Source organism: Perissodus microlepis, chromosome 3 (genome assembly GCF_051167445.1).
Source record: "Perissodus microlepis isolate ML-2025 ecotype Zambia chromosome 3, ASM5116744v1, whole genome shotgun sequence".
NCBI classification, from domain to species: Eukaryota; Metazoa; Chordata; class Actinopteri; order Cichliformes; family Cichlidae; genus Perissodus; species Perissodus microlepis.
The window spans coordinates 13965944-14110122 of NC_140463.1; the positions used below are offsets into that span (position 1 = coordinate 13965944).

Sequence of the window (144179 nt, forward strand, 5' to 3'; positions counted from 1 at the left end):
CGGATTTCTTTACCAGGATGATTGATCATATATCAAAATGTTGGAAATGCTATTTGGCTAGCTGGACAAATTATTTCACAAGCCAACTTTAGTCAAGGTACTAACTTTTATATAACCTCAAACAGTGGCTAGTTTAGCCATTAAGAAACTTTGTAATGACACCAGGCAAGCTGTGTAATGAAAATATTTGCTTTCTCTAGTAACAGGAATCATAATAGCTAGTTCCAACCTAGACATTATCATTTAACATTCAACTTTAGTGTCATTATAATGATACTTAGGTGTACAGTATGTAGACAATATAACAGGGTGTGACTGATGACTGAAGGTGTCATTAACAGTAGTTCTCCAACTTGTATAGAAATTCATATATGTAGTACAAACTGATAACTTTATTTTTAAAACTTTTAATAGTATTCAAAGATAGTAAAAGTGAAATAGTCCCCAGTATTGAAACACTTAAAAGTTAGAAAAAAGTTTAAAAAAAAAGTTTGATTGAATGAATACCCTTCAAGTTTATGTATCTGTTTTACATATGGCTGGGAGAAACAGATGCATCAGGAGTATATCAACACCCTTTATGTGGAAAACTGAAAAATGTTATGATGTTAATAATGCTCAGATAAGTAGAAATATTACTACACTCCTGTAACCTCAGCAGACTGTTTTTGAAACTGAATCAAAAAGAAATACAAAAGTGTTCCCTGTGATCTTTTGGTTGGCAATGAAAAAAAAAAAGCCAACAGTGAGCATTTGAATCCGAGTCTTTGAACAAGTTTTTCTAAAAGAATAACACAACTGTGATGTTGCTTTACTCTAACTGGTTTCCTACCAACTTTCTATATTTTACTTAAGTTCAAACAGCCTCCTTTTTAAAAACCTCACTACATGCGCCGTTAACAGTATGGCTATGATAAAAATCTGCCTTACTGAAGACTCAAATCCACATTTAATGCTTCAGCACTACTGATTTTTATTCACTTTGATTACATTGAGCTCATATGTGGACAAACTGATATGTGGATTTTTTTGTTGCATTAAAAATCTCTGCTGTCCAAGCAGCAGCATGGGCACAAAGGAGAAGAAGCTGATCACTGCTGAGATGTAATCCCTACTCACCAAAACCCAAACCACTATGATTTGCCATTCTTCATCCTCAAAAGATGCCCTTTTATGTCTAAGAGTCACTGTTTGGTATGATCACCTTTATTCTTCAGCACAGCCTGAGTCCAGCATTCTTGTCATTTCTTTAAGCAGTCTTCAGGAATAGTTCTACAGGCTTCTTAAAGGATTTTTAAAGGTCTTTCTTTGATGTTTTTGTTCTGTTCTATAACAGGATGAGTCGACGCTAATTCAGCAGTGTTCAGGTCCGGACTTCATGATTGATACTGATCTATTGTGTGTTTTTCTATCCAGGTGCACTATTATTGCAATGTCAGTGTGATTAGTATCGTTGCCATGCGTATATATATATATATATATATATATATATATATATATATATATATATATATATATTCCAACTAGCCTCAGTAGTAGTTTGAGTGTTGTGCTAATTGACAACCTTAAAATTGTTATTGTGGTTATTTTTCCTACTTGCTTTTTTGCTTTGCTTCAGCTACAAAATGTTAATTATTAACTCGACATATAAATCTCTAAGATCACAAATATTCCTGTCCTCATCATCTCTCATTCCCTCGTTCCTTTTTGTACTCATGGGGAAACCATCTTAAATCTTCTCTGACACACTCCAAAGAAATTTCTAATCCGAGCAAGCTTTCATCCATCACTGTATGTTTAACAAAGCTGCGTTACTTACTCTCATCTGGACATAAAGCCATCAATCCATTCAACCATACATTCACTAATCTAATCTACATTTTCTGCCGATCCTCTCCCTCATAAGAAAAATAAGCTTAAACTCCTCTGTCAAGAGCATTACCATTACTCCATATCTGTGACAGCTTTAATCACATTTGATAGATTTAACATAATCGGTAACACCAGAGAGAAGTGTGACCTCGCTGAGATGTCACAGCTGCTGTACAAAAGAGAAATGAACCAACCTGCATGGCCAGAAAGATGCCAGGTATGAGACACAGCACTGAAATCACTTATTTCCATCATGTCATCTTCAGATTGATGACCACAAAGCCCTGAGCAGTACGCAGCTAGTAAATCTTAAGATGACGAGGCTCTAAGCTACACACTCATCCATCCGTACAATCATCAATCTGCAGATGATCTTACTAAGCAGCCAACTCGCTGAAGCATAACCTGACAAGCAGCAGCATGCAGTTCCGAGTCAGCTTAGGTGACAGCTTGTGCACTCATCTGGTTGTTTATGTACAGGAGGGAAAACAAAATCTGAGCTGGCTGCATATACAGTGCACATGAATTCATAATTTATCTACATCTTCTATAGCCTTGGCAAAGCAGCTCTACCTTCAGTAGCATTAATTATATGACAAACATTGTTTTACTTTTTGTTTAGCTGGCAGCTACATCTCTCTCTCTCTCTCCCTCTCCCTCTCTCAAGATATATATATATATATATATATATATATATATATATATATATATATATATATATATATATATATATATATATATATATATATATACAGTTACATTGGTTTAAGCTCCTATTTAACATGTTTAAGTGATGTGGTCAGTGTGTGCACAAATAATTGCTGTGAGACATAAAGTCAGGCTTCGGGTTACTCTAAATACCCAGTTTCACATAGTTTTTTTTTAAACTCTTGTCTCTGAATGAGAGGTCATAAAGAGGAGATGTGCCTAATGATCCTATAGTCTGTAAGCACAGAAGCTCCACCCACACATTATTCAAATCTGCTATTTGTTAAGAGTAGCCAATCACAAGAAAGGTGGCTCACAGGAAGAGTGTTAAAATGATAAACTCTTTTACACTCTGCCAAAAAATACTATTAAATAAAAACTTTTCCTCCAAAGATACTCTACCAAACTCAGAGTATTTGCACATATCAGCAAGATAAAAAAAGCAGTAAAATCACCAGAGCAGTCATACTGTTATTGCCAATAACACAAAAGATTGGCTCTTTTTAAAAGCTATTGGTGCATGGCTATCATTAGCATTTACAGCTTTTATTCTACCTGTCAAAAAGGAACATTGTTAGTTCAGAAGAATCACTCATTCTTTCAGCCTAGTTCTTGTGTAATTTGACATACCTCAGCCTTTTCTTCCTGTTTCCCCCTCTTAAGAATGACTTCTTGAGAGCCATCCTTCCACCTTTTCTAATGTGGCTTCAATGAACAGTAGCTGAATTTCTCTGTCCTCTGTGAGTTACATTATGCCTTTGTGTACATTTGGAGTCAGCCACAAGTGGACATTACAGGAACTGTGGTTTACTTTATTAGACTGGGACATGTTCAGAGCATGCGCAGTCGACATCAATGAGTTTACGGAAGTAGCAGTAAGCTTTGTCAACATGCAACCGAAGAGATCATCCCCACCACATTCCCCAACCAGAAACTTTGGGTGGACAGGACCACCACCTACAATGCGGGTCTTGCCACTGACGATATGAGCGCCTACAAAGCGGCCTCATACAGCGCGCGGTGACAGATGCCAAACGCCGGAAAGAAAAGCAGCGGGGCCTGACGGCATCACCGGCCGTCTGCTGCGCTGCTGTGCTGACCAGCTAGCAGGTGTGTTGTTTGTTCCATCTTCAACGAGTCCCTGGCGAAGTCTGTGGTCCCCACATGCTTCAAAAGATCCACCATCATCCCTGTGCCCAAGAATAGCAAACCCTCAATCCCTGAACGATTACCGGCCACTTGCCCTGACCTCGGTAGTAATGAAGGTGTTTGAGAGGCTGCTGAAGAACATCATCTCCTCCTCAAATTCAAATTCAAATTTTTATTTGTCACACACACAACCATACACAGTATGACATGAGGTGAAATGCTTGTAGCTGTGCAATGCAATGCCCGACCATTAAATGACAGTGGTTTTACAGTATTTACAATTTACAGGTTATGCAAAATTTACAGATTTAACTTAGAAATTTACAGTAAAAAAAAAAGTGCAAATAGCAGAAAGAGATTATAAATTATAGGAAGTGTGCATGAAGAAAAACCAGAGTGCGTGTGGTGATGTGATGTGTGTGAGAGTCCAGTCTTATAGTGATGTGATGTGTGTGGGAGTGTCCAGTCCTACACCTGGTTCAGGGCCCGAATAGCCTGGGGGTAGAAGCTCCTCCTCATTCTCTCTGTTTTGGCCTTAAGGGAGCGGAAGCGCTTCCCAGACCTCAACAGTGAGAAGAGTCCATTGTTGGGATCCCATCCCAGATCCTCCATCCCAGATCCGCTCCAGTTCACCTACCAACCCAACAGATCCACAGAGGATGCCATTGCCCACATCCTGCACACACCCTTAGCCATGTGGACATGAAACAGGGTAACTATGTGAGAATGCTGTTTGTTGATTACAGCTCAGCATTCAACAGAATAGTGCCCAGCAGACTGTTCACAAAGCTGAGGGATCTGGGACTCAACAGCCGTCTGTGTGCATGGGTGTTGGACTTCCTCACTGGCAGAACTCAGGTGGTGAGGGTGGGTAGGTGTATCTCCAACAGCATCACCATCAACACAGGAGCACCACAGGGGTGTGTCCTCTTGCCACTGCTCTACTCCCTCTACACTTCAGACTGTGTGGCCACCCACGGCTCCAACACCATTGTGAAGTTTGCTGACGACACAGTGGTGTTAGGCGCCATCTCCAACAACGATGAGGCGGCCTACATGGACGAAGTGAAGAATCTGGCATCATGTTGCCAGGACAACCACCTCCAGCTGAACGTCGGCAAGACCAAGGAGCTGGTGGTGGACTTCAGAAGGAGTCAGCACAGGGACTACAAGCCCATTATCATCAATGGAGCTCCAGTGGAGAGGGTGCAGTCCTTCAAGTATCTCGGTGTCCACATCTCCTCAGACCTGACATGGTCTGCCCACATTCAGATAGAGTCCAAAAAGACTAGGCAGCGCCTGTACCACCTACGACAACTGAGGAAGTTCAGGGTCTCTCCAGTGATCCTCAGGACTTTCTATGCAGGCGCTGTGGAGAGCATCCTCACATAGAACATCACATCCTGGTTTGGGAACAGCTGTGCACTATGTGCAGCAAGTGGCATTGTAAGTGCTGAAGAGGCTGTGCTGAAGTACTTGTAAAAAGTAATCGAATTACAGTGACACATTACTTATAACACGTTGCTGCCCATCTCTGGTAGCAATATCATAAAAAAATCACTGAGATTGAGTGAGTCAGGTTGAGAAACTCTAATTCTACATCATGTATACAAGTATTTTTTTTTTTTAGATGTGTTTATACAATCCAGTCCACAGAATACAGAGATGGAGAGGTGTAGTCTACCAGATCAGAGGTGACAAGTAAAAGGTGAAAGCTGAAAACTGCACATTAGGAGGAACAGTCAGCTTCTCAGCCACTACAGAAAAATGCCTTTTGTGTTTGAGTTGAAGCCCACGCATCAAAAATCACTCTCTGCTGGTCTGAAGTGATAAAAGGGCTCTTAATGCAGGTTATAGACCACGAATAGAAGAAAGGACACAAATGGCAGAGGGTTTAGACAGGAAAGTAAAACTACACCTATAAGGAGGCTTATTGAACCAGCAATGGAATTACTGAATCTAATCTAATCTAATACTATAGTTCTGGCCCCCAAAAATGAGCCATTTAAGTCTGTCTTTGTAAGGTGGCTGTTTATGTTTAAACCTGGGTTTATTTATTTTCCGTAAAAAGACAGTAACCACAAACCAAAATCACACCTTTCCTCTGAGTCATCCTTTCTGTTTTTTTTTTTGTTTTTTTTTGTTTTTTAACTTTGCTTTTGAAATTGATTCAGTGTCACTGAAAAATTAAGTTGCCTCTTAAATATCTCTGGGGAAATAGATCAGAGCTTTGCTTTTCCCCTACAAGGATTCATTGCCCAGGATGCAGCTAATTTCACAAACTTCACATACTTTTTTACTGTATGTACATATACTCTTACCAGACACATGCACCTGTCGTGATGACATGGTAAGTGGGGTTGTTTCTGCTTTTATGTCAGTGACAAACAGACCTTAGGGGAGCAATAGATGGAAAAATGGATGGTCGGACAGGGTGCATCAAAATAATGATATAAGGCATAGTATAAATCCTGAGGGAAAAATATGCTTGGATGACAGATGTATTCCTCCAAAAGGGCTTTAATGAGTGGATAGATGGGAAAAAAATGATAAAAAATGACAGAGCTGAAGGACAAATGATAGAAGTGAGAAAAGAAGCAACGATAGGAAAGTACAGGAAAAAAATGTCAATAAGGAGGAAGTGTGGTGAGGCTCAGAGGGAAGAAAAGGTGCAAGACCTAACTAAAAGTCAAACCAGGAGGAGGATGGCGTAACAATTTTCAGGTGACATACTGGAGACACTTCAAAGACAAGCTACCGTGGATAGGAGGACATGAAACTTTAATGGTCCCACTGGGAAATCAGCTACCTGACGTACAAGTTAAATTTCACACATTCAGCCTGGATGTCTTTATCATGAGTTAGCCGTTCACTGGTTCAGAGAAGGATGAAAAACCCTAATTAAGGGAATTTGTTTGTTTCCCCCATGTTCCTTAGACATGCCTAATCCACTTCTGTTTAATTGAGCAATTTACTTAATTTCCCAGAATGCCACTTTAAAACATTTAGAGTACAAATTAAAGTACTCTGCTTGTTTTGTTGTCTTCCAATTGTGTTACTATTAAAATGCTGAAGAAAAGCTGCTTGAGTTCAATTAGTTTTTCAGGCATCATTACTTGTCTGTTTCATATGAATGGTGCACAGAATCATCTCTGACGACATAAACAGCCTGGGAAAAATGATGGAATCACCACATTTGGAGGCTGTTCATTCAGCTGGTATGTTTAATAGCTGAACTCTGGCTTCATTGAGCTTATCTTAAAATAAATTATTTTCATTTATAGCATATATATATATATATATATGTTGGAATCACCTTGTGCTCGGATCTAAAACAAATACCTACACAAAAATGCTAAATAGTCTGCAGTTAAGGGGAGAGTTTTGGGGCCTGCTTGAAAGGAAACAAACAAGACAGCTTTCGGATAGGGAAACAAAGAGAAGGATTAAACAACTCCTTCAAAAAACCAATCCAACAGAGGGTATGGCAAAGGATGCTGGTTGATCCCAGAGAGCAAGTACAAACAAAGTGGAAGGTTAAAATGAGTTACTCATGAAAGTGGCCACTTTCTCATTACTTTCATATATTGTTTTAGTAAGTATCCAAAACATACAAGTTTCATTTATATAATTTTTCAAGAGATCTTATATCTGTTTTCACTCTTGTATGCTTTTCATATAAGTTTCACACAAGACAGATACAAACTTTATAAGATTTATATATATCTTTTCCATATGGGTAAACAAGTTGACCTTGTGCCTAAAATCAGACAAACCTTGAACACAGTCACATGTAATGGTTAGTTACTGTTTTATTCAACATGTTGTCAATAAAAATTTCATTCATGCAAGTATCAGTGCTTCTACTGAGATTGTTTTATTATTATTATTATTATTATTATTTTTTTTTTTTTTTTTAAATCCCTACATGGTGATGGTGTGTTAGTCTCTGCTCTTTGTGAACAGGAAGACAAGTTAAACGGAGAGCATCATTCAGCTTTGATGTAGTCTGTGGAGTTGTACCAATTTTAAAAGTAAACTGACTTCCAACTTTTTAACGTGTACTAATTTTTCAATTTTGTTGTGGTGCTTTTACTCATTTTATTGAAATGATGGCAGTTACGTCGGGGCAATGAGTTCTTGTCACAAACAGATGCCGTGACAATCTGACTTGTAAACAAGTCAGATTTTGTTTTCTCGACCCTCCTGCTGTCTTAGAACATAACAAACCTCTTAGGGAAGTCAGTAGAGATTTTCCTAATGCATGTAAATCTATTTAAACCACAGTCAACCATACGAATGTTTAATTTGCGTGGCGCTTTTGTGGACGTGATGTGTTTTTCTTCCAGTCACCAAGCGGCTGAACATGAGTATGCTCCATTATCACTGTCAGTAAACTTGCTTGAAGAAAAAGAAAATGAGATTCAGACACAGATTAAATATAAACACTTGTTGGATAATTAATAGCCGCAGTGGTAACAAAAAGTGTTCGTAGTGTTATGTTTTTGGTGGGGGTGGGTGGGTGGGTCGATAATTAGAAAGAAATCTCGATTTTTAAGGCACTTGACAGCAGTATTGAACCACTTTGCAAATTAATTGGTGATTTCAGCGTGCACTCATTAAAAGTTTGGTGTATTTGTTTGCAAATGAAGTTTCTTTTGAAGTTTTGTTCTGCAGCCGAACAGTTGGAATTTGTCATCTTCATTTACTGTTTACTAATGTGGCCATTACCCAGCTGTTTAATATTGCTGCTGTGATGAATAACATTGCAAATAAAATTTGACACCCGGAAATGTAACGGGAAAAAAAACCCAACAACCACAAGGACGGGACAGAAACACTGAGCTCTAATGTCTTATTTTTTTTCCCCACACAAACAAACTGTGGCATGCTCTAACTGCTGGGTCATTAGTACTCTGCTGCAGTCTGGACAGATTTGTGAGTTTAGCTTAACTGTCCTTGAAGTGTGTATTTGGTCTACTAAGTATTATGATGCAAAATGACTGCAAATAGTTGGGCTATTGATCTTTTTTGACGTTTACAGCAGGAGTCCTCGTAAAGGCAGCAATATGTTTCTTCTTTTATTCCTCCTAAGAGCTTTTCTTGAAGCTGCTGAAAGAACATTTATAAAGGAACTCAGAGAAATCCTGAAAAAATACTTTGTATCAGTTTTGCTTTCTGCTGTTTGTGCCTCTTTTGAAATGTTTTCCTGCTTTTGATGACAGTTGATTAGCATAACACCAGGATAGAAACACAAATTGTTCATCTCTATATGTTGTTCATTTATATTTTTTGAATGATTTTTTTCACTCATTTTTATTTTCTTTTTTAAAATATATTTTAACTTTTTATTGTTTTTACCCATTTGCCTCTTTTAGAATTAATTAATTGCTTTTTCATTGTTATTTTTGTTAAATTATTCATTTTAGTTTTTTAAATTTGTATTTATTTTTATATAGTTTTGTATTTGTTTGTTCTTCTTCTTCACTATGTCTTAATAGACCTCTCTGCTTTGAATCACACTTGCTATTAATCTCAGTCTCTCTTCCACAGCATGTCTTTCATCCTTTCTTCTCTCACTCCAACCGGTCGCAGCAGATGGCCCCGCCCCTCCCTGAGCCTGGTTCTGCTGGAGGTTTCTTCCAGTTAAAAGGGAGTTTTTCCTTCACATTGTCGCCAAAGTGTTTGCTCATAGGGGGTCATATGATTGTTGGATTTTTCTCTGTATGTATCATTGTATGGTCTACCTTACAATATAAAACGCCTTGAGGCGACTGTTGTTGTGATTTGGTGCTATATAAATAAAATTGCATTGAACTGAATTCTTATTTTTTTTTTCTTTTTCTTCTTTTAATTCCTGATGAGGTCAGAACAGGTAGCTGATCAGTGTAAGGCTGATGTATTTGGTCCAGGTGAACCCTATATTGATGTTATTGGACCATATAATATAAGATAGCTGATGAAATTCAGGTGTGCTCGAAAGGCCAGTTTCTGTGGTGCAATAAAGAGGTAAAGCTAGAGTCCTGTGGTATGTAAACTACTAAAAAAAAACATTCTAAAAAAAGAAGACTTAATCTGAACCTGACCAGTGAGTGCAAAACACAAAGGTTTTCAAAAGGCACATCAACCATGGTGACCACCTCTAGCCCTCCAGCAACCTGATGTAGACTATAACGCTCTTTTAAATGAGGACTGTAATCTCCCCCCAAATATGCCGGACGTTTAAAAGACAGAAGTTTATTGTATAACCTCTTACCCTTTGTTGTGTTGTGCTTTCGATTTTTCTCTCCTACGTCTCCTAATGTGAGGTACAAGGCTGTTAGATACAGAACCACTCCTTACAACACAAACACAAACCCTAAATGTCAACCACAATATGGTTTCCATTTTGAAGAACTGTTGGCTCTGCTGATACACTCCTACTCATTTTTGTTTCTCAGCAGGTTGGCAGAGCTGACATTTTACAGATGAACTTGACTCCCTGCTGCTTCTGCCAACCAAGGTTAGGTTTGTTTGGCAATCGTGGCTCAAGAGTTGGCAGTTTGTCTTGTAATCAAAAGGTTGCCGGTTCGAGCCCCTGCTCAGACAGTCTCGGTTGCTGTGTCCTTGGGCAAGACACTTCACCCGTTGCCTACTGGTGGTGGTCAGAGTGCCAGTGTCGCTTTGGGGTCCTAAGGGACTAAGTAAAGCGCTATACAAATACAGGCCATTTGTTTTGGTATTCGTTTTCCACAGACCTCCTGGGATGTGATGAAAACCCATCAGTGACACTTCTAAAATAATACTCGTGTCCAAGATGGCTTGTTTCACAACTTCACAGTTTTCAGTTACCAAAAGGCGAAGGTATTACAGAAAAAAAAACCCCAGTGAGAACAAAAGATTACCTTCCCATAAAGCTTTGTTGGTTGAAACACACCAGAAAAACAGCCAGCCTGCCTATATCACATTTATAGGCAGGTCTCCTTTATTTTCTCATTTTGTTTTATTTCCTAATCTACACAAAAACGTTTGTTCTGCCTCTTGTAAGACTATGTGAAAAGTTGAGAAGGTTGAATTTTAACTGAATGGTCAAAATTCTTCTTTTAAGCAAACCGTTTTATTGACTGGACTTAACCAGTGAGTGAAAGTACGTTCAAAAACACACAAACAGAAAATGTACACTAATTAGAAGTTTCTACAATCCTTTCAATATGGACTTCATCATGTTTTGTAGCCCCGTAACATTCTCTTGGTCACTGGAGAGCTATCCAGGATTAGCTTGGGGTTCGGGCTTGGTCAACACCCACCCCTTTTCTATAGAAATTTAACCCATTAAACTCATTTTAATATCTGAACCTATGTACTTATTATTACCTAAACCTAACTGGTCAGTTTTTCTTCCTACAACATAACCAAGTAGCTATAAATGCCTCAAACATACTGGAGCAGGATTATTACTTAACGTTTCTGAAATCAGTCTCCTGGAGAGGATACCACCTACTGGGACTATTAGACGCTCACATGGGCAACAACAGTGAGATGTGACAGGGAGGATCATAATGTCTGATATGAACCTGAGTGTCATTCTGTTATTGCACTTCTGTGCCAACCACAGTTTGTCTATTACGAACACCATGTTCAGTCATACAGAGTATTTGTAACTGCATTATCATCTTATGTTTAGATTTGTCCAAGAAAATATGTTTCTTGGACATTCGGGTGAAGAAAGGAGTTGAAGTCTCAACTGATTGTCACCTGGCAGGAGTTGGATCAGGTTGCTGGACAGGCCTGGTGCACCAATATGTAAAGTGAGGGTGCACTGGGAGTGTCTGGTAAATGCCTCGGTCTGTGAAATCTTCAATTCCCACCTACAGGAGAACTTCAACAGCCTTCTGATGGTGGGTGTGGACAATGAGTCTGAATGGACCATATTCCTCACTTCCATGAAGGTGTGGCCACAAGGTGGTTGTTACCTGTCATGCCTTTATTCGGTGAGCAGGATGGTGGACACTGAAGGTGAAGGGAGCAGTTAAGCTGAAGAGACATCGGGCCTGATTAGCAAGTGAAGGGAACTGACAGGAACCTACACGCCAAGCGGAGTGCAGTTGTGGCATTTAGTGAGCCAAAAACTCAGGTGTGGGAGGAATTCAGTGAGACATTGACCAAGACTTCTGTTGAATCTCAGAGCCATTCTGGGAAACCATAAGACAACAGGGAGGAACACTAGTTTGAGTGGGAGTCAAGGAGGCCATCTACGTGAAAAGGGAAAGACCATCTCTGAATCGAGGAGGGAGCCTAAGGGTACAGCTTTCACCATCATTCAATGCTGTGATTGCAGCCATTCCCCAACTCTCTGTGAATGGTATTCATGGCCATTGATCAGTGGTAGAGATGGACCGATCCGATATTACGTATTGGTATCGGTCTGATACTGACCTAAATTACTGGATCGGATATCGGAGAAAAATAAAAAATGTAATCCGATCCATTAAATATCACCTCACAAAACTTGCAACACGCCGTAACTCGCCTCAGAACGTTAGCACGTCGGAGCAGTATGCATCACGTGATAGAGCGGCTGTGGCATGCGGGACCTGTCGGTGGTCTGGATAGCATTTGGAGCTTCGCTAGCAACCTGGCATTTCATCTCCGACAAAGTTATCCCCGAGAGAAGTAAAGCAAGTGTGTAAGTCCATCTCTGAATGTTTGTAAAGCATTCCTGCGTTAAGCTTAACAAACGATATATGGAGCGACTGCCTCTTCTTGCTGCTACTTCAATCATGAAACTGCTTAATGATCAGCTGATCGGCTTTTCTGTCGCGAGTCCGTCTCTCTTGTTTGTTTTTGGCCCACTTTGCACCAGAAAGAGGAAACCAGTGGATAAACAACAGCAGCACGTTTAAGCTTGATAAGCTGTTGTTAGAATTTATTTAATATTACTTTCTACACCAGGATCTTTTTCTACATAGCTGACGCTGGTAACCGTGCAGGGGCGGATCTAGCAAAGTTTAGCCAGGGGGGCCGATAGGGCATTAACAGGGAAAAGGGGGCACAAAGACATACTTTTCTTTCTTTTTCTCATTTAAAATGTCTAGCTTTTAATAAATAATTATCTGACACCCAAAGTTTTAATTTGATGTAAAATGAATAGAAGTCCATTACTGTATATAGTAACTATTAAGTCTAATATATATACCCTAGTAAGCTATAGTACTTTTTCCTTTGGGAAGGTACCATCTGTGCAGTCTGCAATTCTGTTGAAGAAAGATGTTGAATCTATTTAATATTTCTTGAAAAATAATTGATTTCTGTGCATTTTTTTTCACACTGCATCAAATTAAGGTTGATTACGTCGATTAAGCATCATGAGGTGGAGCGTGAGGGGTGGTTCCCTATTTTTTATTTATTTATTTTTGTTGTTGCTGGGAGTTGGAACCCTATTAGTTAGGTTGCTTAATATTTACGCTAAGTACTCTTTAAAATAGCAGAATACGGAGGATGGAGTAGGTTTAAGTTTATTAGATTGATCAGTATTGCTGAACTATGAAATATTTTTTTTTGCAAACAGGTATAACAGAATAGCTTTAGTGTAGTTGTTGTTTTAAACTTGAGTATGAACTTATACAAAATGCAGCAAGATATTTAAAAAAACAGTTTTGTTGATTAAAAAACACTATATCGGACTCATATCGGTATCGGCAGATATCCAAATTTATGATATCGGTATCGGTATCGGACATAAAAAAGTGGTATCGTGCCATCTCTAATCAGTGGTAATGATATCTTGATGCATTCTCAATCATCCAGGAAAGTAAATCTCCAAAAAGTTGATTCTGTTCATCTGGACGTAGCGTTTTGTGGGAGAAATGTTTCGTCACTCATCCAAGTGACTTCTTCAGTCTCAGCTGACTGCAGGTTTCCCCAATCTTGGGGAAACCTGCAGTCAGCTGAGACTGAAAAGTCACTTGGAATCAGCTTTCTGGGATTTCCTTTCCTGGATGAATTAACATGCATCAAGACATATCTCTTAAAGCTAACACTCTGATGTCCTGTGATGGGTTAGTATGTACTGGAAAAAAAACATTAGAAATTGAAATAAACTGACAGTATTATAGCCACATAATACAGTACATAGATGCTGTTTTTCATACATCCCCCTGTACTGTAACCTCTATGTTAATTCTGTTAGTCTCTTTTAGGCTGACTCTAAATACTCTGAGGATATACTTTTAAAACTGTCTGACGAGTTACTTGTTGATTCACCTTTAAAGAGCCTTTCAATTTATTAGTTGATCTCCAGACTGTTTTCTTTTAGTCATCCAGTGTAATTTACCTTTACACGTATCACACCATATTCCTTCACAGCTCCATTACAAACCAAGTCACATCTCCTCACTGCCGTCGTCTGTTGTTATTATCAGCTCTGTTCATGCACAACCTTCAGCATTCACTTGTCTGGATGCGTCAGACATGACGCACACTCATTCATTGCATTCCTCCACCTTCTCTCTGTGGATTTATCCTGACTGCTCTTCTGTCGGATTCAAAACTTGAAAACATATTAGTCACGTCAGTCAGGAGCATAGTTTCTCTTTGAATATATTGTGTAATGAGAAAAACACCAAAAAGTATTTGCTGCTGTAGCAAACAGTGTCGGTACTCTGCATTTATATTGGTTCTCTGTATTTACATTAGCTTCTCTTTTCTTTTGCATCATAGCCGGTATCAGTCTGTTGTCAGTTCTGAAAATTGGAAAACACATGATGGATGGATCCGTGTGAAAATTGTAATTGAAATTCCTTTTTATGAATGTGGTCATGGATCATATTGAGCATGGCGTTAATGTGTTTACATGCTCTGAGATTTTGGTAATCCCGTCATTCTATTAGAAGTGCAACATGTGTCTAATAAACCTGGCAAGGACATCAAGTCACACAGAGTCATGGTTGCTATTATTTCCCTTTCTTTACATGCTTAACCATCCTCAATGCAATTACCATAACAGCTGAAGGATGCATCATTTAAACAAGCTATCCTAGCTGTCACAGGGCAAGAGGGAGGTTATGGCCTGAGCAGGTCACCAGTCTGTTGCAGGCTATATAGGCATAGAATGGGTTAACATTATCTTCATGAGCAAGAAGGATAAAACTAAAGCAACTTACCTTAAACAGAATACTGCTGTGAAGTTTATCTGCTTTTCAAATGTGGTTAGAAATGGGTCATGCTGTTCTTGAATCCAATCACTTTGTGAATAAGATTCAGAATTTCAAAAGGCCAAAGGGCCCAAAATTTGGAATCTTCTGCTGTAAAGCAATCAATAAATGTAAAACTATGATCACTATTCATGTGGAGGCCTGAGGCCAAGAACACTGAGCTGATCCCTCCTGGCTGAGGAAACATTAACCCTCACTTAGCGGTACTGCTGGAGGAAGGCAGTAATGTTACTGGCAGCTGGCTGTTGCACTTGCATATATAAAAAACATAGATTGGTCCCAAAAGGTTTGCTGAAATAAATTACACAGCCAAAGCAGCTCTATTAAGGTATTTATCTTGATTTAACTAACTTTTAATCACAGAAGCGACATTTACAAAGCCACAAGATTCACTTATTTTAAAAGGTAGGTCTGTGGGTGCGGGGTGTGGTTTGGGGGTTTGGTCTGGGGACCACAAAGGACTGCCCACTCACTCAAGTGAGGCAGGTAATCCATGTAGCTGGCCTTGCCACACCTTCCTCTGGTTTGGGAAGGACATACAGTATTTTGGTAAAGTACCAAGAAGGTATGTACCAGACTATGGTGGACTCCGGTTGCACGCATACCCTTGTCCTGTTGAACCAGGCCTGTGGGGCCTTCTGAAGAGACACAATGCTTTTCCAAGCAAAAAAAAAAAAGAAGATGGTCAAATGGTGTGCCCAGACACTGCACAGTGATACCCCCATTTTGTGATGAATAGGCACAGATTGTATAAAGCTGTGACAATCACACTAAAACACCCAGTTGTTGATGCCAAAAAGCTGTTGGGAATTAATCTTCCAGATGGCTCATTATAACCCAATGGTTCTGCACATGGGATATGATAAAACTATATCAAATTATGACCAAGAGGTTACGATCAGGTTTGTGTCACTGAGGCCGAGTGTTGGTCAAGTTACTTGAAAAAAGTAATCAGTAACTAATTACTGATTACTTCCCCCAAAAAGAAATCCCGTTACTTTACTGATTACTTATTTTCAAAAGTAATTAATTACTTAGTTACTTTTTAAAAACACGATTTACAACCTGAATAGGTGATAAAGTGATAGATCTTTCAGCCCAATTCTACTTTTTCTGCATAATCCATCATACAAAATGTAATCAAATGAAAAAGTCTCTTTTTAAAACTTGTTTTATTAGTTTTAATCTTTTAACTTTATGCATCAAGCAAAAATTTAATTATATGCAACATTCTCTGACTGGAAGAAATTTGTTTAACATTTAAACCTATTCTCTGCACATTCCTGCACCTAAAATAAAATATTTTTTGTGTTTACACTCAGTCTTTCAAATAGATGCAAGTAAAACACAGCAGAAAACAAATAAAATCAAAGACCAGCGGTTCTGTTGCTCTATTTTCACCTGTAAAGCAGGAGTGGGGTAGGCGGAGGCTTGTCCTGGTGCAGGTGTGCCGCAGCGGTCAGTTGAAGAATCCGCGAGTTTCTCTGTGAATTTCCCATTACGTCGTAGCCAGTGTTGGTCAAGTTACTTGAAAAAAGTAATCAGTAACTAATTACTGATTACTTCCCCAAAAAAGTAATCCCGTTACTTTACTGATTACTTATTTTCAAAAGTAATTAATTACTTAGTTACTTAGTTACTTTTTAAAAACACGATTTACAACCTGAATAGGTGATAAAGCGATAGATCTTTCAGCCCAATTCTACTTTTTCTGCATAATCCATCATACAAAATGTAATCAAATGGAAAAGTCTCTTTTTTTAAAAACTTGTTTTATTAGTTTTAATCTTTTAACTTTATGCATCAAGTAAAAATTAAATTATATGCACCATTCTCTGACTTGAAGAAATTAGTTTAACATTTAAACCTATTTTCTGCACATTCCAGCACATAAAATAAAATATTCTTTGTGTTTACACTCAGTCTTTCAAATAGATGCAAGTAAAACACAGCAGAAAATAAATAAAGTCAAAGACTAGCAGTCCTGTTGCTCTATTTTCACCTGTAAAGCAGGAGTGGAGCAGGCGGAGGTTTACCCTGGTGCAGGTGTGCCGCGGCGGCGAGTTGAAGAATCCGCTAGTTTCTCTGTGAATTTCCCATTACGTCGTAGCGCACTCGGTGCTTGTTTAGGGGTTTTTTTTTCGCTGTAAAAAGAAGTTTTCTTCCCACGCACAACGGACACTAATGTTTTTGTCACTTTTTATGGAATTAAACTCAAAGTAAGGTCAGTACTTCCACGCTGCATGCTCATACTCTCTCCCACACTCGATATATTATCCATTGTTGATCTGCACACAGCTGTTGTCATGAATGTTGTACTCGCTTACGTCACTGTCATGAGACATTCTTGCAAAAAAATCATGGTTTTAGTAACGCAGTAACACAGTGTTACTACGGGAAAGACTGGACTGCTAGTGCAATTAACCACACAACAAGACATATTGTTTATTAGGTAAGTACATTAAAATAAATATCTGTTTATGGGGACTGGCTTACTTTTTGAAGCCAGTCACAAGTGACCATTAGAGGAGCTGCAGTTTCTGGCACTGCTGTGTTAAGTTCATTTTTGAATGGTGGGAGTCACCACTTGGACCCATATTTCTATCCTTCATGCTAAGCTAATCTGAATTCACTCTAACTACTGTTTAACATACATAAATTAACTGTATGTCAGTTTTTATGTCAAAAGGAATAATTAAATGGCACCTTCATCCTTAAAACTCAAAGTTAGACAAACCTTGTGAGGACTTTGTCCTCAGAATGCACCATGTGATCAGAGGCTCCAAATCGTGCCTGCTTGTAAAATTCTTTCGGACTTGAAATTTTATTAGGCTTGTCATATTTAGTAAAATGTGCCAAATCAGTTTGGGAAGTCTTGATTGACAAAGCTGCTAGGAAGGCAACTCTGTTTGCAGTGACTGTCATCAGGACAATGATTTACTGTCAGTACACATGACACGCAGTGTGAAACACACCACAAAGAGCTTTGTCATGGGAGAAGGCTTCACCAACATCAAGCTAATCTTTGGCGTTTGGTGTCAACAGATGAAGAGCGCCATTCTAGCTGCGATGGAAACACTTCACTATGAATTTAGCTTGCAGATATCAGTTTCAGAGCATATTGATTGTAGATGGGTAGGTTTGACTGATGCACAGCTATCTGCACCTACACAATGTAAAGCAATATGAACAAAAATCCTTATTTGAATGTAATAGAAGAGGAATGCATGTGAAGACATGTCTGCCTCTGAAATCAATGCAACCAAGCAGAAGAGCTGCCTGTCTTGAAATGATGTTCAATCACGTCTCATATAAGAGTTAAATCTTATTTCCCAAAAGGAAAGATTCTCCTCGAAGGCTCGGGGCTACGGTAGAGCTTTTAAGGTAAATGATAGCAGGGGGCGTTTGTTAGTTTACAAGGACCACCACACAGTTATAATATTATTTAAAGTCCTACTTTGAAATGAAAGTTCTCTGATGAGTTTTTGACAGCACTGCTTTATTACAGAAGTTCTTCAAATGAAAAAAAAACAAAAAAAACAAGCTGGTGTCCTTTAACCCTTTAAGACCTACCATAGAACCAAGTTCGCCAGAGCTTATATTATATTTTTACATGGTGTGGTGCCATTTTTGGGAGCATTTCAAGTTGCTATACATCAATACAACAATTATAGCCCAGATTTTAATCATATGTATTCATTAAGTGCATAGTAATTACATAAATTGCAAAAAAGTGCAATAAACTACAAAAAAATTTGAAATCGTTTTTGCTTTTTTAACATATATTTCTAGTTAGAGAAATTTAAGAGGCTTATCCCTCAAAATTGTAAATACAAAAAAGTTGCACAAAATAGTTTCCTACCACAGGAAATTTATTTTGAGTGTCTTCATAGTTTTATTTTTGAAATACACCAATTTTTATACACTGCAGGAAAAACGAAAATAAATATTATACTGCAAATTTGCAAAAAAGCAGCATATGCATCAAAATAAACTATTTCCAGCAGTGCAATATGAGTCCTAAGCATCCCAGAAAAGACACAGAAAGTCATAAAGTCAAAGATAACTTTTAAAAACACCAGTATAGGCCCTGTGGCCCTGATGGTAAAAAAAACTACATTTTCCGCGAAAATGACGTCACTTCCGGTTTCGGGCAGGTAATGGCGGACATGCAAAAGTTCGTGCTGACATCTATTCCAACTAGGAAGTGTTATGAACAGCTGATCGGATCGGCAAAGCGTGTTTCTGGAATATTATGTTTTTGTTGCTGTAAGCGCTTTTTATGCAGTTTTTGCAAAGCTTTATGTGGAAGGAAACTGTGACCTAGGACAAGCTGATGGCATAAGATGTAAGTACAACTGCTCCGGTTTCATATGCAAAAAAAATTATTGCGCTAGCTTACGTGGTTGCAGAGCTACTGGGATTTAAAAATAGTTACGCAAAACAGAGCGTGCCCGCTCCGACCGGCTCTAAAGGGTTAAAATAGCTCATGCATTAGATGCTTGACTCATTTATTACGTCACTTATGTTTCTTGGTCAAATCACAAATTCAGTCACATTTATTTCTCATTAAATGTACTGTTATCACTACGTGTTGGATACACTGTGTATGTTAACGCAGGTCAACAGCAAGCCAAGCTCAATTTTCATCAGCCAGAAAACTGAGCATCTTGCTCCTTTATTACGGTCTTCTTGACGGCTTACAATTCTTAACAATTGTGGCTTGAATAGCTCGATGAAAGGGTCGAGTGAAACAAAAAATAAACCAGAAAATAAAATATCCTTCAGGTCTTTGACATGTGAAATAAATGCACAAAATGAAATAGCTAGTAATAGAAAACATGAATCAAAGTTAGTCTTAGCTGCTAGTAATGATAAACAGTCGTTTTAGCAATCCTCTGATATGCAAATTAGATTGGGATAAGGCTAATTCCTGGTACAAACCCATTCACCAAACGATCTCTAAATCAGGTCTTATAAACATATAAAGAAAACCAGAACATGTAATAAACTTACAGCCACTGCTTTCGATGGTGTATATAAAGATTCACGACACAGAAGGGGAAGTTTAAACACGGACAGGCAGGTTTTCTGTACAATGTTTTTTCCCAACTGACTGTGGCTCCTGCTTCCCACAATCCATTGCGAACACAGATTACTCCTTCAATATAAGATACAAAAAAACTAATGCTGACTGTATAGAAAATATTTTTAACTAAATGACTCTTTTTTAACATAAATTGCCACAGATGAAATATGACATTTTATCACTAAATTATTATGAACCATTTTTAATCTTTTACTTGCGACAGAACATTAAATAGTTTTTATTAAAAACTGTTTTGTGTAATCCAGTGGGGATAACAAAACTGTCAAAGTCTTCTGAAATCTACAAAACCTAATAGTTCCAATATTTCAGTCCGAACTGCAGTATCAGATTGGCTAACCAACACTGTCAGTGCTAGTGTTTGAAATATTTCTCCTATAAAGATATATTATATGAAAAGTCAAGGAAATTTCCAAGGAGCTGAATGGTTCCTTCGCTGCTTCTGCACCATGGTCTAAAGTTCTGGAAAATAAAGGCAAATTTCTCATTTCTATAAAAAGTAACAAGACCAAAACATATATGTTTACAATTGTAGATTGTTTGTGAAATGCTAGAGCACTCAACAAATTATAGCCAAACATACTTAAAAAGTTCCTATAATTCCATAAAGAACTACAAAGTGTTTAGGTACTTTTAAAAGAATATCACAATCTCAAATGTTGTTGTCTTTGGGGGGCAACAGAAACTATAATAACCTCTTGTAGTGGAGATTAAATATTCATAGTAACTTAGCAGAATTATGACTTTCTTTAATGCAATTGAAATGAAAAATTAGCAATTATTTGTGTTGTACTCGTGGTTCTTTCTCCCTGTCACCCAAATTGAGCAAAAGTGGTTAAAATTCTTCAACAGAGATTTTTTTGTATTGGAAAGTCTAACAAGGACATCCAAGTTCACCGAGTAGACGACACAACTTTCATTCTGGAACTATTTTTGAGTGAGAAGACAAATGCCTGCTGTGAAGAACAACCTTTTATGACATCTACCCACTTTCACATGAAAAAAACTGTTAGGAAGCTTCGCTGATGTAAGCAACCAGGGTAATCTGTAAACTACAAATCTTCTTATGCATCTCACAAATATAAACCTCTTAACTTATGTTCAGTTTTGTCATATTAAACTCTAAGCTAAACACATTTTAATTGTTTGTCTGCTGCTGACAAACATAAGCAGAATGTTGGATATCGCTCAGCTCTCTCACATGCTGATTCTCACTGAAAAAAGGGAAACTGCACATGTTCATTCATTGGTTGGATGAATGAAAGTCAGACTGCAATGCACAGGTTTCATTTGCGAAATAACATCCATCTGTCTCAAATAGCAAGTGGTGCTGCAATTGAACTGACTGCAACTTATTATTTTCTGTATAAAAAAATACAATTTCTGATGAGACACCTCATGGGGAAATAGATTCACAACAATGAACACCATGGGAACAGTGTTATATGACAACAGCAATAAACAGTGAAAGCAAGCAATAGCACATATCTGTACCACAGAAAGTAATGGGAATGCCCATGTGCATGTTTCAGCACATCCCCTGTAAATTGCTGGTTGGTTCAGAGTGCTGTCATCCACACTCTGAACCTGTCAAGCTGTCCATAATTATGAACATAATAATTATCCATAATTTCTCGCTATACCTGCATTCATATCTGTACCTCTAACATCATCGGTTCAGGGCATTTACAGGATTCAGTTTGAACACAAATGTCAGCACTCCATTTAACCTGCCTTCTTTTGGAAATAATTTATTAATTAATTATTTTATCTATTTATCTGTTTTTCCTTACCCACTAGAGACAAAATTTCAGGAGTCCGATCTGACACCTTTCCCACACCACACCGTCAATTTGTGCTCAAGCTATTTGCCATAATCTGCTGAAATTGACCTAAATGAGAACATGAATTACCCGTTATTGTTACTTTTGCTCTTGTTTTTCTAATGTGTGTATGGAAGTTTGTATGGTGTAATAAATGGATGATTGTATGTTAGTATCTGTTTACATTTGTATAACAAGTGTTCTTCAAATAAAATATTATTATTATTATATTTATATTTTTTAACAGGCATTGACATCCCAGCAGTCTCGCTACATTTGGTTTAAATCTGGTGCTTTTAGTTTCTCTCTGAAAGGATGTTTGTTTCTAAGTGTTTTTTTTTTTAACTTATGGCACCATGTTAATTTGGCAAACTTCTCCAAACAAGTGATGACAGTTCCCAATTTTCTAGCTGGATGCTGAATATAAACACTGGGCCAACACTTATATCTGCATGCATGAATAAATGACAGGAACGAAAATGGGACCAGCTATGAGGAACGCCTCATAGCTGGTGACAAATATAGCTCTCTGCAGCCAGACGCATTACAAAGTTTTCAACAGCGGTACTAGGAGAGGTTTTCTATGTGTTCCCATTAAAAATGTGTCAGAGAGTTATTCTCAGCATTTGTGACAACCGTGGGAAATGAAATTCCCTTGGACTGAGTGGTGAATATTAGAGCGTCCAAAAAACTCTGTCTGATGGAAAGTAAGACTGTGTGCGACCTGTGTTATATAACTGTGTATGAGTGAGTGTGCTGGGTAGATGAAACCTTAAGTCTGATATTCACACTCGGCTGGTGGTCCTGACAAGAGTAATCTGTCTTCTGACGGGACACGAAGCACCACAACGTATTCAGGCCACTGGAAAGTCCTGCAAATTTCTGAGAAAAACAAGGAATGGCAGACCAAATATTAAAGTTCACTTCAGTTCAGTTTCATATTTGTGCAATTTTGTTTAACTTGATGATGATATTCTAATGAAACTTTGCAGTATTTTAAATCTGTGCCATCTAGGACTTGTTAGAGCTTAAGAAAAAACAATTGCTTACTGTGTAAATCACCTTTTATCTTAAGACACTTAACATCTGATGTTTCATGTGTAGTGATGATGCTCATGATGATAGCAAAATAACCAAACTAGTCTTTTCTGCAACTTTACAAAACAATGCAAATACAATGGATTTTACTAAAGCAGCTATTACATTACTACAGCTAACATTTGAGAATGTAAATAATAGTTTGACTTGTAACATTGTGTTAATGGGGCCTTGGCCTTATGTTTTTTTCCTTGATATTACCTGATGTGAAGTTGAAAAAAAAAATAGAGGATGTCACAAAGATTGTGTCAAACTTACAAGGAATCAATTCATTGCAATAGTCATTGCGTGTAGGATCAACATTAATTCTAGTAAAAGCTTCTTTGACATGGCTTCATTAATGTTTCAGTCTATCGTCTCTGCTCATCCCATCAGAGTCCTGAAAAACCACATAACCAATAAAGAGTACAGTTTCCTACATCTTTATTTTGCTTTCTAGTGGAGTTATGCCTTTTCCATTTCCATTTCGACTTTTTAACCAGTATATCCTACTACAAAAATTAACATCTGTCCTTTATTTTTTTTATTAAAATGTTAAATTAGGTATAGCTAGGTATAGTTTTTTTCCCTTTAAGCAGATTAAGACTTTTATTCATTACTTTGACTTCTTGAAAAATAATTTAGATCTTATTTTTAGCCAGTGATTTACACGTTTATCCACACTTTTACCTTACTTCACATATTCTTTAGCAACTTAAACATTGTAAGATGAATTTATAAACCAAACATTATTTCTAAGTTAGTCTGATTAATTCAAACCTTTAGTTGTGAAAACCATTTATTCACTTGCTGAAGCTATTTCATGAAGAATTCATTACTTTTAGATGACTTTTTCTAGCATGTATCCTGGACTTGAAGCTTTATTTTGTGATTTAGTTATAACTTTGCATTTAACTATTGATGCACTACTTTAAGCTTTTTTGACTGTTATCCCACCATCTAACATCTCATTTGCTCTATGCTATACATTTTCAATTACTGTAACAAATATTTTCACTAATCATTTGATCCAGATGTGTTGACCCACATCTAAAACCTGCAGAACACCTGCCCTTCAGGTCTGGAGTTGCCCACCCCTGCTGTAGAGTAAGGATTTTATTCCCCCAATCCCTTTGTTTATTCACAACTTTTAGCTACTTCATTCATTTAAGTCAACATCTGGTGAATTTATTCCTCATCTTAATAAAATCTATAAGCTATCTATTTTACTTGTTTATCTAATAGCTCTTCTGTTACGGAACATAGTCAGTGACATTTAATTGCCATTTGCAGTTGCAAATCACCAAATTAGTGCTTCAGCAAAGCAAATAATAAAAATAAATATGAGCTAGAGGAAATTAGAGAAAGATTTTGTGATATAATGCTTCTGTTATTCTTCTGATGAGAAAAAGAAATAGAAAGAGTCAAAATATTTCAAATGGGATTACAAAAATAAAAAATGCTGGACGTTTGTAAAGTCATGCTGCTATTTTGAAGCGCTAATAGCTAGTAACACACGTACGCACGCACACGCACGCACACACACACGCACACACACACAGAATAAGGCACTATAACTGGAAATGTACCATAGACTGTATAAATGGACTGTATATGGATGTAGCCACCATCAAGCCATACAAAGGTCCTATTACAAAGCCTAGACTGAGTATTTTATCTGTTTATCTGATTCACTGGTCACAAGCCAATAAATATATCCACAGTAATCCTCTTTTCTGACTCTCAGGATGACTATTTAGAGAATGGACTTCATGTTTTACGGAATATGATCTGAAATGAGTAACTGAGAGCATGCAATCATCTGAAATTATTTAGACAGCTCAGGGTTGAAGGCCATCCCATAGATTTCTAAATGATGTCAACTTTTGCATACAGGCTTGTTTTGAGCTTCTAGAACAATAATTGTTTTGTCTAGATTTTATGTTGTACAAGTGTATGGCTTTTGTGAACTGGATAAAGAAATATATAATAAGTTGACTTAATTTAAGAAGAAAATGCAGGCTTTGTGTGCCCACATAAAAAATGAAAATGGAAAATGAAATGGAAATTTCAAATGAAAGAGAACCGTACTCATGTGTGCGTGTATGTGCAAGACTGTTGTAATTAATTAAATACAGCTCGTCTGACTAAAAGCAGAGGGGCCAATGTACCTAATAAGCTTTTTAATGAGGTTAACCCACAAGCTCTTAAATAATCAATTACACTGCAATGACTACAACAAAGGGCCTGTACCACCATGTTGGATGGAGACAGAGCGAGTACAATTATAAACCCAGTGGAGATCCGCTGATGAGTTGGCTGTTCACTGTAGATGTGTAAGCTGTGGTAAGAGAGTCAATATTGGAGTTTTAAGTAGCTGTCTTTACTTCAAATACCTTAAAACTGGTGAGAATCAAATGATTCCACTTTCCATTAACGGCGGTACATGTATTCCGTAACTCCCCAACACTGCCTTTTGATATATGAACTCAGTAACACTTCAATAATGAATTTATTTAACATTACTACTTTAACATCATATTAACTGTGAAATGATATTTTATATTTGCAATGTAATATATAGTCTTCATTTCAGCAGAAAGGTGAAAAACGTGAGCATGAAATAGCCCTTGGCTTTCCAGTCACTTGCTTCTTATTTTGTGTTTCAAGACAACAACAGAAAAAATTATAAGCTTAAGGCTTCAGAACCTGACTACACTAACCAATGGAAACATCACAGTAGCTATTAGCTTACAGTCTAAAGTGTTTTCCACAGTAGAGATTTAATTTGTGTTAGTCACAGTAGCATGCACCTAAGCTTTCTTAAATACATAAATGAAATATACACCTGTTTACATTTTGTTGACAATTAAAGATAGATGCCATAATTGGTCTTCACTGACTTATTCGTCATGTAGATTCTTGGACTACAAATAGCAGTAGACGAAGTGCCAGGCACTGCACGCTCTGCTTGGAGTGGCCCTCCAGCTCACAGGGCATGTGGCTGGATAAACAAAAAGTCTGAAATACATAGTCCATAAAATGTAACATTGGAGTACATGAAGGTAAACAGATGCTAAAACAAAGACTGGGGTGAACGACAGGACTATTTATACACAAGGTGATCAGGGAACTCAAAAGAGGACGATAATGGGACATAGCTGAAACAAATCTAGATAGCGACGGAGAAAATGAACGGAAAAAGGAAAAACTAAATGCACAAAACATGATAATTATCAAAATAAAACAGGAAATTAATGAGAACCACACTTGAAATTAGGAAACCCAGAAACACAAAGGAATTTAATGGTGGGAAAACACAAGAGGATGACAGAAAAAAAATCAGCAGACTAACTAAACTTCCAAAAAATGGACAGCAACTAGAATGAGTTAATAGCTGACTATCAGAGGGCTTTCTAACCTCCCAGCATACATTTTGCCTTCCAAAAACAGTTGACTGATCATATTTTCTTAAAACAGAGATTTCTATCACAACTTCAGCTAATTCCAAGGTGAATGTGCCAATGAAGTGCATTGGTCAAGTAATAAAGCTGTTCTTTATAGCACAATAGATCATATTTTCTCCATTTTGTTAAAAAATCGTTCCAAAATGAAAGTTTTTTAACATTACTCAGAAATCCTTGTTTCACTTTCAAACCAAGTAAATGTAGTCTCAAGAATTGATTCTCTTATACGTTTATCAATTAGAAACATTTTCACAACACATTCTCTTAAAAAAACAAATGTGAAACTCCTGACCTGCTGTTGTGAGGACCACTTCTTATCCTGCTGAGTTATTGGGTAGTTAAGCAGTCACATGACAGGATTTATGGGTTCAGAATTTACATATAGATGAACATAAATGACTTACACGCTCTGTTTATAATACTCATCTGTCTACATGGAGAAGATCTAGTGTGACTATCTCTTGACAACAATTTAGTGACCAAATTAGCTGTCAATCAAATCTCATTGAATAAAAAAGAAAAACACAAGCAAATAACTTCTGTTATACATGTTAACAACATCAACACCCGCATACAGACAAGCTTTGATCCAGAACACAATGCTGCTGATCTACTATGGGTTTCTTTTTTTTTTTGTGGGACTAGCAGTGAGGAGATTAGGGTGTTCTTGTCCAGCTGATGAGCTAAGAGTGAATTTTCAAAATGATAGTGAGGGGATTGTGCACCAACACACCCATAAAACTGTTTTTGCAGGTGAATTAAAAAATTCAAATATATAAATCACAAACTGAAGGCCAAGTGAGCTCTGTGTGCAGTCTGTCATCTCCTCCTGTGGCATGATGGGGATCTGAAGTCCATAAATGCTGGTCTGTGATAATTTTGCACGCTCAGCTGACTTCATTTTCAGATTTGCTTCTTCAAACTGATAGTGTCACACACACACACGCTGACGTGCTGACACCAAACTTCACACTTCATTTTGCTTTAGATTTGCACTCTGCCAACACACATCAGAGCCTCACAACACACACACACACACACACACACACACGAGCTTCTTCAGCATCAATGAACAGCACACTAAAAGCCAACACGTGATATCCTCCTCACAACACATTTGCAGCACAAGCTCTGACACACACACACTTTGCTACACACACACACGACAGCAGCAGATATGAAGCGGGCTTTGTTGCAACACTCACACATGACTGGTTGATGTAAACTGTCGCCCTCAGCAGCTGGTGGACACCAGATTCCCCAAATTTGTGTCGCTTTGACTTTAATCAAAGCTGTTGTGACAGTGAGCGAGCTGCACTGAGAACCTCAATCTGACTCATTAATTTACATGAGTGTTCCTGTACAGAGGCTTTTCTTCCTTTTATGGATTATGTATTTAGGCATGTATTATGCATTTGAAGAGTGTTGCTGCATGTTACATTCCCCAGGAGGTCCAGGGAAAAGAAAGACGGTCAAGAAATACATTTCACCCATTTTCCTGTAAGTAAAACTGTACTTTCATTCTCATTTACGTGCCCCACCCTCCCTCCTCTTTTCAATTCTTTAACTTCTTCACTTCTATTTAGTACAAGGGGATCTGCCAGGCCTGGGAGCTGCCGCCAGTCTCCTTTGAGGCCTTCTCCAAACTGCAGCTCAATTCATGTCCAAGCCATTCACCTTTATCAACTAATATGCTGTCAAACCTCAAATGAGGACGTGGGCCCAGTGAGTGATCTAGAATATAACTAGAATAAAGACTGAGTCTTTGATATCAGATGAAAAACAGTCAAATTAAAAACTCTTTGTCTCCCAGTCCCAAACTTTTGTTCTCATATGTCAGTGAAAAATCCATAAGTGGTTCCACCACATATGTGAAGGTTTCTCATTTATACCATAAAAAATAAGTAATTTTGCCCAGTGGCAGGTTTCATAGCATGTTGTTTTATTTAATGTTTGATATTTTTCTTTTCCTCTATAACAGTTCTATAGCTCTAGTTTTATTTAGTAGCCTCTTTCCCGTGGAAGACTTTCCTTCTCCCAAACTGATTATCTTTTCTTTACTCCAGAGTTCCTTTCACTTCATTACAATCCATTCAAACATCTGGAAGAATGCTTCACCTCCATACGAAGACACGGAAGAGTCGGAGCCAGCGTGGGGTATCCCCGGGGAGGTGACGAAGGAATTGGCCCGACTTTCAGCCCTTATAGTGGAAAAATCTGACGTCCATGATAAGAAATTGGAAGAAATACGAATCAGCACAAGCGCCACAGAGAGTAAGCTGGCAGACATAGTCAACAGGATCGGTCAGGTGGAAAATCGGCTTAGTTTCTTAGAAGACGAACATGAGAGACAAAAAGCTAACCTGGCTACGGTGGACGAAGTTGCAGTACTTCAGCAGAAGTTAGATGACATGGAAAATAGGGAACGGAGGAATAATCTGCGTTTTGTGGGGTTCCCCGAAGGCTGCGAGGAGATGGACACGGGGAAGTTTCTGGAGGGAATCTTTTTTTTTTTTTTTTTTTTTTACTTTTTATTTTATTTATTTGAACAACTCACCTGTCCATTACGCATACAGTTTCTTCAGAATAACAGAATACAAAGAGAGTCACAAACTCAAGACAGTGAAATTAGAAAGAAAAAGGAACAAACAAATATATATATGTATAAAAATATAAATACATATATAATAATAATTAGAAAAATAAGATAAAGTAAAACAAAAGAAAAAAGAAAAAAAAAAGGAAACATGCCTGTGGTGTCAAACATTTCCATCGTTCATTTCACATTCTTTTTTTATTTATTTTTTATTTTTTGTATGCCCATCTTCATTCAGTTCAGTCTATTTTTTTTCTTCTGCTGTACGTCAACCATTTTCCCCAGTCCTTCAAAAAGCGTTCTTCCTTTAATTTCAGTTTATATGTAAAGTTCTCCATCTCCATAATGTCCTCCACAATTGCTACCCACTGCTGCTTTCCTGGTGTTTCTCTCTTAAGCCAGTTTTTTATGGAATCAGAATGATGCCACCTTGAAACGAAACCGAAAAAAATATTGAAACCGAAAAAAAATATTGTAACTGAAATAAATGTACTGAAATATCTTGTATTGAAACCGAAAAAAAAATTGATAGTGAAAAACAAGTAATTGAAACTGTAATTTTTTTGTTTTCGCTTACAATTTTTTTTTTTTCGGTTTCAATCCATTTTTTTTCGGTTTCAAACCATTTTTCAGTTTCAATCCATTTTTCGGTTTCAAACCATTTTTCAGTTTCAATCCATTTTTCGGTTTCAATCCATTTTTTTTCGGTTTCAAACCATTTTTCAGTTTCAATCCATTTTTCGGTTTCAAATCATTTTTCAGTTTCAACCTGCTGGCACTGTTTTGGCGTCCGGGGGCGCGCTGGGGGCGGGGTTTCCGGCCCGCATGTATTTGCATACATTATAGAGGCCACTAGTGCTGACCAAGCTGCCATCTTTCTCTCTTCCCGTCTTTCAATGGCTGCTTTAATTTCAGCTTGAACCTTCAAACCGCAAGTAAGTAATCGTTTTTTGTCATCTTTCCTTGCTGTCCCACTGGGCTGGACATTAGTTTAGTTTTTTTAGCTACATCTGGTGAAGTTGTGGTAAAATGCTGGTATTAGCCTATTCGTCGTAGCAAGCTAGCCTGAAGCTAATATTTGCTAAATTTAGGGACACCTGTGTCTCTTCAGGAGTTGGAGGCCGGTGTTCTAGGAGCGGATCTCAACAGGCAGTGTTGGGCAGTAACATAATACATGCACCGGCGTTACGTATTTAAAATACAAAATATGAGTAAATGTATCCGTTACAGTTACTGTTCAATAGGTGATATTGAGAATACAGTTAGTTTGTTGAAATAAATGGATTACATGGCGGTATTTTCCTGTTTCATATGTTAGGCTATGGTCTCTCTATTTTTGGTAATTCCACGCCGGTGGAAACCCAAACAAAACATGCAATAAGAGCCTCTAAAAATTATTATACAAAAATTATTTAATATGAAGGCAATAGCAGAGTGTTGCAGGCATCGCCCTAAACAATGTAGCCTCATGAGCAGTGTAGTCTGTGCTGCAGGGAGAATGGACTGCCATACCCGTTATGTGTCTGTGAGCGAGGGAGGGAGAAAAAGGAAAAGTACGAGCTGTCACGGGGCAGAAACGGGAGCTGGAAGCATGTAAATATAATAATAACCACTGCAGCCAAAAAGAGAGCCTGACGAGCCCAGCTGTAAGTAAGCTGTTAAGACTCGACTGTACACCGTGTTCGTGTTTTCCTCCGAAACAATAAGCAGCCTTTCAACGCCTCTCTCTGTCTCTCGCTAGCAAACTTGACCCAGACAACAAAGTAAAGCTAGTTTTCAGCTATGAGCCTGACACGAACCCGACATATTAGCCAGAGGTCCCTTTACTACGGTTCGGAGCCGCTGACCTGTTTTATATACGCGCGGAATAGTTTTCTATACAAGATCACTGCAAAAAGTACAGCCTTACCTAATGTCCACCTACTGTTACTCATTTATATTAAGATTTTAACATCTAGTTGGTATTGGTATGGCGAGTAGCCTTCAGTAATAGTAATAAATCACACAGCAATAGTACATTCATGTAGTTGTAAAGTATTCAGAATACATTACTTCTATAATCTTTGGTGGAATACATTTTAAAATTAACCTTCCCAACACTGTCAACAGGTTAGCACCTCATACCACAGTGCAGCAAAGCAGTCTCATGAGCGCTGGGAAGGACGAGCCCAGAGCCCAAAACAGACAGTGCAGGAGATGACAAGGTAGTAATTATATGGTGAAAATTATACTTTGTTATCTTGATTGGCAAAAGAAAAGTAAATACAAAATCTGCTTCTCACATTTAGGGCATTTCCAAGATTTTTTTTTTTTCAAAACTTCTTCAATTTCTTTCATTACAGCTGTCCTGTGCCAGAAGTTCTGTTGACCCACAGTGAGAGGCATCATTTCAGAAACACCAGGAAGACTGAAACTCATCGCCAGGATCAAGCAGGGCTCGTGATCTTCACCAGCAGCTCCCTCACAAGAAGGATAAACCCAGCATTTCATGAACACTGATGGAGACCTTTGCTTTGTGTAATGTTAGAAGTACTCAGATAATCCTCAGAGGGTCTGGACTTTTACATAATATAATATAATAGAATTCAACTTTGTTGTCATTGCACATGCACAGGTACAGGGCAATGAAATGCAGTTTGCATCCATCCAGAAGTGCTTTAGCCATGATATAGATATATTACAATATATATTAGCAATAATATAGATATGTAAGTATATTACAGAAATGGGTCTATTATGGTATGTTACAATGTACACGGTATGAAGTATGTTAGGAATATTCTATAACTATAAGTATGTACAGGCTGTAGTGAGTACAAGCTATGTACAGGCTATGAACAGGATATAAATATGAAAAACTATACAGAAATCTGAGATATACAGTTATACAGAAATGTGAACTATGCAAGTTATAAACAGTTGTAGGATTAAAAATTATCATATGTACAGAATGATTATTTACACAGAACTATACAGTAGTGCAGTTAAGTAATAGCTATAGCTATAAGCTATAGTAATAGCTTTAAGTCCTGTAGAAAGTCAAATATATGTTGTGCTCACTGGTTACTCTGGTATGAATGACTCTGAATTACTTTATGATAAATAACACATTATTGTCAAAAAACATTGAAAGAATTCCAGATCACAAGTTTTTAGTTCAAATACAAGTAACAACCTTTGACTTTAATCAGGTTTTATTTAATTGTGTCAGAGAAAACATCACGTGCTCTTCATGTAGCTGAGTACATTCAGTGTTTAAAACAGAAGTTGTGCAGGTCTGAGATCAGCAGTTTTCTGAAACACCAAACTGAGGTACTGTTAATGCTGATGTATAGTGACACAGTTACAGGGGTGATTAATCCTTTTGACTTTTTGTCTTTAAATGTATCAATAAAACAGCTGCAGCTTTCACTGACAGCACATGTGGTACTTTAACCTTTGTACTGTTTTCTTCAGTTAATTTTGGAGTTACTACAAAGATTGAAGATATAGGATGATCTGTCTGCTGTCACTGGGTGGTGCTGAGGTCCGAATCTGAGGACAGCTCCTGTAATCACAAACAGAACAGAATCATCACAAACTGAAATATAAAGTTTATCTCTCAAATCTGAAATAGAGCTGATCCTTCTCCGTCCTCACACACTCGGGATCTGAAGTTGTTCAGTCTACAGTTCTGCCAACAGCTGTTTATTTTTTTTTATTTGTTTTAAAGGCCTTACTAACACATTTTCTAATATCATGTTTACCTTTGAGTTGTTGATGCTTTATAAATGGACATCTGCAAAGATGAGATGATGGAGCAGGTTTCAGTCGAGGTTCAGTCTGCTGCTGCATCCTGGTCACAACATACAGAGGTGTTATCAGCTCAGTATTGAACAAGAAATATTAATGTTTCAAATTATTTGTCCTAAAGGATGCAAGCTGTACAGAGTACTGCACATGTGACTTTGTGAACATAATTCATTAAAAAATAATTTGGACAGTTTTTTAACCTGAATATTTGTAACAAACTCAGTAAAAAAAAAAAAAAAAAAGCTAAAAAAATAATCAGGGGAAAAATGTAACATTTTAACTTAAGCTGACAAGCGGAAGTAGTTGGTTTCAGTACATAAGTATCGGGCTTTGCTATTTAATCCATAGCTATTGACTAATGAGGGGAATTTAAAAGTTGGCGTTAATGTCCTTCCACATGTGGAAAGCGACAGAAAACATGCTGCTGTTTGCACATATTTAATAATCAGCTCTGCACAGGAGCAGAAGCAGAGTCCAGCCTGTTGCTCTTACAGTATAATACTCATAATAAAAGTACAGTAACCGTGGTTAGTCACTGAGCAGCCCGGTGCGTTTCTCTTGATTTCTTTAGTCAGGGTAAATTCATTCACCTGCACGGGTTAGCTAAACGAACTTTACAAAACAAGTTTCCCCGACAGCCGAGTGCTCATTTTAGCTAGCTAGGTCCTTAGGTAGCTAGCTAAGGACCTAAATTACGGATTAGCTTACAAACACATTTAACTTACCAAAAATAATGCGGTGGGGCCTCAGGTCCTCCTGTCCGGTAGTCCAATTTACTGAAGAACACCTCAGGCTGTCACTTTGAAATAGTCGGTAATGTAAACGCTGGACCTCTCGGCATCAGCCATTCCCGAACAGACACGTGCGAGTTTGTCCGTGACCGCAGCCGCGTCGTCAGTGTTTTCTCCAGTCATTGGTCAGCATTATAATATATGCAAATACATGCGGGTCGGAATCCCCGCCCCCCAGCGCGCCCCCGTACACCAAAACAGTGCCAGCAGAGTGAAACTGAAAAATGGTTTGAAACCGAAAAGTGGATTGAAACCGAAAAATGGATTGAAACCGAAAATAAATGGATTGAAACCGAAAAAAAAATTGTAAGCGAAAACCAAAAAATTACAGTTTCAATTAATTGTTTTTCACTATCAATTTTTTTTTTCGGTTTCAATACAAGATTTTTCAGTACATTTATTTCAGTTACAATATTTTTTTTCGGTTTCAATATTTTTTTCGGTTTCGTTTCTGATTCCATAGTTTTTGGTGATGGCCTTCTTTGCTGCCAAAAGGAGAATCTTAGCCAGGTAACGATCCTTTACATCTACAGTACCTTCCAAGTACCCTAGATACAAAACAAGCCAGGTTCTAGGAATTATATAACCTAATATATCACAGAGAGCTGAGTGAATTTTAACCCAGAAAGTGTGAATTTTTCTGCATTTCCAGAAAATGTGTGTATGGTCTGGTTCATCCCATCCACACAGCCTCCAACATTGTTGTTGTGTATTGGTTTGTTTATTTTTAATCTTAGGTGTAATAAAATAGCGAATTTGATTTTTCCAGATGAATTCTCTCCACCACAATGAGTGAGTTGTATTCTTATGTTCTTTCCATGTTTCATACCACACCCTCTCAGTGATTTCTTCACTCAGCTCTCTTTTTCTGGAGGGAAACTTACCGAAGATTTTGAATCTGGTCCTTTCGCGGGGCCTGGAAATAGAAAGAGCACACCGAGTTGGGGCTCCACCAAAGAGGTATGAAGGCGATCAACCTCCGCAAGCTAGACCACCCATAGCCAGATTCCTGAGATTCCAAGATCGTAATCGGGTCGCCGAGGCTGCCCGTCGCCTGGGGGATATCGTATGGGAAGGTCACCATATAATGATCTTCCCGGACTACTCAAGGTTGCTGAGTGAGAAGCGGAATAAGTTCAATGAGTGCAAGAAGCTTCTGCACAACAAACGTATTGGTTTCTCCTTAATCTATCCAGCAGTGCTTGTTGTGAAAGCTCCTCAGGGATCCCGTTGCTTCGAGGACCATAAAAAAGCAATGACCTTTTTTGCGCCACGGACCGGTTTATGCCCGACAATATTTTCATGGACCGGCCTTTAAGGTGTCGCGGATAAATACAACAAAATAAAACTAGTACCGGTAACGAAAAAAGAAGATTTATTCATAACACACGGGAAAAGACCCAGGAAAACCGAGTAAACGATAAAAACAATAACAAAATAATGCTGAAAACCGATAAAAACCCTGAAAACCATACATTTCACACCTGAGCCTCAACTCTCACAGCCCGGTACCAAACGACTCACGGACCGGTACCGGTCCGAGACCCGGGGGTTGGGGACCGCTGCTCTTGGTGACTTTTTGAGCTTTTTAATGTAACTATTTAAGGAAAATGTGGCTTGCTGTGTGGTTAATTGTCTGATTAGAGTATCCAAGAAGTCTGCACTTAAGTTTTGCTGAGTGAAACTCTAGGAATTTGTTTTTATTTTATTTAGCACTAATTAATAGGAATCTGTAACTATGCTATGCAGGTATATACTTTATGAATGCAGCAGAAACCACTGGGTGACATCATAGAGCCCACAATTATTTGCCATAAAGTGTATCTGTGTACCTGAAATGTTAACTAAGGTCTACTTCAAAACATATGCAGACTATACATGGATATTAGACACACACAAGTAACATAAACATACACTTACTACTGCCTTGGACAGATGCTAATTTATGGGTATTTATAGATTTGGACTGTAGCTGCAGACATATATAATGCAGATAAAAACAGCCGCACAATAATCAGTTTTTGGTGGACACTGATTATTTTTACCTAGTTCAGTTATTATGCTCTGGACCTGGGCCCAGGCTTCTGGATTAAATCTCGTAGAAACCCTGAGATGACAGCCATGATGCCTCTCTCATTCTGTATAAAACAAATTGTTTAACCTCCACTTGGACTCCGTGTTGTTTGTCTTTGACAGATACAGATTCTGAATATAAGATCAATTTGAAATAAGGTCTGGGTTGCAAACAGCACAAGTGGCCTGCAGTCCTTTAGAATAACATGTGGAGAAAAACATTTCCAGCACGATTATTAAAGATGACTGACAGCTTGTTCATGAGGTCGATTCAGTCTGTCTGTTTGTAAAAAGACTTTGTCAGCGAGATGGCTTCATCCATTGTTAAGATGTATTACCTTACTGGATGGTCAGCAGTTATTTTACCACTCAGAGGAACAAGTCAGGCTGAAGAATCATTTGTTTCAGTGAGCTGAATTAACCGGGTTGCACTGTAATATGATTCTACTGCTGAAGTACACACAGGTACAAGGATTAATGAGGACATCAAGGTTTGTGTGTGTTGTGTGTATGTTGTGTGTGCAAATATGCAGCTCCATATTCGTATTCTTGGACTCTGCTAGAATAGCTTTGTATGATTCCCAGTTATCAACTGAAACAAGCTCCTCACCCTTTTAGCAGCGGCATCCTGTCAGGGCAAGCAAGGCAAGCAGTGTTTGCCAAGCAAAATCTAAAAATAGACATCATTAAAATCTACCAAAGTGGAAGCGATCTCTCTCTTTTCATCTTAACTAGCTTTCTGTCATAACATTTTTAAATTCATCCTTAAGTTACTGTAATTTTGGAAGCAAGGTTAAAGAAACAATAATATTGTTAACTGATCCAAACAACCTAAAAACTAGAAATACTTTCTCTTTTCACATACTGTAATTTACCAGCAGTGCTGGGATCCCAACAGCAGGAATTTCAGTGCATTTTAATGATAAAAGTGGACTAATTACATATTCAACAACCTTGCAGCCTTTGACTCACAAATTGTACAAATACTGACCTCATAATTTTAAACTTTGGCATGTTAAATGTGAACATCTGTCATTGAAATGAGATTTATATATATATATAACAGGAAACAAGGTTCCTCATTGTTTTGTATTATATTAAACACAACCCACAATTTGTTAGTGGCAGCTATGAGTTTGGGCAGCTCAGCTGTGTTAATGTTAGAGCTATCACCTCACAACTCACAAAAAGGTCCCTGGTTTGAGTCTCTTCATCACCTGTGGTCTTCTTGTGTGGACTTTGCGTGTTCTCAGGGACTGGTCGAGTCTAAGCTAAAAAAAATCAAACCATACATTTAAGGGTAAAAGCAGGAATTTGGCCTCAAAAAGATAGAAACCTTCCCACCGTGACGCCACAAACACACACTCACACATATAGTTTTCATCTTTCAACACTTTTGTCACTCACCAATATAATAAATGAGGAGTGAAGAGCAGCCTGAATGCTGATGGGTTAAAATCTGAAATTGGTTCTGGCTCCTGTTTCTGTACTCTCCTCCCTCCTCCTCCTTGTCTTCTACCCACTTTTCCTCCTCTGCAGCCTTTATCAAAACATATTTCTCCTCCTCTTCCTCTTCTCATTCTCTAATTTTCCTTCCCTGGTGTCCCTCCTTTTTTCTTCCCTCTATCTCCTCTGTCTACCCCTCTTGCCTTTGTCTTCCTTATCCTTTAAATTCCCTTTAAATCTCATTCCCTCCTCTCATCATTCTTCATCCCGTTTCTTTGGTCTTCTTTTGTTTCTGCCTCTCTCACTCCTCTGTCCTCATCAGAGAAACAAAATTAAATCTAAAATAAAAAAAATAACATTATTACAACAAATTATAAAGTAAAATAAAAGAATATGAAAAATAAAGATAAGAAAATGAATTAATGAAGAAGTCTATTAACCTAACCCTTTTAAATGATTAACTAAAATGCGAATAATTAAAAAAAATACAGAATTCCATTATTTAGTTTAAATGATTTAAAATTGCTATAAAAAAATTGGCAAAATAGAATTTGTAAAGTATTTCTTCTTAAATCTGGCAGCAGTCTGAACCCTTTGTGGTCTGATTGTGGAACTGAAACTGAAATGTTTTCTCTCTAGTGGGGAGGGAGCGTGAGCTGGTGTGTGAGGTCAACAGTTATGTGGTGGAGATATCACTCAAAAAACGCTAATTGTATTACACATTACTCTTACTTTTCTTTATAGTAATGCAGGTGAAGTTGAGCTACATTCCTACACTCACCTGTCATCAGAGTTGTGATGATACAAGTGGCAGACATGTGCTTGCCCTGAAGGGGGCTCAGCCTTTGCAGTTACAGTAAGGAGCTCAGTTATTCTCAGTCATAAGAGCCTCAGAGTGACCACAGCTCCTCATTAGTAAAAGAAGATAAGGCAGTGCAGAATGCCACCTGGATACGTTTTTGGCACATGCCGCAGTAAGAAAACCCTTGAGCCCAGGCCACAGTGGAGCAGCTATGATTTGGGATCACCTTTTTCTGTGCCCACGTTTGAAGAACTGGAAGTGGAGGGTGAGGAAAGGGAGATCTAAGCATCTAAGCCGCAGAAATTCAATGGATGGATGAATAAAATGAAAATTAACTCCTCCCTCACATAGCTTCCAGTACCTCCATACACCCCCCCCCCTCCACACACACGCCCCTTTGTCTCTTCCCCCCCCTCCCCCAGTCTTCACCACCTTGTCTATCCTCCCTCCCCACGTTCTTCTCTCGCCTCCCCTCTTATAAACGAGAAGCCCTCCTCCCATGACCCTCCATTCCTTTTTACGCGCCGTGCGTAAAGCTTTTCAGTCCGTGTCCAGAGCGCACAGTCCAGCAGAAGAGAGAGCAGGAGGAGAACATATGTGCATGTTTTAAACACCGATGTAGAGTGTGTACGTTTACATTTTGCTCTCCGTGCAGGAGGTGACTCCGTCTTTAAAAGTGTCCTCGGCCCCTTGGAGGCTCGTTCGGGGGCCGAACTTACCGGCGGGTTCCGCTGATCCAAAGTGACAGAGGCGCGGATGTCAGCGCTGCCTCAGACAGCAGCCGAGCGATTGTTTCCTAAAACAACCGAGCCCTAGCTTCCCGCTCCAGGTTGGGTAAATTCAAAAAGACATTGGAGAGAGAAAGAAGCGGGCAGAGGAGAGAGACTTGTAAGCGGGACTTACACACGAGGATCCAGAGGATGGGGATTTAAACTCTCAACCAACGTCAGACACCCGCCCCCTTTCTTCCTTTCTTTTTGTTAATTTTTTTCCCTTTTAAATTAGATTTCAAGTTTTTGTTTTATTTATTTATGTTGATGGCAGCCGGGAGCCGCGTGACTCTTCCCGGGGTTTTCCGCTCGGGCTGCCAGGGAAAGAGAGAGGAGAGAGCCGAGATCAGAGAGCGGTGCCGGGACCCAAGCTATGCGCTGAGCGCCTGAGAGGAGAGACTCGGAGCAGGTCAGTGTGTCAGGAACGCACGCGCACCACGCGCTCACACATGCACCTGCTGTGTCAGTACAGGAAGCACGCTTGTACTGTAAGCGAGCACACGTGCACTTATGGACGCACGCGCACGCTGATTTACAATGAATACAAAATGCGCGCGAGAAAAAAGAGCGAGCCTTCAGATGTGGGGCTAATTTACTTATCGCACTTTTATTTTTTATTAATAGGACGGCCTTATTTTCTTTTCACGGTTCATTTCTGTTAATCCAATTTCACATTGTTATTTAATTTATTTGATTTTCACGTAAAAAAAATTTACAAGTAATTTAATACTTATTTTTAATATTTTAGTTCATCCTAATTCATTTCATGAATTAAATTTTTATTTTTTCTAATATTTTATTTTCCTATTTTATTTCCTATTTTTGATTTTTATAAATTTATTTTATTTTATAAATTTACATTTTATGTACTTTTTCACTTCATTATACACACACACACACACACACACACACACACACATATATATATATACATATATTAATTTCATTTAAAATTATTTTGGAATTGTCATGTATGCAGTATTGTGTGTGCCTCACTGGTCTCACTTAGACTCTGGTGATTATAAAGAAGACACCCAAGAGTATGTCTTCTTTATATTGTAACTGTGAATGTACACATCAGAAGTAGGTACTGTGTTCAGAAGGTTTTGGCTCTGAAAGTTCTAGTTCAAGCTTTAGTTTTAGTGTTATTTTGGTCTCAATGGTCTCCATGTTGAAAATGTGTCCTTTAAAAGCAAATGTTGGTTTCGCACGCAGCACTGATATGCTGTTAAATGAGAGAGAAACAACAGCGCCGTGATTGCACATGTTCACTGCTTGTCTTATCCTCCCTGCGATAAGGAGCGCAGCTGTTTAAATATTAAACCATCATTTCCAGCAGAAATCTGTCCTGCACACTTCTCCTCACAAACACTCACTTTAATGTGTGCGTCTGAGTGTCAGTGTGGCTTCTGAGACGACAGAAAGGTGCAGGCTTAAGAAAAGTCCTAATGTTGGTTGTTTCTGTCTGAGGTCTTAAAAAGAATCAGAGGCTTAGTGAGGTTTCCTCTCTGAGCTGACAGCTGGTGACTAGGGATGGGTACCGCAGCAGTTCTGACATAAACGGTAGTAACCAGACCGAAAAGCAGCGCACATTTCGGTGCTTTATTTCGGTGCTTTTTTTTCCTGAGATGTCATACACTTTGGATTCTAGCCAATCATTTTACCTTTGCAAGCATAGTAGGCGGGCCCAGGTACGTACGTTCTTTTAGAGCAGAGCTACAGATTAAAAACGCCCAAGGCGAAGCGGTCAAAGTCTGGCTGTACTTCACAGCAAAAGATGTAAACTCAGCAGCCTGCAACAAGTGCTTTAAGCTGATACTGTGCAAAGGAGGTAACACCTCGAATCTGATGAAACACCTGGCGACGCATAGTGTTTTTTTAAAAGCCAAGAAATGCACCGTATTTGATAGCTTGCTGCGAGACCTCACACTGAGCACATCTACTGCGGGTGTGGTGCCTGTTATCGGACCCGAAGTTAGCAACATCCCCCAAAAACCCGAAGAGGAGAGTCCTGGCCCCTAGCCCTGCCAGTGTAGCAGAAATGAGGACGGATGATGATGGCAGCAGCAGCCGTTCTTCTCTGCGTGAGTAGCTTAATGTGGTTCGTGTGTAATTTACGTTGAGTACGCTAACCACGTTATTACATTAATGCATGTAAGGTGAACTAGTAAACACCATGGTAGTTACATGCGGCTGTCTTCTTGTTTGATGGCAGATACTCCCTTCACCCTGGCCAAAAAGGCTAAAATGACCAAAGAAAAAGTGGAAAACAGCTAAACATGAGAGGTTTTTGGACAAAGTTTGTGTTTTTTCCATTGTTTAAGCACTGCTTCCAGCCAAGAGTGATACCATAAATCCCCTATAGCTGCAGAAAAGGCTAACATTGTTATCTTTTTACAAAAAAACAGCTAAACACGAGAGGTTTTTGGACAAAGTTTTGTTCTTCATTCTTTAAGCACCGGTTCGAGCACCGTTTAAGCACCGGCACCGTTTCAAAAGTACCGGTTTGGTACTGGTACCGAAAAAAAAATCTAAACGATACCCATCCCTACTGGTGACCTGCTTCCAATAATTCATCCATCTGACCACATTTTACCTTTTAAATGGTACACACTGTTCCTGGATGTTGAAATTCTAACATAGATGTTGTTCATCAGATGAACGGATAGTAAATCCAGCTTGAGGAAAACAAGCTTTTCATTTCTGTGTACCATCTGATTCAGAAGTCAGCAAATTACTTAATGGACCTTTAAAGTCCTATGTGACAACATTTAGTCCCATTGACATACAACCTGAGACCAGCTCACAATATCAAAATATCAGCTGTGGGAAATTAATTATTAGCTATCGATGACCAAATTGGTGCTCCGCTCGGCATATGTGTCCAGCGGCCTTAATCAAACACGCCTACGCTGCCGCCTGGTCCAGAGATGCACACTGGATCCTGAATCATGTGCAGCTCCTTCCTGTTTGCCATTTGTGAGTCTGTAGAGCAGCAACAGCTCTCTGAAAGCTCACAGTGGAATGGAAGCTGAGCGATCAGGGAGGGTTTGTGCTGCACAGGTGAGTTCACAAGCACCTTGCTGCTCCTGGAGGAGCTCCTGTTTAGCTTTACAGTATCCATGCTGCAGGTGCTTGTTGACTCCAATACATCTGGTTAATGTTTACTGTTAGAACGCCTGGGTGTCAAGTATATTCAGGTGCGTATTAATGTTTGGAATGACCGCTGAGTCAATTTTACTTTGTGTTTGGTCAGTTTTGTCCTGTTTTCTGATACTAGGAAGGCAACAGTGTGACAGTTTGAATTGAGGCATTAGTGCTTTGAGCACATTGTTTGGAAGCATTGCCAGCAGAGACGCAGCTCTTCTGTTCTGTTCTTTAGATAAGTGTACTTTTTCAACCCAGTCTCGTGCCAAACAGGAAGGTATCATTTCCCAAACTTAACCAAGTAGCTTTTTGTGCATAGTGCTACAGTCACGTTAGGGAAAACAGTGGCTGGAACAGCAAAGGTTATTGTGAATATATGCAATGAACTTGCAACCTAGATGCATTTAGAATGGCTTTGATGATGGAGATCTGGTCTATAATTGATCTATATGAGTTGCTGTTTCAGAGCAACTTTGCTGCATCAAGTTGGCAATAAAACAGCAATAGGATAATAATTCTGCAATTGAATGAGGTCAAGTTGGCAATTACATGCAATCTCTATCCATTTTTTTTCTCTTGCTTTTCAGGGTTACAGAGCTGGAGTCTATCTCAGCTCCTGCAGGGTGAGATGCAGGGTAAACCCCTGGACAAGTAGCCTATTTATTGCAGAAAGAGTTATAACTATTCATAGTCAATTTAAAATCACCAATTAACCTAGCATACATGCTTTTAGGATGTGGGAGGAGTCCGGTGTACCTGAGAGAACACACATAGACATGGGGGGGAAATTAGCAAAGTCCACCTAAAAGGGTGCTAGCCGAACAGTAGATTCAAACCGAGGACTTTCTTCCTGTGAGGGGATGGCGCTAACCACCACATCACCATGCCACTCCTACATGATTATCTGTTTGTGATAATACAGCAATTAAGTTAGACGTCTAAGTTAGACTGCATAACAGTGATAGCAGCCAGTCCGAGTTGGGTTTGGAGACAAACTGCCGCCCACAAGAAGACCTATGCAATGACCTTGTGAAGTTGAACATGCAACATCTTCAACATCTGGGGGACTATTTGGTCTCCACAAGTATTTGCAAAAAACCCCCAACCCAAAATCAAAATTCAATTAGTACAGGTCGTTGTACTGTATTTAGTCTAGTTTTTACTCTCGACTGAGCAATGGACATAAATCAGTAGCTTTCACTACCTCAAGGTTCTTTTCAAGAAGAAAATTCACAAAAAGCTTTGCAATACAGAATAAGATGCATCAATTGAAACAGTATAAAGATATAAAACTGAATACAGGGAAGTCTGCACAAGTGGGTCTTGAGTTAGTTTTTAAAGGTATCAATAGTATTCACAGTCCTTAGGTCCAGTGGAAAGGAGTTTCTGTCCAGTCTTAAAGACTAGTTTTCAGTGGCTAAACCTAACCAAGTAGCTTTTGAGAAAATGTCCAGAATCACAAATTAATAGATTAAATGATGCAAGTGTTTTAGTGTTTGATGAACTGACAAGAAAACGTGTTCCTTTTGCAACCAGAGTCGCCCCCTGCTGGTCATTTGAGAGAATGCAGGTTTAAAGAACATCTGTATCAGCTTCAACTTTTAGACCCATGTTCTTCATACATACATGGTCTATAGTTGCAGTTCTACACTTTCACGGATATTTTCATGTGCACTGAACTTTATGTTTGGCAGCTTTAGGGTGAACTTTGAGCTTTCTGAGTCCAACACAGAGTCATAACGGGTGTATTCAGAATTTGTTTTGAATGTCATTTTTTTTTTTTTTTTACTGTGCAGGTATATTAACAAGGAGAGGAAGACTTACTTCACATACACTCACTCCATCTTGACTGCAGTAGCAGATTGTGACTGACAGAGCTGGTTTACAGTCACTCGATGTTCCAGGCTCTTTAATCTCCTCCACTGTTGGATATGCCACTTTTGATTGATTACAGTGAATCAGACTTTGATGTGTCAGTCTGACCGGTCAATCGATCAGTCACTGTCACTCACCGAGCTTGTTCTGACAGTGGCATCACTCATACTGCTAGTTTCCTCCAGCTGCTTGCGCTTTCTCAGGCTCATTTAATCTCATTGAGTCTTGTCAAGAAGTAACGGTGTCTGCTTGGATTGACCGTTATAAACTGAGACTGATATATGTTTTGAAAGAGTGCTAATGGACATATCAGAAAAATCAAAACATGAATACTGAATAGAATTGATTCACGCATGAATGATATAGCGCTTTAAATCTGTCAAACTGCAGCTCTGAGTTGAAGTTTTGTCTGCTTTTGCTTGCAGGGTCTAAATCGCTTTCTGTGAAATACAGTTGTTGGGCTTTCAGATCTCTTGTTCAGGTTATTTAGCTTCGGTGTTCTTGTTTTCAAGGGAGATGAATGTTGAGATGTCTTCTGAATGGGAGCATATATTGTTCTAAAACCTGCATATACGTTTAAGCATTGACGTGCAAGCTGCTGATTCCATATAAGACATTGAAGCACTTCCATACCATCAGTGATGCAGGTCTTTGAACTGAACACTGATAAAAAGCCTGGGTGGTCCCTCGCCTCTTTACTCTGGGGACACAGCATCTGTGGTTTCCATTTTACTTCATTCCACTTTAAATGAGCTCTGGTCTAGAGGCGACAGCAGTGTTTCTGGATCATGGCCATTCAGGTTGTGTCTTTTTTTTGCATGATAGAGCTTTAACCTGCATTTGTGGATGGCATGTTCCTGAGCCAGTGCTGTAAATTCCAGTGAGTCATTCCTGTTTTTAATGTAGAGCCACCTGAGTGCCTGAAGGCCACCAGATGAGCATCCAGTACTGATTTTTGTCCTTGTCGCTTGTGCAGAGATATTTCTCTTTCTTGATTTTATTATGTGCAGGAGATGATATTAAAAGTCTTTAGAATTTGACCCCGAGGAACATTATTTTGAATATGCTTCACTTTTTTTTTGTGTACCACTGCCTGTCTTTACTTCTGAGGAACTGCCTCTGTAAGATCCCCTTTCTGTACCCAGTCCAGCTGTTTCTTTTTAGCACCAGTTATTTTTCTAGCTTTTTGTTTTGTTTTGTTTCCTCACAACATTTTTGAGATGCATTCGTTCCATCAAACTCAAACTAATAATAGTTTTCTCATGTATTTAATATCTGATATGTTTTCTATTTGCTGTTGTGAATAAAAAAGGTGTTTGTGATATTTTCAGTCACTGCATTCTATTTTTATTTGCATTTTGCACAACATCCCAACTTTTTTTGTCATTGTTGTTGTACTTAATAAAAAAAAAGCAGTAGCTAATTCACCTTCGACACAGTTTCCATGGTGTCAGCACCATCATCTGAGCTGCATATGTGCCACCACAATGCTTAACCCGAATGAAAGGGCCTAATATTGTGGTATCTATCTTTTCTGCAGGGGACTGCATCCATACCATTCAACCAAATATTGGTCCTAATTGACTCTCCTTCAGTATCAGTGTTACCATGGCGCTGCCATCTAACAGGAACCCACCATGTGCCACCACAGTGCACTCACAAATGTGACCAACAGAAAATGGGAATAATCCCGGCATGTACAACCGGCGCTTCTCTCAGTGTGTCTGTTCACATGGTTACATAATCACAAAAAGCCTCACACTCGCGTGCTCAGGCCTCACCGCCAATCACCCCGCTGCTCGTGTGTGTTGTCTGAAATCAGGTCACACACATAACACACACCAGGACTGAGGATGTCGAGGTGCGATTCCTCAGTGTGTTTTCCCCATTGTTTCACTGTCTCTCCTGTCTAATGAGCACACCATGGCTACAAATGTTGGGCAATTAAAGTTACAGGAAGCCGTGTGAGAGATTATCAACAGCCACACACACACACACACACACACACAGAGGGAGGGTGATCTAATGGCTGCTGGCAGCTGAGCTTCAACACGCAGCTTTGCAGCTTTTCCCCCTGAGGCAGCAAACGTTCTGTTTTAGCCCCGCCCTCCATCTCGCTGTATCACCTTTCAATCATTCTGATGGTCAGCCTCCTATCCTGAAGGCTGTAACCCGCCATCATCTCCTGAAATATATTTTCTCTCTTGTCTACCAGAGATGGAAGTGACTTCTGTCTTACAAATCAAGGTCAAACATCCAAAAAGTTAATTGATGGAAAACTGTAACAGAGACCTGTAAGTCAAGCTGTGGTTCCTAGTGTGAGTGGTGTAATAATTCGCTCCACCACCAACCCCTCCAGCCTCTAGCTTTGGACTTTGAAGAGGAAAAGTCATGATGCTGTGTTCATGGACACCAAACTGTAGATTTAAAAACAAGAAAATAATGGTGGGAAATTCAACAGCCACTTTATTTGGTATGTCTTGCTAGTACCAGGTCAAGACACCCTTTGACCTTCAGAACTGCTTTAATTCTTCATGGCATCGATTCAACGTGCTGGAAACATTTCTTTGAGATTTTTGTCCTTATCTACACAAACAAATCTGCAGCAAATTTGTCAGCTGCATATCCATGATGAGAATCTGCTGTTCCACCACATCCCAGAGGTGCTCTACTGGATTGAGATCTGCTGACTACTGAGGCCATTGGGATACAGTGAACTCTTTTTCATATTCAACAAACAAGTTTGTGATGATCCAAGTTTTGTGACATGGTGTGTTATTCTGCTGGAAGCAGCCATCAGAAGATGAATACAGATTGGTCACAAAGGGATGCACGTAGTCAGCAACAACACTCAGGTACACCGAGGGCTGTAAATTTTAAAGTGTTCCATCCAAGCAGGATGAATCTGTGCTTTCATGCCACGTTCTGACGCTACCATCCAAATGTAGCAGCAGAGATTGAATCAGACCGGCCAACCTTTGTCTAAGCGTCTGTTGTGCAGTTTTGGTGAGTCAGTGTGAATTGTAGTTTTGGTTTTCCGTTTTTCCTTGCACCTGGTGTGATCTTCTGCTGGTTTTACTTTAGCCCATCTGCTTTAAGGTTTGTCATGCCTTCAGAGATGCTCTTCTGTATTCCTTGGTTGAGTTGTTATTCGAGTTACTGTTGCCTTTCTATAAGCATGAATCAGTCTGGCCGTTCTCCTGTGTCCTCTGGGATCAACAAGGCATTTTCACTGGATATTTTCTCTTTATTTGGAACATTCTCAGTAAACCCAAGAGATGGCTGTGTGGGAAGATCCCAGTAAATACTTAGATCAGCCTGTCTGGCATCAACAACCATGCTGTGTTCAAAGTCAGTTAAATCACCTTTCTCCCCATTCTGATTCTCAGTTTTAAAATGCAGCATGATGTTGACCACATCTACATGGATGCATGTACAGTGTTAATGCCATGCAATGTGACCATATATAACAGGTGTACCTAATAAAGTGTCTGGTGAGTGTCTATAAGTGATCCATTTGTTTTTAAACGGTTAGTAATTGTTGAATTTGCTGCTGTAACATGAACTTTTGGGTTGAATCAAATCTATCTTTTTAATCTGAAAGATAGCTGTGACATGAATTTAAGCCTCTTTTCTAATTTTTAATTTTGCCTTTTGCAAAGTGTTAACCATGAATCTTATCATATCTGTGCACGTAAATCTGTTGTGGGATGAGTTTTTCATCATTCCGTGTCTTAAATACGATGCTTGATGTGCAGCTCTGATCATTTGCATCTCATTTGCATTATTACAGAACGTTCAATATGATTTGTGCTTTCAGACATTATTTCCTGATGATGTGCTCGTGCCCGTCAGAGCATCTTGTCAGTCTGAATGAGCAGAGAAAACAAAATGAGCTAGGCGGGTTAATTAAGAGGTCTCATTTAAAACTGTACATGTCAGCAATCAGATAATCGAAGAGCATGGTTGCACATGGCTTCATTTGTTCATTTCTCTAATGTTCTTTCTTCCTCATCACTTCCTGTCTGTTTTTTTTTTCCATTCTTCTGTATGCAACACACAACTCAAAGTATGTGAACGATATATAAAAAGAATAAAAAGAGCAACAAGCCATTTACATTGGAGAATTTCCAATTTGATGTTGGAAGTTGGAGTTGATTAAATTATTGTTTTTAGCACACCAGATTGCTTCATTCATTGTTCAGAGTTGTAAAAATGTTTGTGTAGCTGAACAACTTCTCCAAACCACTCTAGCTTGTTTGCCTGCAGTGGCCACCCTTATCTTGTCCCGTTTCTGATTGATGTTAATCCTCTACCGTGTGCCCGTCTTCATCTTTCTCAGATGAGTTAATTAAACCTGACATTATTACTGAGCTTACAGCTGACTTTGTTTCAGCATTCAACCATAAAACCACGTGTTTATCTCCTTATCAACAGACGATTACCACCCACAATCGCAGGGGCTGTTAGTGTTCCATTAGTCGTACAACCACCGACTTCACTCTTTTAATAAGTCCACATATATTGATTCAGTTTATGTGTGTTTGTTTTTGTGTGCTTATATCTTTATGGCTTGAAAACATGTTGTAAACATGGCTTTGAACTTTACATCTTTACTACCTTTAAAATCACTCACTGATGCCATAAGGTTTATGACTTCAGCTGACCCATTTCTTTCAGTCTGTCCTTGTATGTTTTCTTTTTCCTGACTGTCTTTTTATGTAAATGGGATTTTGTGCATTTTTATTGCATCTGTGTAGTTCTTGTGTTCTGCTTAGCTCCTACCTTAGCAATACAAGCAAAAGGTCAAATGCAAATTAGGCGAATCATAATAACAAACTTTTGTAGCTTTTTTTTACATTCCAAAACTATCTTACGAAGTGGTTTTTAAAGAATACACAGAAGGAAAACAAATACAAAATAAAAGTATGATAGAAATGAGAGAAAACACCCCCAAATTTGAATGTGTTATTTAATAGGCCATGGGGCAGGCCATGATTTCGGCATGCAGAAAATACAACGAAAATGCAAAATGACGGGGATGCGGGGCCTCCCTGCTACTGCAGATAAGGAGGTGGTCTGCTTGCCTCCGCCCCAGAGAGAAGGGTTACATCTCCTGGGTCTAGGTGCGGCTTGCCCCTCTGAGGGCGGGGGTACCTGGACCTGGGATATAGAGTATGTTTGGGGAGTGCGACTGTCTGTGGTTCAAGGTTCAAGGTTCAAGGTTCTATTTGTCACATGCATAGTTATACAAGTATAACACACAGTGAAATGTAGCCTGACACGCTCCTCGACATGTGCAAAAATGGGGGGAGGGGGGTCTGTGCAGTGTCTATTTGTGTCTGTCTACACGTTGGGTGAGTGCCGAGTATTTGGTTGTGCATATGGGGGTGGGAATGCACGTTTGTGTCCGCGTGTGCCTGTTCGTCTGTGTCTATATGTCAGCTTGGGTCTTAGACTCAACCTCTCTGGGTACATCTCAGGCCCTCTAAAGTACGGAGGCCTATCTCCCCTCACCACACTCCCTGCCGGTGGCTGATGCCCTCAGACGTTGGTGTGTTGGTGGTCCTTGTCGTCTGGGGCTGGGCGCTCATGTATATACCGGCTCACTCTTGGTGGCCGATTGGCGGGGCCGGGCGCCTGCGGCCCGGCTGGGCTCCTTCCGGGGGGTGGGATGCCCTCAGGCCTCTGGCCTCTGGGCCTGAAGCTCGGTCCTCTCTGGCACAGCTGGCTGCCGGCAGAGCCCACGGGCACGCCACTGCAACCCCCTCTGGCCTCTGCTCTGTAGCTGCGGGGTGACCTCTCGTTTGGGGCTCTACTCAGCTCTTCCCAGGAGGGTGGCACGGTTCCCCCCCCTTTGGTGGTCCTCCTCGGGTCCTTGTACTCTGGGGCCTCTGGATATCTGGGGCCTGGATCTCCTCCATACCTGCTTCATACCCTGGTGGACGGGGCTATGGCTCCCCACACTCCCTAGCAGATCGTTACATGGAGAAACCTTTGGAATACAAGCATGCTGATCCACACAGGTGTACACACGGGTGTACACACGGGTGTTCACAGACGCGGACTACACCTTTCTTGGCTGCTGCCTCAAAGCACATTGTGCGCTGTCTATCTTGCGTGCTGCACAATATCGTTTATTATTTAGTATCTACTGTTATCTACTGCTAGCTAGTTTATTGTGATGGTGCTGTTTTTTTTTTATTATGTTGCTCTTTGTTGTTTGCTTTCTCTTCTGTTTTTTTTTCTCCATACAGGTGATCCAGGTGTTTTGTTTGTTTGTTTGTTTGTTTGTTTGTTTGTTTTCTTTCTTCCCCCCCTTCTCACCGTCTCTTCTCCCCTTTGGTTTTCTTTCTCTCCTTCTCTTTCTTTCATTCTTTCTCCCTGTCCTATCCCCCAGTCATGTCTGTCCCGTTTGTAGCAACCGAAAATAAAATAAATTCATAATTATAATAAAGGTCAATCAAATGGACCAATATGGCAAGGCCATGATGATCCACTTGGTAAAATAAATCCGCTTGGCATCTTTCTTGGCCTTAAGACAACAATTCTGATGGCTAAAGATCCAAACAGGACACAAAAAAAAAAAAAAAAAATGCAAAATGACCAGAAAGGGACATAAAGTAACCATAAAGACTGCAAACAATGAATAAAAATGGTCAGAATTAGATTTTAAATTACCAAAAAGAATGCACAATGCCCACAAATGGATGGAAAATGACAAAAGATCTAAAATGACCAGAATGGCACACAGAAATAAGACACATACTACCAAAACAAGACAATGCCCTCCCAGATCCAAAATGACCAAACTGAGACCTAAAAAGAGCAAAATGACCATGAAACAATCACACTGACAAACAAAAGAATCAGCATTAAACACAAAACATGCAAAATAAAACACAACTTCCTTAAATAAGAAAGAAAACCCTCACAAATGGCTGCTATAGTAGGGTCTACCTTACAATATAAAAAGGGCCTTCAGGCAGCTGTTGTTGTGATTTAGTGCTTTACAAATAAAACTGAAATGAATTGAAAGGTTAACGCTAAAATGACCAAAATGGGGAAAAGAAGACTGAAAATACTGACCAATATCAATCATAAAATGTGTGCAATAATGCATGATATTAGTCAAATATAACACAAATTACAAAAGTAAGATACAAACCCCCACATTTTACAAATTACAAAACTGAGTTAAAATGGGCAAAAGACATACAAAATAACCAAAATAACATAAAACAATTAATGTTACTGTGAATATTATGCAAAATAACTCAAAAATCACAAAATATTGCTGTAAACTTAGCAAAATGCGCAAAAACATATACAATATGGCAAAATTGGAGAATTAGAGAAAATTAATATAAATGGGCAAAATGACAACAAAATCAGACATAAACCTAACAAATTATGAATAACAGATACAGAAGGACATAATTTCCATGAAATAATAAGAAAATGAGACAAAATTAGGTGTTAAGGAAGCACAAATCACCAAAATCAGACGTGAAACCACCTAAACATAATTTGAAATCCCATATGGCCATAAAGACATTAAAAATTGAGATATCAAACAAGCAGAAAGATGGAAAACAAGATATAAAGAAAATTAGATGAGAAATGATATATAAAATGATATTTTAGCTATCTAGAACTTTGGAGGACTTACTTTGACCAAATGCCAGAAAAATGTGCATGTTTTAACTGAGAATCCAGAAGGAATTATCATAGAAGGCATTATATAGAGAAAGACAGAGGACCAAAGGTAGAGCCTTGAGGAACACCATGAATAAATCTAATATGGGTCTGAGATGTCACCATTCTGGTCTATGCATTAACTTTGTTTTGCATTTCCATTTTCTCTAAATAGGAGAAGAGTCTATTGAAAGAGGTGGATGTTAACCTAACTAAAACCCTAACATAGGGTGATTGATGGTGACCTGGATCATGTTAATAGATGAACCATTATTTGAGTTTGTGTCCACTTCCTAAGTTGTCATTGTTTCTAAAATTGAAAGATCTGTATTTATATCCACTTTATACCTCAATAAACTTCTTGAATTAAACTGTACGTTTTAAAATGCATTTTACATAATGTAATAATTCCTCATACCTTCAATAGGAAAAATCACCCCCACAGTACTGTTTGAGGGTTGTGAATCACTTTTTATTAGACCAACAGATAAGGTCCCACTGGGTACAGAGGAGGATTAAGAACTCCCCAGCAGAAATGGACTTTTCTGTGTAAACAGCAGCTGTGCAGATGTTATAAAAATCATAAATCTTAAACACTTTAATTTAGCAGAAAAATACACAAAGCACCAAAATGGTTGTTAGTGTAAAAGTAAATAGACGTCTTTTCCTTTTTATCTCCCGTCTCAGCTGAGTTCGAAAGATTTTTCCCGGTGGATAGAGTTGACATTTACATCCTGCAGCTAGACTTTTCCCTCCCCTCCCTCCTTCCGTCGTTTAATTTCACTTCAGTCCATCTCGGCTTTATTGCTTTGATAAATCCTAGACTGTCAGACAGGTGGCCTGCAGGTGAGGAGGATGTGAGCAGCTGCACAAATCCAGCAGTGTAGCTTCAAATCTGCTCATACACGCCATCTCCAGTCACTTTGTATTATTCACACTTCAGTCCTTTTTTTTGTTTCTCATACTCCTCTCTCTTGTGTTTTGTCTTTACCTTCTTTGTCTCTTTGTTCTTTGATTCCCTCCCATCATTCCTCCTCTCCTTTCTTTCTTGTCATCTTCTGTTAATGTTTGTCTCATTTTTTTCCTTCATTTCTTTCTCCCTGACTTCGTCTGCTTCTCCTCTTCCCACATGTATCTCCTGTTTCAAAACCTCTTACCTGATAAGAGGTTTGTGTGGGTGTATGCAGACCTTCTGACTGCTACATCTGATATGTCGCAGTTCTGAACCCTCTCCAGATAAATAAATAAATAAATTAATTAATTAATTAAAATTAAAAACAGAAGTAGAAGTAGAATAAGTAGAATGCATTTGTCCTATACACCTGTGTAGGTGACATTCACAGTAGAATAACAACACAGAGGCACCTGTTAGAACTAGTATTAATAAAATACATAAAATTCATTTTTATCAATAAATAAATAAATACAATTAAATTGAGACTGGTATTGTCTTGAATTCCTCAAAATTCATAAATCAGGAAAAAAATATGGGACTGACACATTAAATTAAAATCCCAACAATCAGATAACCCCATATGTTGCAATGCTGCTTTCTTGGAGCCAGAAGTGACCATATTTGTAGAATAACGTGACCACACCGCTAACTTTAAGCCTCAATATGATCCAAATGGTTGAATTATACCCACATTTTAAAGTTGCTTTGTCTCACCAGGAAAGATCTTTTTTTCCTTTGGTCTTTCATTGGTAAATATGCGTTTTGGGACGTGTAGCTGGAGTCAGGATAATCTTTAACCTCACCAATTAGCCCATCCTCATCTATTGTTCCCCACCCATGAGCAGCAGGATAGCAAATAAGGAACAGGAGTTGAACAAGAAGCAGAGGCAGCCAGACTGGAAACAGGGCAGTGTCCCGAAGTGTTGGTGTGCCTAACTATTGCCTGTATGGTTATTGTGAAAATAATAGGGACAGCATTTTTTGTTCCTCAGACCTTCAGTTTGACTCCAATTATTTTTGTCTGCTGTTTATCTGAAGTGTCGAAGAGTCTCCGAGAAAGGCTGTGAAAGTTATACTATACTGTGCATAACTACAACTTTGTCCCAGAGGGTTCGGTCTCTCACTCTGTTTGGATAACAATATACAGTAAATACTAAACAGATAACTGATTCAGACTGAGGAGATGGCTGCACTTTAAAAGGTTGAGTATTTGTGCTGCTTACATTTAGCCAACCCCCCCCCCAAAAAAAAAAAAACAAAAACAAAAAACCTAAGAGTTGTTCTGTCAGTTCTGCTCAGTGTTGACAAAATCCCCCAAATGTTAAACATCCTTTTGTATTTTCTGGCCTCCACTTGTACATAGATACTCATCCTCTCAGTCTGACGCTCTCTCTGATGCTTTCTCTCTCTCTCTGTCTCCATTTAGCTGCACATTACCATTCCGCTGATTTATTCATCTCTCATTTTTTTAAATTCTCTGTCACATGCAGCACCTCTATTTTTGTCCTCGTCCCAGAGAGCATGAACAGAAAAAGCATAAAGTATAAATAAATGTGCATCGCTGTACTGAGTGTTTGGCAGTAACAAGCCTTCACATATGTTTAGATGCTTCACCTAATTCAATTGATCACTGGAAGTCTTTAGTTTCCTGATGAAATTAAGTGTTTTCCCTCAAATTATACATGATTATAATATTCAGCTACATTTTGAATTAGACTTAATCAATTTCAGAGGAAATCAATGCTGAACTTTAACAGTCCATCTGTCTCCAACACTGCACTGGCGTGGCCTGGAGTCAACTTGGTGACCACCCGTCACTAGGTACATACATGCATATTCCCAGACTGGTTGGTGAGTGGTTGTTGAATGTTGCCAGCTGTGGGTAGATGTATTTGCAGGAGTCCACTCTGCAGGTGGGGGAGAGTCATAGGAGAGGTAGAGAATAAACTTCTACTGTCTACTGTCTTGTGCAGTCTGGGAGACGATTGAATGTTAGGGTGGGTACAGTTTCCTCTGCGGTGGGGTCGGGTGGGCTGTCCCGGGTCCTGTATGGCTGGGCGGTCCTGCTGCCGTAGGCCCTGATCTGGATGGGCCTGGGCTCCCTTGCCTTGGTGGGTGCCAAAGGACAGGGGTGCCTACTGGGGTCAGCGGGGGAGCTGGCCCCAGGGAGGGGCATCTTGCTCCTCCCTTCTTTTCCTCCCCATCCCCGGCTGCCTCCCTTTTCCTGCTCCAACACACCCACCCACACAAGTAGGGCCTTGGGGTGTGGGTGTGTCACCAGGGTGCAGGGGAGGTGGTTCTTGGTGTCCGGGGCTGGGCGCTCAGGTATGTACCAGCTCACTCCCGGTGACTACTTGGCAGGGCCTGGTGCCTGTTGCTCGGTCAGGCCTCTTCCGGGGCAAAGGGGGCCCTCGGGCCTCCGGGCCTGCTTGGTTCACTCTGGCACAGCTGGCTGCTGGCAGAGCCGGCGGGCACGCCACTGCAGCCCACTCTGGCTTCTGCTCCGTGGCTGCTGGGTGACCCCTGTCTGGGGCTCTCCTACACAACAACATATATGCAACAACATGCAGATGGTGTGTTGGTGTTGTGATGGTGTTGTGTTTAGTATGTTGCTCTGTTTTTTTTGCTTGTTTTCTCTTCTTTTTCTCTCAACAGGTGATCCAGGAGATTTCTTTTTTTCTTCTTAAGTGCCCTCTCTCACTGTCCCTCTTCCCTTCTGTTTTTCTTTTCCTTCATCTTTCTTTCTCCCTTGCCTATCGCTCAGTCATGTCTGTCCCGTCTGTAACAACTGAAAATAAAATAAAATAAATAATAACAACAAAGGTCGATCAAAAAAAAAAAAAGAAAAAAAAGAAAGAAAGATGTATTTGGTTTCAAACAGCTATGCAATGCTGCACTTAAAACCTCCCTGTTACTGCTTTGATCCCAGTAACCCACATTTTTCATGGAAGACGTCACTGGTCTGCAAATGCTCAGCAAAACTTAAAGTGTGATACAAACTACAAATGTTAGTGTCTTGCACCATTTGAAATGTGTTGGAATAGCAGGGCATAACTTTTAGTCTGAAGGCAAACGTTCTTTTTTTCTGGAGCAATCACAAAGAGGGTTTTGGTGCATTACCCTCTCCAAATCCTCCAGAATCTTGGACAAAATCAAATCAAACCAAGACCCCATTTGTGCAATATGCAGTCTTTGTATTTTCATTGTAAATTCTTTCAGAGGAAACATTTAAAACACTTGATGTGTTATACGTGATGGGTATAAATTTGTAGTTTTTGGGTTGTTCTTGGACATATATTTTGGAAAAACACTGTGGGAGTCTGATACCATTTTCCTACTAGCATTAATCAGGAGAACTAGGCTTGAAAAGGTTTTGGCTTCAACTTCACATTACAACAGAAGCAGGAGGTGCTAATGATAAACAGCTGCTTGAATCTCACTAACCACACACAGGGAAGGTATATTTTTAACAGTCAGGCTCATTTTCAACAGTTGATTTTTGCTGAAATGGGTTTTCGTGCTTGGGTGAGAAAGATAGAAGAGGCTTGTGTGTGCCAGAGAGCAGCTTGTCTCTCCATCTGTAATCAACAGTGTGACACTAATCCTCAGACTGTGTGTCAAGCAGGGAATCTCAGTCCCAAAAACTGAAGAGTACGAGCCACAGGCTCTCATTCGGCCCATCCAATCAGGCAGTGATTTATACCTGAATAGGATGGAACAACGGCTGAACTGAAGATGTTGTTCAGGCGGTGACTTCTCAGGGTATTAAGCAACATATTGCTTATTTCATTTCTGTTTGTTTGTGTTTTTGTAGCTCAGCTCTCATTTTTGGATTGTCAGTCACATTTCTTATATATACATTATTCATTGTTTTGTTTCTGTCATATAAGCTGTCACCAATAACGAACAACAACAAAAAACAAATTATGGTACAAAACAGGAAGAAAAATACACAACTAAAAGTTTCACTATTGATTTTCATGACTTGATAAATTGTTGGTTTGTTTCCCTCACAGCTTGTGATTTACCATCCTTGCTACTCTAGAATTACTAGTGGATTTGTTTGGGTGTTTGTATGTTTGACACTTGTGCAAACTACCTTTGTGCAAATGTGTAGCTGTCTGCAAAGGAACAGCTACAGAACACTGATGCTTTGACTTCATCTAATGCCATCAGCAGGTTGTATTTCTTTTAGTTCAGTCTTTTGTTGGCAAATACTAAAAAGAATATAACAAGAAGATTAAAATTGGATTTCACATCTGCAAATATTTCTTCTCTCTGTAGAGACCAAAACCATTCACAAATGCTCAGATGTCAGCATCCTGCTAAGCCAAGACAATTTTTATGTTTTTATGCCTTTAAAAAAAGTAAATCACTAAAGGCCATGGGCTGGGTTAAAATGACTTGGTTTTGTCAGATTTAAGTTGCAGTTATAGGTTGGGTGAAGAAAGATAGCAGATGAAGCGTGAATGGTGGAGACCAAATCAGATCTTCAAAAATTAGGGAAAAAAAAGAAAAAAATGTATGCAATGATACACTGAATACCCTCACTTGAATTAAAACCTTTACAATTAAAAAATAAATTAAAATAAATATATAAGGTCTTATTAAAATTAATCATGACCTCTTCAAATACAAATGTAGAATTTTTTGCTTCCTAATTCCTTTTGTTCTGGAAGACTGCATGCCAAAAACTCTATAATTAAAAACAGGATAAGTTTTACAACATTTGCTAAAATATATCATGCTTATAGTTTTTCTTCTGTAATCTAACATTTAATACATGTTCATAAATGCAAAACGTTGGACACAAGGAAGCTATTTTTAACCATAACCATTCAGGTTTACTAACAGTCTGTTTTCTGTTAACCCACCAAACAACTGGTCTAATAGTTTAAACAGCATATCATAATCTCTAATACTACAAACAGAAAAGTAAATTATGAATAACTTAATAAAAAAATCAATAAAAATCCAACTATAACTACGGCGACTCCTTTAGTCTTTGATATATAATTCATACCTCCCATGTTTTATTGCAGTTTCCTTTCCTTAATTCATTCCAAACAAATGACTGTTAAAAAAATAAATAAAAATAAAAGCTGACATTCAGTGAACATTACAAATACCAAAAGGGAAAACTGTAAGATCTGTGAAAGAAGGCTATTTATTCATTGACATGTAAATGTCACAGATAATTTCTTTAATTTCACCTGCGGCTTTATTCTGGCATTTAGACAATGGTGGCATTTGGAATCACTGATACTGAGTGGGTGACTGAAATGTTAATTATATTCAAGCTAAGCTGCTGTTCAGTTTGTGAGGAAAACATTTCAGTTACAAATCAAAATTAGAAGAAACAGTAATTGGTTATTAGCTGCGTAGTCTTTTCCACATCCAAACATTATGTTACTGAGAGACTTCCAGCCACACAGTGCTATTACTCCACTTCTTAATGTTAGACATCAAAGTTTAATGAAGTGCTGGGATTTTGTGCAAAAGCTGCCAGCTGCTGTTTCACTTCTCACCAGTTTGGGAATATATTTCTTTGTCTTGTTGGTTTAATTCCCCTACTTGGCTTTTTATTTTTGTGTTGCCCATTTCCCCCTATTTTAAATCATTTTTTCAGGTTTCAGGGTCTTTTTAACATAGAAATGACTCAGCAGTTTTAGTAATTGTATACTCACTTCAGGAATTTTTGATTAGCACACACATCACATTACAGTCATGACTTTCTTTGCCCAACTTCAGTTTCTATCAACCATTGAAAGCCTTTCTCTAAAATTCTACTCCATGTTACATGATCAGTCACAACATTACTGCAGTTAGCAGCACATTCATCCTGCCCGTCTCCAAATCTGCCACACCACAGAGATGCTCTGATGAATTCAGGTGCTAACTGGGTGAAGGCCCCTGAAGTACACTAAATGCAAGGCCATGTTCAGTTTGGCTTTGTGCCATAGTCTATTTTCTTGCTGGAAAAAGCCAAGAAATCTGAGGCCATATATGGATGTACATCTGAGCAGCAGGAGCAAGACCCAGCTAGATTGTGGCATTTAAAGTGATTACTGATTGCAATTACAAAGTGGCCCACAAAACCATCCCCCACACCATTACAGCAGAAGCGGCAAGTCTGCATTATTGATACCAATCAGGTTGGGACCAGATATTGGCTGCTGATTCTGGCCAATAATCTACACCCTCCAGAGATGTGCAGGATTATCAGACCTGGCATATTTTTCTTTTAATCTTTAACTTTTTTGGGTGTTTGTCTTTTATGGACTTTGCAACCTACATCTCTGTTCTCAGCTGACATCAGAGGAACTAAAGTATTTGTGTTGTTGTTAGCCAATCAACTCAATGCACTTGTGGTGTGTTGTGAAGAGTGAAAAATGAGGTGCCACATTGCTGATTGATTGGATGATCCTTATCAGGTGAATGTCTGTGTCAGGACTCTCCTTCCTCACATTTGACCTCCTGGAATCACATTTAATTGAGACCACCATATTTTCCTTAACCTAACAAACGAAAAGGAATTTCTGAGTACATTTTCTGAGCAAAACCCAAGTAAATCAAAGTGCAAAACACAGAGATTTCAACTGGATTCCAACCACAGTTTCCTAACAAATATCTAACACTGCCATTCCTGGAGCCTTCTGATGAACACTTAGCAGCTCTTTGAAATGGGAGCATTACCTCACAGCTCAGTAAGTGTAAAGATTAAAGCTTGAAAAAGCTGCCAATTGCTAAATTCCCAAGGATTTCCAAGCCATATTCCAAAGGAAAAATATGCATTTGCATTTGATGCGGGTTTCAAAAGACTTAACAGTCAAATCTAATGAAGATTTTTTTTATTAAAGTAAGTGGACACTTGTTAAATCTGATGTGGGTAATCAGTCGATTATCACATTCTGTTTTTTGCTCTTGTTTTTTAAGGTCTATTCTTTATGTGTTAAGGCAAAGAACATTTGTGATTGTTTCTGTTATTTCAGAGCACCTATTTCACTTTTTAAGCAGTGCCAGTTGGAATATTATATCATAAGGACATATAATTCCTAGCATTTTGACTGACAGCTGGTTGATTAGATTAGGTGCCCTCATCGCGGCTCATCAGCTCATCAGCTCATCAGAGGATGAACTCTGAGCAGTGTTTTAAATATTTTATCTCGTGCATTGTCTTTATTCTCTGATTTGTCTTAATAATTTAAATGCTGAAGGTGTGGGAGCAGCTTTGGAAAGGCTCCCCAGTGGAATGTTTTCAGGTTATGTTCTCCAGTTTTGTTGCTGTGTACCAGTAACATAAAAAAATCACATTAATTTCTCACAGTTTAGTTCATAAGTTTGTTCACAGTTTGGGTTTTTTCTTTTGTTTTTGGTTTGATTCCCCGTCATCAGCACTTCCTGCTCCTGTTATTACAGCTTAAATGTAATTCATGGTTCTCCTGGCATGCTGTCTTCAGGGTCTCCTTTCTGATTAAATTTACAGGACCTTGTGCTGCTCAGCTCTTTCCCTGATGCACTTCTTATGTAGGTCAGGAAAGATCAATGCGAATTAGAATTTACCAACTTTTAGTACAGAGCGGACGTCATGTTTAATATTCTACTTTTTGATTTTTGCCATTCTTGAGGGTCAAAGAGATCATCTTCTTCCTCAGGATGACGGTGATGTGATCACATTTTCCTACATGTCACTGCTGATTTGCACAGGATTTACCATTTGTCAGTGCACACCGTAAAACATTTTTATCATCTATAGAAATCTACAGATTTTAGCCAGATATTTGTCTTTAAAACGTTTACATTTACAGATTCGTCAAAAGGTACGACAATGATGAGGTTAATTTTTGCTTTTTGCTCAAGCGTAACTACTAAAAGATTGGGGTTTCTGAAAGTTTTTCTGGTAATAGGAATATTTCATTCTTGATAAAACAGCATTTAGCTGAAATGTGTTCCTGATAACTGATTGTTCTCTGAGGATTGATCGTGTTTTTTAGAGGGGTTCACGGTTAACTTAAAGATTCCTGCTTTGATCAAGTAGTAGGACCACATTTTTGAACTGTTGACTTGGTCGACTGACACATAATTTAAAACAATAATAATGGATTGCATTTGTATAGCGCTTTTCAAGGCACCCAAAGCGCTTTACAATGCCACTATTCATTCACTCTCACATTCACACACTGGTGGAGGCAAGCTACAGTTGTAGCCACAGCTGCACTGGGGCAGACTGACAGAAGCGAGGCTGCTATATCACGCCATCGGCCCCTCTGGCCATCACCAGTAGGCGGTAGGTGAAGTGTCTTGCCCAAGGACACAACGACTGAGACTGTCGGAGCCGGGGCTCGAACCGGCAACCTTCCGGTTACAAGACGAACTGCCAACTCTTGAGCCACAATCGCCCCAGCATTCATGGTTTTGCAGAAGAAGCACACTAATGACTGTGGTGCTCCAATATGTTTGCATGTATGAAGTGACGGTAAAACAACTGTTGGACTGCCTGTGATGAAATTTGGTTTTGATTTCGTTTCCAGAGGATTAAAAGCTTAGTGCTGGTAATGATAGTTGTCTTGATAAATATTACTGAATTTCGTGCTTCGGTTCCATTCCTTAATGGTTTGGCTCACAGGTGAGTCCAGATATTCATGGGTTCAGGAAGATTGACCATTCTCCATTAGGTTTCCTGTTGTGGCCATCATTTTTGTTTTTATTGAAACAAAACTACTACTGAATGGGATCAGACAGTCATTGTACCCAGAGGTATCACAAGTTTTGTAATTCTTTGACTGCTACAGCTAGATCAAAATTCTGACTGGTCACTCAAAACCACTGGAACAAGTTCATGGTGTCCAGAGAAAGCATCCTAATGATATGGGTACTCTGTATGTTTCACCACTCTGAGGCTGGCATGTTGTGCTTAGCTTTACAGTTAAATTTTGTTTCAGTACTCTTTGTCTCCCGTGGTTCTTTTTAACCGACTTTTCAACTGAAACAATACAAATGTAAAGTACAGAGATCCCTTACATGTCAAAGGACATGTATTCTAAAATCACATTTCGAGGAGTCACATCTTTGGCCTTTCGTTCTGAAACATGTTGTAAAATAAGTATAAACTGTAAGGACTATTCTCAAGTGTTGACTTGATCACTTGATGTATTGTAACATAGTCCAGACAGTCATGATTCCTAGACAAATAACCTCATTGGCGTTGGTTCTCCACTATTTCCTATAGTGGTCGATATTCTTGTTTTTTTTTTTCTGAAACATCTACTAGATGGGTGGTAAAATAACGTTTAGATGAAAAATTCATTGTTACCATGAATTCTGATAACCTCTATTATAACTCTTAGAGTCTGTCTATAGTGCTGCTGTGAGGTCAAAGTTTTGACTCATGTACTTGGGCTCAAAATGTAATCCTCATTCCCCAATGCAGTAAGCAGTGTTTATTTTGGGGTCCTAATTTGGGTTTGCTTTTGGTGAGACTCAAACACTGATGTTAGTGGACGCATTTATGGAAGGCATTCCTCAAATCATTACAAAAGAGATACAAAAGGTGTACTGGTAACCTGTCCACATATCTTTGGTGATTTTTGTATCCGAGTGGTTAACATTTTGTTTAAATAGGATTTCTTACTTAAAAGTACTTCACACTTTTTTATGTTTTAGTCCAACATTAAAGAAAAGAGTCGGTGTTTCTAGTCTTAGATCTTTAATCTCTTTCATCTCTGTCGTCAGACTGCTTTGCTGGACTGATGTGGATTAAAGTGGACATCTGGCCTTATGTCCAGCGGCACGATTGTGATTTCACAGTGATGCGATCCCATCAAATCCTCCCTAATGAGCAGCACTCTAAAGGCTCAGTGATTGATTCTCATTTGAAACTGGGGTCGGGGGAAAAAGGGAATTAGAAACACTCCCTTGTGCTCTGTTTCTGCTTTCTGACCACATAACCAGGACGCTCCTTGCTGTCTTTTTCTCTGACCTTAGCTGTGACTCAGACCGTGTCATTTCCTGCTCGGCAGCAAAAAGAAATGGTGTGACTTCCTGTGTTAAAGTGTCACAGCCTGCCGGGTGACTGTTGTTTCCTTTGTCTAAATCTTTTCTCTTTGCATTTGATGGGAGTTGTGAGCTTGTTGCGACTCTTGTAACTTTTGTTTTTATTGCATTTTTAAAGCTATGTCACGTTAGAAAGGGATCCTTTTGAAGAAAAAAATGAAAAGCAGAAACACCCACAAGCAACATTCTTGACTTTTAACAAGTGTTTCAACTTAGTATGTTAGTCCCAAAAAACCTGGCACTTGTTGGAGTTCTTGAAAGGTGGTGATGACTTCTGCCTCTGTATGGACTATTTTGCATTTAAAACCTTTTTTGGTGGAGGAGTATCTATGCTGGCCCCTGAGGACAAATCACACAAGCATTTTTCAACTTCAACAAATTGTTTTCAAATATGTACAAGTTTGCTGAAGTAATGCTCCCCGTGAAAAAAAGTAAGGAAATTAAATATAGTTCAAACATCTGGTTAAATCTCTTTCCTCTGCAATGAGAAATTAATGAAGCCACTGAATAAGAAGAGCTTCCATTTCATATGAACAGGATTTAAATATTTTTGTTGCTCTGCTGGTGTGTAGTGGTGCATGTTTTACTTCTTAATAATTAGTCCTTATGAGGTATCTGGCAAGTCTCCTGCCCACTGTTATAAATTGGCTTATTATTAACTCCCCTGGTTGAACAGTGCTGAAACGACTGAGTCATAACCAGCTCAAATGCAGTAAATTAAAACGATCTTGCTCTAGATATCAATAGAAACTTTTTTTTCCTTTTGCTTTACCACATTTAGTCATCAGCATTTAAATCACTGATATGATCTGTGCTTGTTTGATCTGAATATGTTGAGGCCTAAAGCTTTGTCATTTGGCTTTATACCTCATTTTTTACCACTGACACGAGGGCTGTGTGTAGGCTTAATGAGCCAGTCATTTAGGGGATTGATTAATGACTGAATGTGAAGTTCAGTCACCCAACTAATTTGTCATTACACCAAAGAGTTGTCAAGTTTATCTGGAACTGTCCTGCCATTTAGGCACAGCGGTTTACTAATGGTGAAATATATTTCCCCAGAGGGAACCGTGGGCTAGTTAAACAGAGAGGCATCAGGTAAAAGTGACAGAAAGTTAGTTACTGCAGTTTGGCTTATTGATTTGTCTCCATTACCAAAAGGCCAGAAGTTCAGACAACAGCAGCAAAGACAAGGTTAAAAAAAGTATTTTGCATTAAAAAAGAAAAAGAAAACAAAATAAAACGTCAGTTCTCAAATTTACAGCTTATTCACAGGTAACAATACAGATAAATGTTATTTTATATTCACTGTTACCTCTGGGAGATATCACATCGCAGAAAACCCTCCCCAATTTGGAGCGAATATTCCACCCTTTTCTGACTGACAACCATGGCCTCATATGTGGCAGTGGTAGTTCCCATACTAGTTATAACCATGTATAACTGTCGGACAATCTGAAGCCTGCAAATAATAACAGAGCACACAGTCTAATGCCAAAAACAGAGCTAAAGCCACACACCTTTGAGATTGTGAGACCAAATCTTCAAGGTCTTACTTGTCCACATATAAATGCAGGAACACATTTTTTCAAAAGCTCAATTTTCTGTGACCTAAAATGCCATTTACATGTAGACGAGAGGGCAAAATGCACAAAAAAGCCCGGAGAATAGAGGCATCCTAATCCCATGACATGATAAAGACTTACAACACCAAGCCTCAAGCTCCAAAATATAGTGATATCCTTCATCTATCCAGAGGTCTCCATTAGGCCAGGTTGCATCCTTTGGCCAGCTGTGTCTGGCTCCTGAACTTTAAATTTGACATCTCTGATATGTAAGAACTTTGGAAGGTACTTGCAGGGATGAATGGATAATCATGCAGTTTTTAAATAATGCCAACGTTACTCAGAGTACAAAAGGATTTACTCTTATCACCTTCACGGTCAGCTCCACTCTGCTGTTTTGCTCTGTAAAACCTTCAACCAGCAGTACTGCCTGATCTTAGGAAGCCAGGCTGTGTGTAGGTGCTCAGACAGACAGAGAAGTCAGCAGAGCTTTATTAACCCTCGTTTCTCTTTGGGTCACTGAGTATTATGTAAACTCCCCCAAGAACCCCTGTATGATTAAACTGGTTGGTTTACAGCACTGTGTTGGCTTCTGGAACAGATGCATCCTCTTGATGTTTTCCTTCTCTTTGATTTGACCCAGCTTGTACAAATAAATGAGGGGCAGTCATCCGCAGAGAGATGCACCAAGATCTGAGACATCTGTTGAATGTCAATGAAGCAGTTTGACAAAAATGAAATAAAATCAAAGTGTTTGACTCCGTGCAGCCAATATGTAATGATAGAGACAGACAGCGTGTTAAATTGAGAGTTTAGTCAGGAGTGATAGATTTATAATGTAAACAGTTGTTTAAGGTGTAAGGAGAAGATTAGCAGGAGAAACACATGAAGGGGATTTGCTCTGTTTTTGTCAGAGCTTGCAAGAAAACAAAGGACAAATAACAGTGAGAAGAGGCGTGCAGCCGTCACACTATTTAGATTATATTAAAGGCACTTGCTTAGTGAAAACATGGACACTGGCAATCAAGTGTTTGAAGGAGTGCATTTTCAGCCCATCATTTAAAATAAAAGGAGCCTGTTCTTAAGCCATAAACACTCTTTGAGACATTTCTTTCCAAGATGCTGTGTTTTCAACTCAAATGGCAACAGAAGCTCAGACACCATTGTTTTGTTCGGGATTTGAAATACAGTTCATTTAGTTTTACAAACCAGTTTTTCCAGTTGGCCTACGTTCTAACAGAGTTAAGCTTAATTGCAATTTGTAGCCAGAGTGGGTGTTAATAATTCTAAAGTTAGACATTTTGTTTTTATTGGAAATGTATTTGCTAAATATATTTAGAACAAAAACTTTAGTTTTGAAAATGTGGCAGTATCAAGAGGTTGGATACTATTTATGAAAGTTAATACATTATGAAATACAATTATTTTAATCAAGCTTACGAGAAAATCGTAATGGCAGCATTATCGTAGGGCTATTTCACACAGGCCTTAGAGACCAGTCAGCTTCAGGTCATAAGGGAAATGTGTATATATGGACGTGGCTGGCTCACTTAGTGAAATCAGTTGCAAAGAGGCTGCTACACCAAAAAAACCCTGCTTTTAATTGCTTTAGTTGTGAGCACATTGCCTCCACTGCCCATAGTTTGCACTGACTTAAATAGTGGATGAACGTCAGTGAAACTCATTAACTATGAGTCAGACCAACAATGGAGAAAGTTCGCCTGGTAAAAGTTGTGCCTTACTGCTGCACCCATTACTCTTCAAAAGGTGTGGAATTCTCATGATTTAAAACCATATTAGCATTAAAACATCCCGCTTTTACAGTAGAGGATGAGGAGTGAATGTATCCACACCACCTCCTCTTGTACTGATTCACTGAGGCCCTTCACATTCTTATAGCCTCACAGGAAAGTTGAGGTCTGGTTGTATGAAGCAGTGCCTCTGGAGCATGGAGCTCTTTTGAAATAGCTTGTGGTGAACTTTGAATGACCAAAAAGATTTTTTTATATATCAGTCGAGAATAGGGGCAACTTCTTCTGCATATTATGCCAGCTGCTTATCTGTCTGTGGTCTTGTTTGAAATTCTTTGCACATTATTGGTTCTGCAATGTTTTAGCTGTCTAATGTAACATCAGCATTGTTGTTGCAGCATGCTGGAACTGTTCTGGAAATCCCAGGCCGCTAATTTGAGCTTTGTTCTTCACTTTTATATGTGCAGCCGGGGTGGTTTAAAAGAGTTTGAGTCCAGCCTACTCCACATTAATTTCTGTAACACCATTCTGATAAAAGAGAAATGGATAAGTAAAACATCGGCCTAAATTGTTTGCCTTTGCTGTCATGCATTCATCCATGCACAGTCTCTATTAGTTACTAGCCTATTTAATGACCAGCCTTAGATCATTGATCTTAGATGATTGAAAATGATTATTCAGAACTAAGTAATGTGATTTTTAGGTGTGTGATATAGAAAAATAGTACAAGCAAAGTTAGTATTTGTAACATCACTATCAAGTCTGTGATGTCCCCAAAGCATACAAACAATGTCATTAGAAAATGAAAAATAAAGATACTTCCCAAATCTGGGAAATTATTTTGTTATAGCAGCTGAAATGATTATAAAATAATAACAATGATGGTAATAATATCTGCCAGATGCTTCTCTGCCAGACAGATGTATTACAGAGCATGTGGGTAGCTTAGCTGATTCAGACTGTTAGAGACAGTGCATCAGAAATGGATGACCCCATTTGTAGCCAACCACAAAGCACCTACCCGATCAGTTCACTCAGTGTCACCTACTCCGATGCTGCTCCCACAGCAGACGGCAGCAGAGGGATAAAAATCTCTATCATGTTGTTGCATAGATTGCAGTTTTTAAAAATGATTTATTATTATTATTATTCAGTTCAGTTTTATTTGTAGACTGCCAAATAACAATAACAGAAGCCTCAAGAAGTAGTCTTGCCCATCACTAGTTCTCCACCCATGACCACTGCAGAACTGTTAGAAGTATTTCTGTAGGTCCTATGAACTGTATGATCTGTCTGAGAAACAGCCTTTGTGAAATTGTGATCATGACCCTGTGGAACTAGCTAACATTATTACTTTGCTTTGGCATCCCCAAAGAATGCAAAGAGTAATTTCTAAGAAAAACGTCCCTCTGCTTCTTGGAAATACTCTTTAAAATCACCAATATTCAAAAATATGCCACACTTTATTATTCCACTCTTGGAAAGCCTTCAAACAACCTTAAAAGATGTTTAAGGATTCTGGGAATCGGGAAAACATGGCTGGTTTATCACAGTAAAGAACAGTAAAGAACTTTAAAGTTGACACTGAGATCAAAACGTATCATTTGTGAAATCATCCCCTGGTGCAGATGCAAGATTTATGTCTGCAGTCACAGAGAAAAGACAGAAACAGATACTGTAACGTGGCTCCAGAGGTTAAGAGTCTTAACTGAAACAATTTAGTTTCTTGCTTCTGGAGGCAAATCTCAGCAAGCATGCGGTGCAGAGAGAAGGCATCTCTTCTGTCTGTGTTCAGTAACAAACAAAGTATTTTAGGACTATATGTGGTTTTGAGAGAGGGATTAATTGAAGCAGTCATTTAAACTTTGGTCACCAGGCATGAGACTTTAAATATATTTTTGGAAGTGAATGCATCACATTTACAGAGAGAAGCCAGAGGTCTGGCATAAGTTTGAAGCTACACTTCACTTATTAGTTCTTCTAAGCCTGTGCTTTGATCCATTTTTTTCCTACATCAGCTCTTTTTAATTTTGAACCTTACACAAGAGGTTTGGCACCAGAAAGCTCTAATTTACATTTTAAAGGCTGACCTTTATGTTGTGCTGTTGAAGTTCTGTGTTACAACCGAAATTAGCTGTGATGTGACAAAATTAGAACAAAGCTATTAAATGACTAACTAACGGGTTTGGCCTCTGCTCTTCTTCTTTTACTTAGTGGACGTGATATTATTTAATCGGTGGTTGACGTCAGATATGAGTTTATTAAATTCAGTTTCATTTTAGGATATGTTTCCAACAGTTGTTCAGGGTTCATGGATAGTTTCCTTAAAGGCTTTCAGTGCTTCTTCTTGAAATTTTGACACAACACAAAAGCTGGCCAAAGAATCCCAGCTATTCCAAAATTACAAGCCAAGCAATGGTTCAGTCAAGAACAACAATTTGTATAACCGTCTAATATTATTATCTAGTGGTGGACCTCGATTTTTTTCTACTATTCTATTATTACTCTTCTACTATATCTAGATGATATCCTGGTGGCTCTTTTGACTGGCTCCCGGAAAGCATCTGAGCATTTTCCGATGCTAAGCTCCGCATTAGCTTGTGCTGCCGTACTGGCCCACCTATCGCCGTCTGCTGGAATAGCACGTGTCCAGCAACCACTTGCCTTTTTCAACCATACGCTACGGGACAAGGAGCATAAATACAGCATTTTTGACCAGAAGTTGCTGGCTCTCCATCTGGCAATGCATCATTTTGGGTTTATCCTCAAATTTACCGCGTACGTGGACCACAAACCTTTGACGTTTGGGATGTCCAAAGTATCTGACCCATGGAGTACACGCCAGCAGTGCCATTTGGTGGCTATTTCTGAGTTTACAATGGACATTCAGCACGTGGTTGGTAAGTCCAACCATGTGGCTGACTGTTTGTCCCACGCACTAGTTTCTCCTATTTATGTTGGCATAGACTATTATGCCATGACTGCTGACCAGAGTGGTAACTTGGACATCCTTGCCCTTAAGTCTGCTCAGACAGGCCTCATCCTGGAGGACAGACCGGTGCAGGATGGCGGTCCTCCCCTGGTCTGTGATGTTTCCACCAGTCGCCCACGCCCGGTGGTTCCCGTTTCATGGTGTCGTCGCATTTTTGACTCATGCATGCTCTATCACATCCAGGGGTCTGGGCCTCTGTTAAACTGGTCGGCTCCAAGTTTTTTTGGCCAGGCCTTCACAAAACTGTGAAGGAATGGGCCCTAGCCCTGATACCTTTGTCCCAAAGACTTTAGAAACTTATAAGTTTGTTTTGTCAGGCGATGCCCATAGTACACCACTGCGTCTGCTGTATGACAGCCCGTTTAGAGTCCTCGAATCGGGCCGGAAACATTTTGTTTTGGACTTTGGAGGTCGTAGGGAGACTGTGTGTGTTGATAGACTTAAACCTGCAGATGTTCTTGCGGACAATCAAGTAGCGTCAGCCCAGGCCCCCCACCGCGGCCGCCTGTCTTCCACGGGGTTAACTGACTCTGGTTTTCCCCTAGGAGCACCCCTCAACCGACGGAGTTTCAGTTTTCTTCAGTCTTTACTTTTTCTGCCCACACCACCTAATTCTCAGGATAGAGCTTCCTCTACCAGTTTACTCCCTCCCAGGTTCAGCCTTTCCGCCCATTTGCTTAAGCCCAGGGTCCTGGACTAAAAGGAGACACTACTGCGCGTTCGAGGAAGGGGGGACCACCAGGAGGCTCCAGTCACACTGGATGCGAATGGGTGCTTTGAATGCTCAGTTCTGTGAAGCGGAGATTAAAGTTGGAGTAAAATATTATATTATTATAATATTAGGATCTCTCGTGTTGTCTTTACATACTTCCACAATCTGTTAGTTATCTTATCCTCGCCGCTTGCGAAAGCTGTAAATACTAGAGTCCTTATATACCGTCCAATGTAAGGTTTATACCACAGCAGCCCAAAGTAACAATATTGGCAATTACCAGAATCATTTTAATGTTTCTGTAATGGTTAATCCACCAGTAGTCAATTTAGTTCAGTTCAATTCTTTTCAGTTTTATTTATATAGCGCCAATCCCAACAGTCGCCTCAATGCATTTCATATTGTAAGGTAAAGAGAAAGCCATGATTGTTGGCTAGCTGCTGTTAGCATAATAACTTTGAACTCCTCCCTCTCATCCAAGAATGGTCCCTTCTGGCTAAAAAAATCCCCCAAACCACTAACCTTGAGGCTTTGAAATGCCAAAGTTCATTGCTGACATCTACATCTACTTTTTAAAAATAGATTATTTGGTTATAACTACTTATTAATTATTTCCTTTATTTCAAAAAAGTAACCATTCAGTATTTTTTAAGCTATGAATCAAACAGGCATACCCTCAGATTCCGTGCATGACAATGACTTGGACTGCAGTCTGGATGTTTTGCTCCTAGTACAAGGAGCAGGGGGCCTTTCACATGTCTGTGCCCAGAGGCCAGTTAATACATAACAGATGAATATTAACCTTTTCAGCTAACTCTGGCAGTTCTTTGCAATTCTTTCAGTCCTCTGATGACCAACGAATGTGACTGACTAAACTAACACAAACACACAGCCCTCACCTGTCTCTTTTTTGTATACATATAAACATGAAAAAGATGCTTTGTTGAGTCCTTTTGTGAGTTTAGTTTGCTGAGCACTGTCTGGCAGTGTTGTGTTTCTTGTGGCAAGTATGATTCGGCACAGTCACTGATCCTGTCAGCCGAGAGAAAGAGCAGGAGGGAGCTGAATTCCCTCTAGCAACTTGCTCAGTGAATTAGCTCGCTGGGGTGCGTGTGTGTTTGTGTGTGAATGTGTTTCTTTGTATGTGCTTATTCCCACATGGATTTGTCTGAGTACATGTGCAAGTGCATTTAGATTCACATTGGTGTGTGTTTGTGTTACCATTCTTGTGTTGTTGTTGTGTGTGTGTGTGTGTGTGTCTGTCTGTCTGTTTGATGAAATGTCCTTTGAGGCTTATTTAACTGACCTACATATCAGAGCTGTGAAATGGAGAGGTCACAGTTGCATGTGCATGGTAGTGTTCAGAAACTATGACACAGCTGGTGTGACATCTTCCCACCTGTGAACCACACAGTCTGACTTTGTGCACCATTATACACAAACTAGAAACTTTCTTCCAAGATGGCACCTATCCATTTCAATTTAGGTTCTTGCAGTAGGTGGATATTTGGAACTAAAAATACAACAAAATAACAATAAAAAAAGGACTATTTTGTATAGTGCAGAATTGCGAAGCTCTGTAAAGCGCTATACAAATACAGGCCATTTACCATTTACCATTCTGGTTTTTACACATTGTCAAGATTGTAACTGAACTCAGAGAAGCTGTTGCTGGTTTTGCTTTCACTGTCTAACACACTAGGTCCCATCAAAGACTACAGTACAATCAGATTAAGATGTACCAATTTTTCCACTAGTACGTACTTCGTTCGACTCGACTTAAGTCAGATTTTAGGATTTTCCATTACGTGATAGTATCTGCCCGGTTGGGGTTGAAAATGTGACGTCAAGGAGACTACATCCCACAAAACGGCCAATGAGAGCGACTCCTTCACAAAAATCAATCCAAGCACATTGAGGTGGTATTATAAGTGAATACCACCTCAATGTGCTTGGGGTGATTAGAGCATGGAAAATGAATAAAACTGAGTAGAGTAGAATAGAGTCCAGTCGAGCCAATCCAAGTAGGTACTATAGGAAAAGAGGCTATAGTGTCCACTCAGCTTGTTCAGCTCCAGCCTTTGTTAATGGGACATAAGCATGCTGATATAAACTACTGATGCTATCAATAGCCTCTAGGGGCGATCGTGGCTCAAGAGTTGGGAGGTCGCCTTGTAATCGGAAGGTTGCCGGTTCGAGCCCCGGCTTGGACAGTCTTGGTCGTTGTGTCCTTGGGCAAGACACTTCACCCGTTGCCTACTGGTGGTGGTCAGAGGGCTCGGTGGCGCCAGTGTCCGGCAGCCTCGCCTCTTTCAGTGCGCCCCAGGGTGGCTGTGGCTACAATGTAGCTTGCCATCACCAGTGTGTGGATGACTGGATATGTAAAGTGCTTTGGGGTCCTTAGGGACTAGTAAAGCCATTTACCATACAGGCCATTTACCATCAATTCCGGAGATATGCAGAATTAGATAGGCTTGAAGGATCAGTAGTCAACTATGACCATAAAGAGGCAGTAATTTATAGATGGCAAACAGGCCGGCAGCTTTGTGACAAATGAGATCACTTTCACTTTACAAGGTTTTAATTGATTTTTATGTTTAGGTTTCATTGGGCAAGCACTGCTTGGCTTGCATGCCCAGTTTTTGAAATTAGACTCCCATAAAGATATAAAAAGTGAGACATCTGACATTGTGAAATGTCAGATGTCTCACTTTTTATATCTTTATGGGAGTTTTATGGGAGTTTTTGAAATTGACATTGACATTGTGGAATGTCAGATGTAACTGTTTTTGATAACTTAAATATAAGTTATCAAAAACAGCGTCCTCACAGTCAATAAAATCAGTACTTTGCATTTGTGTGTGTAAAGTAACTGCTAAAGTTTTTGCAGTTACCTTCCTAGAGATTATGGATATTGCATTTTATAAAGCATCTGAAACTTAACTACTACTTAACCTAAGTTGCTTTTTTTCCTGGTCTTATCAAATCCTGGTGATAAGAAATCCAGTACTAGTTTTTAAATGCCCAAACTTTGTAGGCTCTCAGACTTTTACTTTGTCCACATGGGCTAAATGAGCAGCGATATTAGCAGCCTGAAGGTGTAACTTCACTGAGAGTTGCCCAGTATTGCGCCAATCTGCTGCTCTACCAACCAGGCCAGACGTTTGTGCCTGCTGCAGGGCACCTCGACTCTTAGGATTCAGTCTTTTGATGAAATTTTTGATGCAAAAATTTTGATACTCAAAACGAGACAAAGTAACAATATTTTTTTTTAATCAAAACCAGATATTTAAAAGTGCACACTTTTTAAACTGCTGCTGTTTTAACTGGATATTATTGTTGGTAATGCAAGCAGCATGAGGTCAGTTACTGTTTCACCAGTTTGATTCAGTATTGTTAGTTTTATTTATCTCAAATGAAAAATAAATATTTTGTCAGAGTATCACAGGAATGTTTAACACTTTTCAACTTTGTTTATTTATCGTTATTATTAACATTGTTGTTGTTTTTGGTGGAATTATTCATGAATTGTCATATATGTAAGCATTTGGTGTGTTTGACTGTTCTGCAGATTATCTGAGGCTCTACTTTTGGGAGTAATCTGATCTCATTTATATTCTATGCTACTTTCCAGGAACAGGGATTAAGGATAACATTGTGACACAGGTTGATTTGACAGTGACCTGATTACTTTTAGGTGTGTGTGAAAATGGGTAACGTGATTTTCATAGAAATGAAGACATTGTAGTTGTTGAGTAAAAAAGTATTTTTCACAAACTTCAGCTTCACATTTTCAGAACAACAATGTTTAGGGTTCAGCTAAATGTAATTTTACTTATATGGCACCAAATAAAATAAAGAAACATTCCCCTCAAGGTGCTTTATGATATAAGGTAAAGACTCTACAATAACATTTCATATTGTTGCAGGATGAAGTGTTCCTGATTTAATCCTGTGTTTAGTGGGGCATTGTAGTAATCTGTCTGTGTTTACAGCAGATTGGATAGTTATTATGGGCAAACACCAATGGCTGACTTAAACTGGGGTTTTAGAGTAATCAGCGTCAAATAACATGGTTTTCCTGCTTTAACCTGATTGCTTGCTGTAATCTGTTGAGTATGACGTGAATTAAAACAAAGTTTATTGATATGGCTTGCAGATTTAATTATCTCATTACTTGCCATTGTAGTGTCAAACACAGTATATACTAAATTTTCTCTATCAAACGTTCTTTCACTTGTCAGAAGAGCTCCCCCTTCAAAAATCCCTTCATCATGTGTGAAAAATGTGGAACTTATTTTAGTCTTTTGATTCGTTTTTAAACTATTGTAACATCACTTATATTGTTAAAAAGGTTACAGTTGGAGGTGGTTGGATTCAGGACACAGAAGTTTCAGTTATGTAACTGCAGCTATAGCATAGCCTTTTTTTAAACATTCATTCTTGAATAATCAGGCCCCATCTTATCTTACAGACATTAAATTCAAATATTAATTTTTGCTAAATTTTCATTTCTGTTTGTTAACTACTTGTACTGTTACTTGGGTTAACTTTTAAATCATGACTTTTAGTTAAATATTCATTATGTTTTTAGCTGACCTTGTTTTTAATTAGCCACATATTTAGCCTTCTTTGCTTTGTTCCTCCATGAAATCTGTTTGGGAATCATTAAAGGTCACAGTTAGTGACTAGCTAGTTAAAGGAATAAAAGAGTCAGATCTTTATCTGAGCATTTGAGTGAAGATATAAAATAAGATTAAATATTCGATTCAGGTAGTAGTATAATATGACATAGCTTTATCAATCAGTCGGTGTAACTTATGTAAGATGTACTTCAGTCCAAAAAAACTCCATATACTCTCCTCTTTCTTTAAGCATGTTAATTTAACATTTGTCCATTGGTATATTTCTTTGTTTTCCCACAGGTCCTGTGAGTATAACTGTGTGACTGTAAAATGGCGCTGCCAGCTAAGCACATATGATCTGACATGGAGGCCATCATTGCAGTCAACTCCACACAGGACGAGCTCCCACCTGACGATGACCCCCTTAACAATGCTTTCCTCGAATACGACCCTAACACTGGTGTCGCTCCCTCAGCTCTTCCTACACTGGCATTTGAAGGAGTGAATTTCTTAGAGGACCCCATCAGCCTACCAAGTGTACAGGTATTGGTCTCGCTTCCATTAATTTTTCCATTATGAGGAAAAACATGAATAATTTATCCACTTCTAGTGCCTCAAATCTGCCTGGCAGGCCAACAGTGTAATAACTCACTGGAAATGATGGGCTATCACAATAAAAAAATATAGCATGTATTCTCATATACTTTATGAATTTGCCTAAATGATTTTTCCACCTTGCTATACATAACTATAGAATAGAATAGAATTCAACTTTATTGTCATTGCACATGTCACAAGTACAGGCAATGAAATGCAGTTTGCATCCATCCAGAAAGTGCTTTAGCCATGACATTACAAAATATATATTAGCAATAATATAGATATATTACAGAAATGGGTCTGTTATAGGTATAAGGTTACAAAATATGGGCCTATTATGGGTATGTTACAATGTACACTGTATGAAGGTTTATCATGAATATGCTACAACTATACGTATGTACAGGCTGTAGTGGTGTGAAAGCTATGTACAGGCTATGAACAGGATATATATATATATATATATATATATGAAAACTATACAGAAATATGAACTATGCAAGTCATAAACAGTTGTAGAATTAAAATTATCGTATTGTACAGATTGTTAGTTTTTACAGAATTATACAGTAGTGCAGTTAAGTGAAATATGTGGATAATTTCTATAGAGGCTATATAAAGTGCTAGTGGTTGTGAGTGGTGGTTCAGCCATGTTATTATTGTGTGTATGAGGGTCTTGTCCATTATGTGTGTGTAGGTGGTTGTGGATGTGTGTATGTTCAGTCCATGAGTTTAATGTTGGACAGAAGCTGTTCCGGTGGTCTTAGTCCGGAGGCTCCTGTAGCCCCTCCCAGAGGGCAGGAGGGTGAAGAGTCCATGTGATGGGTGACTGGGGTCTTTGATGATTTTCCCAGCCCTTTTCAGACACAGCTTCCTGTAGATGTCATTTATGGCAGGAAGCGGTGCTCCGGCGATGCGTTGGGCAGTTTTCACAACCCTCTGCAACGCCTTCTGGTCCGAGGCAGAGCAGTTCCCGTACCAGACTGTTATACAGTTGGTCAGGATGCTCTTGATGGTGCAGCGATAGAAGTTCACCAGGATGTCTGAGGACAGGTGGTTCTTCCTCAGAGTCCTCAGGAAGAAGAGGCACTGGTGAGCCTTCTTGACCAGCTTGGAGCTGTTGGTCGTCCAGATGACTATAGTACTTCATCAACCAGTAGCGGTTTTTGATACGGGCGACACGGGCGGTTGCCCGGGGCGGCATCGTGGTGGGGGCGGCATCACCGGCATCGGCAAAAAAAAAAAAAAAAAAAAAATTGCTCGTACTCATGCTGTCCCGACATCAGCCAGCGCATATTGGGAATGGCATAGGCACCGATCGGTTTTCTATCGCCCATTTGCTGGGAGTAAGGGCGCCCTCCGTTTGCGAGGTGCGCCTGCTGCTTGTGGTACAGGGAAGAGAGGGCGGGGCGGCGGGGGATTCACTGGCTGGCTGGAGCAGCATCTAATAACCAACTCGCAAAATAAAACTAACTAAAAACAAAACAACAAACACGAAAACACCAGACATCATGATTATAATTTGCACCGATGTTTTTTCGAAATTCTATACGCGAAAAGTGAGCGCGAGAGCCCTCGGTGCGCCTGCTCACTGCTGAAGTCAAAGTAAACTTTATTGTCATCTCCGATACATACAGTCCAGTATATAGAGAGACGAGATGACGAGGTTCCAGTTACAGCAGTGCAAGTAACCCGCTGAAAGGGGAGGGGGACATGCTGCTTCCAAATAGAGCAGATTTCATTCATAATGATGTAAATCCAACACCATTACGTAGTCATGATTTGAACCCTGGGTTGTGTGAAATCCCAGAAATAAACCTTAGACAAAGTGAATCTGTGAACTAAGGTGTAGGTCTGTTAGGTTATGTTGTGGTGATCCTCGAGTTGGGGGATTTGTGTTCACACTATAGTGCAAAATTAAAACCGATGGAAGGTGAACAAGAAAAGTTCAAAGCCATCAGGTGCTCAGTTTAGAAAAAGAGAAAAGAAGAGGAGGAGAAACGAGCAAAAGATACAGGAAGAAGATGTGTCATTGGATGATGGCAGGCCATCCTGAAACAATCAGAATCAGAATACTTTATTAATCCCTAAGGAAATTATATGGGTTGCAGTTGCTCCAAGAAGAAATGGTAAAAATACTAACAGTAACAGACTAAACTCCAAACAATACATTATGTTACAGATTTTAATATTAATTAGTCATTGTCAGTTGTTGATTTGTCCTGTTCTCATTGTATGACGAATTATGATGGCTGTCTGGTAGTCGTTTGCATACTCTCTCTCTCTTCGTGTGTGTGTGTTTCTCTGGTGAATTTTGACAACAGTTTTATGTTAATGTACAATCCTTAATATGTTTTGTGTGTGTGGGGAGGAGCGCCAAAGGGAGTGTTCGGCCGGCGCGCCAAACGGGCTAGGACCGCCGCTGTCATCAACAACCTAACAGCCTTAGCTGCGTGCTAAAATGTAAACCCAAAATGGACATTTTTATTTAGCTTTATCTTAACAAGTTAATAATGAGACACTTTCAAAATTTAATATATAAATATATAACATATATTTTTAAACTACAATAAAGTGGCTATGTCCACATGTACCCGGGTATTTTTGAAAACGCAGATTTTTCTATGCGTTTGCACCTTCCGTCCACACGTAAACGGCGTTTTCGGTCACTGAAAACTGAGATTTTTAAAAACGCCTGCCAGGGTGGAGTTTCTTGAAAACTCAGTTTTTGCGTTTACGTGTGGACGAGGAAAACTGAGAAAACGCAGCGTCAAAGGTGTGCGCATTTTTTGATGTCACACTGTGCGCCACGTTATTGTTTCGGTGAAATGCATTTCTACAATGGGGGACTTAGACAAAATACCGTTACTGTTAATTTTACTCTCTGCAGTGTTTAAATGCTTACATATACACACACAGTTACTGTCCCTCCACACATAGGACTCAGTTCTGCTTCTATGCGCCATCTTTGTTTACTCTTTCCCACCCAGGCTTCGAGAATTCTGATTGGCCAACATTTCTACACGGTTAGGAATACATCGCCACCTGCTGCTTTGGTTTGATTTGATTTATTGATTTATTGATTAGCATTCAAATATCTCAGTGAATACAGAATAAAGATTACCACAAAGCAAGAAAGCATAAGACAAGGCTATTCAAAAGGTATTGGCTGAAGCATTTGCTTATTACGCCAACCCTTTTAACAAAAGATCTTTTTGCATGCAGCTCCTGTACACAGGGCTCGAAGAATAAAACAAAGCAAAGCAAAAACAAACAAACAAAACAAAAAAACTTTCCACCTTAGACAAGTAACTACATCAAAGCAAAACAATCAAGAGTTTCAGTATTATTATTTTTGCTCTTTTCATTCTTGATTTATATATTTTTCTAATACTCTATTTTTAAACATGTTTTTAAACAAGGAAAATGAACTACACCTTTTTAAATCACTGTCATAACTATTCCACAGGTTAACTCCTCTAACAGAAACACATCTCTGCTTTATGTTTGTCCTCATCTTGTTTTTTTAAAAAAATCTGTTCCCCTTAAGTCATATTGACTCTCTCTGACTTTAAACAGCTTCTGAGTTATTTTGTGCTTTATACATTATCTGTGCCATTTTATATTCAACTAAATCATAAAATTTCAGGGTATTCAGATTAATAAACAAAATGTTAGTTGGTTCTATATAGTTTGATTGATTTATAATTCTTATAGCTCTTTTTTGTAACTTGAAAATAGGAAGAGTATTTGTTTTATATGCATTACCCCATATCTCCAGACAGTAAGTCATATATGGAAGCAACAGAGTACAATAAAGTGTGTATAATGATTTTTTGTTCAGGACATGCTTTGTTTTATAGAGAATAGCAATGGTTTTTGACATTTTTGTTTTCACATGGTTTATATGAGACTTCCAACTCAGCTTATCATCAATTATCACTCCAAGAAATTTATTTCCGTACACTCTTTCAATTTCAATTCCATTAACCCTGATTTCAGATACATTTTTCATTTGTCTAGTGCCAAAAATAATCAATTTTGTTTTGTTTATATTTAACGATAACTTATTTATATCAAACCAGTTTTTTAATATATTTAACTCCTTTTCCACTGTAGTCAGAAGCTGTTCTAGGTTTTTACATGAGCAATACAGAGTGGTATCATCAGCAAATATTACACATTTTAAAAGTTTGGAAACACTACATATGTCATTTATATATAATATGAATAATTTAGGGCCCCGCACAGAGCCCTGAGGAACACCACAAGTTACCTTCAACTGCTTAGATTTTACATTATTGATTTCGACATATTGACATCTGTCATCCAGGTAACTTTTCATCCACTTGTATGCTATCCCTCTTATGCCATATCTCTCTAGTTTATTCATTAATATAGAATGATCAATTGTATCAAACGCCTTTTTGAAGTCTATAAAAACACCAACAGTATATTCCTTATTATCTATAGCATTAGATATCCCTTCTACAAGTTCCATCACTGCCATCAAAGTGGACCTTTTCGCTCTGAAGCCATATTGGTTATCACTTAGGAGATTATGCTTCTCAATATATTTATCAAGTCTATTAACAAATAACTTTTCTAAAATTTTTGAGAACTGTGGGAGTAGTGATATTGGCCTATAATTGGTAAACTGACATCTCTCTCCGTTTTTATGGATTGGAATAACTTTTGCTATTTTCATTTGTGAGGGAAACACACCAGTTTGAAAGGACAGATTACAAATGTATGCGAAAGGTTGCACTATATATTCTATAATACTTTTAACTAATATCATGTCAATACCAAAACAGTCAGTGGACTTTTTATTTTTAAATGTTTTCACAATGTTAATTATTTCTCTATGAGTTACAGCACCAATAAACATGGAGGACACATTCTGAGTAATATGTTTATTTAGGTTGTTATTATTTCTTGACTCTGGAATTTCTTTTGCTAAATTAAAGCCAACATTTACAAAGAAATCATTAAATTCATTTGCAATGTCTTTAGTTTTATCAAGCACAATATCTTTATCTTTTTTGAAATAGTCTGGATAATTCTTATTTTTTGAGCCCTTTTTGATTATACTATTTAATATCCTCCATGTTTCTTGTGTGTTACTTCTACTTTGCTCCAATAATTTGTGATAATATTCTTTCTTACTTGTTCTTATAATATTTACTAATCTATTTTTATATAACTTGTACTTTATTTCAGCATCTTTTGTCCTCTGTTTTACGAATCTCTTATATAGATTATTTTTCTTTTTACATGCATCTTCTATCCCCTTTGTGATCCATGGCTTATTTGATCTGTGATGCTTTCTAGTGATTTTCATTAAAGGACAATGTTTTTCATATAGTGAAATTACAGTTGATAAGAATGCATCATATGCACTATTTGAATCTTCATTTGCAAAAACCTCATTCCAATTGTGTTCCTTTAAGTCCACCTGGAGGGCAGCAATGGCTCTTGTTGTTCTATGTCGTATCATATCAAATGTTCGATTCTTTTGTTTAGTTTTAATCCCAAAATAATTTTGAAAAATTGCAAAAACAGGAAGATGATCGCTTATATCAGTTATAAGAAATCCACCTACTATTTCATAGTCAATTTTATTTGAGAATATATTATCTATCAATGTAGCTGTATCAATTGTTAATCTACTTGGTTTTATAATTACAGGGAAAAGGGAGTTACTATACATTGTATTGATGAAATCTGTTGTTTTCTGATGTCCATTTGGGTTTAGCAAATCTATATTAAAATCACCACAAATTATTTGCACCTTTTTATCATTTAGGTTGCTAAACATAGCAGCAAGTTTTTCATTGGATGTCTCAAGGCATGATCCTGGTGTCCTATAGATTCAACTTATAATTATATTGCTAGCTTTTTCAACATGGATTTCAATAGTAACACATTCCAATACGTTATCTGTGTTCTTGACATACATTCAATCAGACTACATTTCAAAACTTTATCTACATATAAAGCAACACCGCCTCCTTTTTTATTCACCCTGTTCATTGTAAATAATTCGTAGTCCCATTTCACTAACTTTCTCATTATCGAGCCATCTTTCTGATATTGCAATTTTCTGAAACTTTTTTAACTTACTTAAACATTCTGTAATTTTAGAAAATTTTTTATACAAGCTTCTACTATTGAAATGTATGACCGACAATGCATTTGCCATTTTAATATTCATATTGAATTGGTCGTCTGTGTAGTACTCACAAGCGTTATTGTTGTTATTGTAGAAGTGGTTATCTGGGTCAATGTTACTTTCAGGGTCATGCATGTTGTGCTCTGCATAGTTAAATGTTTTGAAGTTCGTTTTCTCAGCGTGTGTCGCAAAATAACCTCCTCGACAGTCCTTTTCATAATCAAAGTCTTCCTCTTCAACATCTCTGAATGGAAACCTATAATCTGTGTCCAAACTTGTCATTTATGTGTTTTTTGTGTTTGTTGTTGTTTTTTGAGCCGTAAGGCCAGAAACACTTTTCATTCCTGATTATGTATATTGCTCTAAGTCTTTGAGTTCTCTTATCATCACAACTTTCGCTTCTTCGGGAGTGCCATTTAGTCTTATCATTACTTTGCAGTTCCTCGTCCATGTCGCTTGTATCTTATTTTGTTTTCTCAGGCTGCGTGCCTGTCTTGCAATTTCAGCAGTCTTTTTCGTTAAATGTTCATTTAAATACACACCGGTCCCTTTCAGCTTCTTTCCCTGTTTCAGTAACTCAATCTTTGTTTTGCGACTCACAAACCGAAGAATAATTGCTGGCTTTGTTTTACTGTCTTTTCTGGGGAGTGTGTGGCATGCTGCGATATGATGGCTCTGAATACTTACATTCTTCGTTTGAAGGAATTTTATCACTTGCTGTTCAAGCGTTTGCAGCTCCTCTACCTGGGCATCTTCACCGTCTTTACCTCCGCCAGCTGTTACTCTGGCGTAGGTTCGGTGTTGCGTCTCCAGTCCACTTATGACTAAATCATCCATTCTTGTGTATCGTTCAAGGTCCTCGATTCGCAGTTCCAAGTTGTCTATTTTCTTGTCCTTCTCCTTTATCATGTTTTTTAGTTGTTTTATTTCATCCATTAGGTCATGTAGCATACCTTGTTGTTTAGCCACTTTGCTCAGTTCATCAGACATGAAATTAAGTGATTTCTTAATCTCCTCCAACTCCTCTTCAACTCCTGGGTTTGCTTTTTTAGGCGGCATTCTGAAAATGGTGAGATTGGTATTACCTTGTGATGGCCCGTTGAAGTCACTGTCGATTTACTTGTTTACTAGAGGAGCCTGGGCCCAGTGGCTTCTGGAGGATCCTGGGCCTGGTGGAGCAGGAGGGTCCTGGGCCTGGTGGAGCAGGAGGGTCCTGGGCCTAGTGGCTGCTGGAAGAGCCTGGGCCTGGTGGCTGCTGGAAGAGCCTGGGACTACTGGCTGCTGGAAGAGCCTGGGCCTAGTGGTTGTTGGAGGATCCTGGGCCTAGTGGCTGTTGGAGGATCTTGGGCCTAGTGGCTGTTGGAGGAGCCTGGGCCTAGTGGCTGCTGGAGGATCCTGGGCCTGGTGGCAGCAGGAGGGTCCTGGGCCTGGTGGCTGCTGGAAGAGCCTGGGCCTAGTGGCTGCAGGAGGATCCTGGGCCTGGTGGCAGCAGGAGGGTCCTGGGCCTGGTGGCTGCTGGAAGAGCCTGGGCCTAGTGGCTGCTGGAGGATCTCTGTCAATCTCACCTGGGCCCACAACACCAACGTGCTGGTAAAGAAGGCCTAGCAGCAACTGCATTTCCTCCTTGTCCTTTTAGGAGACATTTTAGAGCTTCTAGTGGTCCTCACGTATTGCGTGTCTTTCCAGGAATCATTGACAGCACAGTTTTTGAGCGGAGGCAGGTTGTTGCGGTACAAACGATGGTCCTATTTGCTGCTATGCTCCTTCCTGGTTGAACTGAATGTTCTTAGCAGCGTCTTCCTTCGTTTTTGGCTTTTACGTGTGGACGGGATTTTTTTTAAAAACGAAAACAGAAAATTTCAGTTTTCAAAAATACCTGTGTACGTGTGGACGTAGCCTAAAGTGATTGCAATTTTTCCCATTATTCCCATTTACCCTTACATCAGTCTGCAATACAGCCAGTTGACAAGTGACCGTAGGTTCAGACGCCCCAAATGTGTCTTATGTTTCAGTTTGTTTTTTATATTATAACACATTGTTTTGCTCTCTGTGTAAACAAAACACATTATAATTAAATAAATTTGGTAAAAGTAGGAAATAAAACATAAAACTATCTAAAAGAAGAGTATCATATAATCTCGATTCATTCTTCAGTTGAGGGATACAGAAGTTTCACTTCACATCACCTCTGTTTTTTCTAAATTAGTTTCTTCTGCTGCAACAATTTACTTCTGAGAGATGTTTACAGCTGTTTGTTTGTTTTGTTTTACAGGTGGTGTTGATCCTGGCCTACAGTACCATTATTGTGCTGGGAGTTCTGGGTAATTCTCTTGTCATCTATGTCATCTATCGCTTCAAGACACTCCGCACTGTCACCAACTTCTTCATTGCTAATTTGGCTGTTGGTAAGTTTATACATACAGACACACGGCAGCAGCTTTTTGTTGCTTCTAATATAATACTGTCACTGTGCTCAGAGCAATAAAACACTTTCTAACATGTGTAGGTGGTGGTGTTTGTGTGTTTTTGTCTCCGAGTGCATGTCTTCTTAAGATTGCAGGGAACTTAATCTGTTTGGGAACATGAGCCCATGACAGAAATTATTCAAATTTAAGATTTAAAGATAAGAGTAAGGTTAAGAGTTTGGATTTGGTTGAGTTTATGGTAAAGTTAGGTTTGTGCTATTGTTAAAACAAGGACAGTGTGCCGTTATGGGTGCATGTCTGATGCAGGGGCGTTAACACCTTTCTTATATCACCACTCAACAGGTTTACTGACATTCAAAAGGGTAAAACTAAAAACAAGACAAAAAATACAGTCATGACATACATATGTGCAGCATAATATGCATTTATATATCACCCTGCTACTACATAGCATATGTCTAATTATGTAAACTTTTTAAACTACTACTGATGCTATCCCAGACGACCTCCAAAATCACAGGTAACTAGCTTAACAAAAGGACTAGCTTTACAGCCAAATACTGCATTAGCGGGCAACATATTGTACAAAAAACAAAGTTGCAACTTATACTTTAAGTACATACCGGCGATACAACCATAAACAGAAGATGTGGACAGTATTTCTTCCAACAGGACACCATAAACTGTGTGCCGATATGTTTCCCTTCTTCTTGCTCACTTGCTTTGCTTGACTGAGCGGACTTCCTGTTCAATAAAGTTTTTTCCAAAATAAAGCCGTTTCTAAAGCGCATTACTTGGAGCAGCCACAGAGGGCGCTGTAAACACATAATAAATAACAACTGACTGAGAATGATATTTTAGTGATACAACATTTTACAACTTTTAGTGATAACAGAACAGACAGCTTCATGTTAAGGATTCCTCAGGATGACAAGTCTTCAAGAATGGTGTATTTATACAATTTATGCAATTGCAATTTATACAAGCACAGAGATAAGTCCATTTTTTAGAGCCCTAAGAAGATGATTACCCTTTCCTAACCTTCATTAGTGCTGTTTTGGTGCTTATTTACAATATTATTAGGAAGCACTGAATTCATTTTCATTGCTATGCAGATAATACCCAGTTTGATTTATTGATGAATGTAGATGATACAAATTATGTTCTTAAAATATAGGCATGTCTTCAAGACATCAAGACCTGGATGACCTCAAAGTTCCTACTTCTAAATTTAGACAAAACTGAGGTTATGGCACTCAGTTCTAAAAGTCTGAGAAACATGGTGTCTAAGCAGATAGTTACTTACTGGGTAATATCAACTTGGAGTCATCTTTAACAGGATTTGTCCTTCAGTGTTCACATTAAGCAAATATGTAGGACTGCGTTCATTCATTTGCTTAATATTGCTAAAGTCTCAGAACAGCCTTCAGTTGATCCAGAATATTTCAGCAAGAGAGCAAAATGAGATTGAAAAAGGAGACTTTTCTCCAAAATTGGCTTCTCTTCATTGGCTTTGTGTTAAATTCAGAATTGAATTTAAAATTCTTCTCCTCACATATAAGGTATTGAATAATCAGGCTCTGCCATATCTTAAAGACCTTATATCAGCCCATTATACTAACAGAGCACTTTACTCTCAGACTGCATGTTGTGGTTTTGAATAGTGGAGAACTGGAGATCAAGCATTCAGCCATCTCTAATAAAGAACCGTCTCCCAGTTTGAATTTGAGAGACTGTCACTCTCTCTACTCTTGACACTAGGTTTAAAACTTTCTTTTTCTTGAAGGTTGCAGTTGGCAAAGTTTATCCTTGCTAAATCATTAGCAGGTATTATACTCTGGTTCTTGCTCCCATAGTGACTCTTTTGTCCTGTGTCTCTCTGCTTTCTTCTCTTTCCAGTCAGTACCAAGGAGTTGAGGCAGATGGCTGCCCCTCCCTGAGCCTGGTTCTGCTGGAGGTTTAAAAGTAAATTTAGAGAGTATGATAGAACCAGGTTTGGCCCCTTGTAGAAAAAATAGAAAGCCAATACATATCCTGAAGTGGAGATGTGTGGTATCAAGGCTTTCCAATCTTAACGCTTCCCACAGGAGGGATTTATGTGATTTTGATTTTTGAAACTATTTCTGAATGTTTTCTGCCATTTTCATTGCTTGCTCTGTTCTTTCTCCATTGTAAGTTTTACACATCCAGATGCCCGATTCCAGTGTTAAAAGGTTGTGCCACAGACATTATGAGCCATTTTGCCTGAAAACCCCTCTTTGGATTGTTTCATCACGTTAATAATGTTAGCGTTACCCATCTGGTGATCTGAATGATAAAAAGTTAACTTAATGGAGACTGCCCTTGGTAATATTCCTTTTAATCCCTGGTGGTTTTGTGGATTTTCATCTTTAGATAGTGATCAATGTTTACATGCCACAAGCTCACATATTTGAAGCCTGCTAGCAAGAGAAATGGCAGAGTGAGAGTGTGGTAGAAAGAGGTAAAAAGTTCCCAAGATGTTTCCCTGGAGAGGTTTATTCACTTCTGTTGCACTATCCAGTCATTCTACACTAGTGCCAACACTGAGTTCATCATTATTAGATCAATGAAATTGCATTATGAGGGCTAGATTTATGGGAATTGGTTAAATGAGTCCCAAAATGAAATTCAACCATTGAGAATGGTATGTCAACTTGATGTCAGGTAAACAGAGGTGGTCTTCTAATGCCGAAGTTGTAATCTTGCAACAAGTTTAATAGACTTCTTTGCATGTAAATGGAAAATGCAACTTAACCTTTTAAAGCCAAGTGTAACATATTTGATATGTGAGTTATGGTGAGTTTTTCAGACTTCTACATGCTCAGTAAAGACTACCGCCCTCTTGTTTGTTTGTTTTTTTAATTTCATTGTGAGGTTCACTATACACTCCAACTTTTCCAAATGTTTGAATTTTCTGGTAATTATTTCAGGCTTCATGCTTTAAAGGCATAAAGAGCCAAAGCATCTGTTGCAAATCAGTACAAATAAGATAATTTTTCCCCAGAAAGCTCCAGAGAGACTAGACTTTTTAAATCTCCAAATAATAAGACATCACCAATTACAGGGGTTAACCAAAAAAAAAAAAAATCAAAAAAATCATGACAGTCAACACAACTTGTACAACAAATACCAGAAAGGTTTGTTCTATGCACATATCTGTTTATAAAAAGTACCCCGGCCTAGATGTGATTCATATCATCATACTCATCATCAGAGATGCTGTAATCTGATTACTTTTTTCAAGTAACGAGTAAAGTAAGGGATTACTATTGCAAAAACAGTAATTAGATTACCGTTACTTTCCCGTAGGAACGCTGCGTTACTGCGTTACTAAAACCGTGATTTTTTTGCGAGAATGTCTCATGACAATGACGTAAGCGAGTGCGACGTTCGTGACAACAGCTGTGTGCAGATTAACAATGGATAATATATCGAGTGCGGGAGAGAGTATGAGCGTGCAGCGTTTAAAGCGTGGAAGTACTGACCTTACTTTAAGTTTGATTCCATAAAAAGTGACAAAAACATTAGTGTCCGTTGTGCGTGGGAAGAAAACTTATTTTTACAGCGAAAAAAACCCCCCTAAACAAGCACCGAGTGCGCAACGACGTAATGGGAAATTCACAGAGAAACTCGCGGATTCTTCAACTGACCGCTGCGGCACACCTGCACCAGGGTAAACCTCCGCCTGCCCCACTCCTGCTTTACAGGTGAAAATAGAGCAACAGGACCGCTAGTCTTTGATTTTATTTATTTTCTGCTGTGTTTTACTTGCATCTATTTGAAAGACTGAGTGTAAACACAAAAAATGTTTTATTTTATGTGCTGGAATGTGCAGAAAATAGGTTTGAATGTTAAACTAATTTCTTCAAGTCAGAGAATGGTGCATATAATTAAATTTTTGCTTGATGCATAAAGTTAAAAGATTAAAACTGATAAAACAAGTTTAAAAAAAAAGAGACTTTTCCATTTGATTACATTTTGTATGATGGATTATGCAGCAAAAGTAGAATTGGGCTGAAAGATCTATCGCTTTATTACCTATTCAGGTTGTAAATCGTGTTTTTAAAAAGTAACTAAGTAACTAAGTAATTAATTACTTTTGAAAATAAGTAATCAGTAAAGTAACGGGATTACTTTTTTGGGGAAGTAATCAGTAATTAGTTACTGATTACTTTTTTCAAGTAACTTGACCAACACTGCTCATCATCATAGTCACTCATGCCCTGTTGATGGTGGTAGCGTCATCCTGGTAGAGACCACTCCCGTTACTATAGAAAACTTTCATCATAAGATTAAGGTGATCTCACTGAACAGATTTCTGGGGCGAGTGAACCCAAACAACAGCAGCAAAATGCTGCCTGCAGCATAACACAGTCACCGTTTCTTCAACGTAGGGGTCAAAAGTTCAGCTTATTCCTTTAATTTCTAACCCGTCTGTATATGTGTATGTGTAAGCTGTCAGTAAGGATGACTCAAACATCTGCCGCTGTGTGCAAGATCTTAGTGATGTCTCGAATTTGTTGGCTGGTTCGAGTGGGAGAGGCCAGCGGATGCAGAGATGAACTCAGACATTTGTTGTTTTTGTGACACGCAGACATTTTAAATGGAGGAATCAGAGTTTTCTTTACCAATATGTGAAGAGTGTCTGTGTGAGCACATAAATAAGGATTTTATACAGAGGACAGAAAAGTGACATCTAAAGAGTTCAAAAGAATTTCAAGAGATGCACAAATCCTATTTTGCCATTTTCCTTTTTATTTCATGTATGATGACCCAATTCATAATAATAATTCTTTATTTAAAAGGGACAGTACCGATTAACATCGTCCAAGTATAAAACATAAAATTGATGTACTGCACATAAGTTTATAGGTATTGCTAGTTTCCAACCATTGTCCCTTGTTGGGCTTATATTCACAATACACGGAGTTAAAACATACATTTTCATGAAACCAAAATAAACCACAAATACAGCTACAATTTTAGACAATGTAAAAAAAAAAAAAAAGATTACTTAAAATGACTACTGCTCTGATTTCCCTTTAACCAACCTTTAACCTTCAATGTAAATGACCTAATATCTGTAATCAGATATTAGATATGATTATTATAGTAACTTGATTTTAAAATCATCAGATGAACTATATTTTCTAATAGAAAAACACATAGAAATTGTTTTCTTTATAAATTCAATACAAGATGATCATGTTCCAGCCATAGTTGGACATTCAAATGTGACGTTAAAGTTTCTGCTGTCTCACCAGGTGACTTAGCTGGTACATGTATAACTGCATCATCTGCATAAAGCTGACGGCTAGCTTTTGGACAACTGGCAGGCAGGTCATTAATAAACAAACGAAACAGCAATGGGCCAAGGACAGATCCTTGGGGGATACCCATTCTATTTTCCAACATGGATGACTTTTTTTTGTCAACCCTCACACACTGCTCTCTTGTGTAAAGATAAGACTAAACTGCTTGTTTTGAAAAATCTAATTTAAAATGATCTATGATCTATTTTTTATGAGCACAATATATTTTTAATGTTAGAGAAGGAGACTTTGGGTATACAAAAGGCAAAGCTCAAAAGGAAGTTAAACGTGATGTGCTTTAGAATGACAATAATCAGACATTTCTAAAAAATAAAGTCGAAACTTTAATGTTTCATTACAAGATCCCTTTTTTTATTGGTCATAATGACTGTATTATCATGCATTATCATTTTGGTTTTCTTAATTGTTAATTGTATTTAGATGTATTATGTGTTTCAGAGGTGAATGTAGGCAGTTTGGCTAGGATCACTCAAATCTGATTATAAAGATTATAAAGAATAATTAGTGTCTTGTTTGACCCCACTAAGCACAGTGGGAATAAACATTTACTACTGAGATATTTTTTTATTAAAAAGATTATTTTATTATATTATTATTATTATTATTATAAAATATTTGCATTACAGTGGCCCCTCGCTATAACACGGTTCACCTTTCGTGGATTTTTTTTTTTTTGTACAGCGCATTGTGTTCTGCTTCCTGATCAGCTGTAGACCATTATCAATCAATCTCGTGCCGCATCTCCTGTACAGTACAGAATGCGTTCAGCTTGTCAGATTTATATAAATCTTCACTAGCAGTGTGACTCAGAAGTGCTGTACTGTATGTTTGTAAGTTTTCTCCCCAACAATACCGGAAAAGAGTTTGGTACCATCAAAGGCACCTGCGTTTTTTTAAAACTATAAAAAATGGACAGGTGACCAACTTTGGGGAAATTTCTCGGCCCACCTAATTTTTAAAAAAGACAGGAAAGGAGTACATTGATGTTTATTTCAAAAATAAGCATCTTAGATTACACTGTGCACAAAACAGTAGATGCATTTTCTAATGGAAATAATAATGAATCCATCACACAGTGGGGCATTCAGTGTCATTCAGCTGAGAAAGCGCACTTCGAGGGTCTGTCCATAATTACGATGCTACATTACATGTATAAATATTCCTAAGTAAGTCTTTAACGCCATCTCTGTACCTGAATATTTGAAAAAGAGGCAAAGCAGAAGTAAAATTATTGCACAGTTTCAGCACTAATAATAGGTCAAAAATTACTAATTCAGAAATGATTGTGCAGATAAAGCATGAGGAATTCTGGCTTTTGATTAATGAAATTAATGAAATTAAATTATTTTAATTGACCACCCTCCAGGTAGTCATTTCTCAAGCGCAGTTCTTCTTAAGTGAGAATTCAAGATTTTTCCCATTGTTGTCAGTAAAATAATTTGATGTGCACAAAATAAATAATTTAAATTACTTCCCCAGAAAAATGTATACAATAATTTAAACAGGAAGAATATTTCATCTATGAAGGAATGGGTGAGAGAGTCAAACATCTAAAGGAAATGTTGTCAGTCATCTGCATTTATTAATGAGATGTAAATCTAGAATATTTATTTAAATTTTAGAAATATTAAGATGCATTTTCTTAGAACATTTGATGGTGCTGATTGCACACGATGAATCAAATGCAGTCTTTCAGTATTCATAGAGTGAGAGTCAAAACAAAGATTGAGCAGTAATGAGTGTAGCAACAGAAGACTGGTATCACGTGACTGAAGTTTTGTTTTCTGGCTGTAAAGGACTAAACTGCCTTTGTGCCAGTTTTACCTTTTTAATGAGTTGGAGACTATATTGGTGTCAACATGAAACATTAAACAGGACTGAACAGCAAGAGAAGCCAAGACCAATTCTTAATCACCTGCTTTGATACGTGGTAGGCAGTTTCACCTCAGTTTTATTTCTGTCTAATGAGACAAGTGTAAACAGTTTCACATGTCACCCGGCTGTGATGCTTACTTGTGAAACTTCACTCGGCTGCATGATTCACCGTACTTTGTTTTAGCGCAACTATTCATGTTCAAACTGAAAGATGGGTTGAAAATCTGTTTTTTTAGGTTATTCTCAGAAATGCCAACACAACTGAGAGAGTTTTGCCATAAATTAGTGTGAACAAGACATAAATGATAGCAATTAATTAAAACATACAAAACATCCTGATAAATCTTAGAGAATTTAGTCTTCTAAATGCATGACTTAACATGAAACGACTAACCAAACAGGTGAATTTATAAGCGCCACATCAGCACACATGCTAATGAATTTTAACAAACTGTGAGAGGTAATGGAGTGTGACGTGGGAGGGAAATTGCCTTAGCTGTCAGAGCTCGTCAGGCCTGAAGAAGCACAATAATATATTTTATTCAGAGCATACACTTCAGGGAGCATTGATGTAGCAGTAAACAAGACAACAAACATTGATGGACAGGTAAAATGTTCCTTCATATAGAGAGAAGTATCAGTACTACAAGGCGTGTTAAGATGAGAGTGCACAGACAAAGAATCTCTGCAAAGAGACTGTTTGTTATTGTCAATAAATCTAATAAAGACACACAAATGCCTCCTCCTATTTTTGCTGTTGCTTAAAAAGCTGAACTATCATAGATCTCTGTTTTACAGACTTCTACTGTTGTCTAAAAATTCCACGCTGTGTGAGTCAATCCTCCTTTAGTAGTACATTGTGTTTGGGAAATGTTAAGATTTAACTTCGAGGGTATAATAATGTGTACTTTATTAATTCCCATGGAGAAATTCTCTGCATTTAACTTGTTTACTCAGTGAAGCAGTGGGCAACCATTGGGCGCCCGGGGAGCAGTGTGTAGGGATGGTACCTTGCTCAGGGGTACCTCAGGGTAGACATTCAGTGGATTCGAACACCTGACCTTCCGATCATGGGGCCACCACTCTACCTACTGTGCTGTCCCTGCCGTATCATGTATACTAAATAGTTTAGATCCTTTAGTTAGAAATAACATTTGTTTTATTGTTGTTGTTTTTAAATAACTGAATGAAATTAAGTGCTTGATGGTTTACATTTGGTGGCAGTTTTTCTCAGGCGGAGGCAGAGACCAAAACTAGAGAACCACACAAACCACAACCGTAAAAGATGCCAGCAACTGAAAACCAACAAAAACAACCAAAATCAATAATCAGCACACAAAGAGGAACCCCTCGAAACTCACCACAATAATCAACAGTAAACACAAAGACTGCAATCCAAAAACTAAAAAAGAACAAAATCCACAACAGAAACTTTTACCAACCAAAAAAACAACAGAGAGCCCAACAACCAACAACGTAGAAAAAAACACATTATCTCCTAACAAAAAACAATAATTGAATAATATTTAAATTAACAACCAGAACTAACACCAGAATCTACCACAACAAAAATGATCACAACACATAATAAACAACCAACAGAATTCAAAAACGAAAAACCCAACCACAGCAAAAGGTCCCAAGGACTGACAATCCACAAAAATAGCAATTATCATCCAACATAAACCAAAAACAAAACCAAACAAAACAGAAAAACCTTACCACTGCTACAGGACGTATTTTAAAAAATTTACCAATCAAGAATAAAAACCCAAACATCACTATAACAGCCAATAAAAAAGCCCCACAAGCCAACAAAATAAGCCAAAAAAAGTACTAGAAATGACAAACATCGCAATACCAACAATCACACATGGAGAGGCTGAACTCCATCCTGACTTGATTTTAATGTTTGAAGTAAACACAAATTATATAGCAGAAAGAAAAGTAGCTTAATTACTTCTAAAAGATAATGTGATGTGATTAATTTTACGGTTAATATTGCGATGCATCTTTAAAATATCCATTCATATCGGGATGATTCACAACAACTTTATGCCCATAACTCTCTCACATGTTGTCTTTGGAGCAATCATTTGAAAATCTGTTCAGTTGTGTCGAAGCATTTAATAGAAAGGGATGCGATTGTGACAAGTGATGCTAAGTCAAAACCAGTTTAATCTATGTTAGGACTATACTGGATTTTCCTTGGTCCCAAAAACCTGAGAACCCCTTGGCCTAGTTCAGTAACATCTCGCTATCATGCAGTTATGAGTGTGGAATTTCGTTACGCCCGTCTAATGCTGACAAAATAAGGTGGTAAATAATTAATTGCAGTTTTATTATTTATAATAAATGATAAACAAGATGGCTTTACATGCAGTCACAGCTCATTGTAGAACTGCTGTACATTTAAGCTAAGATCCTTTAAATTCACAACCACTTCACTGTTTTTAAATGAAGCATATGACTATTTTATAAAGCAGCAAGATGACGACAGAAACAACCGCGAGTTGTATTGTTAAAATCTCTTTAACCGTGACTCGATGACCTACATGCCTTCTGGTTTAAGCTTTTTGAGGTGCTGCAATCAGCTTTGTGAGGTCCCTGGCATCCCCTCTCCATCTGTCACAAAGTACAAAATGAGCTAATGAAGAAAAAGAAAAAAATAATTAGATCAAACGCCATTTGCTTACTCATGTGTGTGTGCCTAACTCTACGTGTGTGTGTCGTGTGCAGAAGCATCTTTATATAGCCCCGAGACTCGCTTGTTCTGAGAGGAGTAGAGAAAATTGGATGCAAAATAAAATCCACCATTGGCCATCATTAATAAATGCTCACACATACTTACTGTTCATGTCCTGAAAAAACACTATTAACTTATTTTTGCCTTTTGCAAGTTTTGCTAATTAAATCCTCAGTTAAATCTCAGTGTAATGTTTTTCATTACTACTTCCTTGCTCTCCTTCATTAATGCACTGTTGTCACTGCACATCTAGCTAGGCTTACATATAATATCAGTGGCATTATATATGTTGGCTCAGTTTTATTAATTTAGATCCAGTTCACAATAAGGTGTTTTATATTGCAGGATAAATGCCATACAGTACTAGACTGAACATCACAGTAGTCAGATAATCCCTTATGATTAGCACTGGGTAAAAGCTGAAAGGTTACCTCAAAGCTTACCTGGTTCGATGTAACATGGATATATGTGTAGGATATTGGCAGTGATTTGATAAACGCGGGTTGTAGCGGATATTCTATCAATTTTATATATGTGCATGCTCTAGTTTTCACATATAAAAGCTGAGGCTGTCCCAAGCCAGCTAAGAGACATAATTTTCCCAGACCCTGGGGACTGGCCAGGCTCTCCTTCTGGTAAGTGATGCATAAAACAGCTCTCCAAGGAAGGGTCCTGAGGTTGTATCCTGATCTAATGCCCAAACTACCTCCGCTTGCTCCTTTCAGTGTAGAGGAGTAGCGGCTCTACTCTGAGCTAGTCACTGTAGTCACTAGGGATGGGTATCGTTTAGGTTTTATCTGATACCAGTACCAAACCGGTACTTTTGAAACGGTGCCGGTGCTTAAACGGTGCTCGAACCGGTGCTCGAACCGGTGCTTAAAGAATGGAGAACACAAACTTTGTCCAAAAACCTCTCATGTTCAGCTGTTTTTTTTGTAAAAAGATAACAATGTTAGCCTTTTCTGCAGCTAGAGGGGATTTATGGTATCACTCTTGACTGGAAGCAGTGCTTAATCAATGGGGAAAAAAAACACATACTTTGTCCAAAAACCAAAAGACAGCCGCATGTAACTACGACGGTGTTTGCTAGTTCACCTTACATGCATTAATGTAATAACGTGTTTAGCCTACTCAACGTAAATTACACACGAACAACATTAAGCTACTGACCCAGAGAAGAACGGCTGCTGCTTCCATCATCATCCATCATCTTTTCTGCTACACTGGCAGGGCTAGGGGCCAGGACTGTCCTCTTCGGGTTTTTGGGGGATGTTGCTAACTCCGGGTCTGATAACAGGCACCACACCCGCAGTAGATGTGCTCAGTGTGAGGTCTCGCAGCAAGCTATCAAATACGGTGCATTTCTCGGCTTTTAAAAAAAAACGCTATGCGTCGCCAGGTGTTTCATCAGATTCGAGGAGTTACCTCCTTTGCACAGTATCACCTTAAAGCACTTGTTGCAGGCTGCTGAGTTTGCATCTTTTGCTGTGAAGTACAGCCAGACTTTGACCGCTTCGCCTTGGGCGTTTTTAATCTGTAGCTCTGCTCTAAAAGAACGCACGTACCTGGGCCCGCCTACTACGCTTGCAAAGGTAAAATGATTGGCTGGAATCCAAAGTGTATGACATCTCAGGAAAATAAAGCACCGAAATGTGCGCTGATTTTCGGTCTGGTTACTGCAGTTTATGTCAGAACCGATACCGGTACCCATCCCTAGTAGTTACTACAGAGGCAGCTCATTTCTACTACATGTATCTGAGCTCTTAGCCATAGGTGAGGGGGTACTGCAGATAGACTGGTAACATGACAGCATTTCCTGTACTCTTAGCTCCCTCTCACCACAATAGACCCGTATTGCATGCTACAGATGGTTCACCAGTCTCCCTTGAGCTGATGTAATAACTTTAGAGATAAATTGCTCATATAGTGTAAAATGCATATGGTGAGCTTTTGTTTTCTTTTGTGGCATGCTGAGACTGAGAGCAGTATATTCTACTCTGATCCAGGCAAATAGTCCAGAGTTTCAGGGATGCGTGTACTACAGTGAGCGCATAAAGACGTTACATAAAACTGAGACATGACACAAGCAGATATGACAGTCTGCATTAACAGTCATGCTCAGTTTATCTCTCAGTACCCCATCCGTCTGGCAGGACACAAGCACAGCTTTCATGCCTTTGAAATCTTTTTCTGGCATCTTCACCGTTTGCTTATAACATCTGAAGAAGTTAGATGCTTGTGTTTTTCAGCTGAACACACCTTCACTGATGGAGAGGAGAAGTAATAGATGTCAGGTTCTTTCTTTTTCAGCGCAATATATCATAACGAATAAGAATGTGACCAAATGAAAGTGAGTATAAGAAATGATAATCTGAACGAAAGTGCTGCTGAGAGTCTTTCATGGTGCCAGAGGCTTCTTTTTGTAAAAACGCTCTAAAACTGTGCACCCAAACTGAGCAACCTTGGACTCAGTAGATAAAATTTTGAAAATATAGTATAGCATGTTAAAATATAGCATGTTGCTGTCTCCAGCAGGTCAGGGTGAGATTTGAAAGCAAAAAAGTAATGAAACAGTCACAGTAGTCCTAAACAGCCTTTCCATTTTAGCCTTTTCACTGGGTAACATTTTAAAACCTGAGCTGTTAATTAGAGTTGGGCCTGCTCATGAGGAGAGGTTTAAAGGTTACAAACACTGCTGCAGTCTCTTAGAAAAGACCTGCGGCTGAAAATGAAAAGCATTTGAGACCAAGCATTTACTTTCATTTAGTCATGAGAGAAGTATTTTACCGAGAGAGAAAATGGAAGAGGAAAAAATTAAGAGGCTGCCAGAGGGCCAACATTTAAAAGGAAGTTGAAACAAAGCACAGAAAAAATAAGCTGAACTAAAAGTGACTGATGGTAAAATGTACTGACTTTAAATAAAACATAAACTGTTGCACTGCTTTATTACAAAATAGAATTTGAATAAGTAAGGTTACTATTATACAGGACATCGAAAGACATTAAAACATGTTTTTCCATAGTGTATAACAATGGAGAGTAAATATATTATGGGATAGGAACTACTTTTTCCGCCTATCATAGTGATAGACGTAATACGGCCGTATAAATGCATTACAGCTCACTCAGTTGATGACAGTAAGCGGAGTCTCTTGTGGTTTTAGTTCAGCTCCAGAAACAGACGGTTTGTGACACATGGGGCAAGGCCACAAACCTTGTCAAACATGAACAAAAGCAAATGATATAAGTTATTAAATCATAGTAATTTAAATGATAAATGATGTATCTCTGCTGTGGCATAACCAACCATTACTTAAATCTATGGTACTTCCCCAGTAAAATCTACAAATTCACTGGTTGGCTATAGTTGGTTATTATCTCTGGGAGCTACTTTGACCATGAGCCAATGGAATCTAAATTTCTGTCATTTTCATGGTCATCTCTTGTTGACAGGGGCTAGAACTGGAACAAAGAACCAATCTTGGATGTAAAACTACAACTGTTAGAGACACCACTATATAAACCATTAAACTTTTTTTTTTTTTTAGCATTTTACTTATTTTGAAACTGCAGTTCTTATCAAAATATGGACAACCATAATGGCTAGTGCTCTTATAGAATATGGCTTTAGATTAAGAGCAACTTTAGATTAATGCACCGACTTGAATTCTTGAGTCCATGAACCTTTACTGAAAGGATCTGAGGCTTTAAGAGGATCGTAGGGTAAAAACCATGGCATTAGAGCAATGACAGAAAGGGTTCCTAACATCTGACCTATGATGCTTGCTGGTTTCCTATAATAATGGTTGAATTTGTGACATCATTTTAAACCTTCTTTGGTATTGGTCAATGTTTTAGTCAGATAACTTATAATCTACCTTTTATCAGTTCTTTTTTTGTTAGATTGTTTTCTAATCTTCACGAATGTTTATTAAACCCCCTGACATTTGGTTCTGTTGAGGATTAATGTTATTCCTCCTCCAAGCTGAAGATCAGGTGGTGTTATGTAATAAACAAATATATGCATATGAATCTGCAGGCAGGGGACAAGTTTGTTGGTACTGAACGCTTGCTGTTTTCTGTTTGTTGCTTGAGGTTAAATGATCAATCACATTTGACCAGTTTGGTTCCATGGAAATAGATGGCCCATCTAGAGGCAAAAGGGGGAAGATATCCTTAAATTCACTGGTTATTAAAATCTTGGTCCAGATATTGGCTGCATCACAAGACACTAAGTCAACAGACAGTCCAGTGGTTTCGCAAAGTGGGAGATTTGTCTTTCAAGAAATTTACACAAAAATTAGCCCACCAAATTTTATTAGCTTGCCAGAGAGGTGGAACCTCTGCAAAGAACAGACCGACTAAAATGTGGATGAGGGTTCAGTCCACTCTTTAAACTGCAAAACAGAACATTACCACTGATGGAAGATGTGGTCTTTAAGTGCTTGTCTGTTACAGTGCACTCAGAAACATGTTTTCACATCAGGATTTGTCATGATTTATAGTCGCTTACAAGAGATCTATTCTATGATGTTCTGCTTCATATTTTTCTATTTGGACTCTACATTTCCTTTGCCCAATTCACAGTTCAATGTAGTCCTTATTCACTTATACACTGCAGTGGTGCAGCCCCTAAATTTGTCCTTTGACTGTAACAAGATGCTGTCTGTCTGTCAAGGAATGTATGGAGAAATTAATAGTTACGTCGTCCTGTTGCAATTCAATTAGATTTAAAGGTTTTGCTAGAGGCATATTATTCAAAAAAGAACCAGAGAAGTTTGCTTATACAAATGTAGGGTGCGCTGGAACATTTAATGGGCACATTCCTTTCATATTTGAGCCTCTTTCAGTTTGTTGACATCTGAAAAAGCCCCCTTTGAATTAAAAGACAGGGCTGCTGTGAAAGAAAAATCAAACGCAGAAGGAAACAGAGAGCAAGCGATGTGACCAATGTACTGTGAAATGTGCAGGAATGTAGAAATATAGCAGCTAGAAAGTTGTCGGTTCAATTCCCCTGCATGAAAACAGGAGCAGTCAGGCAGTGTGTGATAAACAAAGCAAGCACTGCACTTCCTCGCCCACAGGCTCATCTGCTGCCTCTCGTTCATTAATTCTCTCAGGCTCTCTGCTGAGAGTTTTGTCTGGTTGTCTTGATGGGAGCAGCGGCTGTTGTCTCATTATTGGACATCGGATGACTTTGAGCGGACTAACTAGCTAGTGTGATTGTTACCCCGACACATCAGAACAGAAAAGTACAAACTGTGTCTGATTTTGGTGCAGCTACGCCTCCAGCATTAACACAATGAGGAAAACATTTACTGACCCTTGCAGCTAATATGAATGAAATTTGAGTTTTCATCTACTATTACTTTAGTTCTTTAGCTGTGATGGAGCAGACAAGTTTTGTGGCTGGCACAAAGAGATGATCTAGTGTGGCTGCCTCCTTCATATCCTTTAATATGCTTAATCACCAGGCCGCTCTCATTCCAGGGCATTAAAAAACTAATTTTGACATCCCAACTCCATCAGTTTGTCCATTTTCTAATCCACTTATGCAATTCAGGGTCACAAGGGTTTGGCACTTATCGAAAGATGTCACTGGGTGGCAGGCATTTGACACCCTAAAAGGATGCTAGTCTAAATATATGCTGGTTGTACTTAATTGGCCATACGTGTAAAACCTACCCGAGTATTCCTTCATACTGAAAACTAACCAAGTAATTCTTAGTACCTAAAACTGGGCTGTCTTTAGTACCTGAACCCAACCAAGTAGCTCTTATTGCCTAAAAATAACTATTTATTGAGTAGTTCTTACTGCCTAAACCAAATGAACAAGTTAAAGTAAAAGCAAATGCAAATTAAACAAATCAGTTACTGCAATAAAAAATAAAACAAAGCACAAAACAGGACATAAACTAGGGTCTTATCACCCTTTCATCTTTGTAACGTGTCAATTGTAGGTACACAAATAAACAATTTCATTCTATTTTACAAGGTTATTATAAATATTGATGGTATTCTGTCTTCCATGTATGATTGCTCCTTTTCATTTAAAATGCTCTTAAAATTATTTGATGTCTTACTTATTTTATGTAGCTGATTCATGTTTCACTGTGTGTCTGGCTGTCTTTTTTCTTTCCGTCTCTCTTCATTTCTTTCTGTCTTTGCCCTGAAGCATCACAGGAAGCAGCAGGCCAAAATTTACAAAACTGAAGGAAAGCATTGGGCAAACATCAGAATCAGCTCAACCCCAAATGGCTTTTTTGTCCTAACATAATCTGGCACAATGCCCTTATCACAAATTTAATCATCAAAACCTGACATGGTTCAGAGATTTGCAGAATAGCCTTGGCCCCCTTCCGGGGACAGTCCCTGCGGGGGCTTCATGTACCAGAAAAAACAGTCACATCTAATTAGATGTCGAATACAGGGTTCGATTGAAACAGCTGCAGCTGTTGTTTATGCTATCTCTAACACCGGTAGAGAATCAGTCAGGAGAGCAGGTGGTCCAGTCGGAACAAGAATAACAGTGCAGAGTCGATTATCTGTTAGTCCTTCAGGTGAGGAATTAAAAAACATACAGACTTTTGCAGAATTTAGCCTTTAGTCAGATGGAAGCATTCAGTCAGGATTTGATTGTTTGGATTACAGCAGGATTTATTGAATTCAAAGAAACCTTATTTCTGGAGGGGATCACAAACCTTTTGGAGTCTGATTTACTCTAGTGTAATGCACATCGGCAGCAGTACTGCAGTGTCAAACACAAGCACCAACCCATGGCTGTAACATAAAAGCCAATGTGGATGTGCTGAAAGCTGCACTTTCTCAAATGTTAACTTGAGACAGGCTGAAAAAATGAGTTAATCCCCATAGGCTCCCATTTTTAAATGTCCAGCTTTATTGCAGAAATAAGCATATTTACAGCTAGGTACAAAAAGTAATTACTGTAGCTAATTTCCTCCTTCATAAAAACTCTCTATATTTTTTCTGGATACTGGAGTTATGGGGAAATCTGATTTGATTGAGCAATGTCCTGATGCAGGTGTCTGTATCTGCTAGCTGTCTATTAGGCTTCACCTTTGGGTGGCTGTAGCTCAGGTTGTAGAGCAGGTCAACTACAAATCGGAAGGTTGGTGGTTCTGCTGGAGTCTGCATGCCAAATATCCTTGGGCAAGATACTATCTCCAAGTTGCTCTCTAGTGTATCCATTGGAGTATGAATGTGTGTGGATGTTAGATGAAGTACTTACATAGGAGTGTAGAAAATAGTGCTTGTGTTAATGGGTGAATGAGGCAAGTTGTGAAAAGTGCCTTGAGTGCTCAGAGTAGAAAAGCGCTATATAAGAACCAATCCATTTACAATTTACCTAAACTGGACCTGTGGACCATATTTGTGTGGTTTTCTCTATGTGTTTTTCCATTGCACACATATAGTTTTTGGATGTAATTTGCCAGCATCACCATCTGGTCAAAGTGTGGTAAGTAATATGTAGACGTGTAGTCAAGACCGCCTAAACCAAGACCAAGACAATACCAAGACCAGAGGGTATCGAGACCATGACAAGACCAAGACCAAGACAAAGTCGAGACAAGACAAAAAAGTCTTTAAACTGCTGCCAGATGCCGCTTCGTTTACGGGTATCAGGCATATTTATGTGTTTTGCTTTTGCACAGCCCTCCTCACCGCTGTCTACTGTTTACCTCACTTACTGAGGGGACAGATGCACGCTCCACTCTAGCTGAGCCACTGTGTGAGAGCTGAGCAGCGAAAGGAAATTAAGTGAGAAGGGATTATTTTACACATGGATTAGTAAAGTAATCTTTCAGTTTTTTGCTTTTTTTTAATTCTTTGCATGGTTTCATTTGTATTGCCATTAAAATTGAGGCATGTGCAGAACATCAGTGTCTGATAGACATGTATCTACAGATGTTGACTGGCCCTCGGCACCAGCTGCTGCCCCCGCTGATGCCCCCGCTGATGCTCACACATAGAGAACTGAATCTGATTGTACTGATCATGTGTACAATCTGTCCGTCTGCAGCTCTCCGGGCAGATGGCGTCTCTCCATGTCTGATGTTTCAGGGACAGCGGCTCAGATGCTCACAAGTCGCTTTGTCTCTGCATGTATCCTCACATGACTCAACGAATCCTGAAAAGCTCAGTGCTCCCACAGCCTTATCTGCTCTCATTGATGACATGTAAAAATTCAATTATAAAGGAACATCGAGGATAAAGGAGGAAAAAGACGATTATATTGCAAAGTGGTTATATAACAACAGTAGGCAAGAAAAACACAAGATCGGACAGGAATTAGCAGCAGAGTTTTTACTGCGGCTGCCTTTTTTCCTTTAATTAGTCTGAAAAAACGTGAACGTTGTTTAATAGATATGACCTGCTTTTGGTGCCATCAGTGCAGAAAAAATGTGGTAGATTCAAACCGTAAAGAGAGACCCAGAGGGAGAAATGAGAGGCAAAGACACGTCAGGTAAAACACATGAAAATGTTTTTAAAAATAACCTTTAGCAACAAATTAAAACACACAGGCATCATACATATATCATACTTCTACAGTTTAATTAGCTGCAGAATAAATATTCACAAACCTGTTTAGAAACCAAAGGAAATAATCAAACCAGTTTTTGGAGACTTTATTGTTGACAAAATCGTGAGAGATATGTTTGGAGCATAGGACCTCTACACATGGGGTTTGGACAAGCAAAGTAAATATGGGGACCAATTTTTCATATTTGGATTTATTTACCAGGAGAAACTCTTTTCAAAGATTTTCATTTTGACATTTGAATCCACACACCAGCACTGATATGGAGTCACAGGCAGGGAGCAGGTGTCAGAAAGTTGCTGAGCTGAAAAGAGACTACAGCTACAGCACAATATGATTTTTTTGAGTCAAAACTCAAAGTGATGGAGGTGTAAAGTAAACTACACAATCAAAGTTCCTTACTTTTTTCTTTTTCTTTCTTTCTTTCTTTCTTTCTTAACACTTTGGACCCAGTTATGTAGTTGTTCCACCTGCTAGTCATGTTTAAGCTTGTGGAACCATTTGTCTGAGTTGGGTGTAGTCTGAAGTCAATATTTTGGCTAAATGTTACATCAAGAGGGCTTTATGTGTAACAAACTGGATGTTATGAGAGTCATACATTTACAATTAAAACGAAGCATCATAAGCAACAGTTGGGCTCACATCAACTGTAACACTGAAAAATTGTGGCATCTTTAATGGAATGAGCCGATTGTGTTTGAGTGAAAAAGAAAAAGAAAAGAAAGCTGATCTCAGTGTTACAAAAGTATTGTGTATAGTCAGGATCACAAATGAAACCACTGCATTAAACAACAACCCTTCAATTTTTTTTCTGCATTTGGGATAATGACTACATTTTGAGAACTTGGACAAGAACAGGACAGATGCAACACTTGGAAAAAGCTGAAGCCATAAACCAACGTGAAAGCCAACATATCCCAGGTGTTCATGTGGGGTTTATGATGTTGTTGTTGTTGTTGTTGTTTTGTAAAACAGTAAATTTAAAAAATCTTTTGAAAACAATAATAATTAATATGCATTTTTTGTCTTAATACTTCAGTTTGTCTAGCTCTAGAGACAGTTTCAACTTTCCAAACATTGTCACTCCTGTGTAATAAGACTTGAATCATCACAAAAAGGAATAAAGGGGCATTTTATTAAAAAATAGTATTTTATGTCTTCACTGCACCTCTTAGACTTTGTAAAGCCATGGGCAGACTTTGACCCTTTGACATGCCAATTCAGTCTAGACTCTTCAGTTAATATTCCCATAGCAGTAAAATAACTTAAATTCTATCCCGCAATTAAACATTCTTTAAAAGAAGATTTTATTAATTGAAGTATTTTCATTGGTATTCATGGAGTTTTCTAGTAAATTGCTAATGAGAAGAAAGCAGGCATGAAATGCAAAACCTTGGCCTGAACCTTTTTCGAAGTGTGGTAGGTCAAAGACTGCGCACTTTCGGAGCGGGAGTCGCAATTCGATTCGATTCCCACCTGGGGCATCTGTATCCAGTAAGGGTCCTAAAGGCTAGATCCCCCATGCTAAGCAAGCCTACCGCAGACATGAGCGAGACAGATAAATATGAAGCCTTGGTCAACAAGGTCCGGGTCAGGTGTTGAGGAACCAGGTCACCCTGATGAGAAATGGGTTACTGGAACAAGAAGGCATCGGTGGGCAAGAGACGAAAACAGGGCGTTGTTGGAATGCTACTACGCAAATAATGGAAGGTGTTACATGAATAGGATGAGGGACCTATGGAATCTTCAAGAGCCAACATCCACATTGATGGCGAAACAATTATTAGCTCAGTGTTCAAACATTCAGAAGAAGGGACTGCTCACAGCTAGAGATTGACAAGGTACAACACACATGCTATGGCAAGGGCGAGTCAGGACAACAACTCGTAGAAGAAAACACCTGTAGTGATAGATGTAGCGGTTCCAAATGACAGCAACATCAGGAAGAAGGAACATGAAAAGCTTGAGAAATACCACGGGCTCAGAGAAGAGCTTGAGAAGAGGTTGATAGTAACAGTGGTCCCAGTGGTAGTCAGAGCACTAGGTACGGTGACTCCCAAGCTAGGTGAGTGGCTCCAGCAGATCCCAGGAACAACATTGGAGGTCTCTGTCCAGAAGAGCGCAGTCCTAGGAACAGCTAAGATACTGCGCAGGACCCTCAAGCTCCCGGCCTCTGGTAGAGGACCTGAGCTTGAAGGATAGACCATCCGCAGGGGCGAGAGGGGAATTTTCTTTTATATATCATCGTGGGTGCATGCTCTAGCTCATGTATTTTTTCCCTTTTCTTTTCATCTATCCTTTGCCCTCTTGTTGCAGGGGAAGTGTGTCTTCTTTAAACAACACAAAAAAACTAAAAAAAAACAGCTGAGACAGTCAAGGCTGGATGCCCGGTTAATTATCTATGATGGTGGAGAAGATACAAAGGGAGAGAGTTTAGTGGGTGGTGTAGAATTTCTGCAGCAATTTCAGAGAAAATTAACCTCAGAAATAGAACGAGTTTAATGTGTTTGTGATGAGAAGCAGACAAAAGAGGAAAGCAATGTTCTTCTTCATATACATAAAAACACAAAAATAAAATGGCAAAGATAGTAAGGGAAGTAATCATACTATATTTGTGCCTTTATGAGTTAAATGGTAACACTGCATTAAATTTTTAGGGTGAGTATTCGGTGAACAGAAACATTTTTACCTGTATAGCAATGCCCTGCGATAGCGATAATGAAAAAAATGCCCAATGAAATTCCACAACTTAAGACGCTGAATGCTGCTGGATCCGAAAATAGCATTTGGTGCCTTAAGTTGGGGAAAAAGCTAAACTATCCAACTTTATCAAGAGTAAGTCCAAGGAAGGCAAAATGCACACACTCAACTTTTGCCTCCAGTGCCTCCTGGCACACGGACAGCAACATAAGTTGCATTTGTATACCTTAGTTTAGTGGAAGTTATCTGTTATGTATTCATGAGAACTTTTACAGCCAAACATGTTTCTTCTTGTCTATCTCCAGCCGACCTATTGGTCAACACTCTGTGCCTCCCCTTCACCCTCGTCTACACCCTGCAGGGTGAGTGGAAATTCGGTAGCACCCTTTGCTTTCTGCTGCCCTACGCCCAGGGGCTCACCGTGCATGTCTCCACTGTGACACTCAACGTCATCGCACTGGACCGCCACAGGTGGGTGACACTTAAAGAACATGTAATCTGTGTTCACGATCTTCCTGGTGAGCTACCTGTTTCACCTGCTTCATAACCAGAGACGGGCACATTGGATTCTAATTGTGTTTATATCACTATTATCTGTGGTTTGGGTATCTGTGGACAATTGATGACAGTGCATAATGTTGGAAACAGACAAGTCCATCAAACAAAAAGAAGAAGTCAAAGAGAGGTTTTTTTTTCTACTTTGTATGGTCTGACATGACAGTAAACAGATTTTCAATCTATACTTATATGCTTCGTTTGACTTTATGGATACCTACTGTACTGTAGGTATCCATAAAGTCCATAGGTATTCATGGTACTGGTAGTGGTTAGTCAGTAGATCCACCTCCACACAAGTAGGTTTGATGGCTCATTTAAGCCATTTCTTTTTTTTTTCACGTGTTAGAATGGCACCGTGTTCCTGTTTTCCCCATTGTCCAGATTACTTCCTTATCTTGGAGATTCAGTTTTCTTCAGCTGCTTCGCATGTTCAGATGAACTCCAACTCCACCGTCCTGGACTGCAGCTGCGAAGGCGGTCTTTGTTCTCTTGCAGAGTTCATCTTCTGTGAACTGGAGGGCCACTCCAACGAGACCCTGAACAATGAGAACTGGTTCATGTAATCCTACGCAGAACTAACCAAGGCTGCAGCACAGAACAAAGAGTTGGAGTTCATCCACAGCTCGGCAAAAGCAGCTCTTCTGTTGCTTTGTTATGTTTGTCAAAAGGTTCTTTTCAATACTTGCAGAGGAGAAATTTGGAAACTTTTGCAAACAAATGTTTTCAAGCACAAAAAGAATTTAAATCCTTATAAAATACTGCAAACAGAAATAAAACCTGTCAAACTTAACAAAGAACATCAATGTACTTTATGACTAAGTATCCTCAAAATTAATAACATCCTTTGCACTTTGCACTTTGGGTTTACTGCCAATTAGAAAATCTTGGGCTGTTGTTTTTAATCACTCTGAACTACATTTCAAATGGTTGAAACAGAGTGCAGTATCATCCCAGTGAATGAAAAGTTATATAACATCCACAGCGAGAGACACCTCATTTGGAGGTAACGTTCAGAAGTGAATGGGGTGGAAATGAGATAACCCCACCAATACTCTATATATACAGACGTATGTAGCTGGAAATTATTATTGCACGCTGACTGTCCCTTATTCTCAGGGAAAGGATATAGCTAGATTACCGTGCTCTGATGGCCATCGTAATCAATTAACTTCACATGTTTTCTACATGACGTTTCTCAGATCTTTTGTGAAAATGCAATCAGTTTGTGCTCCCCTGCAGATTTTCACCTTCTCGCTGTGAGCTGACGTCATATTAATGACAAATCTAAAATCCATTTCCACCTTAATACAACTGGCCCTGAGAAAAGAGGATTACAGTGAAGATTCTCTGACTCTGTCATGCTGCCACTGCACCGCTAACGGCACAATTAGACTTTGGTTGCCTGCTGTTTTGGCAGTTGGAGTGTAGGTGTTAAGAGCAGTGATGCAGTGACTTTAGAATGAACAACAGATTATTCATTTTAACCTCTGTGAGCCTGCAGACTGGCTTTTAACTCTTTAAAGCCTGAACCATGAAGTCATTGGCTGTAAAGGGTTAAGCACTGAAATGTTGCTTGCATGCACTGGTGGATAAACCATTACAGACATCTAAAAACTATAATATAGATTTATTTATTTTTGGTAATGGCCAACACTTGTTAATTAAGAGCAACTGTGGCACCAATCTTGCTATACGTGGTGGTGTATATGTATACACATGTTAGGATGTTCCTGTGGCTGTCATCAGTATCTACAGGCTACAGGCCATTATGCTTATTTTCTCTCCACCACCTGTCCAAAGATTGCAAACAGACGAATGAATCTGTCCTGTGCATGTAAAGCAGATTTTCATTTGCTTATTTGTTTTTTGGGCAGATGGTTCCTGACAAACAAATTTACAAAAGATCACTTTACAAGATCCAAGCATCTGTGCTCTTTGTTTTTTTTCTTTTGGTTTTTTTTTTTGAGAAAACATCAAGAGAGTCAAATCAACCTCATTTAGTCGGTCTACAGACTTGTTTGATGCACTTTAGTGTCCACTCTTCTGATTTGAATATGATATTGCTTTAAAACTTTGCTCTACTGCTACAGCCCTATGGTCCTGTTAGCAAAGATTCAAGCTGCAAGAGTAGCTTTCCATGATTTATCAAACACTTGGCCTGGCAGCTCTTAGCAGCTCCTCAGTTCATCTTCTGTACGAAACAAGACTAGTTTGCTTAAAGCCAGGTTACCTGTGATTGGCTGCCCCCTTGTGCGCTTAAGATGACCATATAAGGGAGTACTTGTACATACTCTGACCTCATTATTTCAAACTTTGACTATGAGCCTCCACCCCAGTAACAATATGTATACATATGCCAGGAAATAGCTACCTTAACCCTTTAAAACCGGTCAGAGCGGGTACGCTCAGTTTTGTGTAACTATTTTTAAATCCCTGTAGATCCGGAACCAGATAAGCTAGCACAATAATTCTTTTGCACATGAAACTGGAGGAGTTGTACTTACATTTTATGCCATCAGCTTGTCCTAAGTCACAGTTTCCTTCCAAATATGGCTTTGCAAAAACAGCATAAAAAGCATTTGCAGCAACAAAAACATAATATTCCAGAAACACGCTTTGCCGATCCGATCAGCTGTTCGTAACACTTCCTTCGTTGGAATAGACGTCAGCGCAAACTAGAGCGTGTCCACCATTACCTGGCCGAAACCGGAAGTGATGTCATTTTCGCGGAAAATGTAGTTGTTGTTTTTTTTTTTACCTTCGGGACCTTACAAGCCTGCACTGGTGTTTCATGCTTGACTTCATGCTTGTCTGAATAGTTTCTAGGATGCTTAGAACTCAAATTGCTCTGCTGGAAATAGTTTATTTTGATGCAAATGCTGTTTTTTTTTTTGCAAATTTGTATTATAATATTTATTTTTGTTTTTCCAGCAGTATATAAAAATTGGTGTATCTCAAAAATAAAACCATGAAGACACTCAAAATAAATTTCCTGTTGTTAGAAACTATTTTGTGCAACTTTTTTGTATTTACAGTTTTGAGGGACAAACCTCTTTAATTTCTTTAACTACAAATATATGTAAAAAAACAAAAAAACAAAAAACAAAACAATTTTTAATTTTTTGTAGTTTATTGCAGTTTGTTGCAATTAATGTCGTTATTATAGACTTAATGCATACATATTATTAAAGTTTGGGCTATAATGGTTGTATTGATGCATACTTGGGAGAAACTTGAAATGCTCCCAAAAATGTCACTACAGCATGTAAAAATATAAAGATAACTCTGGCGGACTTGGTTCTATGGTAGGTCTTAAAGGGTTAAAGAAAACGTTTCCTCTACGTGGTGGATGATGACCAACTAGACCAACTTTATTTAAAGGCTGTATGAATAAGGGTGTTAAATTTGCTGAAAGTACAAATGTGTCTGGCATCCTTCTTTAGTTAAAACTAACTCACCATGTAAATTAATGTAGTATTGTTCAAAGAGAAATTTCTGAGTTCATGCTCTGTGCTTCAGCAGTATTTAATTAAACTTAATTAAATGTGATGTGCCCACAGAGTTCTTTCTTCTACCTAGGCAAATTAAAGCTGTGACTTTAATGTAACTTTCATTATGTTTCATACTGAATGTGCCAAAGCACAAAGCCCAAACAAAACCTCAGTGTCAGGATGCCTCAGCTGTAAACTTCATCCATAATGATTTCATGTTACATCCTGTTTTTGTTTTCTCTATCAGCAGGGATTGTAAAAGCTAAAATAAGTTTTACCAGAATTTTTATTTTTTTTTTTAATTTAATCTGGGCAGCAATAAACAGATGGCTGCCACAGAGACCCACTAGACTTGTGCTGAGTATGTGAAACCACTGTACTCACTGGAGGCTTGATCAAGAAACTTGAGAGTCAGAGTAATGAGTTTCATTTTTTTATCCTTAAGTTTTTTCTTAAGTGTTAAGAGTTTCTTATTGACTTCCATATTCAGTAGATTAGAAAAGAGCTTCAGTTGTAATCAGCAAAACAAACACAGTTGGAAATATGAGTTTTTTGCAATGCGGCTTACATTAATTGGTGAGTGGCCTTCACTGCTGGCTTGTTGGGTGTTTTTTATGTTCATGAGTGTTGCTGATTTGACCACAAACAGAAAGATTTGCAGCATTGATTCTGGCTGTAAAGAAGGACTTGATCTTGGCCTACAAAAAAACTGCACAAACAATGCACCCAGTTTAGGGTTGGCGTTGCGTGTTTTAGCTACTTGCTAGATGAGCCTGCTGAGAATTTTTTTTTGTCATCTTTGTTTACGCAGATTTTACATTACAGTCAGCATGACTTTGAAACTCACATATATGCTTACTTTTGTGGGGTTTCATTTTAAGTGTCCTCTAATATCAGCGGTCCCCAACCTCTGTTGCGCCACGGACCGGTTTATGTCCGACAATATTTTCACGGACCGGTCTTTAAGGTGTCGCGGATAAATACAACAAAATAGAACCGGTACCAAAAAAATATATATATTTTTAACACACGGGAAAAGACCCAGGGAAACCGAGTTAACGATAAAAACGATGAAAAACATAACGATAAAAACCCTGAAAACCATAAATTTCACACCCGAGCCTCAACTCTCGTGGCCCGGTACCAAACGACTCAAGGACCCGTACCGGTCCATGGCCCGGGGGTTGGGGACCGCTGCTCTAAGGTAGTGTCAACCACACAAAAAGTGTTTATTGCTATGCGATGACGTCGTTCTATCTGAGCAGTGTCGCTGCATAATTTTCTATCTTGGGTCTTGCACTTTGGCCAGCTTCAAAATGAGACTTTACTGACTAATGGGTGACATTATGGTGAGATTAAATCCACCTTTTATATTTCTAATCAATTTATTGTGGCCTCTTTTCATGGTCATTCAATGCATGAAAGGTTTGTGTAAATGCACTGATTAATTCAGAAATGGGGAAAATCCACGAAAGACCTGACAAAAGGCCTGAGAGATCCATTTGGCCTTTCAGCTGATCCATCTACTGTTCGTTTATTGTAAGGAAGGGAAAAAGGGAAAGAACAAAGCTGAGGTATGCCAAATTACATAAAAAAATGACTGAAAATTACTGGCAACAGGTCTCATGGAGTGATGATTCTGAATATGAAGCTTTTGGTTCAAATCATCATCTTTATAAAACAGAGGAGGTCAGGAGCAGCAGTCAGTGTCTACAGCCATCTGTAAAACACAGTGGAGACTCTGTCGTCGTTTGGGGCTGCTGTGTTGGGGATATTGTGAGAATTGATCAACTTTTGAATGCAGAAGGTTACTGTCAGATTTTGAAAACTTGTAAAAATAGCTACAAATGTTCCCTCTGAAAATTAAGATTTTCTGAATAAAGTGTGACAAAACTTCCTGGTAATAACTAATGCAATCTAAAAATCAGGAAACTGATATAATATCAGTGGTTTTCTGTGTCCTGACCTGTTGAAAACGAAACTATAAAGTGCACCTCATGTGAACATTTCAAGTTTATATAAATATTTGGTATGCACCAATTTGCATTTCAGGTGTATCGTGTACCACCTGGAGACCAGGATGCGTAAGGACGTGTGTTTTACAGTGATAGCATTGACATGGGTGCTGAGTGCCATCCTGGCTAGCCCTCTTGCCATCTTCAGAGAGTACGGCTCTTTCACACTGGAGCCTGGACATACCATACAGGTATATGCAGTCACACACCTACAACACCATGTTTCTGAATCAAATATTTGTACAGATCAGTCCCCTCACTTCCCTCCTCATTCTTTCCCTTTGATCTTCCTGGTGCTGCTCACATCCCTCATGTTGCCTTCTCTTTCATCTCATCCTTCTTTCCTTCTTTTCTTTCCTTACATCCGTTCCTCTCCAAACTCTTGTTTCCCTCCTTATTCCTGTTGTTCATAATCCCAGCCTCTCCAGTCACTGCAGTCAAATGTAAACTATGTCAAAATTCTGATCTAGTCGCCAAAAGAATCCAATGGAAAAATCCTTTTTTTTAGTAACTTTTCTAAAAACGTTGCGCAGAAAAACTGTAATGGCAAAATGAGACTTCATCTTTAGTGTTACATCTTCTAGTTTCTGGAGATTTGCCTTTTTAACCATGTGGCTAAAATTAAATCCAGTGACCTGTGGGATATTAAGAGGCTAACCGAACCATGGTATTTAAAGTGTACCTTCATGTAACACAGACTAAACTCAACCAAACATCCCATTCTGTCCTCTGTCATAGGCGTGTATGGAGAAATGGCCCGGGACAAACACAGATGGCACCATCTACAGCATCTCCATGCTTATCCTGCAGTATTTCCTCCCCCTGTCCATCATCTCCTTTGCCTACGCCCGCATCTGGTCCAAATTGCGTGGTCATGTCAGTCCAGCAGAGAGTGGTGTCAACAGCAGCGTCGCCTCCGAACGCCACCGCCGGCGCCGCAAAACCACCAAGATGCTGGTGACCATGGTGGTGGTGTTTGCCGTGAGCTGGCTTCCCTTCCACGCCTTCCAGCTGGCCACCGATATTGACAGCGCGGTGCTGGACATGCGGGACTTCCGCCTGCTCTACACCGTCTTCCACGTGATTGCCATGTGCTCCACCTTTGCAAACCCGCTACTTTACGGCTGGATGAACCGCAACTACCGCGCTGCCTTTCTCGCTGTCTTTAAATGTCGCAGTGGCGGCGAGAGGGAAAGGGGCGGCCGACTGGACAGCATTCACCCCGCTGGGGGAGGGGCAGGAGGGGGAGGCAGAAGGGCGAAGAAGATAGTCCTTGAAACGCAGGATGTGGTGTCTACACGCCTCAACGCCACTGATGTGTGAGATGCCGAGGAGGGATGGAGGAGAGGAAGACATGGAAGAGAAAGGAAGGAAAAGAATATTCTTTTGTCTCCCAGAGGACAAAAGATTGCACATGGAGACAGAAGAAAAGAAGACCTAAAGATGTGTGAGAAAATAGAAACGGCACGAGTGAGAGGGAGCCAATGGGGGGGATTAAAGAGCCCAAATATAGAGGAGAAGGCGGGGATGATTGGGGATTAGAAGAGGAAGAATGACAGGAGAAACGATGAAGAGCTGCTGAATGACTCAAAGTCTTCTTAAACAACTGAAACTGCATCTTTCTGAGGACATGACCTTGCTGTGATGGAAAATTCCCACACTGTAAAGACGTGCTTTGAGGGTGAAATTGTGTTTGAAGGATCTGTGACACTTAAAAAAAGCGGGCAGGCCTGTATGGAGAACAGATTAAGTAGGCACATTTTTATGGACAAAAAAAAAAATTACCAAAAGAAATGGACTTTAAAATCTAGTCAGCACAGGGCTGTTTCTCCATCTTCAATCCACAGATGAAACATGTAACTCAAAAATATAATTCACAGTGGCTTACAAATGTGCTCTCTTACAGAAAGTGTATGAATTTTTAGGCCACTGTTAAATCGATTAAAAGAAAAGCTGGGGGGGATACAATTTGGATGCATGATGCAAGCTTGAGAAATTTCAGACACTGTTGTGAAAATGTGCATTTGCTGTGGATTATCTGAAAATAAGCCAGATTGGAGGAGTGCAAAACAGAAAACACGGAGGTGGGCAAGAAGTAGATGTGGTCAAATTATTCATATTAGAAGGGAGATGCTTTGTTGTTATTATTATTTTTTTTTAATTGGCGGAGAATAGAGAGCAAGGGAATCTGAGACAAGGGCCGAAGCTGTAACTGTGATAAAAGGATCAGTAGGAGAAAAAGACAAGAGTTAAATGTGGGATAATGAGGCAACGTAAAAAACAAAGGTATTTCAAATGAACTGTATCCAATTTAGAAAGAAACATCAGAGAAAGGATCCCTACTTTCAAGCTAACACACGAATGTTTGAATAAAATTTAAAAATTGAGTGATTTACTTCCTTTTCTTTGATCACTTTAGCACCTTACTGAAGCCGTAAATTTATCACATTGCAATTTTTCCAGTTATACAGGCACAAAGACCAGGTCGTTATTTTACGCTTCTAATATTAATCTTATTTTATTCATCTGTGCTCAGTCTACCAAGTCTTTTTATCGAAACTCAATTACAGATGGGAGAAATATCATTAAAGTATGATTGGCTACATTAAAGCAAAACTCATTAGGTAGATGTGCCATTTTTCAATAACTTTAATGGATGCTTTGAATTCCAAATAACTTCCACAAGTGAATAGTTTATTCATAGACTTTTACATGGATTTAGGGCACTACGTTTGCCCTCCACCAAGAATTTATTTTTTAAAAGAAGCTCATCTTGTCACTTATACTCTTAAAATATGATCTTGATTCCTGAGTTCATAGCGCCACTGAATGTTTTGTGAGAAATCTTGTCAACACTTCCAAACACAGTCTTACGGCAGTTTGTGAACTAGTCATGACTAGTAGTCTATTAATTCATATTTCTGTGCACAAATCAGCTAACTGAACCCTCCCTGTCTTTCTGTTCTCACAAAGTCCTCATTTGCAGACTGTAGCTATACCTTGCCTCTGAAGTCATGCCATCTGGGATGAGTTCCAGTCCACAGACATTAAAAAAGATGGAAGCTTCTGGAAATGAAAATTGAAATCATTTACCAAATTTACCCTGTATCTACTTAGATTCTGTAGCTTTGGATTCCAACCAAACAAAACTACCAAACTTCAACCAAATGGTGGCTTAGGCTAAATGTAATGCTGTGTTCACCATAAAGTCACATGAAACCTCACCAAGAGGTACCACATCTGTACATTTAAAAAAGTTTTCAAATTAAATTCAAATTACAAATTTGAAAGCCTTACAGCTGAGATTGCCTCATAGACTCTGGATTAGCCTGATGAAGGACAAACCAGAGCTAAATGATTCAACTTCTCTTTCATATGAAGACAAAACATAAAATGGGCTTTAAGTGAGCAAAGTCATAGACCCTCCTGATATCTTACTTACTGATGTTACAGTAACTTCTTTCTAGCACTCCATTACACTCTAGCTTTTGTTTGTCAGGCCACAATTCACCTTGAGTTTGGTGTTACCGCACCACTGGGAATAGGGCTACATCATTCCAAGAGGCAGAGGCTGGCCTACCCAATCCTGCATCAACTCCCTAGATAGACATTATGTCTCTACACTATCAACAAGCACCTGACCTGTCCTTGCGATTCATCATAGAGCCAAAATATCCAGAGCTGTCAGCAGACTGAGTTCACTGTAATTCTAAAGGCTCCAACTATATTAATCTTTGTTCAGGCCTTCCTAAATAGGGTTAAACCCAAGAATTCCCAAATCCTAGGAACAGCTAATCCACATCTTTTTACATTGAACATTTCAAGCATTGGTTTTCAGTCTGACTGGAAGTAAACACTGATTTCAGCCACCTGGAAATTGTGGGAAAATGGCGACCCACTGCTTGGTCTGCTGGAGGTGGTCTTTAATATTCCATGCTTAAAATGAGCATCTTGAGAAGACTGTGGTTCCACTGGTGGAATATAAATAAAATTTCACTTAAGTGAACCTAGTAAAGCTGCAATAGATTGCTTTTTCTAAACATCTGTTCAAACAAACACATGGAAAATCATGAAAAAAAAGGTCATCATGATTTCAAAGAGTGTTCAACACAATTGTCATTGCTGGAGTCAAAATGAGCTAAAAAGAATCGCAGCTGATTAAAACCAAGGGCAGAAGCATACTCAATAAAGTCAGAAAATGAATGGACTGCAATGATAATGTCCTTTCATCCAAATGCCAGTGAACTGCTTGCAATGCTTTGTCCCACTCGACTTCCTTTGACCCACCAAACTGCCAAAACAAATTGTTTACTGCAGTCGGCCCTGTTTCCTCTTTCTGCTCCTTATGTACTGGCATTCATTCAGGTCACACAGCTAAGTTCCCTAAAACTCAACTGTTGTTGTTCAAAAGTTCCACAGAATCTGGTAACCATCCATCCATTTCTAACATATTCGTCTTCTATCCAGGTAGAAAGTAGCTGGGTGTTTATAATTAAACATGATTAAAATAATATACTTTAACGGTTAAAAATCTTCTCTTCATTCAGTCAACTGCTTCAGTGCCTTCCTTTGAAGACCTATGCCATAGGAATAGAAAGGAAGTTCCTCCAGCAAGATGAAATAGTTGGGAAGAGCAGGTAGTTAAAAATATCTTTGGGCCTCAATCAGACAGTCCTTTGGATCAGCCCCTCCCTCCCTTGGGGTCACCAGGGAAAAATTTGTGTTCCCTGATGGGTTGGTGAGTGGATGCTGCCTATCGCTACATGAAACTGGTTGCAAATATGTATTTGGTGTTCCATCAAAAAAACTCAGTTGGCATTGGTTCCTAGCAAATTACAGTGGTTATCTGTGGTTTGCACAGAAGATGCTAGCTTGTCTGTGTACACTCAGCACTTCCCAAGTAGTAAGGAAAGTGTGAAAAGCAGGACTTGAAGCACAGTTTCTATGGGAATGTAGACTGCACACCTTTACCATAAAGGTTGCACCTTTTGAAACAAGTTAAAACCTTTAAACTTCTTGGTAAGGTTTAGTAAAAAAAAATCTTCGCAATTAACTTATGGAGTTAAAAACTTTAACTTCGTACTGTTTCAAAAGAACTCCTTAGCGGTTTGTTTATGGTGTGAACGTGATGTGACCCCAATCCAAACCAACTACCAACTACTACCAAGTTTAAGTTAAAAAACATCCCGTAACCATGCATGCTTTGTATTCTCAATGGGAAATCAACTACTGGCAATATATATGACAACTTATAATGGCCACCTGTTATATTGACAACATTCAAATCAGGTGGTCTGCTTCTGTTGACCTAATATGGTGGGCTTAGTGTTAGTAAGATATGTCTAAATAATGAATAAGCATAAATAAGCATAATGAGCACATCCCTCATGCTGATCCAGTCTTGCACTATCCTTTTTCTCTTGCCCTTAGATATCCCACTATGTGCCTTGAGAGCTTGTTGTAGAAATGAATCAACGTGTTTCTGGTCTGGGTTAAGTAACATAAATAAAAGGCTAAACTTACTATTTTTGGAAGGTAGGAATATTTCCCACAAGTAATATCAACATTTCGTATGTGTTTCCACACATAATGTTTGCTCTTAATTTTCTGTTAATTATGAACTAATTAGTTCCTTTGTTCAAAATGTTATTACCAAAGGTTGTTTCTTTAAGAGTCTAAAATTTAATTGCCTAATTGTAATTCCAACTCTCAGGTTTCCCCTGGCAGGAGCTTCATCAACATACCAATTTGGTGCAGCTGGCTGATTGAAAAACGACCTGCACAAGGTGAATACATATCAGAGATAGAGATGTGAAAGAAAACGAATCAAAAGTAGACACTATTTCATTCTGTTTCAAAAACTGCAGATAAGCTCCTTCTTTTTTGGGAGGGGGGGGGGCTGAGCCTTGGTGTTCCTGACATCTATGCCTCTTTAAATCCTTCGATTAGAGGATCCTTTCTCTCTGAGCTGCATCACTGCTTCACCCGACCAGCAATCCCACAATCCCTCTGTTCCCTCCCACTGAACCGGTTTCTCTCTGTCCTCGTTTCAGCTCCTCGTCTGTCTCTTTTCCTCCTATGAATGCATGCATTAAGCAGCTAGAAATGGACAAAAAGTATATGAAAAATGTCAGTTTTATTTTGATAAGTCTAAGTGCTTAGATACAAAAACAAAAAAATTATGCCTGCAAAATTACGTGTCAAAACTAACAGTTTAGAAATGAGAGATTTAATTTTTAAAAAATGACCTGAATTATTGAATTAGTTTTGTAAACAGTAGCAATTTTTAACCATAATGTGCTTTATTTAAATGACAGACTTCTGACTTAAAGTCGTTGGGATGAATTTTCATTGCTATTATACTTACGCGGACATATAAAGCGGTTCAGAAGGGTAGGTTGAAGATACATGGTTTGCTCAGACTCCCCAGATCCCCAAATGAGCTATGTGTAAACATCAACATCCACTCTTGTCCACAGAGTGCTACCCCGAAACATCTTTGTTTTGGTGAACTGCTCCCTCATCTCAATGTCATTGGGTGTTTTTCAATGAGGTATTTGGTTAAATGCCTGAAATAAGTTTCAGTTATGTCCACTTAGTTTTGTTTTGTTTTTCAACAACATATGTAAGAACATTGGCCATGCCCTAAAAAAGTGCTAACAATTGGCTAAATGCAACTACATTTCGTCATAAGATCCAAAGTAATGCTCAATTACAGTTTTCCCAACAAAAGAAATTATCCTCAGAGCAATCCACTGGGAAACTGTACTGGGTAAGCCGGGGTTATGAACAGAGAATTTGCATTTATTATTATCAGAATACTTTTAAGGTTGCACTGATATGTAAGGCAGAGGAAACGCAAAAAGAAGAAAAGCAGCCATAAATCACTTTTTACAACTCACTGATTGTATTCATTTTTTTAAGTTTGGTAATTGTAACTTTCAAGTTAACACATTATTCAAATTTTCAACCAACCTTTACCCCTCCTTTGGAGGCATTTTAAAAGGTTGGATTTAAACAACACCCTCACAATGTTAAATATATTGAAAAGCTAACTTTTGCCCTTTCTGAGTCTGAGGAACTCCCACTGATTCCAGTATATTACTCAGCATGTTGAAAATTTTAAACAAATGGCTAACCACTATATTCCATTATGAAATAAGCATCATTTCCTGAAGATTTTACATGGACTTATGCATCCTCCCAATATAAATCTTCCAATTATAGCTAGACATTTTTTAAATTCCACAAATGTAGCTATATCTCATCCATCTAGCCATCTATCTGTCTTTTGCTTATTCAGTTCAGACCTTAGAATCTTGAAAAATGAAGGCAATTGGACTTCTTTAAGTTGCATTCTTTATTTAAGCTCATAAGATTAGCATTACTTGGATGATCGAGAACCTAAACACACATTTCCAGGTCAGTGTCATGGTCTAGCTTGGGCCTATTCTGATACCATCTGTCTTTATTTCCCAGTAAACAACATTAAAAGATGAACTGAAGAATAATAAAACTTGCCCCTACTTCATTACCCAATGAAATCAGCTGTTTCATTCAGTCCCATTGCTCACATATGTATAAAAGCAAGCACCTAGCCATGCAGTCTGCCTTTAAAAACATTCGTCAGTTGTTCTGAAGGGTTCACTGAACTTGAGCGTGGTAATTTAGCAGGATATCACTGTTGCAACAACTTCATGAAATTTCTTAAAACTCTTAGTTATTCCACAACTGCGTCTAGACCAATAAAGTTACATGTCCACTAAGCCTCTTCTGCTACAGCATTGGACTCCTGATTTATCTTCCTCAAATGACCAACTAAGACCAAACAGAGTATCTTAATAAAGGTAAGCCTGGATGTTATTAACGTTGCTAGAAAGATACAAAAGGAGATGGGCCAATTGTTTCCAATTGTTTCCATTTTCTCCAGAGTTCTCAATTCATGTGATGTATGTCTTTTGACTCATATGAATTCTAAACACTGTCTATTAGTTTTTCAAATGGTGCAAAGTCTCCACAACTGTTTCTATGAAAAAATACAATAAAACCATCAGTGGAAAAAACTGTAGATGTGGCAAATACCATGGTACCATAGCTTAAAAATTCCTTTGAAATGAATCCAAAAATAAGATATGAATAGATTTAACCTGCCAATAGGGAGTTTTCTGTTAGAACATAATGTCTTCAAACAAAATTTACCACGGGAGTCATGGTTTACTTCTTCAATGTGTTTTTGTTTTTTTTGCCAACATTATTGTTCCATTAACTGTTATCTTGGGGAAAAATAGTTTTCTTTTGTACTGCTTTTAAAAAAAATTAATTATATGACTTTTCCCTTTCACTGAGTTTCAAAAGCCAAATTTAAACAAATTAAAAATGAAATACTTTCATAAACTTGTGCTTTAAATGCTTCTGGTGATTAAATGGGCTGTCTTTTCTGTTTGTTTGTTTGCTTGTCTTATAAGAAAAGAGTTGAACAGATATTTAGCTCCTTACAGGTTATATTGTGCCAGTTTGTGACAGAAGGCCACAGATGCTGCTCGACCTTTATCAAATATGAATGTAAACTGCTTTGTAACATGGCTGTAATGTTGTATATTCTATAACTCTGTGTAAATATTGACTGTGTGAGCGACTGTAACCAAGCACAAACTGTTGGCCTTTAACAGTGTCCAACAACAGATGTACTATTCTCAAGCACAAACGTGCCTCTGGACTCCTTCTGTGTGTCTGTGTCCTTTTATAACTAAAAACTGGAACTTACATACATCAAAAGTAGAATTTTTTATATCTCCAAGGTTATTTTGCAACCTCCAACAAACGAGTACCAAAAACTGTTCATAAACGGCATTTATTTTCTGAGATAATCCAAGCCCATTCTTTACATTTCATAAAGGCTCACCAAAGTTAGACAACAGAAGACAATGGAGGAAGAAAAAGAAACATGCCTGGACTAATTAGTTTCAATTTCAGCTGCAACAGTCATGGCAGCATCAAAATTTGGCACTAACAATATGAAAGCATGGATCCATCCAGATTTGTATCAACGTGGGTGGTGGTGTAATGGTGTGTGGAATATTTTCTTAGCACACTTTGGGCCTTTAGTAGTAATTTTGCATTTATCACAGTCTATCTGAGTATTGTCCATCTTTTTATGACCACAATGTGCCCGTTTCCTTATGGCTGTTTCCAGCAGGATAAGCTCAACATGTCATAACGCTCAGATCATCTCAAATGGGTTGCTTGAGCATGACAATGCATTTACTGGTACTCAAATGGCCCCAACAGTCGCCAGATCTCAATTTAGTGTAGCACCTTTAGGAATGTGTTGGAACAGGAGATTCACATCATTGATGTGCAGGTACAGTGTGATGCTATTGTGAAAAAAAATGAGGAATGTTTCCAGCCCTTTGTAAAAATCTGTTTAATTCAATTCAGTTATGTCTCATTTATACAGTGGAAGAACCAGGAGAGCATCCATCTGCCATGACCGGTAATCTGTGCCACAAAGAAAAGGGAATACAACCTGGTACTAGCAAGGGGTACCCAATAAAAGCCATCCAAAATTGTTACTACTACTAATCATACTTGTTCAAGGTTCAGCACCATTTTTGTAACTCCAATATAGAGGAAAGTCCAGCACTTACAAAAAGCTCTGCATTACTATTTTAGGACTTCCTTAACAATAAGGCGAAATTGTGTGTATCTATTTTTGGGTGACTGAAGCTGAAATGGAGTAAACCCATTTGCCAATAAATGATGTATGGGATCTTGATACATCTATGAATAGATCTGATAGTAGTATCAATGCCAGGGATGCTGATTATAATTTCCATTTTCTGTCACAGAACACTGATGGTTTCCCAAAGCTTTCAGGGTTGTTTTTTCTTTCTTTTTATTATTATTTTTTTTTTAGCCTTTTAGACCTTTCAGCAACCTCAAGTGTAATTCCTCATGGAAATACACTCATCACAGATTGGAAGGGTAGAAGGAGCAGATTGAAATTGGGCCCTCAAGCTTCCCAAATGATGAATTCCAAGTAATGGTATTTGCCTGTCAGACTGGCACAAACGTTTTCCTCCATTTACATACAAAAGCTAAATTTTGTCTTTAATTTTTAAATGAAACCATAATGATAAATGCTCTGGACTGGATTAAAATAACTGCATTATTAAAAGCAATAAATCCCATCCAAATATAGTGGTTCAAATAAAGTTGTTTTTTTTTTTTAAATCCCAAAAAACAACTTTATAGGTATTCTCTGATGGTGTATTACTATTACAGCTTCAGTAATAAAATATGAAACAGTATTTTGTTAATTTCCTTTTAAGTGCACAAATACAGGGTTATCAGTGATTTTTATATACATTATGTTGAAAATGACTGATATTTAACTGCGGTTATTGAAACCAACAAAAAGCTGAAATTTAAATTTTAATACAGAAAAATATCCTTGACTGAATAAAAAAAACACGCAATGCAAAAGAAAAAAAACATATTAAAAAATTTCCCTTCTTGCGGGCTGTCTATTACCACTGGGACCACTGTTACCTTCACCCTCTACATCTTCTAGAGTTCTTGTCTCAGCCCTTGGTATTTCTCCACCTTGTCATGTTCCTCCTTCTGATGCTGATATCATTCAGTATAGCTACATCTACAAGTAACCTGGCCTAAAACATACTCTCTCGCCACCTTTATCGTACTTTTTGATTAATGAGACCATCATTTACAAAATTAGCATTATTCTGTATTCATAAAAACTGAAAACTAACAGTTAAAATAATTAACTCTTCAGCAAAATGTTTACTGAGGTCATAGATCAAGTGAGCAGAAAGGTTGTTTTACCACAGACACCTAAAAGATTTGACTTATTTTTGCAACCACATAGGCTGTGCTCTGCTGGATACTGAAAATAATGCTGCTTTGAGGCACTTCCACTTTTCAGGTCTGTATGCAGTCTACCTTTCAAACATTTTTTTTTTAAAAGACAATAAAAGCTCAGCATCCATCACCACATCATCACCATGTAATAGCAGCAGAAGACATTATTAATGGCTTGAACATTTGTAGTAGCACTCTAAAACCCGCCAGCCTCATTTTTTTTCTGCTAGAGATCTTACAGGAAATTGTAACAAGGGACCTCCAACACGATTCTCACAGTAAGGTTGCCTTGTACTGTGACCAACTGTGCATCGTAACCACTTCTCCCATTGTCAGCACACTGAGCTTAAATTTTCAGATCTGAGTGGCCTTCACTTTTTCTCTTCGATCCCTCTCCATTAACACAAGCTGAGATGGAGTATCTGAACTCCTCTCTCAATCTCTGTTACACTGTCTCACTCACCCACTTCGTCTGGATATGAGTGCACAACAAAAGCACTCCCACAGAGCACATTCACTCTGTGGCATTTTGTTGTTGTTGTTGTTTTTTACACAACTTATTGAATATTTAATGTAACAATATTCAGTCTTGCTGTTTGATAGTTGCTGATGTTGAGAAAGTATTAGTTTCTACTGCAAAGTTTATAGAGAGGTGCTTTGGAGGGTGTCCAGAGCTAATGGGCCCCATTGTAGCCAAAGTTTAAAAATCTAAGTCCACTGGGTAAAAGTTTTGACATGTTTTCAATGAAAGGGGAAGAGGCAGTAGATACGATTCCATTTTAAGATCTCCTCACCAAAATAGTTGTGGCCAATTTAAGGGAAGTTGGATTACTATAAAATGAACATACTCTCCATAGACTGGCTGTGGGCGCAATTAGTGATTACACCATATGCTCAACAATGCGCGTAGTTGATGTCCTTGTGTTGGCAATGTATCATATACGCCATGTTAATATTAATCTAAGATCGCCATGCCATAGCTTTGCAAGTTTGTGGGGGTACTGAAGTGCAGCTCTACCTATAGTCGAGTAAGTGTGGCTAAAGATGAAACACAGGACTTTAACCCGTGAAAATGGGGTTTGTGTGCTGTGTGAAATCAAAATTAAAGGCATAGCGGATTTATTTTTAATTAGCTGTTGACAAGAAAAAAATGTGGCTTTTGTTCAGATACACTTTTTCACCATGTATCATTAAGTTTTTCCAAACTCATCTCATTTACCATCTTTTTACCCATAAAGCAAAATGACAACTGTTAAAACATAATTTGCCCATTCCAGCAGGATTCCTACAGATCCTACACAAATTTTTAAACACATTTGCTTCATCTAAAATTTGACCTTCAATCTTTCTGAAGGTTTTGTTTTGTTTGTTTATATTTTTGTAAATTATAATATTTTAGGCTTGGCAGTTATGGCAAGTTTATAGTTGTGTGTGACAAAGAGGGTTTTCTGAGTTTATCTGCGCTGTTGCAGTTCTATATCTACTCTGACCTATTTACACTAAGCAGATACTAATTAGTTCTAAGTGGAAATACATGGGTCTCTATGGTTCTAATTGTGAAGAACTTTCATTCGTCTTCCAGCTTGAACATGAGATAAATAAAGAGGCAGCAGCTTGTTTTAACATGAAGGAAATGTTTTCCCATTATAATATTAATCTAATTGCAAACTACAGCCAACAAAGCAAACAAAAACAAGGTTTAAGAACACTTATGTCAAAACATTTAAAACTGAAAAATTAAATACCTTCTCAGATAACTGAAAAGTAAAAGACAATCATGCTGCATTTTTCAAAGTATGTTTAACAGGCAGGTTTGAGGTTACAAGAGCATGTAGTGCAGTGAAGAAATGTGGTGGTAGAACAACGTGAGATTAAGTTGTACAAAATTAATGTTAAAAAGTTACGTTCCCCAAGAAGAACACATTTGTTTGCATCTAATGTCTGAGATGGCAAGCTGATTCACACCCACACCCTTTGCATTATGGCGAAGTAGTGGCAACATGTGGACATAATTATCCGGTTCTCAAGAGATCACGTTTAATTACATTTATGTTCTAACTGGTGAAAGGATTATTCAAGAAACAACAGTAAAATTGCAAACAAACTTTCCCTTGTTAGAAATTCCAAGAAGGACATCTGAAAGATGGAAAATTTAAAAATCCAACATTGCCCTAGCTTATTCTTAGTTGAAGTAGAATTTCTGGACACTATATGTATTTATTATTTAAAATAAATATCTCACCTGCAAAACACTGCTCTGTATACCTTGGATTATTTTGGTTATGAGAAATCAGATGTTTCTGGAAGACATAAAATAGCTTTTTACAATGGACAAAAGAAAATTGTAGATTTTGTAAAATTGTTCAAATGACATAGAAGAAGAACCGCTTTTGAGGACAAGAACCTTCCAACAACATTTAGCCTAGAAAACTTAGACCATGGGTCCCCATGTTGACTCAGGATCAGGGGTATATGTTGTAACAGCAGATACCATTCTGCAATGTGTTGCTAAAAATATCATCTAGATCTATTTTTTTTTTTGGAAGCCAAGTGAAGCAACTCAGGGAAGATTTCGGGCAAACTGCCCTGTATTGCTTGTCTTTACTGGGGCAAGAAGTCAAAAGAAAAAACAAAAAAACATTTGGTCCTTTTTGTTGTTGTTGTTGTTTTTTTAATTTATTGTTTAATAATATATTGTGCAATTTATTCAGGTTTGTCCTCCCACTGATGCTGTAGAAGTCTAAAACTCACAAAAACGATGCATCACATATTAAAAGAAGGTGCCAGTACGTTTAATCCCTAGAAGACAAAACTGTATCGTGACTTCATCAAAACTAAATTTACTTTGGTCATATCTTATTCTATAATAAACTTTAACTGATGTTTTTACAGAACGCTATTTCCCTTGTTTAAACTTTAGAGTGTTTTTTCCCTTCTCTGGCTTCAATAATCACTTTAAATTCACACCAGCTGCTGACATCAAACTTAATATTCAACAAAACTCTGAATCCCATTTGACAACTCCAGCTGACCATCATAGATATCAGTGACACTGATGTTCAGTCACATTTATCTGATCTGAATGTTCCTCGTAGGATATTTATACAAAAAGAAAAACAGCAGTTTCAAAAAGAAGAAGTAGGGAGCTCAAACACAGTCATAGATGCCAATTAGAAGAAATTTAAGCTAAATATGTAATATGGAATGAAAATATGGAATATTTAAATCACAAGGGAGATGAGGCGAGACAGAGGAAGACATGGGCATAACTTTAAAAGACATACACAGAGGACAAGATAGACCTACACAGAAAACAGGGAATGACACATAAACAGGGAACCATGGATGATGGGAAAAACTAAAACCTAACTAAGACATACTAAAAGTAAACACTAGAACTTAATATTTCTCTAATACAGCAAAAAACAAATAAAAATAAGAAAAAACACTCAAAATGCTGGGCCACTGACCCAGCACCCTGACAGGATCTGGTCAACAGTGCCTGGTGTATCCCTGAGGTTGAAGCATGTATCCCCAATTCTAAGGCACCAGAGATCCGTGGACAGTCACTGTCCTTAAAAACATTACAAAAATGAGAACATTCATGACAAGCCAAAACAACATCAAAGCACACCAGCAGTTGTAATGTCCTCTGTTCATTAGAGCAAAGTTGCTTTGTAGCACATTTAGATAATAGCTCATTTCCATCTGCAGTTCCTGGGCAGATATAAACATCACATAAGCTACAGATACTTTCATGTAGCTTGGACACCACAAAACAGAAACATCTTAATATGTCTCTATATTATTGAATGTATGAAGAGACAAATGTAGTTTGTTAACCTTTGTCTTCTAGCCATGGTGTTTACTCTTAGGCATGTCAGCATCCAGTCGTTTTCTTTATTATTTGGCAGAACAACCTGGATATGTTTGCGCTTCCGTTTTGAGCTTTGTGTTACAATGTCCAACAATTAGAAAATCCTAAAGGAGTGAAATTCTACCTACAAGCTTGCTCCGTGTGGTTATTGACAGAGAGAAGTGAGCAGAATAGGTAAGGAAAGTAAAGTGAGAGGAAAATACAGACAGAGGAAGAGGTATTGATTGAAAACTGTGGGGAGCAGAGAGAAGGAGGAGATGGAGAATGAAGTGACAAGAAAATATTGGAGAGTGGATGGAGAGAGATCGGTGTCTCTGCACAGGGGGGACGGAGAGTAATAGCTTATTTCAGCCCATATGTCCCCTATTGTCTTGAGTTGATGGGATAATTGTCGGCATTGGGGAAAGAGTCAGTGGCGTTGACCCTTAATGACTGAGGCTAGCGGATGGATGGAAGAGAATTATAGGCTGCTGACGTGGATTGATATGGCGTATTAAGGTCTACATTATGATAATGCAAATGATTTTCCATAAGTGCTTCTCTAACCGAACAGTGAAGGATGATAAAGAACGATGTGGCGATTCACAGAAATGGTCATTAGAGTGTGGAGAACAAAAATCTCATTAAATCCTTTATCTGTTCACAGAGCACGTCTGGTCTGATGTCAGCTACTGACAAGAAACAAAGAGCATCTCACTATGAATCTGTCTTCATCTCAAATTAGAAATAAGCAAATTTATCTCATAAATGTTGAGTCCATTGAAAGTCACAAAAATCAGCCATGTGTCATGTTAAATTGAACTAATGAGGAAAAGAAAATCAAGCCTTCAGGCACCAACATAGAGCTAACCAGAACATTTCTGTTCCATGTGCACAGCACAGTTCAAACCCGGTCAGTTCATCAGTCATATCTAAATCATGATTGTAACTCCTGGGTTAAAGAGAAGCCAGCGCAAAAGTGCCCTAAATCTGTATTTTTTCCATTGGCCAGCAGGGGTTAACCTCTTTGGAAGTTGGAAAAAGGAACTTCATTCTCAATGGATCGATGTCTGCAGTAAACACTTACTTACAATCTCAGTTACTAGTGTCAGCTGATATTTAATACAACATGATGTTTGTTTTGCACATTATTGTTCAAAGTAAGGTCAAAAAGCACAACAACCTAAGGTATGAACCATCCAGTGCTCTGGTTCCAAATGTCTCAGTGGCTACATCCACGACCTATATATCAATTGTACTTTTCACTAGTTAAGTAATAACCTAACCATACTGTTTCTGTGTCCAAATGTTAGCTGGGTTCAGTTTTAACAAAGATATTGTTGAATGATAACTATACTGTTAACCAAACTTTCAGGTTAAGGTAAGCAAGGTAAGTATTACAAAAAACAAACAAACAATCAAACTATAAATAAATAAATGAAAAAAACCCCAAAAGAAAATCTCAAAACGTCTTATTATAGTCAATTTAACATATTGCTTTGACCCTAGTGGATTTCCTTAAGAATGTAGATTTAGCAATGAAGCAGTCAATTTACCAGTTCAGCAGTCAATGTTACACCTTATTTAGAAGCAGAAATTTTATGAAAATTTTGTTTGGTAGTGGCAATAATATAAATTCCGCACTATAAACCCAAAAGCTCAAAGTGAGTAAATAAATTAAGTAATGCAAATGTAATTTTTGAAAACAGTCAAACTTATTATTTTGATCAACTTAAGCTATTTTGCATATTAAGTACTTGCTACTTGAAAAACAATTTTATTTATTTTACTTATTTATTTAAATTATACAGCATCATTAAATAATCTTTGGAAGGTTTGGATTCCCAAACATAAAAGGTATTAGTTTTTAGTCTGATATAACAGCTGGACTGATTTAAATTCTCAGATAAGACAATTCTTTTTTTGTGTGTTGTTTTTTTGGTGGCTTTTATTCCTTTTTGAAACATTTTATGACATAAAAAAAACTATTTAAAACTTAAATTCATTGGAGTAAAATTTTTTTTTTTCAGAATTTAAAAAATCTGCGTCAAATGAAATATTTTAAAACAGTCAACTTACCTTTTTATTTAATTTCCTTTTTTTTTTTCTTTTTTTTTTAAATTGTATTTTCTTTAAATAAAGACTCCAGTAGTGAGGACAAATACGGAGGTCTGCCGACTTGTCAGTCAACAGTTGTTTGATTATGAAATTTGAGCGGGCAGGATTGAACACTCATTGAAAGGCAGAACCATCAGCCGTAAAGTCCCTCTGCATTCATCACTGTTGACCGTTGCCAGCATTGTTTGCATCACACTAATTTTTCTAATATTCTTTAGATTTTAAGCCATTTTAGTGAAATCTCAGCAAAGCAATTCTCATTCGGTTGCACTGTTATATAACAATTAATAGACTAACAGCTAATAACTTATTGAAGCCACTGCAGAGACAGACTAAGTTTTTAAACTGTAGACAGTGTGTTATAATCAGGGGTGCACGTAAGTGGTTTGCAGGTGCGCATGCGCTTTCAAAGTAAAAGACGCGCACCAGATAAGAGGTTGCAACGCGCGTTTGCGTACATAAGATTTTCTGGAGGAGGACAGACATTTGTTTATAACTCTTAAATCCCACGCTAGTGGACAAAAACAGTGCCTTTTAAGGTTTCCTGAGAATACGCGCTTCTTTTGTGGTTCGGACTCCTTCTGACATTTCTTTGGAGGTGGAGGAACACCAAAGTAATTGCTTAAAGGAGCTTGCTTCTTCAACATCTTTAAGAGATCTAAACAAATGTCTGTCTTCCTCCAGAAAATCGTATGTATGCAAACGCGCATTGCAACTTCTAATATGGTGCATGTCTTTTATTTTGAAAGCGCATGCGCACCTGTGGACCACTTATGTGCAACCCTGGTTATAATGAAGTATTTTATTATATTTTATTTTATTTTTTGATTCAGCTATTATGATGAAGTGCAATGTTTCAAATTTAAGGAGATGGAATTAATGAAGAATTCAGAATTAATAAAAAGAAAAGGCCAGGAATAATTGTTAGGTAATTGGCATGAACTGGTAAAAGCGCAGAGAAAACTTAATCTTTAGTGATATGACCACGTAGAGAAATGGCTGAACTTTTTGGGAGAAACATGTTGCTGCAGGTCAGCCTTTCGAAAGTCAGAATTGTTATTTGAGTCTCTCGAACACCTTTTCTGTTCATCTGGCCGTAGCATTTTCATTGTGAGAAACATTTCGTCCAAGTCACTGAATTTTTTAGAGTTCTGCTAACTTCTTTTAAATTTACAGTGCAAGATTACACCTGAGAAAATAGAAACTCTGGTTTTCAAAATCCTTAAACAACCTCTTGAAATGTATGTCATGGTATGGGTGACTAATGGCCCACTCGTGGATGTGTCCGTCCACATCCATTAGTGACTGAATATATACTTTCGCAGATGTCCAAAATAATCCAACAAAAAGTGAAAATCAAAACATTGCAAGCCTGAGTATAAGTCCAACACACCAAATATTTGAACACTTCAGAAAAGAATCACTCACCAAGAATTCAGTGAGGACATAAAGCTTAGAGATCAGGACTTTTTTCTAGTGAGTGAACCAAATTAGAAGGTAACACCTTAATAATTAACCTGCTGTTGTGTATGGATCGTGTCACATGTTTTCTTGGTAGCTCATTTTTGGCATTTCTTCCTGCCATCAGATTGCATTTGTCTCTGCACATAAAAGAGTCTCAACTTTGACTGAGAACAATTTGACCCTCATACAGAGTTTTCCCTGTGCTGATTTGTTTAGATCGGCCCTAGCTCTGTAGCCTTCCACAAGAAAGCACATCTTTATCTATCAACTAACCCAACTCCATTCACCCTCTAAATGGGGTTGGCATTTAGTACTCCATATGTAGTTTTCAGAGATATTTCAGTCAGCCATTTATTATCTTTAGATAGAAAGTGAAATGGAATCTTGGTAACCCTTGGGAGAACAGCCACACTATTCATATTCTTGGCACTGAAAGAATTGGGAGTATTTTTAACTCTCAGTGGAGCCTCAGTGTTTGCTTTTGGGGCCTGAAGGGATATTTGGATCAGGAAATGAAAAATAATGTCAGGTTTAACAAACAGATTGCAGTTTTATAACCAATGATCCAACCAACCTACTTAAACCAAACAAACGGGATGAACTTTCACTTGTTTTTGTCCCTGACTGTGATGATCATAATGCAGGAGGCAGGTAGATCGCATAGTTTGTGGTGAATTATGTTTTGAATATTCAATAGAAAGCTCCAATATAAATACCCCTTCTTTTATCATTTTGCTCTCAAACTGGATTCAGAAATTTATCTAATAAATTTTATATTTTCGTTAGAAAATGTAATAAAATATTACTCCAACACGTTGTCTCTGTTTATATCAGTCTCTCTCTCTCTCTCTCTCTCTCTCTCTCGGTATACACTAAAGCTTGGACACACCTTCTCATGTATTGGTTTTTCTTTATTTTAATGACATTATAGATTCTCACAGAATGCACCAAAACTATGAGTAAACACATATAGAATTATGTAGTAAACAAAAAATGTGTGAAATAACTCAAAACAAAACATATTTTTGATTCTTCAAAATAACCACCCTTTGCTTTGTTTACTTCTTGACCTGTAGAAAGTAGTAAAATAGTAAAAATAAAGAAAAAACGTTAAATGAGAAGGTTCAGACTTTCGACTGGTAGTGTATACTGAGGTTTCAGACTCTTTCGAAGATATTTGAGGATGCATGCATGTGTTTTTTATACTTGTAGAAGGCATTTGACTGTGTCCCTCTGAGTACTCTGTGGGAGGTGCTTCGGGAGTATGGGGTGTCTGGCCCATTGCTATGAGCCATTCAGTCCTTATAGAACCGTTGCAAGAGTTTGCTCTGCATATCCAGCAATAAGTTGGACTCATTCCTGGTGGGTGTTGGACTCTGCCAGGGCTGCCCTTTGTTGCCGATTCTGTTTATGATATTTATGTACAGAATTTTGCTTCATCAGGTGACGGCCTCCGGCTCGCACTGGAGCTGTTCACAGCTGAGTGTGAAGCTGAGTGAATGAGAATCAGCATCTCCAAATCTGAGGTCATGGTTCTCAGCCAGAAAAGGGCGCCCACTTTAGATCAAGGATGAGTTCCTGCCTCAAGTGAAGTTTAAGAATCATGTCGTCTTGTTCATGAGTGAGGAGAATGGGAGAGCGATAGATGGATTATTGCTGTCGTGGTGAAGAGAGAACCCTAGCGTAAAAGCAAATATTTCAATTTACCGGTCGATCTACGTCCCAACCCTCACCTATGGTCACGAGCTTTGGGTAGTTACCAAAAGAACAAGATCGCAAATAAGCAACAAAAATGAGCTTGACTGGCTGGCCCTTAGAGATAGGGTGAAGAGTTCAGCCATTCGGGAGAGGCTAAGAGTAGAGCAGCTGCTCCTCCACATCGAAAGGAGCCAGTTGAGGTGGTTCGTGCATTTGACAAGGATGCCTCCTGGTTGTCTTTTTAATGAGGCGTCCCAAATATGTCCCACTGGGAGGATACCCCAGGAAAGAGCAACGACACAAATTATATCGCTCAGTTGGCCTTTAGACGCCTTGGTGTTCCCCTGGACAAGCTGGAGGACATGAGCTGCTGCCCCCACAACCCCCTGCCCTCGATAAGCAGAAAAAAATGGATGGCAGGATGAATTGATGAATGTCATGCTTGATTCATTTCTGACTTCTCAGTCAACTCCAGTGTGCAATGTTAAATTTGGATATAAAACCAAGAATTCAGTTTCTTATTTGCCTGATTAAAATGATGTAAAATTATAATTATCCATTTTAAATTTGTACTCAGGCTACAATCATAAATAAGCCAACAATGCATACTGATGTATGAATTTTGTTATGTACTGAATTTAAAAAAATCTATTAATTAAACAGCTACTAGTGTTTTAATGGCATATTTGTTTGTCTGCAATAACAGGATGCAGATTAGAAGCAATCCCCTTCAAAGGAGAGTAACAATAAAAGAATCAACAAGGGGTTTATGTAAAAATATGACAGGTTGGATGTGAGATATTTTTCCCCTGCTTGTCTTTGTTTAGTTCTCTCTGATCTTTCCCCATGAATAAAACACACCAGTTTGATTTTTCAAAAGTTTATTAGTCAAAAATACAGGCACAATTTTCATTAATGTTTCAATTAATTTAATAAACAAAAGCAAAACATAACAAAAAAATGACACATCAGCTCCATCACAATTCAGAAATAAAGTTTGTTTTTTGTTTTTTTTGGCCAGTGATTGGCTGCACCGCACAAACTTATAAGACATTAAATATATACCCTAGGAGAAGTAGTAATTATTGGGGACTGCGGAAGGATGAATCTCATCCATCAGTGACTGTTTTGAAGATTCCACTTGCTTTTGCCGTCAGTGTTTTGAAACCAGACATGACAGCCACGGTGAGCCTGACAGAAAAAACATTTGTTAATTAACCATAAACTGGATAATCCAGCTTTCTAACATTCGATCAACATTTTGAACAATACACAAGACACAATACAAGTTAAAATAACCACCTATTTAGGTGAGTGATGGCTTGGGCATGCTCTTTGTGTGTTTCATAAACATTCTGGGTTTGTTCAGCCTTGTTCAGTCAGGCCATAAAGCAGAGATCAGCCGTCTGTGCCAGCCCACATAATTTGAGTTTGCTCCATTTAATCCTCTGAAGTCTAGGTCTTTATGACCTTCATATCGCCATGTGTGTCACACATAAGTACACCTCTGGTTTCTAATTATTCTAGTTTAAGTATTCAGACCACTTGCGAGCATCTGTCATATTAACAGCATTACTTTTTTGCCTGCTGGGAAGAACTATGAAAAACCCATATGAACTGTTCAAAGTAGCTCTCACTTGGTTCAAATGACTTGTCAGATATCCCTTTTATGTGAGCACACTCAAAACCAGAAGCCAAAGGCACTGTTTAACAGATAAAGCTGAATACCATTGTGATACATGTTATCTGTGATTAGAATTCAAGGTTTTGTCACCAGTTTCACGCTATACCCCTCGGGTGACATCATAATTGTTGTTGTCCCTGTCAGTCCTTAAGACAGTTACTCTAGTGACCAAGAAAATGAATAAAATGTGAAGAAATTTTGCCATCAAGACATTTTAATGATGAACTAATTTATACTCATTTATAATTACAATGCAGAGTTTATTTTATTCTAATCTAGAATCATTTCCTAACCCTCCTAACCTTTAATACCCTTAGTCTCTAAATCTAACAGTCAGTGAAGGAAAGAAAAAAAAGTATTATCTAAAAAGTAAATCAACACAATCATGAGACAATAGTCTGACACAGGACTGTATTCATTTCAAATGAAATGAAAACAACTTCCAAACTACTGATGAAAATGAAATGGCTTCATGACTTGACCAAGTTGTGATTAGATATAAAACAGCTACAGAGATATGATGCGTTTGGGTACAATTATTGGTCTTTTAAGGTTAGTAGACTTTTGTTATCATGGCTGAGGCAAACATACTTTGAGATTTTTCAATGACTGTGGTCATCTTAAAAAAAATACTAACTTGGAGTAGAAATACAGAAGCAAGCAGCAGGCGTCTTTTTTTAAGTCCAAGAACATTATCTTGAGCCATCCACCCCGTCATCCACCCTTTGGAGGATTTTAAGACCTGTCGATGTGTCATAATTTGCTGCTATAATCATGTAAAACTTTCTCAGAGTTCAGAAATATAAATATGGTGCTGAAAATGTACAGAAATGTTTTGGAACAACCGATTCTCCTTGAGAGGACAGGCTCAGGAAATCAAACGCATTTATTGAGGCATTGAATTTCTTATTCTTTACTCTGTGAATGCAGCTTGTTAAAAATCCTTGCACTTAAATGCTGACCTCAGCTACAGAACAATTGACATGGAAATACATTATTTAAGGACACTTAAACCCTTACCCTGACACCTTCAGTGTCTCTGTGTGCAGCTGCCACTCATCAACTCAAGTTTGTCTTTCAGCGAGAAAGAAAATACAGTCTGCCAAAAAAGCAATGTGTTGGCCCATCTGTAATTACAGTGATGGGATCTGGAATCATGCCTGCTGCCACTGATACACATACTCATGCCAAATCTGTGAAAAAATGTGTGTTTCTGCAAGTAGAAAGTGATAAAAATGATAAATTGCATTAACAGTTTGCAGCAAGAACTAAATTGCTCAAATTTCCCAAAATGCCACAATTTCTGAAGGAAATGTTTTACTTTTCACAGTTGAAAACTACTGCCTTAACATATCATACTTTCCCTCACTTATTAAAAAAATGGTTTAATATCCCAAAATGCTGAGAATTTATCAAAGACACTTTTCACAAATGCCCACTCTTACCAAGCTGTCAGGATCTAGAGTTTTGACTGGAAAGTTCCATCAGGCACCTGAGCTCCTTGGTCTCCACCCTGGGCTTCCTTCCTTCCTTCCTTCCTGTGCTACAGTTTTCCAGGACCTTCTTTGCCACTGCATTCAACCTCAGCTCTCCTCAGATTATCCTCGCATTCTGAAGCAATACAAAGGACCTCACCTGCCTGCCCTCCAGCCACCACTCACCACCTCCGACACAGCAGAACTCAGGTCAGCCACCATTTGCTACTACTCACCTGGATCCTCACCGCCTCTCCCTCAAAGCCAAGTTCACCCTGACTATCCACGCACGCGCTCCGTCCCCGTCGCTACCTGCCAATTCCCCATTTACCCCACTGACCCACGGCCACACCATTAGCAACACTTTGCCACGAATTCACCTGTTGACCTAATAAACAAGCACTCTAAAACGTACGAGCCGTCTCTGTTTTGGTTATCTGCGTTTGAGTCCAGTTTAGCTATCGGCCTGTGGCCATTGTGACACAAGCGGCTTCACTTTGCCCAAATTGTGTTAATTTTCCAATGCCCTAGCTTTACAGAAATATTAGGAAATGTTCTTTCTTTCTTCTTTCTTCTTATTTATACATCTGTCCTTAGTTTACAATTGTCCATGTGTTTGTTCTTGAAGCTGTAATTTATCCATAATGTTCCCCTTTTTCATAACGTCCATGAGTAACTTTCCAAATGATTTTAACCCTGTAAGACCCAACCCATCAATTAATAGCCAAAAATTTCAGATTTTTTTGGGGAGTTGAAATGCGTAATAACCCTATAACAAAATTCACAACTTTTTTTGAGATATATCATGTTGTATATGATACAGTTGATATATTGGGTGTTTTGGGCCATTTTTGTTAAAGTTCATTTTAGACCAAAAACAGAGTTTTGTCCATAACATTTTGAAATTATGGCAAGTATTGATGTTGATGAGATTGAGGTCTCAGAAACTCATGTATCAAATATGATACAATACTTGATACATTATAGGGTTAACTTTCCACATTTTCCCTGTTTTCTTTTAAATTGCCAAACGTCTACCCAAAATGTTAAAATTTTACAATTAAAGTTTTCATTTTTCTATAATATGATTCTTCCCAAATCTGTTCGGTCAGAGTTGTCCTTTCTAAAGATGTCTAATTTTTGTCCAACTCAAAAATATCACAATATTCCTTACAGAGATAGAGGAATACACATAAAACCCCAAATAATTGGTCTCACTTTGGCTGAACAGTTTGCATGACTGAACGATGACACTGTGTTAGCTGAGAGCAAACAGAAAAACGACATCCGTTGGCTGACTGACACATAGGCGAGTACAAACGCAGAGGCAGCAAAGTAAACAGAAAGAGTGGCAACAAAACAGCTGGAGACACTAAAATCAATAAGACAATGAATGGAAATAAGGGGGTGAAGCTCATTCCCTGTGAATGATACACCTGGTTAAGATGCTCAGCTTGCTGCCATTGCAAACAGAAAACATGTCACTGTGTCTGTTTATCTGCTCGCCTCAGCTCACCCAGTGGGACGTCTGATTGCTGATGTAATCTTTGCATCTCTTCTCTCAGTGGGAAACCTCTAATCACTCTGTTAAACTGTGAGGAAAGCCTCTCCTCACTGGTTTAGTCTTGCACTTACTGTAACGTGTGCATTTTTTTTTATTGTGTTGAACATTGTAAGATTGTAGTTGTGACATTTAAATTTGAATGTAAAGGCACTCTGTTTATTGATTGCTGTAAAACATGTTAGCAGCTATAACAGCTCCAGCTCTTCTGGGAGGGCTTTCCATAAGGTTTAGGAGTGTCTTTATGGGAATTTTTGACCATTTTTCCAGAAGGTATTTGTGAGCTTGGACTGGATGAGAAGGACTGGCTTGCAGTCTACGCTCTACTTCATCCCAAAAGTGGTCTATCTGGCTGAGGTCAGAACTCTGTGCAGCATTATTCATTCCTTCAGAGAACATATATCTGCTGCTCTAGGGTGACATTGTTACATGATTAGTTCTAAGATTGGTAACAAAGTCAATTAATTACCAACTAAACTGCCTAACTTATTTGGTATTTAGGCCAAGTAGAAGGTAATTTCCAATTTGTTCTCATTAACTTTCATGTTCATCAATTTGTTAATATCAGGGTTATTACTTAAAATGTTGTGGACAAAATGAAGGTTAATGACACTAAAAAACAGCTGTGCTTAAATAATTAATGTCACCTATTCTTATAGATCACATACGTCCATTATGCTGAAATGCCTCTCTGACTGGAAATATTTCAAAATTAAAGCCTGGATTGTGTTTATAGATTACAAATTTGAGAAGTGAACATTTACTGAATACATGTTAATTTCTACTGACATCTCCATTGCAATCGCTTTTTAAAATTAATTTTATGAATGCAGTGTACCTCATTAGGACAGAAACTTGACTCATAATGTCACTACTTATATTTCATTTGTAAATATGGATCATTTTGCTAACAAGCTTCCATGTGACTCAGTATTCATAGCTTGTTTCTACAAAAGAAAAACAAGCATTTTCTGTTTGGAGCCTTTAGTAGTCCTCTGTTGACTCCCTCTGCTGGAATGAGTTATAAATATGCATAATTCATACTGGCTAAAGAGAAATTGACTTCTGTTAATGACACATCAACATGTAGGTCAGCCATTCGCTGCTCCTGACTTTTAGCTGTCCTTCCACCATGGCACAGATTCAGTAGAAATCCACAATAACCTGTCCCCTACAGCATTTCAGGACTTTGCATTATTTTTGCCATCAGCTGTCATCTGTCTGTTTCCTGCTATCCATCAGCACACTGGAACACGTGACTCTTGTCTCCCACGGCTACACACGCATCGATTCTGCTGCAGACAAATGTGTGATTTTGCGCTCTGACCTTCACATCTCTGCAGCCTCATTTCACTTGCACCATAATGACCATGGAAAAAATATCACACCCAAAGACACATTTGACAAAGTACTACTAAAATGTTATGTCCTAAGATCTTGCTATATGAAAAGCCCAAAGTGATTAGACTCTGTTTGCTCTGTTAGGTGGGGGGTGTTTGTTTTATATTTGTCAGTGTTTTCTTACACTTGCTGTACTTTCACTTTCACCCACGGATTAAAATCAAAGGTTTAGGAAAGATTTAAATCCACACATTTAAACGAGTAACTCTCTGAGTGACTCACTGTCTGAGGTGTCATAACCAAGCATGGTAGAGAATGAAATATTAACACTTAAATACATCAATAGCTATTAGATTGATTACCATTAATTAAAAATTCCTGTGCGTTTGAGAGGCTTCACTGGGCAAGCGATGTAGATTCACAAAGTTTAGCTTTTTTGTATGCTTGTAACTTTGAAACAGTTAAAAAAATAAAGATATCACAAAGACTTATGTAAATTAGGTAATAAGTGGTAAAAACTCCATTACACTTCTACTTAATTACCACAAGGACAGGCATTGGGACGACTTAATTAAAACTCTTAAATCAACAAAAGAAATTACTATAGTGTCAGTTGGAGATTAAGATGCAGATTAATGAGTCTCAGAGGACTTTCAGGAATGAGCCGACCTTGAGATTCAAACTCAATTTTTTTTTTACATTTTTTCTTCTGAGCTTTGAAAATGTTTGGTAGGTTTGTTTTTGTACTTTGATAGTTTTGCAATAGAAGTCAACACAAAGTGAGACAAATGACACAACATGGACAAAAACAATGGGAGCTACTCTCAGAGTAGCAGAAAATATTTCAATTGAATTTGGAGCTTATAATTAATATGCATGATATCTTTTCCCAGTAGGCACAAAACACACATTTGCTGAGCTACCACACTAGTATTTAATGTTGTGTATGTAACTTGTGTTTTTATTATGTGAGAGTTGGCTTTCTATCTGCCTTTCATATGATACATGGCTGTGTCTCAGTTTAGATGGGAGAGATGTTTAATTTCTCCTTTGTCATCATCATTATCATCAGCAAGGATGGCAATCAGCAATGGCCATAACACTACAGCTGTTTTCTCTTGCATTATGTCTTCTATATATCTTCAGGAGGATAACAAATCTTATTTTTTTTAAACAGCAACTTTCATATTTAATATATATTCAGATCAAAATGACTCTCAAGTGGCTCTCCTTAAAAGTTAACATAACATTCTCAAATAAAGTTTCACACACTGCGTAACTTTTTCATCTTATTACGGTTATTCGTGATTAGTGCTTTTGAAGACAGAACTCGTCAGTTCTGACCCTAATCATTCATTTATCCAAGAAGAAAGAATGCTAACAGCTGTACTCTCTATCTATTAATCCATTTAAACATTATATTCAAGTTCACCGAATCACATAGTCTTGTACAATAATTAACTCTCTGCTAGGGAAAACTAAAAGGAAAGAATGTGGCCTGGTATATCCTCAAACATAACATGGCAGATATTTAAACCTTCTAGCAGCTCACACTTAAATAGCTCAATTGGTTAGTCTTAAGCGGTGGCTGTAGCTCAGGTGGTAGAGCAGGTCAGCCACTAATCAGAAGGTCAGTAGTTCAATCCCAGGCTGCCTCCTGGCTGCATGCCAAATATCCTTGGGCAAGATACTAACCCCATGTTTGCCTACTGGTGGTGGTCAGAGGGCCCGGTGGTGCCAGTGTCCGGCAGCCTCGCCTCTGTCAGTGCGCCCCACGGCAGCTGTGGCTACAATGTAGCTTGCCATTGCCAGTGTGTGAATGACTGAATATAGTGTAAAGCGCTTTGGGGTCCTTAGGGCCTGAGTAAAGCGCTATACAAATGCAGGCCATTTTAAACCGTTTTTATCTCATTACACTGTTTTAATTGTAAAGTTTGCGGACGACACTACAGAGGTGGGTCTTATCACCAACGGTGATGAGACGGCCTACAGGGAGGAGGTCAGCGCCCTGACCCACTGGTGTCAAGACAACCATCTCACCCTCAACGTCGCAAAGACAAAGGAGTTGATAGTGGACTTCCGAAGGTGCAGAGAAGTACACACCCCCATCACCATCAACAGCGCTGCTGTGGAGAGAGTGAGCAGCTTCCGCTTCCTTGGTGTACATCTGGCTGAGGATCTTACATGGTCAGTACACACAAACAAAACAGTGAAGAAGGCGCAGCAGCGGCTCTTCTTTCTCAGGAGACTGAAAAGATTCGGCATGAGCCCCCGCATCCTCAGGACCTTTTATCACTGTGCCATTGAGAGCATCCTCACTGGATGCATCACCACCTGGTACGGCAACAGCACCGCTTACAACCGCAAAGCTCTCCAGAGAGTAGTGCGGTGTTCTGAACGGATAATTGGAGGTGAGCTTCTCTCCCTCCAGGACATCTACAGGAAGCGGTGCCTGAGGAAAGCGGGGAGGATCATCAAGGACTCCAGTCACCCCAGCCATAAACTGTTCAGACTACTTCCATCAGGAAGGAGGTTCTGCAGCATCCGGTCCCGTACCAGCAGACTGAGAGACAGCTTTTTCCACCAGGCCATCAGACTGCTGAACACTTCATAGACACCTCACCTTTACTACTGAAACTTCAACATTATGCACTACATACTGTACATTAATGCCACTGTTTTGCACAATATCCAACTACAAACCTCTGTATATTTTATATATTTATTTTATTTTACTCTATTTAATTTGTAAAATATGTATACACACACGAACACACACACACACACATATATACACACACGTAGACATACATATTTAGTATACACATTCAGTAATATGCATACACTCTTATATTGTACATATATTTATTCATATAATTTTCAGATTTAGCCATTCTTATATTTGCTTGTTCTTATGTTATTGTACTTTGCACAACTCTGTTGCTTGTGAAGCTCGCACACAAGAATTTCACTCACATGTACTGTACCAGTGTACCTGCACATGTGATGTGACAATAAAAGTGATTTGATTTGATTTAATCATAAAAATGTGTGTTTTCCATTCGTATCTACTGACAATGAGTGAGTGTGCCTGATCTCGCCTGAAAGGAAGTAGGAGGTTGAGACGGGCATTTGATCGTAGCTGTCAACATTTTCAACCAAAGTGCAGCAAAGTGCAGAAAATTATGCAAATCACACAGGCAATGATCACACTGATCGGTCAAATGACTGGTTGTCGCCTGTAATTACGTTGATTCATTTCCTGAGAGAGAAACCAACTGAATGCAAATCCCTCCTCCATAAAACTATCTTCTCACTCTGTATTTCTCAAAGTGTCGTTGGCAGCTATACACACTGTGAGTTGTTGCCGGAAGGTTGCTGGTTATAATCCTTGATCGAGCTGAAAATAGACATGACATCCAGCTTTTATTTTAAGGCAGACAGCAATAATTTTGGCTCATTTATTTCCATGAACAATCTGCACTTTGATTTCTAAGAAGTTGTTGACATCGACACTTCAGTATCAACTTCCAAATGCAGAGTGATTGTGAGTACCAGACTATGAAGGACCACGGCAGACCCGATGGCATGAACATGCTTTGCAGCATACTTTATTAGCACACACACGGTTGCTGTAACAGTACTCTCAATGGCTGCAGCTCTCCCGCTGCCAGCAATATATATCACCAACAACAACAACAAACACAGAACTTGGTACAATATTTAAGTCAGCAGGGCATGATTGCAGATGCTGTGCAGGTGCGTCCGCCTTCCCTGCACGGCATCTGCAGGCCACGCCCCGCCACACAGACATGCTGCTTTTCATATTTGAGAAACTGCTCATGTAAAGGGATTTTCCCCACACAACTCTTTCTATGTTTTACAGAAAATTATTACAAAAAGAAAGATTAAATTATGAATAAAATATAAACATCCAATGAGCAGCAGTTCTCCAGGTGAAAACGCCTGGTTGTTTTCAGAGGTCAGGGGAGACTGGTCATACTCCTTTGAGCTGAAAGGAAGGCAGAAGAAACTCAAATAACTACTAATTACAATTAAGATCCGAAGGAGAACATCTCTGAAATGAACACATGGACCCATCGTGCCCTCTGGAAGCCTGTTTCCGCCACAAAAAAAAAACAAACTCAAAATTTCGAAAAAAGTAACTCTAAATTTTGAGTTAGTGCTGCCAAACAGTAATCTACGTGAATGATGTCATTTCCTTGTTACCAGGAAGCTGAAGCCCTTAGCTACAAATGCTACAGCTAAGCTACCAGTATTACAGCTACCAACTACCAGTCATGAATGCGCAAATTGCTGAGTATTTTCAGCGTGGCTTCACAAATGATGAAATCCTTGTGTTATTAGCTGAATCACATGGTGTTACTATCAGCAAAAGTACTCTTGCAAGCACCAATTTGTTGCGATCTGGTTTTGAGTGCACATTTCTCTGCGCCATATCCTTCCGGGTAACAAGAAAATGACCTCATTCATGTAGATTACTGATTGGCAGAGCTAACTCAAAATTTTGACTTATAAACTCGAAATTTTGAGAAAACTCACTTGAAATTTCAAGTTTTTGTTTTGGGGGTTTTTGTGGCAGAAACGGGCTTTCATATTGCTTTGTATCAAGCTTATGGTGGTAATATAATGTTGTGGAGAATACTTTCTTTGAACACTTGGCCCACTTGGTACTAAGGTACACCTGGTACAATGTTCAGATGCCAAAGCTTTCATCACTGACCATGTATCCCTTCATAACAAAACTTTACCCACCTTTTTATGGGTATTTGGTCAAAATATTGGACCAAAGTTTTTGAGGAATGTATCCAGAACCATGTTGTATCTATCCCATGAAGGCAGTTCTGAATTCAAAGGGAGGTCCAACCTGCTACTAGCAAAGTGTACTAAATAAAGTGTGGCCAAGTATATTTCCCAAACCATGTCCAAGCCTTTCAGACACGTCTTGGATAGTCTTCTACTAGCAATTTATTAAAGAGTTAAGTTAGTTAACATCATTTTTCAGATGTCTGTACAAATGATTAATTTCGATGCAGGATACATTTGATTAAAAGTACCTTCTACTTTGCACGTCATGTGAGATACATTCATATCACAAACCACTGCTTCCCCTGAAAGTATTTTTTGAAAATCCCTGGAGGTCATTTGACAATTGTTCCTTGCCACAAGTTTGTATTATGAAAAATAGTTGCAGCACGGGAAATAGTTTTAGTTATTTTATGATTAACTGAAAGGATTTTTTTCCTTCAGATGATGAAAGAAGTTTCTGGGGACTGTAGAAATGCCATTAAAACAACCTTGTTAGTTTTTTAAAACCGCATTAAATTTAAACTTACATCAACTCTCTGACACCCATGAACAATAAAGGGCTCAAGTAGGGGGTAATTTTTGGATTAACTGGGGATTGAATTTGCATTTGAGAAAAATCTGTGAAATACTGTAGTCGTCTGTAGCCTCTTAGGATTGTTTCTGATTCAAGTATCTCAAGCAGGGGGGACAAATTGAGTTCCACTTATAGTGAAATGAAAGTCGCATCAACAGCCATAGATTTAAGGCAGAATGACATTCATTAATTTAAGCTACTTATGACTAATATAGCTTTGGTCCTCATAAAGCCCTGAGCTAGTCCAGAAAAACTTTAATATCACACCAGAAACCAGTAGATTATGATTGAGCTCCTATAATGAGGCTCCAATACAGCAATGTCACAATCACAAGTTTAACAATCCTGATTTTGGCAAATACACTGAATCTTTAATTTTGCTTAATTGTCAGTTAGTCCACCAGTCATACTTAGATCAGGATGAACGTGATAACATAATAGCTGATTAGCAAATTTCCACAACCCTGCGAGTCTAAATCATGCAACCCTAACACTAAGTTTTAGAAGAATCAAAACTTGCAAAAATTGCATATTCTGATGGTTGGGGTAATCACCAACAATCACTCCACCAGGCTGAACTTAAGTAAATGATCATGTAGTTCACTAGACAGTTCACTAGACAGTTCAGCCTTCTTTAAAGAAACTAGCTGCATGTGAATATGACAGAGCTCTGTCGTTCTGACCCAAAGAAACATGCCATGCTGTAACTACATTTCCCTTTTCATTTCCTATCTTTTCTGATGTGTTTTGTTCTTCATCACAGAAATTATGTCATGGAAAATGAAGAAACAGCGATAAAAATCTGAATCATCGGTCGGATTCCTGCGTTTTTTCAACAAATTACTCAGATTATGCAGCTAATTATTTTTATTACTATTTTTAAAATACTGAGGAAAAATAAATTTCTGACTCACATTTTCACCTTACTGTGTTATACCAGCTGAAAATGAAGCATGTACATTTTATTTTTGTTTTTATTTTGAGGCACAGAAGAGTATCTGTCTGCAACAGATGCTCTTTCTTGGAAAGCTGAGCATTGCACTGGGCCTTGCTTGTATGTTGTTGCCTCACGTGTTTGAGTCACAGAGGAAACAAAGTAGAAAAGTCCATCGTCCTCAGTTAAAACGACTGGAACTGGAGGTGTTTTGTTTGTCGCTCTAACAAAAGGAGACAGTGTCCCGGTGTTGTTGGTTTAAGGCTTCTTCTCTCTGAGCTCTGCCAAGTCCTGCATCATCCTGAGCCTCAGTCCCCTGCTGTTCCGCTGATTGCTTAATTAGAGGATTTTGTTGGCCGTCACTTCGTTTTGGGACGTTTCCCCAGCTAGGCCCAGACAACATTTGGCACTGGCGCTGCTTGGATTCGTTTTTAACCTCCTTCACTGTGAGTGCCGTCAACACAATGATCCATTCTCGTCTCGGAGGCTTTCAGAGGTACATTTAGGCTTCACTTTTACCCCTTCATAGTTTTCTTTCTGTTAAATGAAGTTGGAACAATTTAAATTGGACTTTTTAAACATATATTTTTTTTTTAATAAATGTTTTCAGAAACTAGTCACTAATTTAACTTCATGATAAAAGGCCGGGTTGTGTAAGCTTTGTAAAACATTGAGAACAAATCAGCTATAGACAAATTTGATGAAGATCCAGCTGAAAACAGGATGCTGGCACAGGATTCATAGTGACAGTTCAGTGGTGGGTGTTTTGGATTAGAACAACAACAACAACAAAAAGGCTCACTGTTCACTGTGGAGCAGCCCACTGTGAAGGCTTTGTTCATCAGCTTAAGCTGCCAGGAACTCGGTTTTAAAAATAAACCACAGACGCAGGGATGTAACCTCAGCAAATGCTTCTACACATGCTACATTTATCACTTGTGTCACTTGCGGATTGTTAGAAAAATCATGTAGAAGAAATGAGGTCCAGAGGGATGTCGGTGATGGCAAATGGTGGGAGGGTCAATTTTTTTTGCACCCACATGAAAATAGCTGCCAATTGGATTAATTGCTTTGAATTGAGACACATTTATGTTTACCTTAGAGTGCAAATTCACAAAGTGGTGACGTCTCCAATATCAACTTAAAGATATCATTCCTTATCAATGATCCTAGATGAACCAGTGAATTTTCAACTACTTCCCCTTACTAACTCACTGAATTTGTT

The 144179-nt window shown here is 38.5% G+C and overlaps 1 protein-coding gene across 1 annotated transcript; it reads left to right on the top strand.

Moving 5' to 3' along the window:
• The first annotated feature begins 38374 nt into the window (after window positions 1-38374).
• On the top strand, window positions 38375-119301 carry npy2rl (neuropeptide Y receptor Y2, like). The gene is made up of 6 exons (XM_084923136.1): window positions 38375-39074; window positions 74339-74581; window positions 83086-83218; window positions 104780-104945; window positions 110576-110729; window positions 111277-119301. The coding sequence occupies exons 2-6, from the start codon at window positions 74402-74404 to the stop codon at window positions 111859-111861; spliced, it is 1218 nt and encodes a 405-aa protein (XP_084779262.1). The 5' UTR covers window positions 38375-39074; window positions 74339-74401; the 3' UTR covers window positions 111862-119301.
• The last annotated feature ends 24878 nt before the right edge of the window (window positions 119302-144179 follow it).

Coding starts and splice junctions, on each gene's coding strand:
- npy2rl (XM_084923136.1), top strand. CDS start 74,402: ATGGAGGCCATCATTGCAGTCAACTCCACACAGGACGAGCTCCCACCT. Junction 104,946..110,575: donor ATCGCACTGGACCGCCACAG/GTGGGTGACACT, acceptor TTTGCATTTCAG/GTGTATCGTGTACCACCTGG. Junction 110,730..111,276: donor AGCCTGGACATACCATACAG/GTATATGCAGTC, acceptor CCTCTGTCATAG/GCGTGTATGGAGAAATGGCC.